At 47.6% G+C, this 113,118-nt stretch overlaps 1 protein-coding gene and 1 long non-coding RNA gene across 3 annotated transcripts; one reads left to right on the top strand and one right to left on the bottom strand.

The window, feature by feature from the left end:
- Positions 1-8,978: 8,978 nt before the first annotated feature.
- Positions 8,979-26,219, bottom strand: LOC141101663 (uncharacterized). Of its 2 annotated transcripts, XR_012235008.1 has the most exons (6): positions 26,153-26,219; positions 25,464-25,509; positions 11,201-11,246; positions 10,961-11,104; positions 9,688-9,888; positions 8,979-9,416 (listed from the first exon to the last, which is right to left on the bottom strand). It is a non-coding gene; the product is annotated as an uncharacterized lncRNA (long non-coding RNA). The 2 variants fall into 2 exon arrangements; XR_012235007.1 differs by lacking the exons at positions 25,464-25,509; positions 26,153-26,219 and having other exon boundaries at positions 11,201-11,967.
- A 15,181-nt stretch (positions 26,220-41,400) lies between these two features.
- ABCD1 (ATP binding cassette subfamily D member 1) lies at positions 41,401-99,456 on the top strand. Its single transcript, XM_073590895.1, has 10 exons — positions 41,401-42,926; positions 61,698-61,878; positions 62,457-62,599; positions 63,505-63,673; positions 66,631-66,725; positions 77,779-77,924; positions 79,509-79,654; positions 85,063-85,147; positions 87,012-87,137; positions 91,531-99,456. The coding sequence occupies exons 1-10, from the start codon at positions 42,009-42,011 to the stop codon at positions 91,757-91,759; spliced, it is 2,238 nt and encodes a 745-aa protein (XP_073446996.1). The 5' UTR covers positions 41,401-42,008; the 3' UTR covers positions 91,760-99,456.
- The last annotated feature ends 13,662 nt before the right edge of the window (positions 99,457-113,118 follow it).

Here is a 113,118-nt window from a genome sequence, read left to right as displayed (position 1 = left end):
CAGCGGTGACCCGGTCCGTGGCCCTGGGCGCCCATGTAAAAGGGGTTGAGTGGTGGAAATAAAGTTTATGAGTGGATGATTCGTGACGCCACCTGTGGTGTTCGGCAAGGGAGATGTTAAGCCGACGCTGCAGACAGATCCTCTGGGACAGATGGTGTAGTGCAGCAATGATGTTGTAGCCCTCCACAGGCAGGGCTGTAGTCCCAGGGCAGTGAGGATAGGTGTTTAGGAAGAGGGTGCAGTATTTGGCACAGAGATGTAGCAGTGCTGAAGAGGTTGCAGGAAGGAGGCAAGGACACAACAGGGTGCAGTTTCTTTACCTTTTACTTTGCTTGGCAAATGCAGTCCAGGGTCCAGATTACAGATGGCACAGGAGCTGATTAGCCTGGAAGCAACTTAGGAATCTCTCTATCAGATGGGTTGTCTAGTCTCCTCTCTAGCGCTTACTTGAGGTACATGCAGTACTGTGTTTCACTGACGTTCCTCCTTCTTCCCTTTTGGATCTACCTCATATGGCAGACAGCTGTAGCCTTGTATCTCCTTTGGCTCACACGTTGCTGTTGTGCCTCCGAGTCTTAGATGGGAATAGAGCATTTACAGCTTCCTATTCCTCTGGTTTCTGTTGCAGGACCGTCAGTATCCATACAACCTTGGAGACAAGGCTCCAGATCATGCGCTGTCACTAGAAGTGAGCTCTCTACTCTCTGCTCAACTTCCAGCTTCTCCCTTCACGTGTACACACGTTGCCCTCCTCACACGAACTAACTACTTTTCCCCTTCCTGGCCCCCAGAGAGCAGCTCTTCCCCCAGTTTTAGTTCAGAGCTCCCTCTGCTGGCCTGGAGTGGGAACTGTGTTGTGTGTATTGATTATCTGCTAGAGAGACCCTTCATTGCTTCCAAGCATGACATCACACTCCCTAGGAGGAAGGTAATGCCACTGTGGCGACCATAGTCCTGGGGGCGCCACACTTTTGTGTAGCTTGATCACTTCTGTAGCATGCAGAGTTGCATGCTATAGAAGCTGTCAGGGCTGCAGCTTCTGTGCATTGACCTGTGAGACTTCCTGACATGCACTGCACATGACAGGAAGTCTCTCAGGCCTGGAGACCCGGATGCCATCATGACGACATCGGGTCTCCATGGCAGCGATCGGGACCCTGCATCATGCAGAGGCAGCTGACAGCCCCTCTGCCTGCTCCCAGAACGCTGTGATCATGTTTGATTGCAGTGTTCCGGCGGGTAAAGTGCCGGGAGCGGTCAGTGACCACACCCTGCACTTAGTGCCCGGTGTAAGCTGTGAGAATCAGCTGACACCCGGCTGCGATCAGCCATGCTCTTCCCGTAAGCGCGGCTGATCTGGTATGACGTACAAATGCATTAAGGCCCAGGACACATGGACAAGATAGTACATTATATGTCAGAAAGAGGTTAATGCTATGGACTGGCCTGCCCATTCCACAGACCTGAATCCAATCGAACACATCTGGGAAATCGTGTCTCGCTCCATCCACCAATGCCATATTGCTCCACCAACTGCTCAGGAGTTGACTGATGCTTTAATCCAGGTATGGGAGGAGATTTCTCAGGAGAAAATCCGCTGTCTCATCACGATCATGTCCAGGTGTTGTAAGGAGGTCATGCAGGCACGTGGAGACCACACACACTACTGACTATCATTTCCTTGGCTTGAGGCATTTCCACTGATGTTGGATCAGCCTGTAATTTGATTTTCCACTTTGATTTTGAGTATCATTCCAAATACAGACCGCCAATGAATATTAATTTTGATTTACATTGATCATTTTTATGTTTTATTGTTCTAAATGCATTCCACTATGGAATGAATAAAAAATTGCAACTGGAATATTTAATTAAGTGATATCTAGGATGTGGTATTTTTTATTTTCCCTTTATTTTTTGAGCAGAGTATAACACTAAAAAAAGGTTTAAAATTTTGCTAGGTTAAAACTCTCACCCATACAATATTCTGTGGTCTGGAGTACATTACTGTGATATATATCACTCCAAAAAGTGTATAAATTTTGCTTGGTTAAATTACTCATCCATACAGTATTCTATGGTGTGGAGTACATTTATGTGACATCTAACACTGCAAAAAAAAGTTTAAAACTTTTTCTGGGTTTAATTACTCACTCATACTGTATTCTATAGTATGGTGTACATTTCTGTGATATATACCACTTTCAAAAAGTTTTTTAAATTGTTGCTGGTTGAAAACTTCTCACCTATGCAGTATTTCGTGGTTTGTGGTACATTACTGTGATATCTATCACTCCAAAACGCGTTTAACAAATTTGTTTGGTTAAACTACTCACTCATGCAGTGTACCGTGGTCTGCTGAAGGTCGGCTACAGCTGCCGCCTCTCTGTCAGTGCTGCAACAGTATATGCAAGTGCCTGCTCACCAACTGGCCTGCAACCTGCCCACATGCTGGAACAGGGATGACATCTTGTGCTCACAGGGCCCCTGGGGCAGGAGGATCCTGTCAGTGTAGCAAAAAAACCTGCGTCAGAGACGCAGGATCAGTTAATGTCTACTGCCATGTGGGCCCGTACGGCAATAGTTAAAAGCCACCAGCTAATAAAAGGCTGGCAGCTGACATCAGCACGTATGTTGCTGGCGTATGACCTCATTGTCATTCACCGGCAAGTCCATGCTTTCAATGGCTAGAGGCGACGTCACTGCTGCACAGCGGTTAGGTAAGGAGACAGTTTTTTTTTTTAATTTATTGAAAGCGGCAGGATGGAGACAGATGGGGCAGTATGGAGACAGATCGGGCAGGAACATGGGGCAGGATGGAGACAGATGGGGCAGGTCATAGTGTCAGGATAGACACATGGCGCAAAATCATGGGGCATGATGGAGACACATGGTGCAGAATCATGGGGCAGGATGGCAACAGATGAGGCAGGAACCTGGGGAAGGATGGAGACACATGGTGCAGGTCATAGTGTCAACTTCACATTTATGTTCCACTTGTTGTTGATTCTTCACCAAAAATTTACATTTGGTATCTTTATGTTTGAAGCATGATATGTGGGAAAAGGTTGAAAAGTTCCAGAGGGCCGAATACTTTTGCAAGGCACTGTATTTCTTGCAGAGACGAGCCCTGGCTAGACGAAGTGATGGTGGTCTGTGCTGGATGAAGATGAAAAGCGAAGAGACGGATTTCAACTAGAGATGTCACTGGTGAGTCAGTGTATTACCTGTACCCTTACACTATCCACTATTTAGTATATACAGAGCTCCTGTGTATAATGTCATTTTGATCACTGTATTACCTGTACACTGACACTACATACAGAGCAACTGTGTATAGTGTCACTGGTGATCTCTGCATTACCTCTACACTATATACAGAGCTCTTGTGTATAATGTCACTGATGTTCACTGTATTACCTCTACACTATAAACAGAGCTCCTGTGTATTATGTCACTAGTGATCACTGTATTACCTGTACACAGACACTATATACAGAGCTCCTGTATATACTGTCGCTGGTGATCACTGTATTACCTGTACACTGGCACTGTATACTAAGTACAGAGCTTCTGTGTATAATGGTACTTATGGTAATATTGGTATTGTGTTTTTTATTAATGAGCAGTATCCAGTAACAATGTGGTGTAAATATGTGGTCTGGTCATGGTGCCGGCGGCAGTGCCAGGTGTTGATGTGAGAGACTGACGCGAGTTTCTCACATCACACACGCTAGTGTGACCCCGGCCAAAGTCACAGTATCCCCTATATAATGTATATAGACTGCTGTATATACATTAGGCTGCATTCACACGTTCAGGTTTTTTCGCGGCGGTTTTTACCGAGCGATTTTGCCGCGAAAACCCAAAAAAAGCAGCATCCCATGCAATCCTATGGGATTCCGCAATGCTGTGCTAATGCTATGGATTTTTCCGCTGCAGAATCGCATCGCGGAAAAATCCGCAGCATGCTCATTAATTTGCGGACTCGCGGCAATTCCCACATAGGAATGCATCTTTCTGCTTACTTTCCGCATGTGGCTGTGCCAACCATGCCAAAAGTAAGCAGAGCATTTGCGAATGGTACTCACGGTCCAGAGGAGAGGAGACTCAGGAAAATCAGGTTATATTCACCTTCCGATGTCCCGCGTAGTGTCCCCAGGCTTCAGCGATACACGCGGCAGCTCCCGTTCCCAGTAATGCATTGCGATGACCTTTGCTGACGTTGCGTCTCGCGATGCTGTAGACCGCTACATCATCAAAGGTCATTGCCGCAATGCATCACTGGGGACGAGACCTGCCGGAGCATCGCGGAGGCCTGGGGACGCTGTGCGGGACATCGGAAGGTGAATACAACCCGCTTTTTAATTTGTTTTTATTATCTTTTACATCCTATCTTTTACTACTGATGCTGCATAGGCAGCCTCAATAGTAAAAAGTTGGTCACACTCGTCAAACACTATGTTTGACGAGTGTGACCAACCTGTCAATCAGTTCTCCAAGCGATGCTACAGATCGCTTGGAAAACGCTAGCATTCTGCAAGCTAATTACGCATGCAAATCGCTAGTTCTTCCGCTGGAAAATTGCGGGAATTTAAAATGCGATTTTCCCGCGGAATGGAATTCTGGAATTCTCACGGTAACTTCCGCGGGAATTCCGCTACCTGTGAACCCAGCCTTACATAGGTGATACTGTGATTACACAGATTTAGCAGCCAGTATCACCTATATAATGTATAAATAGCAGTCACAGTATCACCCATATAATGTATATTGACTGCTGTATATACATTATATTGGTGATACTATGATTATACACACTTAGCAGCCAGTATCACTTATACATTGCATACACAGCAGTCTATATACAGTATTCAGGTGATAGTGCAAGTGCCGTACATACACAAATTTTCCATATTGGGACTCACGCAGGTATGGAGGTGGGGGAATGATGAACAGATGAGGTGCGTCCATCGTTGGACGTGCAGAGGAGCAGGTCCATGGCTCGGACGGTGAGTAGAGCAGGAAACAAAAAAGTGAGAAATACAGCACTGGGGGGACTCATAGATCACCGGGGGGACACAGAGATCACCGTGGGGTGGCACGACGATCACAGGGGGAGGTACCGAGATCACAGGGGGAGCACAAAGATCACAGGGGGCACATAGCTGGTTGGCACAGATCACCAGGGGGTGGCACAAAGATCAAAGGAGGGCAAAGAGATCACAGGGGGCACAGAGATCACATGGAAGCACAAATATCACAGGGGATACATAGTAGGGGGCACAGGGATCGACTGCTGCCGGAGAATTGTGGACTGCGGGGACCTGCCTAGCGGGCTGCATGTGGCCTGTGGGCCGGAGGTTCCTTCCCCACCCATTTTAAAGGGCCGGCGGCGGCCCACTTAGCCGCCAGCCCACCGGGCATCTTCCCAGCTGGGCAGATTAGCAATCCGGGCCTGTCAGCGAGGCAGCGAATATTATGCACCTAAGTGGCTGCGCCAATTCTTTGGAATGCACTTCCCAGGTCAATACGATTAGTCTCCAATCCCTACAATTTTAAGCGTGCCCTGAAAATGCATTTATTCAGACTAGCCTACCGCCTCAACACATTAACCTAACTATCCCTGGGTGGCCCAGTCAAAAGTTTTACCATAACCAGGTTCCCCGCATCATGTTCCCACATGCTTTATGCATCTATTAGCCTTCTGTGTCTGTACTGTTACACACTTAACATTATGGCTGGTCCATACAATCAGGGCAACTGTTACCACCCACCTTTCGTGTCTCCCATTTTTTCCTCATAGACTGTAAGCTTGTGAGCAGGGCCCTCATTCCTTTTGGTATCTGTTATGATCTATGTGATTATTGTTATGCTGTAATGTCTATTGTCTGTACAAATCCCCTCTGAAATGTAAAGTGCTGCGGAATATGTCGGCGCTATAGAAATAAAATTTATTATTATTATAAGTGGCTGTGTGCAGACACAGCAAAGCTGACCAGTGTGTAGCAAAAGTTAATAGTCTGTTAGGTAAAATCGCACCCCTCCCCTTTTCATATAAGGTGGCTAGTGTTGAGCATTCCGATACCGCAAGTATCGGGTATCGGCCGATACTTGCTGTATCGGAATTCCGATACCGACTTCCGATATTTTTTCAATATCGGAATTCGGCATCGGAATCGGAAGTTCAAAGTTGATTGACAGACTGACGTCATCATGATGCGCGGTGTGTGCGCATCATGATGCGCCGTCATTTCGGGCCTTCCAGGGGTCTCTGCCGGCCTGCCGGGGGGCTGTGCCGGCCTGCCGGGGGGCTGTGCTGATGTCCGGGGGTCTGTGCAAGCATCGTCCGATGGGACTACAAGTCCCATCGGGCGATGCCTGCTACCATGACAGTGATTGACACATTAGCCAATGATGGGACAGTAGTAGTCCCATCATCCGGCTAATGTGTTAAATGTTAAAAAAAAAAAAAAAAAATACTACATGCATGCCACATGCATGCCACATGCTACATACATACCACATACATACATACTACATATATACTACATGCATGCTACATACATACTACATATATACTACATGCATACTACATGCATGCTACATACATACTACATGCATGCTACATACATACTACATGCATGCTACATACATACTACATGCATGCTACATACATACTACATGCATGCTACATACATACTACATGCATGCTACATGCATGCTACATGCATGCTACATGCATGCTACATGCATGCTACATACATACTACATGCTACATACATACTACATACATACTACATGCTACATACTACATACCACATATATACTACATACATACAATACATTCATACAATACATACATAGACATACAGTACATATAACATAGAGTAACATACTTACCAATACTTGTCACATTGTTCCCCGAAGCCATTGTCTTTTCCGGAATAAATATTAACATAACAAACCACAAAAATACTCACCCACGATCCGAAGCAGTCCACGAGTGTGTCCCACGACGATCTTGGGTAGAGAACTGCAGCATCAGATGATGCTGCCGTTCTCTACGGGCTGCAGGAATCCAATGACGGAAGGTAGGTATCCTTCCGCACTGTATTCCTCCGCCACTTAAAAAAAAAAAAAATTCCCACACAGCAATGGCATAAAGTGAGACTAGGGACTTTTTTTTTTTTTTTAAGTGGCGGAGGAATACAGTGCGGAAGGATACCTACCTTCCGTCATTGGATTCCTGCAGCCCGTAGAGAACGGCAGCATCATCTGATGCTGCCGTTCTCTACCCAAGATCGTCGTGGGACACACTCGTGGACTGCTTCGGATCGTGGGTGAGTATTTTTGTGGTTTGTTATGTTAATATTTATTCCGGAAAAGACAATGGCTTCGGGGAACAATGTGACAAGTATTGGTAAGTATGTTACTCTATGTTATATGTACTGTATGTCTATGTATGTATTGTATGAATGTATTGTATGTATGTAGTATATATGTGGTATGTATGTAGCATGTAGTATGTATGTAGTATGTATGTAGCATGCATGTAGCATGCAGTATGTATGTAGCATGCATGTAGTATATATGTAGCATGCATGTAGTATATATGTAGTATGTATGTAGCATGTATGTAGTATGTATGTAGCATGTATGTAGCATGCATGTAGTATATATGTAGCATGTATGTAGCATGTATGTAGTATGTATGTGGTATGTATGTAGCATGCATGTAGTATATATGTAGTATGTATGTAGTATGTATGTGGTATGTATGTAGCATGCATGTAGTATGTATGTAGTATGTATGTAGCATGTATGTAGTATGTATGTAGCATGTATGTAGCATGTATGTAGTATGTATGTATGTAGTATGTAGCATGTATGTAGTATGTATGTGGTATGTATGTAGCATGTAGTATGTATGTAGCATGCATGTAGTATGTATGTAGCATGCATGTAGCATGCATGTAGCATGCATGTAGTATGTATGTGGTATGTATGTAGCATGTAGTATGTATGTAGCATGCATGTAGTATGTATGTAGCATGCATGTAGTATGTATGTAGTATGTATGTATGTAGCATGTATGTAGTATGTATGTGGTATGTATGTAGCATGTATGTAGCATGCATGTAGCATGCATGTAGTATGTATGTAGCATGTATGTAGTATGTATGTAGTATGTATGTAGCATTTTTTTTTTTTTTTTTTTTTAACATTTAACACATTAGCCGGATGATGGGACTACTACTGTCCCATCATTGGCTAATGTGTCAATCACTGTCATGGTAGCAGGCATCGCCCGATGGGACTTGTAGTCCCATCGGACGATGCCTGCACAGCCCCCCGGCAGGCCGGCACAGCCCCCCCGGCAGGCCGGCACAGCCCCCCGGCAGGCCGGCACAGCCCCCCGGAGCCTGCACAGCCCCCCGGCAGGCCGGCACAGCCCACCGGAGCCTGCACAGACCCCCTGGCAGGCCGGCACAGCCCCCCGAAAGGCCCGTACAGACCCCAGAGAGGCTGTACAAGGGCAGGAAAGGGTTTTTCTTATTCCGATACCGGAAGTCCCATAGACTTGAATGGGACTTCCGGTATCGGAATCGGCGATACCGATACTTTTTTTAAAGATCGGCCGATACCATCCGATACGATACTTTGAAGTATCGGACGGTATCGCTCAACTCTAAAGGTGGCGCTCTAGGCAGCGGCTTACCCTGCCTTCCCCTCGTCACGGCTTGGGCTGTGCTACTAATAGAGCTATAACCAAGGCTGATGCAGACCTAACTATTGGTCCTGAAATATTTGGGGGGAGACCTCTGATGACAATGGTAATTTGAAGAACACCAGGTTTAAATGAGAAATAACTCTTATAAGTCATATGTTTTCTACTTGTCACCTGTTATCTGGAAATGGTGAGCTCCGATCATGATGAAATGTGTGGAAAAGAAAGGAATCAGGTCTTATAATACTTTATTCAGCTCAGATGTTAAACCTCATTTTATTTTTTTAGTTATTGTTATGCTTTGCATATAAAGCACCATCATATGTCTTTAGCGTGTGGGAGGAAACCGGAGTACCCAGAGGAAACCCACGCAAACACGGGGAGAACATATAGACTCATTGCAGATGTTGTCCTTTGTTGGATTGGAATCCAGGACCCCAGCGCTGCAAGGCTGCAGTGCTAACCACTGAGCCACCGTGCTGCCCCCAAATTAAGACAAGTTCTTTGTTACAACAGATCCATCCATTTATGTTCAGCCTTGTACTGAATAGCAAGGAGAGCTGTCTGCCTTGTCTCTTCGCCCTTGTTGTTGTTAGATTCTTACGTGGTGGCCAGTGGATGTATTCGGCCTCCACAGCGGTTGCAATAGCATTTATTTTTTGCTATTTCTCTGTAATGCCCGAATCTACAAAGGTATACGGAATATTGGTTAACAGGCTGGTAAGAATGTTGGTTAGTACCATGGATTGTATCAAAAAGAAGAAATTGTACCCAACATGTTAAGAACTGTCATAGACAACAAAATATAATAAGTAGCATCCTTAACCCTACAGCTCCCAGACGTCAGTCTACACTGATAATAGTAAAATATAAAAGCTTAATATGAACAGAACCGCACTGCTGTCATTCCACAGTGACTGCGTTTCATGAGGCATTGAATCATCAAATTCACTTACCTCTTATTACATAAAGAACATTGATAGTACTGTAGAAGTTGTACTTTGACCTAATTGTGAGATCTTGTCACCTCTGGCAGCTCAGGGTGGATATATTTGATGCCTTTTGCATAATCCTGCCATAAGGGACCATGATCTTCTTTCAATAAACCATCGATCGTCCAGAATGCATCTCATGTGCAAGTGTGGATAGTAACCGTTCTGAAAATAAGAGTATATGAGATGGATTACAACCCAAGTTGGAGCTTTTTACCATGTATACTCGTTATCTCACTAAGCTGCTGGAAGTGATGTAGTGATGTGAGACCTACTGGCAGAATCTAAGACTTTATCAGAAAGTTTTATCATGGAAAGACGTTCCTTAAGCCCCCGTCACACACAGCGATCTCTAGAGAAATCGCTGCTGAGTCACAAGTTTTGTGACGCCACAGCGATCTCACCAGCGAGATCGCTGTGTGTGACAGGTATCAGCGACCGGCCCCCCTGCCGGGTATCGCTGATCGTGCTGGAATGGCCAGGACATTTTTTTGGTCGCTGTTCTCCCGCTGGCCAGCACGCATCGCTGCATGTGGCAGGCGGGAGACCAGCGATCAGCGAGCAGGAGCTTGTAACCAAGGTAAACAGCGGATGAGTTTGGCAGCTCACCAGCGATCATGTAGCGACTCACCAGCGATCCTGACAAGTTGATATCGTTGTCGGGATCGCTGGTGAGTCGCTATGTGTGACGGGGCCCTTAGTCGTCTTCTCCTGCAAGTAGTAGCATTGACCGGCTGTTGTTTTCAGCCTCTTATCCCACACAATGTACGCTTTTTCAGGAAGCTAAAAAGATGAAACAAATTCCATTAAATCTGTAAAGTCTTAGGTCCCAATATAACAAAGTACTCAACACTCATATGTCATTTACATTACTGGTCTTCTTATATTGGGCTTGGGGTATTTTGAGAAGTCCAAGTTGTGAGAGCAACAACAAAAATAAACTTATAAAATGTCCAAATGTCAACTAAATGGATTTATTTATAAATGTAAAAATCCTTTCAACTTCAAGCCACAATTTGAGAATCACTCTGTAAATTCATAGTATTTCTCATGTCCGGCTCCACTCATTCTATAGATAAGAAGATGGTTTTCCTGAGATTTTCAATAACTACATTTCAGAAGAGTAACAAAGGTGCTAGGGTGCCCTCCAGAAAGCAAAGCCTCTTTTCTTGGAAATAATTGTGGGAGGTGGGAGATGATGGAAAAGTCATGTATAACCCAGATACTGATAGGGTACCTGATTCCCGAAGACGGTTATATTATACAGATGGTACAGTTCTTCCGCTAGCTCCTTTTAGTCTCCTGGAAGTTTGTTGTGTAGATAGACGTGGGTGATATTATGTCATCCAGGAAACATCCAGGGATTTGGCACATTGGTATACTGGGAAAAATAAGGAATCATCTATAAATCCACTGGAAACATTTCTTACCTAGTTCATGGTTTTATATAGAGACATTTATGTACTATATAACTCACCTCTCCTCTATGTCGGAGCTCTCCTCACTATCAGATGGTTCATTATCTGTACAGAAATATGGAAGAGTGAAAAGAAGTTTTGAAGTTTTAGGTTCAAAACTGATGATTTTGTCGATGAGGTATGTCAGTATGCAGGTCCATACTAGAGAGAGGTCTATAAACATGGAGTCTGGAGCGTCAATAAGACTACAAATATAGGTTCAAACCAGAGCAGAATAAATCACTGACCAGACTACTAGAGATCCACAGGATCCTACATTGGGACCAGGATCTCACATTGTAAGGAGGTCCAAACACCACAGGAAAAAAGGAGTTTTAGTATATATGTACCCCACCTGCTGCTCAGTGAAACTGCGCTTATTAATGATATGATGTAAGTGTTCAGTACAAGATTAGAAGTGAACATGCCCTACGTCGCCAGAGTGTGGACCCTCAACAATCTCAAGCATTCTAACAATGGTTTTCAAAAAATAAATGGTTGTCGGGAAATAAATGGAAGCTAACATTATGATTTCCAAATAGATATGAACAGGGGTGGATTAAGGGTAGCCAGGGCCCGGGGCAGTTCAGACTCTGTGGGCCCCCCTCGTCACGTGACGAGGGTCACGAATCGTAGAGCCACACTCTACATAGAGAATAATGGGGCCTCCAGCACCGACCTCCACCCGCAGAGCCACACTCTACATAGAGAATAATGGGGCCTCCAGCACCGACCTCCACCCGCAGAGCCGCACTCCACATAGAGAATAATGGAGCCTCCAGCACAGACCTCCACCCGCAGAGCCGCACTCCACATAGAGAATAATGGAGCCTCAAGCACCGACCTCCACCCACAGAGCCGCACTCCACACAGAGAATAATGGAGCCTCCAGCACCGACCTCCACCCGCAGAGCCACACTCCACATAGAGAATAATGGAGCCTCCAGCACCGACCTCCACCCGCAGAGCCGCACTCCACATAGAGAATAATGTGGCCTCCAGCACCGACCTCCACCCGCACTCCACATAGAGAATAATGGGGCCTCCAGCACCGACCTCCACCCGCAGAGCCGCACTCCACATAGAGAATAATGGAGCCTCCAGCACCGACCTCCACCCACAGAGCCGCACTCCACATAGAGAATAATGGAGCCTCCAGCACTTACCTCCACCCGCAGAGCCGCACTCCACATAGAGAATAATGGAGCCTCCAGCACCGACCTCCACCCGCAGAGCCGCACTCCACATAGAGAATAATGGAGCCTCCAGCACTTACCTCCACCCGCAGAGCCGCACTCCACATAGAGAATAATGGGGCCTCCAGCACCGACCTCCACCCGCAGAGCCGCACTCCACATAGAGAATAATGGAGCCTCCAGCACAGACCTCCACCCGCAGAGCCGCACTCCACATAGAGAATAATGGAGCCTCAAGCACCGACCTCCACCCACAGAGCCGCACTCCACACAGAGAATAATGGAGCCTCCAGCACCGACCTCCACCCGCAGAGCCGCACTCCACATAGAGAATAATGGGGCCTCCAGCACCTACCTCCACCCACAGAGCCGCACTCCTCATAGAGAATAATGGGGCCTCCAGCACCGACCTCCACCCGCAGAGCCGCACTCCACATAGAGAATAATGGAGCCTCCAGCACCGACCTCCACCCGCAGAGCCGCACTCCACATAGAGAATAATGGAGCCTCCAGCACCGACCTCCACCCGCAGAGTCGCACTCCACATAGAGAATAATGGGGCCTCCAGCACCTACCTCCACCCTCAGAGCCGCACTCCACATACAGAATAATGGGGCCTCCAGCACCGACCTCCACCCGCAGAGCCGCACTCCACATAGAGAATAATGGAGCCTCCAGCACCGACCTCCACCCGCAGAGCCGCACTCCACATAGAGAATAATGGAGCCTCCAGCACCGACCTCCACCCGCAGAGCCACACTCCACATAGAGAATAATGGGGCCTCCAGCAGCACCGACCTCCACCCGCAGAGCCACACTCCACATAGAGAATAATGGAGCCTCCAGCACCGACCTCCACCTGCAGAGCCGCACTCCACATAGAGAATAATGGGGCCTCCAGCAGCACCGACCTCCACCCGCAGAGCCACACTCCACATAGAGAATAATGGAGCCTCCAGCACCGACCTCCACCCGCAGAGCCGCACTCCACATAGAGAATAATGGGGCCTCCAGCACCGACCTCCACCCGCAGAGCCACACTCCACATACAGAATAATGTGGCCTCCAGCACCGACCTCCACCCGCAGAGCCGCACTCCACATACAGAATAATGGGGCCTCCAGCACCGACCTCCACCCGCACTCCACATAGAGAATAATGGGGCCTCCAGCACCGACCTCCACCCGCAGAGCCGCACTCCACATAGAGAATAATGTGGCCTCCAGCACCGACCTCCACCCGCACTCCACATAGAGAATAATGGGGCCTTCAGCACCGACCTCCACCCGCAGAGCCGCACTCCACATAAAGAATAATGGAGCCTCCAGCACCGACCTCCACCCACAGAGCCGCACTCTACATAGAGAATAATGGAGCCTCCAGCACTTACCTCCACCCGCAGAGCCGCACTCCACATAGAGAATAATGGAGCCTCCAGCACCGACCTCCACCCGCAGAGCCGCACTCCACATAGAGAATAATGGAGCCTCCAGCACCGACCTCCACCCGCAGAGACGCACTCCACATAGAGAATAATGGAGCCTCCAGCACTTACCTCCACCCGCAGAGCCACACTCCACATACAGAATAATGGGGCCTCCAGCACCGACCTCCACCCGCAGAGCCACACTCTACATAGAGAATAATGGGGCCTCCAGCAGCACCGACCTCCACCCGCAGAGCCACACTCCACATAAAGAATAATGGAGTCTCCAGCACCGACCTCCACCCGCAGAGCCACACTCCACATAAAGAATAATGGAGCCTCCAGCACTTACCTCCACCCGCAGAGCCACACTCCACATACAGAATAATGGGGCCTCCAGCACCGACCTCCACCCGCAGAGCCACACTCTACATAGAGAATAATGGGGCCTCCAGCAGCACCGACCTCCACCCGCAGAGCCACACTCCACATAAAGAATAATGGAGTCTCCAGCACCGACCTCCACCCGCAGAGCCGCACTCCACATAGAGAATAATGGGGCCTCCAGCACCGACCTCCACCCGCAGAGCCACACTCCACATACAGAATAATGTGGCCTCCAGCACCGACCTCCACCCGCAGAGCCGCACTCCACATACAGAATAATGGGGCCTCCAGCACCGACCTCCACCCGCACTCCACATAGAGAATAATGGGGCCTCCAGCACCGACCTCAACCCGCAGAGCCGCACTCCACATAGAGAATAATGTGGCCTCCAGCACCGACCTCCACCCGCACTCCACATAGAGAATAATGGGGCCTCCAGCACCGACCTCCACCCGCAGAGCCGCACTCCACATAGAGAATAATGGAGCCTCCAGCACCGACCTCCACCCACAGAGCCGCACTCCACATAGAGAATAATGGAGCCTCCAGCACTTACCTCCACCCGCAGAGCCGCACTCCACATAGAGAATAATGGAGCCTCCAGCACCGACCTCCACCCGCAGAGCCGCACTCCACATAGAGAATAATGGAGCCTCCAGCACTTACCTCCACCCGCAGAGCCGCACTCCACATAGAGAATAATGGAGCCTCCAGCACCGACCTCCACCCGCAGAGACGCACTCCACATAGAGAATAATGGAGCCTCCAGCACTTACCTCCACCCACAGAGCCGCACTCCACATAGAGAATAATGGAGCCTCCAGCACCGACCTCCACCCGCAGAGCCACACTCCACATAGAGAATAATGGAGCCTCCAGCACTTACCTCCACCCGCAGAGCCGCACTCCACATAGAGAATAATGGAGCCTCCAGCACCGACCTCCACCCGCAGAGCAGCACTCCACATAGAGAATAATGGAGCCTCCAGCACCGACCTCCACCCGCAGAGCCACACTCCACATAGAGAATAATGGAGCCTCCAGCACTTACCTCCAACCGCAGAGCCGCACTCCACATAGAGAATAATGGAGCCTCCAGCACCGACCTCCACCAGCAGAGCCACACTCCACATAGAGAATAATGGAGCCTCCAGCACTTACCTCCACCCGCAGAGCCACACTCCACATAGAGAATAATGGAGCCTCCAGCACCGACCTCCACCCGCAGAGCCACACTCCACATAGAGAATAATGGAGCCTCCAGCACCGACCTCCACCTGCAGAGCCGCACTCCACATAGAGAATAATGGAGCCTCCAGCACTGACCTCCACCCGCAGTGCCACACTCCACATAGAGAATAATGGAGCCTCCAGCACCGACCTCCACCCGCAGAGCCGCACGCCACATAGAGAATAATGGAGCCTCCAGCACCGACCTCCACCCGCAGAGCCGCACTCCACATAGAGAATAATGGAGCCTCCAGCACCGACCTCCACCCGCAGAGCCACACTCCACATAGAGAATAATGGAGCCTCCAGCACCGACCTCCACCCGCAGAGCCGCACTCCACATAGAGAATAATGGGGCCTCCAGCACCGACCTCCACCCGCAGAGCCACACTCCACATACAGAATAATGTGGCCTCCAGCACCGACCTCCACCCGCAGAGCCGCACTCCACATAGAGAATAATGGGGCCTCCAGCACCGACCTCCACCCGCAGAGCCACACTCCACATACAGAATAATGTGGCCTCCAGCACCGACCTCCACCCGCACTCCACATAGAGAATAATGGGGCCTCCAGCACCGACCTCCACCCGCAGAGCCGCACTCCACATAGAGAATAATGGAGCCTCCAGCACCGACCTCCACCCACAGAGCCGCACTCCACATAGAGAATAATGGAGCCTCCAGCACTTACCTCCACCCGCAGAGACGCACTCCACATAGAGAATAATGGAGCCTCCAGCACTTACCTCCACCCGCAGAGCCGCACTCCACATAGAGAATAATGGAGCCTCCAGCACCGACCTCCACCCGCAGAGCCACACTCCACATAGAGAATAATGGAGCCTCCAGCACCGACCTCCACCCGCAGAGTCGCACTCCACATAGAGAATAATGGGGCCTCCAGCACCTACCTCCACCCGCAGAGCCGCACTCCACATATAGAATAATGGGGCCTCCAGCACCGACCTCCACCCGCAGAGCCGCACTCCACATAGAGAATAATGGAGCCTCCAGCACCGACCTCCACCCGCAGAGCCGCACTCCACATAGAGAATAATGGAGCCTCCAGCACCGACCTCCACCCGCAGAGCCACACTCCACATAGAGAATAATGGAGCCTCCAGCACCGACCTCCACCTGCAGAGCCGCACTCCACATAGAGAATAATGGAGCCTCCAGCACTGACCTCCACCAGCAGAGCCACACTCCACATACAGAATAATGGGGCCTCCAGCACCGACCTCCACCCGCAGAGCCACACTCTACATAGAGAATAATGGGGCCTCCAGCAGCACCGACCTCCACCCGCAGAGCCACACTCCACATAGAGAATAATGTGGCCTCCGGCACCGACCTCCACCCGCACTCCACATAGAGAATAATGGGGCCTCCAGCACCGACCTCCACCCGCAGAGCCGCACTCCACATAGAGAATAATGTGGCCTCCAGCACCGACCTCCACCCGCACTCCACATAGAGAATAATGGGGCATCCAGCACCGACCTCCACCCGCAGAGCCGCACTCCACATAGAGAATAATGGAGCCTCCAGCACCGACCTCCACCCACAGAGCCGCACTCCACATAGAGAATAATGGAGCCTCCAGCACTTACCTCCACCCGCAGAGCCACACTCCACATAGAGAATAATGGAGCCTCCAGCACCGACCTCCACCCGCAGAGCCGCACTCCACATAGAGAATAATGGAGCCTCCAGCACTTACCTCCACCCGCAGAGCCGCACTCCACATAGAGAATAATGGAGCCTCCAGCACCGACCTCCACCCGCAGAGACGCACTCCACATAGAGAATAATGGAGCCTCCAGAACTTACCTCCACCCGCAGAGCCGCACTCCACATAGAGAATAATGGAGCCTCCAGCACCGACCTCCACCCGCAGAGCCACACTCCACATAGAGAATAATGGAGCCTCCAGCACTTACCTCCACCCGCAGAGCCGCACTCCACATAGAGAATAATGGAGCCTCCAGCACCGACCTCCACCCGCAGAGCCGCACTCCACATAAAGAATAATGGAGCCTCCAGCACCGACCTCCACCCGCAGAGCCACACTCCACATAGAGAATAATGGAGCCTCCAGCACTTACCTCCAACCGCAGAGCCGCACTCCACATAGAGAATAATGGAGCCTCCAGCACCGACCTCCACCCGCAGAGCCACACTCCATATAGAGAATAATGGAGCCTCCAGCACTTACCTCCACCCGCAGAGCCACACTCCACATAGAGAATAATGGAGCCTCCAGCACCGACCTCCACCCGCAGAGTCACACTCTACATAGAGAATAATGGGGCCTCCAGCACCGACCTCCACCCGCAGAGCCACACTCCACATAGAGAATAATGGAGCCTCCAGCACCGACCTCCACCTGCAGAGCCGCACTCCACATAGAGAATAATGGAGCCTCCAGCACCGACCTCCACCCGCAGAGCCGCACTCCACATAGAGAATAATGGAGCCTCCAGCACTTACCTCCACCCGCAGAGCCACACTCCACATAGAGAATAATGGAGCCTCCAGCACCGACCTCCACCCGCAGAGCCGCACTCTACATAGAGAATAATGGGGCCTCCAGCACCGATCTCCACCCGCAGAGCCACACTCCACATAGAGAATAATGGAGCCTCCAGCACCGACCTCCACCCGCAGAGCCGCACTCCACATACAGAATAATGGGGCCTCCAGCACCGACCTCCACCCGCACTCCACATAGAGAATAATGGGGCCTCCAGCACCGACCTCCACCCGCAGAGCCGCACTCCACATAGAGAATAATGTGGCCTCCAGCACCGACCTCTACCCGCACTCCACATAGAGAATAATGGGGCCTCCAGCACCGACCTCCACCCGCAGAGCCACACTCCACATACAGAATAATGTGGCCTCCAGCACCGACCTCCACCCGCAGAGCCGCACTCTACATAGAGAATAATGGGGCCTCCAGCACTGACCTCCACCCGCACTCCACATAGAGAATAATGGGGCCTCCAGCACCGACCTCCACCCGCAGAGCCGCACTCCACATAGAGAATAATGGAGCCTCCAGCACCGACCTCCACCCGCAGAGCCTCACTCCACAGAGAATAATGGAGCCTCCGGCACCGACCTCCACCCGCAGAGCCGCACTCCACATAGAGAATAATGGAGCCTCCAGCACCGACCTCCACCCGCAGAGCCGCACTCCACATAGAGAATAATGGGGCCTCCAGCACTTACCTCCACCTGCAGAGCCGCACTCCACATAGAGAATAATGGAGCCTCCAGCACCGACCTCCACCCGCAGAGCCGCACTCCACATAGAGAATAATGGAGCCTCCAGCACCGACCTCCACCCGCAGAGCCGCACTCCACATAGAGAATAATGGAGCCTCCAGCACCGACCTCCACCCGCAGAGCCGCACTCCACATAGAGAATAATGGGGCCTCCAGCACTTACCTCCACCCGCAGAGCCGCACTCCACATAGAGAATAATGGAGCCTCCAGCACCGACCTCCACCCGCAGAGCCGCACTCCTCATAGAGAATAATGGGGCCTCCAGCACCTACCTCCACCCGCAGAGCCGCACTCCACATAGAGAATAATGGAGCCTCCAGCACCGACCTCCACCCGCAGAGCCGCACTCCTCATAGAGAATAATGGAGCCTCCAGCACCGACCTCCACCCGCAGAGCCGCACTCCACATAGAGAATAATGGAGCCTCCAGCACTTACCTCCACCCGCAGAGCCGCACTCCACATAGAGAATAATGGAGCCTCCAGCACTGACCTCCACCCGCAGAGCCGCACTCCACATAGAGAATAATGGAGCCTCCAGCACCGACCTCCACCCGCAGAGCCGCACTCCACATAGAGAATAATGGAGCCTCCAGCACCGACCTCCACCCGCAGAGCCACACTCCACATAGAGAATAATGGAGCCTCCAGCACCGACCTCCACCTGCAGAGCCGCACTCCACATAGAGAATAATGGGGCCTCCAGCACCGACCTCCACCCGCAGAGCCGCACTCCACATAGAGAATAATGGAGCCTCCAGCACCGACCTCCACCCGCAGAGCCGCACTCCACATAGAGAATAATGGAGCCTCCAGCACTTACCTCCAACCGCAGAGCCGCACTCCACATAGAGAATAATGGAGCCTCCAGCACCGACCTCCACCCGCAGAGCCGCACTCCACATAGAGAATAATGGAGCCTCCAGCACCGACCTCCACCCGCAGAGCCGCACTACACAGAGAATAATGGGGCCTCCAGCACCGACCTCCACCCGCAGAGCCGCACTCCTCATAGAGAATAATGGAGCCTCCAGCACCGACCTCCACCCGCAGAGCCACACTCCACATAGAGAATAATGGAGCCTCCAGCACTTACCTCCACCCGCAGAGCCACACTCCACATAGAGAATAATGGAGCCTCCAGCACCGACCTCCACCCGCAGAGTCACACTCTACATAGAGAATAATGGGGCCACCAGCACCGACCTCCACCCGCAGAGCCACACTCCACATAGAGAATAATGGAGCCTCCAGCACCGACCTCCACCTGCAGAGCCGCACTCCACATAGAGAATAATGGAGCCTCCAGCACTGACCTCCACCCGCAGTGCCACACTCCACATAGAGAATAATGGAGCCTCCAGCACCGACCTCCACCCGCAGAGCCGCACTCCACATAGAGAATAATGGAGCCTCCAGCACTTACCTCCACCCGCAGAGCCACACTCCACATAGAGAATAATGGAGCCTCCAGCTCCGACCTCCACCCGCAGAGCCGCACTCCACATAGAGAATAATGGGGCCTCCAGCACCGACCTCCACCCGCAGAGCCACACTCCACATACAGAATAATGTGGCCTCCAGCACCGACCTCCACCCGCAGAGCCGCACTCCACATACAGAATAATGGGGCCTCCAGCACCGACCTCCACCCGCACTCCACATAGAGAATAATGGGGCCTCCAGCACCGACCTCCACCCGCAGAGCCGCACTCCACATAGAGAATAATGTGGCCTCCAGCACCGACCTCCACCCGCACTCCACATAGAGAATAATGTGGCCTCCAGCACCGACCTCCACCCGCAGAGCCGCACTCTACATAGAGAATAATGGGGCCTCCAGCACTGACCTCCACCCGCACTCCACATAGAGAATAATGGGGCCTCCAGCACCGACCTCCACCCGCAGAGCTGCACTCCACATAGAGAATAATGGAGCCTCCAGCACCGACCTCCACCCGCAGAGCCTCACTCCACAGAGAATAATGGAGCCTCCGGCACCGACCTCCACCCGCAGAGCCGCACTCCACATAGAGAATAATGGAGCCTCCAGCACCGACCTCCACCCGCAGAGCCACACTCCACATAGAGAATAATGGAGCCTCCAGCACCGACCTCCACCCGCAGAGCCGCACTCCACATAGAGAATAATGGGGCCTCCAGCACCGACCTCGACCCGCAGAGCCGCACTCCACATAGAGAATAATGGAGCCTCCAGCACCGACCTCCACCCGCAGAGCCGCACTCCACATAGAGAATAATGTGGCCTCCAGCACCGACCTCCACCCGCACTCCACATAGAGAATAATGTGGCCTCCAGCACCGACCTCCACCCGCAGAGCCGCACTCTACATAGAGAATAATGGGGCCTCCAGCACTGACCTCCACCCGCACTCCACATAGAGAATAATGGGGCCTCCAGCACCGACCTCCACCCGCAGAGCCGCACTCCACATAGAGAATAATGGAGCCTCCAGCACCGACCTCCACCCGCAGAGCCTCACTCCACAGAGAATAATGGAGCCTCCGGCACCGACCTCCACCCGCAGAGCTGCACTCCACATAGAGAATAATGGAGCCTCCAGCACCGACCTCCACCCGCAGAGCCACACTCCACATAGAGAATAATGGAGCCTCCAGCACCGACCTCCACCCGCAGAGCCGCACTCCACATAGAGAATAATGGGGCCTCCAGCACCGACCTCCACCCGCAGAGCCGCACTCCACATAGAGAATAATGGAGCCTCCAGCACCGACCTCCACCCGCAGAGCCGCACTACACAGAGAATAATGGGGCCTCCAGCACCGACCTCCACCCGCAGAGCCGCACTCCTCATAGAGAATAATGGAGCCTCCAGCACCTACCTCCACCTGCAGAGCCGCACTACACAGAGAATAATGGGGCCTCCAGCACCGACCTCCACCCGCAGAGCCGCACTCCACATAGAGAATAATGGAGCCTCCAGCACCGACCTCCACCCGCAGAGCCGCACTACACAGAGAATAATGGGGCCTCCAGCACTTACCTCCACCTGCAGAGCCGCACTCCACATAGAGAATAATGGAGCCTCCAGCACCGACCTCCACCCGCAGAGCCGCACTCCACATAGAGAATAATGGGGCCTCCAGCACTTACCTCCACCCGCAGAGCCGCACTCCACATAGAGAATAATGGAGCCTCCAGCACCGACCTCCACCCGCAGAGCCGCACTCCACATAGAGAATAATGGAGCCTCCAGCACCGACCTCCACCCGCAGAGCCGCACTCCACATAGAGAATAATGGAGCCTCCAGCACCTACCTCCACCTGCAGAGCCGCACTACACAGAGAATAATGGGGCCTCCAGCACCGACCTCCACCCGCAGAGCCGCACTCCACATAGAGAATAATGGAGCCTCCAGCACCTACCTCCACCTGCAGAGCCGCACTACACAGAGAATAATGGGGCCTCCAGCACTTACCTCCACCTGCAGAGCCGCACTCCACATAGAGAATAATGGAGCCTCCAGCACCGACCTCCACCCGCAGAGCCGCACTCCACATAGAGAATAATGGGGCCTCCAGCACTTACCTCCACCCGCAGAGCCGCACTCCACATAGAGAATAATGGAGCCTCCAGCACCGACCTCCACCCGCAGAGCCGCACTCCACATAGAGAATAATGGAGCCTCCAGCACCGACCTCCACCCGCAGAGCCGCACTCCACATAGAGAATAATGGAGCCTCCAGCACCGACCTCCACCCGCAGAGCCACACTCCACATAGAGAATAATGGAGCCTCCAGCACCGACCTCCACCCGCAGAGCCGCACTCCACATAGAGAATAATGGAGCCTCCAGCACCGACCTCCACCCGCAGAGCCGCACTCCACATAGAGAATAATGGAGCCTCCAGCACCGACCTCCACCCGCAGAGCCGCACTCCACATAGAGAATAATGGAGCCTCCAGCACCGACCTCCACCCGCAGAGCCGCACTCCACATAGAGAATAATGGAGCCTCCAGCACCGACCTCCACCCGCAGAGCCGCACTCCACATAGAGGATAATGGAGCCTCCAGCACCGACCTCCACCCGCAGAGCCGCACTCCACATAGAGAATAATGGAGCCTCCAGCACCGACCTCCACCCGCAGAGCCGCACTCCACATAGAGAATAATGGCGACTCCAGCACCGACCTCCACCCGCAGAGTCACACTCCACATAGAGAATAATGTGGCCTCCAGCACCGACCTCCACCCGCAGAGCCTCACTCCACATAGAGAATAATGGAGCCTCCAGCACCGACCTCCACCCGCAGAGCCGCACTCCACATAGAGGATAATGGAGCCTCCAGCACCGACCTCCACCCGCAGAGCCGCACTCCACATAGAGAATAATGGCGCCTCCAGCACCGACCTCCACCCGCAGAGTCACACTCCACATAGAGAATAATGTGGCCTCCAGCACTGACCTCCACCCGCAGAGCCGCACTCCACATAGAGAATAATGGGGCCTCCAGCACCGACCTCCACCCGCAGAGCCGCACTCCACATAGAGAATAATGGAGCCTCCAGCACCGACCTCCACCCGCAGAGCCGCACTCCACATAGAGAATAATGGAGCCTCCGGCACTGACCTCCACCCGCAGAGCCGCACTCCACATAGAGAATAATGGGGCCTCCAGCACCGACCTCCACCCGCAGAGCCGCACTCCACATAGAGAATAATGGGGCCTCCAGCACCGACCTCCACCCGCAGAGCCGCACTCCACATAGAGAATAATGGAGCCTCCAGCACCGACCTCCACCCGCAGAGCCGCACTCCACATAGAGAATAATGGAGCCTCCAGCACCGACCTCCACCCGCAGAGCCACACTCCACATAGAGAATAATGGAGCCTCCAGCACCGACCTCCACCCGCAGAGCCGCACTCCACATAGAGAATAATGGAGCCTCCAGCACCGACCTCCACCCGCAGAGCCGCACTCCACATAGAGAATAATGGAGCCTCCAGCACCGACCTCCACCCGCAGAGCCGCACTCCACATAGAGAATAATGGGGCCTCCAGCACCGACCTCCACCCGCAGAGCCACACTCCACATAGAGAATAATGGAGCCTCCAGCACCGACCTCCACCCGCAGAGCAGCACTCCACATAGAGAATAATGGAGCCTCCAGCACCGACCTCCACCCGCAGAGCCGCACTCCACATAGAGAATAATGGGGCCTCCAGCACCGACCTCCACCCGCAGAGCCGCACTCCACATAGAGAATAATGGAGCCTCCAGTACCGACCTCCACCCGCAGAGCCGCACTCCACATAGAGAATAATGGAGCCTCCAGCACCGACCTCCACCCGCAGAGCCGCACTCCACATAGAGAATAATGGGGCCTCCAGCACCGACCTCCACCCGCAGAGCCGCACTCCACATAGAGAATAATGGAGCCTCCAGCACCGACCTCCACCCGCAGAGCCGCACTCCACATAGAGAATAATGGGGCCTCCAGCACCGACCTCCACCCGCAGAGCCGCACTCCACATAGAGAATAATGGAGCCTCCAGTACCGACCTCCACCCGCAGAGCCGCACTCCACATAGAGAATAATGGGGCCTCCAGCACCGACCTCCACCCGCAGAGCCACACTCCACATAGAGAATAATGGGGCCTCCAGCACCGACCTCCACCCGCACTCCACATAGAGAATAATGGAGCCTCCGGCACCGACCTCCACCCGCAGAGCCGCACTCCACATACATGGCTGCTCTCAGTGCTCAGTGCTGTGCGCACAGAACCTGTGATGAGGTCACAGGAGGGGAGGAGACAGGGGTCACATGATCGGGGGCCCTGACACCTTACCTCCTGTGAGCTCATCACAAGCCTTTGCACGCTACCAGCAGCACCAGCGTTCACGCTACTTGTAGATGCTGCTGGTAGCAGAGCACATAATGCCGCCCCCACGGTCACTCACTTTTAGGTGGGGAGAAGATGGAGTGCCATTGCAGCAGCCAGCAGGAATGTGGTGGGGGCCCCCTTAGAAGCTCTTGTGGTGGGGGCCCCGGGGCTGAAGCCCCGCCTGCCCTGCCTATAATCCGGCCCTGCGCGGTGTCAGATTATAATGGGGCAATTTACTGGCCTGGGCTGTGGGCCCCTTAACCCCACTGGGCCCGGGGCAACTGCCCAAATTGACCTCATTATAATCCGCCACTGGATATGAAAAGTTAAGCCACTTAATATGTTCTGCACCACTAATACAGGTAATACTGTCATGTTAATTATTTATGGCAGATCAAAAGGAAAGTTCTCTCCAGAGGGTCCTCCATGTAACATGAAAATAGACGTGACATGATCGTATTTGCGGTATCATGGTAGCTTCCATAGGTTTCAATGAAGATATGGGAGAACTTGTATAAGTCTCTATTGATATCTAACAGACTTACAGCAAAACCCAAGTAAATTGATTGCACTGCTGTAAGAAATTCTATAAAGACAACGGTGGCCCTTAGCCAACATGGCGGTCACTAGCTCTGTCAATATGGAAGTGTCCATGACCTGAGACAGCACAGAAAACTAAGAATTGTTCTTTCTACTATAACATTAACCTGAATTGTATCTAGAAGTTATTACTTTTATTTGAGGAAGTTTCTCCACTATTAGATTCCTCATTATTACTAATGAGAATGATATCATCATCGGAGCTGTGAAATAAATGTAACAACATTAATCCCCATGAAGTATCTAGTAATGGAGAAGATGTATGTCTTACCTGGTGGTATCGTCCGAATTACTGTCTGAAGTTATTACTTTCAGATCTGCGGGAGAAAAAAACATCAATCTATTTTTAGAATATTCTAATAACAACGACTGACATTCAATATCACAGAAATATATGCTATTTAGACATTCAGTATACCCCTATATGTATATGGGGAAAATGATCCCACTAGGCTACAGTATATTGCAAAGTGGACAACTTTAGTCAATGTGACTCAACTTGAGAAATTCCCAAATCCCATTTCTGTCTGAAATAAGAACGACAGCATGAATATTCCTAACCATATGTTGAAAAGAAATTTAAATATTAATTCATTACCGGGGAATTAAAAATCACAACCATGACCAGGCACGTCACGATGGTGACACTATTACAGGATGGGCCAAAGATTGCGAATATTTTTACAGTATTTATGGACGGAGAGATGGTTACAGGATAAGGGCCGGGATGGATGACATTATTACAGATGCCTGTATATCTGACCTACATGCTTCTGGGGTCATAGGTCCAAGTTTTCCCCCAATTCCCACAAGGACTCTAATTATGCCACCGCTCATTACCGCCGACATGCAATAGAGGATAATCCAAACCCTTACCAAAATGTGCATATAGGCTGCACCCAATGACTACAATGACAGCAATAAATATACCAGTCCCTTTTCTGGATCAGTCCACAGTACCTGGTTTACTCGGTGATGAGCAGGAATTCAAACCACTGGTGTTATTCAGGCTTGGGGACCTGGGAATTGGCTTCTTCCTTCGATGAGATTGGAGAAATAGCAAACATGTCAACTAAAATCTTTAAACATGAATATCTACAATTTATTATTAGTCCTCTTATCTTCTTCTGGGATTTTTAACTCAAATGTATTCTAAATAATTAACAATATAAAATTGAAGGTTAATTTTTATTTGTCAGTTTCAAGTTATTTCATTGATCATTGTTGGTTTACTAGAAAGGTAACAACAATTTTGTCCATGTGTGTATACATATATGTTATTAGGTCAAGTCCAATTGAATTCAGTTACAGTATATTATGATATTAGGAGCTGGTCCCTGGTTAGGGTACATACTAACTAATGGATAATATATATAACAGATAACTCTTACAAATATAAACCCTCCCATAAATAACAAAAAAATATATGCTTGTGGGTCTGACATTTTTATGTAAAGGATCTCACTGGGTATGCCTCTTTTGGTGTGGTATAAATTCTACAAAATATCATTAAAATCATGGAGGATTTATGGTTATCATATGGGAGCATTCTTTTAATTTTATTTGTAGTGTCCAATATATCTTGTATAGGGATGAGCGAACGTGCTCGGTGACATTCGGATATCACGTGAGTATTTGGATGCTCAGATGTATTCGTTACTCGGCGAGCATTGGGCGGTGCTCGATTTAACCCCTTTATAACCCAAGCCTGTTTGCACCTTCATGACCATGCCAAATTTTACAATTCTAATTAGTGTCACTTCGTGTGGTAATAACTCTGGAACACTTCAACGCAGATACGGACTGGGGCTAAAATTCAGCCCTGGCATTTGAAACCACGAAGGCCCATGCTGACACCATCCCCAAGCGCCAGATGGGATATATTACTGCTAATATTACCATGGATGGAGGAAAGCAAGATTTACTACAAGACCAATATTTCTAATGATACATGTGGCCTGCTGGGGTAAGTGACAGAGTTAGCGACTTTGTGCTCCGTCACAACTCTTAACAGTATGGATGTCTTGAGGACACTTATTCTGATAACAATGTAGCAGACAAGGCAGCCCACAACCAGACAGGCCCTTCTGGCATTTGCCCATATTGCCAGATGGCCAGTTTGGCCCTGCTTCAATGGATTCTACTCATTCTGAGGTTGTTTTTTGAATGCAAAATTTGCTGGAATTATTATCAGATTCAGTGTTGAGTTTGGAGAGCCCCTGATGTGCTTAAACAGTGGAATCCCCCCCCGCCAGTGACACTAGACCCCTCAGGGAACTTATCTAGATGTGTGGTGAGCAGCTTGAACCCCCAGGTGCTTCACAGAAGTTTAGAACATTGAGCTGTGAAAATAGAAAACATCACATTTTTCCCATAAAAATGTTTTAAATCCCAAATTTTGAATTTTCCAGCAACAAGCAGCAGTGGATGTTGCTGAGTGAAAATTGCAAACTACCGTTTTAGTGACCAGTGCGTTGTAGTGACTAGTACTTTGTAGTGACCAGTACATTGTGCCCAAACTTTGCTTCTGGAGACACGCACCCACACATTAGGCTGGTTCTCATCGCTACAGAAATTCCAAACATGTGGACGCTAAATGTGGTTTAGGCACACCGTGGGGCTCAGAAGAAAAGGAGAATTTGGATTTGAGAGCGCAGAAGTTTCTGGATTTCTTTTAGGGGGAGGAGAGCCATTTTGTGTTTCAGGAGCCTTTGTACTACCAGTAAAGTAGAAGCCCTCTAGCAATCTTAGTATCTTAGTACTTAGGGGGTTAAAGTGCTGTGAGTGGTACGGGCACCTCTCTTGCACTGACTGCTGGCTGTCAGCTGTCAGAATCACCTGACACCCAGCGATGATCGCCATGACCTAGCCATATGTCCACAGTCGGTATATACCAGCCAACATGGACGTATTGATACGTCCAAGGTTCTAAAGGGGATAAAACTCGAATCTCCACCCAGCATGTTCGGCACCTGTTACACAGCCAAAAAGCATGGAATTGCCTGCACGTCACTGTAAGCAGTTGAATAAGCCCCTCCCAGCGGACCGGACAACGGCAGTTACATACATCTGAACCGATATAAAAAAGGTATTTATGCATGAAAGGTGCGGGGTCAGGGGGAAGCAAAAGTACTAAGAGAATCCTTATGTGACACACAATTGAATGATATCATTATATGATATCTCAAAAAAGGGGTGACAGATTCCCTTTAAAGGCGCTATAGAGAAGACGTTCAGAAAAGGCACATAAGGCACATAAGTTGGCGGAGCGTGGAAGGGAGCATTCCATCTTGCCTGGAGGTTGACTGAGTTCCTGAGCCGGAGGACACGGCACAGAAGCGGGAACTACAGACTGTGAGTAAAGCTTTGGAACTACATGCCCTGGTGTCCTCCATTCCTTCCTGTGTCCATCTGCCCTGCACTGCTACATCCCCTGCGCCAAACACTAGACCATCTAAGTGTCTCTTCACCTATCCTGCCCTGGGACAACAGCCCTGCCTGTGGAGGGCTATAACATCATTGCTGCACCACACCATCTGTCCTGGAGGATCTGTCTGCAGCGTCGGCTTAACACCTCCCTTCCCGAACACCACAGGTGGCGTCACGAACTATTCCATTAACTACATTCCACCATTTCCGTTTCCCGCCATTTGCTTGGGTGCCCTGGTCCACGGACCTGGTCACCGCTGCTGTGACACATCCCGCTGACACCGGCCCGGTACCGAGTACCCCACGGCCCTGGGAGCGCGACCCAGATAGATATAGAGATAGACAGATATAGAGAGATAGATAGATATAGAGATAGATAGAGAGAGATCGCTAGATAGATAGAGAGATAGATATATAGAGATAGATAGATAGATAGATAGATAGATAGATAGATAGATAGATAGATAGATAGATAGATATAGAGATATAAAAAAAACCCACAATACTCACCTCTTCTTCTCGCTCCCACGCTGATTCCGGCAGCTGGTTTCAGTGTCAGGAGCTGCCCCCTCTGCCAGACACACAGCGGGTGTGCGATGTAGTGACGTCATCGCGCATTGGCTGTGTGAGTCAGCAGAGGGGACTGATGGGAGAGCGGCGTCATCTGACGCTCTCTCCCATTACAATTGAGGGCAGCGCCGGCCCTCACTTACTGCCGCATAGCGGCTTACTTGCTGGGGGGCGGGGCCCCTGGGGGAGAGCGGAGTTCAGTCCATGAAATGATATTCACTGCTTTCCACTCCAATGTGGACGTGGGAAGCAGTTAATATTTATTTCCTTTTAGCAGCGGGGACAGGGGCTCCTGGCTGCTGCTCTGCTGGCACAGGGCCCCCATTAGCAGCTGTGTGGTGTGCCGCTATTAGCGACACCACTGGCTGGGGGCCCCTGTAGCAGCGGGGGGCCCTAGGCAACTGCTGGCCCTGTGTGCCAGCAGGTGCCAGGGTCCAGGGCCCACCGGAGAATCCTCCGGTTCTCCGGTGAGCCAGTCCGACACTGCATGTGACAGAGTCTGGAATCGCCGTGGAGATTGGTTGGCTGCCCGCAACATTCTCCAACATGAATGGTTTGGCAGTTGGTCAGTAATGGTGTGGGGAGGCATTTCTTTGGAGGGCCACACAGCCATCCATGTGCTAGCCAGAGGTACCCTGACTGCCATTTAGATACCCATTGTGAGACCAGATGCAGATGCACTGGGCCCTGGGTTAATTCTGATGTATGACAATGCTAGGCTTCATGAGGCTGAAGTGTGCCAGCAATTTCTGAATGACGAAGACAGCATTAATAGCATTTTCTTGTCTTGGCACTAAATGAAGGTACTTTGCGGGCTGTATACTTTGTTGCATTTTCTTGATACTTTTGGAAGTAATATGTGTATTCTTTAAAGGACTACTTGGGTACACATTAATTTGGGAACTAAGTGGCAGTATTACGTAGGCTGTATATTTAATGGTTTTTAATGGGACAATAAATAGTGGTATTATGGGCTGTATACTTAGAAGTATTTTTCAGCACTAAGGGTATGTGCACACGTTGCGGATTTGCTGTGGATCCACAGCAAATTTGCCCCTACGGATTAGCTGCAGATCCGCAAGAGATTTACAGTTCAATGCTATGCTATGGAAAAAAAACGCTGTGCACATGCTGCGGAATAATCCGCGCGGAAACGCTGTGATTTATTTTCCGCAGCATGTCAATTCTTTGAGCGGATTCCGCAGCATTTTTACACCCATTCCATTATAGGAATTCACAGGTGTAAAAACGCATGCCAAATCCGCAATACATCCGCAGGAAATCCGCATAAAAAAGAGCGGATTTTGACCTGCGGAGTCTGCCAAAAAAGAGCAGATTCCGCGCGGAAAATTCTGCACACGAATCTGCAACGTGTGCACATACCCTTAATGGTAGTATTATGTGGACTGAATATTTACTAGGTTTTTCTTGGCATTGCTGTGTGAATTGTTTATTTAGAAATTTTTTCTTGGCACCAAATGGCGGTATTATGTGGGCTCAATATATAAAAGTGTTTTCTTGTCACTGAATGGTGGTATTATATAGGCATTAAACCCTCCCCATTCGATACCCTGCATATAACTATATTTAGCCACGCCACACAGTTATTGCATGATCAGTAACAGCCACAAACCTATTTCAAATGTTTTCCATCACCATGGCCAGGGTGATCAGCGGGAACATTTAGTGCCGACACCAGCAGATAAATTGTTATTATCCAATATTTGGAGATCAAAAAATACTATCCATAGATTAAAAAAATCACAGTGAGCCGCACCTGCCACTTGGGCTTCCTGGCATTTGTTATTTCCAACACACCAACCAGGACTTAAAAACGCATAAAATAAGCAGCCCATTGAATTCAATGGTATTCCGCACATGCTGTGCTGTTGTGCGCTCTCTTGTTTCGACTTTTAAGGCAAGGCTCCCTCTGGTGGATACTGCTGGTAGTGGTGCTGGTCAACAGGATGTTAACCCAACAGCTGCAGAAGTTAATTGGAGGAGTGGTGGTAGTGACTGGGACTACATAAGCGAGCAGACTTCTCTCAGTGACTGCCGGTGATACTCCTTTCTTTGCTTACTGAGGATTTCTGTCTGCTGCCTGATCCTGCATTTTTTCAGCTAAGTGTCATTTGCTAAACCCTTTGAATCTGTTTTTGCCTTGCTGTCAGGGGTCAGCTTGCTCCCCCCTGGGGCTGCTGGCTCCTGCCCTGTATTTTTGTATCTTGTGTTTGTTTGCTCAGTCCCCTGCTGTATTAGCCTGTTGCTAGCCGCCAGTTCACACCTGAGTGCTGATATAGTGGGGAAGAGGTTGTGCAAACCTCAGTATTTTTGAACATCATTCGTGTTGGATTTATTAGGGTTTTTGCGTGATTGCAGACAGTGCCTTTTCTGTCCTGTCCTATCTAGTCAGTGTGGGCCCCATCATTTGCTCAGTCTATTTTCTGTCTGTGTTTGTGCTTCATCTTGTCTCACCGACAATATATGTTTGGGGGCTGTGTATTCCTTTGGGGATCTGCTCCAGGGCAGTTTAGATTTCACTTTTCTGTCTTTAGGCTTAGTTAGTCCTCCGGCTGTGACGAAGCGTCTAGGGCAATGTAGGAACGCTCCACGGCTACTGCTAGTTGTGTTGTTAAGATCAGGGGTTTGCAATCCGCTGAGCGACCAACCTCTCTGGTGTTCTGGTGGCATAGCCTATTGCGCTCTCCTCCTCGGTGACCCATTCATAACACTGTGCTAATGCTGCATATTTTTCCGCGGTGGAGTCGCATCACGGAAAAATACGCAGAATGCTCATTCTTTTTGCGGAATCGCGGGAATTCCGCACACATAGGAAGGCATTGTTCCGCTTACTTTCCGCATGTGGCTGTGCCCACCATGCGCAAAGTTAGTGGATGGTACCCAGGGTCTGGAGGGGAGGATACTCTCCTCCAGGCCCTGGGTACCATATACCTGTAAAAAATAGAATTAAAATAAAAAATCGTGATATTCTCATCTTCAGGCGGCCCCCGCAGCGTCCCCAGGTCTCAGGGATGCTCCCGCCAACTCCCGTTCCCAGCGATGCCTTGCGACAATGACCTGTGATGACGTAGCGGTCTTGCAAGACCGCTACGGTATCGTGACACCGTTACAAAGGTCATTGTCGCAAGGCATCGCTGGTAACGGGACTTGCCGGGAGCATCGCTGAGGCCGTGGGACGCCGAAAGATGAGAATAACACGATTTTTTATTTTTTTTAATTATTTTTAACTTTATATCTTTTACTACTGATGCTGCATAGGCAGCCTCAATAGTAAAAAGTTGGTCACACTAGTCAAACACTATGTTTGACAAGTGTGACCAACCTGTCAATCATTTTTCAAGCGATGCTACAGATCGCTTGGAAAACGCTAGCATTCTGCAAGCTATTTACGCTTGCAAAATGCTAGTTTTTCGCGGGAAATATGCGGGAATTACGCATGCATAATTCTAGCGTATTTCCCGCGGCTGGGAGTTGCGGAATTGTCGCAGAAATTTCCACGGCAATTCTGCACGTGTGCACATAAAGTGCACCTGTCACCTGTTTTGGCCGCTACAAAATGCCGCCGCTGTCTTTCAGGGATTATCTACGGCATTCTATAATGCTGTAGATAAGACCCCGGTCTGACCTGCAAGATAAGAAAAATAAGTTTTACTATACTCACCTGGGGGGCGGCCCAGCCCGATGGGTGTCACGGGTTCGGCGCCTCCTATGTTCTTGCGCCGCCGCCATCCTGCTTGCTTCATCGCTCCCCGGGATCGCGCTCTTACACAGGTGTATTTCTCTACCCTTTGAGGGCAGAGCAAAGTACTACAGTGCGTAGGCGCTGGGCCTCTCTGACCTTTTCCGGCGCCTGCACACTGCAGTACTTTGCTCTGCCCTCAACAGGACAGATAAGTACGCCTGCGCAGAAGTGCGATGCCGTGAGCGAGGAAGCAAGCAGGAGGGCAGAGTCGCCAGAAGATTAGAGGCACCAGACCCGGACCTACGACACCCATCGGACCGGACCGCATCGGAGCGCCTCCCGGGTGAGTATAATAAAACTTATTTTTTGTATCTTTCAGGTTGGACTGGGGGCTTATCTACAGCATTATAGAATGCTGTAGATAAGCCCTGAAAGGCAGTGGGCGTATCTTATAGCATCCAAAATAGGTGACAGGTTCCCTTTAATAACTTAGTGTAAAAAAAAGTCTCTGCAAACCACCAGATGGCGCTCTAAGATTTAATGGGGGAAAAAAAGACACTTCAAAACACATTCAGCAAAGTCTGATCCCCAGGGTGAAGAATAATAAGCTTTTTTGTTTTTTATCATCTCCTAAATAGAATACACAATGAAAGGAGAGGAGAAGACACAAGCACAATGAGAGGAGAGAAGACACAAGGTGTCAGCCGTGCTATGGGGGCTCGCTAAGAACCCCCTCAAGGTCCACAGCATTTGCTGTTCAAACATTAATGGAAAAAGTTATAGTTAGAGTAGTTGTCAGAAGGGCCCAGAAACTGAGGGGGCCACTAGGGTGCAGGTGTTAGGGTAGAAAAATGGCACTTAGTTTCTGATTTCCAATTCAGCAAAAACGAGAATATTAGGGTATGAGAGAGATAAAGACATCAAATGCATGCGCACAATGCAAAAGGACTTAGGGAGGCATCTGTACAGGCACATTATTATAGAGATATCGGGGGCAGGGCACTATCATGGGGATATGAGTGGCAGGAGCACAGTTATGGAGATATCGGGGGCAGGAGCGCAGTTATGGAGATATCGCTGGCAGGAGCACTGTTATTGAGACATCAGTGGCTTGAGCACAGTTATGGAGATATCGTGGGCTGGAGCACAGTTATGGAGATATCGGTGGCAGTAGCACAGTTATGTAGATATTGATGGCAGGAGCACAGTTATGTAGATATCGATGGCAGGAGCACAGTTATGGAGATATTGTGGGCTGAAGCACAGTTATGGAGATATCGATGGCAGGAGCACAGTTATGGAGATATTGTGAGCTGAAGCACAGTTATGGAGATATCGGTGGCATGAGCACAGTTATGGAGATATCAATGGCAGGAGCATAGTTATGGAGATTTCGGGGCAGGACCACAGTTACAGAGATATTGGGGCAGGAGCACCGTTGCAGAGATATAGGGGGCAGGAGCACAGTTATGGAGATATAGGGGGCAGGACCACCGTTGCAGAGATATCGGGGAAGGAGCACCGTTGCGGAGATATCGGGGCAGGAGCACCGTTGCGCAGATATCGGGGCAGGAGCACAGTTATGGAGATATCGGGGGCAGGACCACAGTTACAGAGATATCGGGGGCAGGAGCACAGTTATGGAGATATCGGGGCAGGAGCACAGTTATGGAGATATCGGGGGCAGGAGCACCGTTGCAGAGATATCGGGGGCAGGAGCACCATTGCAGAGATATCTGGGGCAGGAGCACCGTTGCAGAGATATCGGTGGCAGGAGCAGTGTTATGGAGACATTGTTGGCTGGAAAACAGTTATAGAGATATTATGGACTGGAGCACAGTTAGGGAGATATTGGGGGCAGGAGCATAGTTATGGAGATATCATGGGCTGGAACACAGTTATAGAGATATCATGGACTGGAGCACAGTTATGGAGATGTCAGTGGCAGGAGCACAGTTATTGAAATATTGTGGGCTGTAGCCCAGTTATGGACATATTGGTGGCAGGAGCACAGTAATGGAGATATCGGGGGCTGAAGCTCAGTTATGGAGATATCGGTGGCAGGAGCACAGTTATGGAGATATTAGTGGCAGGAGCACAGTTATGGAGATATCGGGGGCTGGAGCACAGTTATGAAGATATCGGTGGCAGGAGCACAGTTATAGATATATCGGGGGCTGGAGCAGAGTTATAGTGATATCAGTGGCAGGAGCACAGTTATGGACATATTGGTGGCAGGAGCACAGTTATGGAGATATCGGGGCAGGAGCACAGTTATGGAGATATCGTGGGCTGGAACCCAGTTATGGAGATGTCATTGACAGGAGCACAGTTATGGAGATATCGTGGGCTGGAGCACAGTTATGGAGATATCGTGGGCTGGAGCACAGTTATGGAGATATCGTGGGCTGAGCACAGTTATGGAGATATCGGTGGCAGGAGCACATTTATGGAGATATCGATGGCAGGAGCATAGTTATGAAGATGTCGGGGGCTGGAGCACAGTTACGGAGATATCGGGGGCAGGAGAGCAGTTATGGAGATATCGTGGGTTGGAGCACAGTTATGGACATATCGGTGGCCGTAGCGCAGTTATGGAGATATCGTGGGCTGGAGCACAGTTATGGAGATATTAGTGGCTGAAGCACAGTTATCGTGATATTGGTGGCAGGAGCACAGTTATGGAGATATCGGGGGCTGGAGCACCGTTGCAGAGATATCGGGGGCAGGAGCATTGTTATGGAGACATTGTTGGCTGGAAAACAGTTATAGAGATATCATGGACTGGAGCACAGTTAGGGAGATATTGGGGGCAGGAGGATAGTTATGGAGATATCATGGGTTGGAGCACAGTTATGGAGATATTGGTGGCAGGAACACAGTTATGGAGATATCGGGGCAGGAGCATAGTTATTGAAATATTGTGGGCTGTAGCCCAGTTATGGACAAATTGGTGGCAGGAGCACAGTTATGGAGATATCGGTGGATGAAGCACAGTTATGGAGATATCGGTGGATGAAGCACAGTTATGGAGATATCGGTGGCAGGAGCACAGTTATGGAGATATCGGTGGCAGGAGCACAGTTATGGAGATATCGGGGCTGGAGCACAGTTATGAAGATATCGGTGGCAGGAGCACAGTTATGGAGATATCAGTGGCAGGAGCACAGTTATGGAGATATAGGGGGCAGGAGCACAGTTATGGAGATATCGGGGCAGGAGCATAGTTATGGAGATATCATGGGCTGGAACACAGTTATAGAGATATCATGGACTGGAGCACAGTTATGGAGATGTCAGTGGCAGGAGCACAGTTATTGAAATATTGTGGGCTGGAGCCCAGTTATGGACATATTGGTGACAGGAGCACAGTTATGGAGATATCGGGGGCTGAAGCACAGTTATAGATATATCGGGGGCTGGAGCAGAGTTACAGTGATATCAGTGGCAGGAGCACAGTTATGGAGATATAGGGGGCAGGAGCACAGTTATGGAGATATCAGGGCAGGAGCATAGTTATGGAGATATCATGGGCTGGAACACAGTTATAGAGATATCATGGACTGGAGCACAGTTATGGAGATGTCAGTGGCAGGAGCACAGTTATTGAAATATTGTGGGCTGGAGCCCAGTTATGGACATATTGGTGGCAGGAGCACAGTTATAGATATATCGGGGGCTGGAGCAGAGTTACAGTGATATCAGTGGCAGGAGCACAGTTATGGAGATATAGGGGGCAGGAGCACAGTTATGGAGATATCGGGGCAGGAGCATAGTTATGGAGATATCATGGGCTGGAACACAGTTATGGAGATATCGGGGCAGGAGCACAGTTATGGAGATATTGTGGGCTGGAACCCAGTTATGGAGATGTCATTGGCAGGAGCACAGTTATGGAGATATTAGTGGCTGAAGCACAGTTATCGTGATATTGGTGGCAGGAGCACAGTTATGGAGATATCGGGGGCTGGAGCACCGTTGCAGAGATATCGGGGGCAGGAGCATTGTTATGGAGACATTGTTGGCTGGAAAACAGTTATAGAGATATCATGGACTGGAGCACAGTTAGGGAGATATTGGGGGCAGGAGGATAGTTATGGAGATATCATGGGTTGGAGCACAGTTATGGAGATATTGGTGGCAGGAACACAGTTATGGAGATATCGGGGCAGGAGCATAGTTATGGCGATATCATGGGCTGCAACACAGCTATAGAGATATCATGGACTGGAGCACAGTTATAGAGATGTCAGTGGCAGGAGCACAGTTATTGAAATATTGTGGGCTGTAGCCCAGTTATGGACAAATTGGTGGCAGGAGCACAGTTATGGAGATATCGGTGGATGAAGCACAGTTATGGAGATATCGGTGGCAGGAGCACAGTTATGGAGATATCGGTGGCAGGAGCACAGTTATGGAGATATCAGTGGCAGGAGCACAGTTATGGAGATATCGGGGCTGGAGCACAGTTATGAAGATATCGGTGGCAGGAGCACAGTTATGGAGATATCAGTGGCAGGAGCACAGTTATGGAGATATAGGGGGCAGGAGCACAGTTATGGAGATATCGGGGCAGGAGCATAGTTATGGAGATATCATGGGCTGGAACACAGTTATAGAAATATCATGGACTGGAGCACAGTTATGGAGATGTCAGTGGCAGGAGCACAGTTATTGAAATATTGTGGGCTGGAGCCCAGTTATGGACATATTGGTGACAGAAGCAGAGTTATGGAGATATCGGGGGCTGAAGCACAGTTATAGATATATCGGGGGCTGGAGCAGAGTTACAGTGATATCAGTGGCAGGAGCACAGTTATGGAGATATAGGGGGCAGGAGCACAGTTATGGAGATATCAGGGCAGGAGCATAGTTATGGAGATATCATGGGCTGGAACACAGTTATAGAGATATCATGGACTGGAGCACAGTTATGGAGATGTCAGTGGCAGGAGCACAGTTATTGAAATATTGTGGGCTGGAGCCCAGTTATGGACATATTGGTGGCAGGAGCACAGTTATAGATATATCGGGGGCTGGAGCAGAGTTACAGTGATATCAGTGGCAGGAGCACAGTTATGGAGATATAGGGGGCAGGAGCACAATTATGGAGATATCGGGGCAGGAGCATAGTTATGGAGATATCATGGGCTGGAACACAGTTATGGAGATATCGGGGCAGGAGCACAGTTATGGAGATATTGTGGGCTGGAACCCAGTTATGGAGATGTCATTGGCAGGAGCACAGTTATGGAGATATCGGTGGCAGGCGCACAGTTATGGAGATATCGGTGGCAGGAGCACATTTATGGAGCTATCGATGGCAGGAGCATAGTTATGAAGATGTTGGGGGCTGGAGCACAGTTACGGAGATATCGGGGCCAGGAGCGCAGTTATGGAGATATCGTGGGTTGGAGCACAGTTATGGACATATCGGTGGCCGTAGCGCAGTTATGGAGATATCGTGGGCTGGAGCACAGTTATGGACATATTAGTGGCTGAAGCACAGTTATCGTGATATTGGTGGCAGGAGCACAGTTATGGAGATATCGGGGGCTGGAGCACAGTTATGGAGACATCGGTGGTAGGCGTACAGTTATGGAGATATCAGGGGCAGGAGCACATTTATGGAGATATAGATGGCAGGAGCACAGTTATGGAGATATCGGGGGCAGGAGCACAGTTATGGAGATATCATGGGCTGGAACACAGGGAGATATCGGGGGCTGGAGCGCAGTCATAGAGATATCGTGGGTTGGAGCACAGTTACGGACATATCAGTGGCAGGAGCGCAGTTATGGAGATATCGTGGGCAGGAGCACAGTTATGGAGATATCGGTGTCAGGAGCACAGTTTTGGAGATATCGGTGACAGGAGCACAGTTATGGAGATATCGTGATCTGGAGCACAGTTATGGACATATTGGTGACAGAACAGTTCTGGTGATATCGGGGGCAGGAGCGCAGTCATAGAGATATCGTGGGTTGGAGCACAGTTATTGACATATCGGTGGCCGTAGCGCAGTTATGGAGATATCGTGGGCTGGAGCACAGTTATGGACATATTAGTGGCTGAAGCACAGTTATCGTGATATTGGTGGCAGGAGCACAGTTATGGAGATATCGGGGGCTGGAGCACAGTTATGGAGACATCGGTGGTAGGCGTACAGTTATGGAGATATCAGGGGCAGGAGCACATTTATGGAGATATAGATGGCAGGAGCACAGTTATGGAGATATCGGGGGCAGGAGCACAGTTATGGAGATATCATGGGCTGGAACACAGTTAGGGAGATATCGGGGGCAGGAGCGCAGTCATAAAGATATCGTGGGTTGGAGCACAGTTACGGAGATATCAGTGGCAGGAGCGCAGTTATGGAGATATCGTGGGCAGGAGCACAGTTATGGAGATATCGGTGTCAGGAGCACAGTTTTGGAGATATCGGTGACAGGAGCACAGTTATGGAGATATCGTGATCTGGAGCACAGTTATGGACATATTGGTGACAGAACAGTTCTGGTGATATCGGGGGCAGGAGCGCAGTCATAGAGATATCGTGGGTTGGAGCACAGTTACGGACATATCAGTGGCAGGAGCGCAGTTATGGAGATATCGTGGGCAGGAGCACAGTTATGGAGATATCGGTGTCAGGAGCACAGTTTTGGAGATATCGGTGACAGGAGCACAGTTATGGAGATATCGTGATCTGGAGCACAGTTATGGACATATTGGTGACAGAACAGTTCTGGTGATATCGGTGGCAGGAGCGCAGTCATAGAGATATCGTGGGTTGGAGCACAGTTATTGACATATTGGTGGCAGACACTTTTATTTCTAAGCTTACTTTTGCATTTCTATATGTTTCTGTAAGTCGCAGTGTTTCCGAAACTGTAAAAAAAAATAGTTGTTTTTAAAAATGAAAGCTGTTCTAAACTAAACTTTACCTAAGCTCCAAAATTTATGGGAGACAGGTGGATAACTTCACGCCTTTAAATAAATCTTCGCCATCACAACCACTCTCCTTTTTTTGCACAACTCAATAAGCATCACCTACAATGCGTGATGTCACCTGTTGCTCATCGTTCTTTTCAATAAAGTTAAGTGACATGTTTCCCCAGAAGTGGAACTAAGGGGGCGGAGCCTTTGAAGCCAAAACCGACACCACGTTGCCTGGCAAATCCTCATTAGAAGCCCAGTCACACGTAGGTCACCAAAGCTCCGCCTACTTGTGGTTCTGATTCCCTCCCTTCAACGCCTCCTATCCGTCCGTTCTGCTGTCAGCTGCCTGTGTGGGCGTGGCCTGCCGCCGGCTCCGTTACAGGCAGTGAGTGACGGTGACAGCAGCTCAGGGGACAAAAACGGGAAGTAGAGATACCTGAGGCTCCGGACAGCGGCTGCTGCGAGCAGGAGGGCGGCAGGGGACAGGTACCGAGGAGGGACATATACACCTACACACGCTGTACGTACACTTCTACACATAGGAGCCCGAGAATTCATCGTGCAACAGTGCTGGCGGCCGACATGTGACTGCTTCTAGCGGCAGCTGTGCCCTGGTGTGAGACCTTTATAGTCAGTGCTGTGTATAGAGGCACCAGGTAGCGCTGACTGCAAGCGAAGCCTAGATACACCCTATATACTCATACATCTGGTGATGGCTGTGCCTATTGCTCACAGGGCTGTATCTACACCTGTAGTGCTCACATAGGGCTGTATCTACACCTGTAGTGCTCACATAGGGCTGTATCTACACCTGTAGTGCTCACATAGGGCTGTATCTACACCTGTAGTGCTCACATAGGGCTGTATCTACACCTGTAGTGCTCACATAGGGCTGTATCTACACCTGTAGTGCTCACACAGGGCTGTATCTACACCTGTAGTGCTCACACAGGGCTGTATCTACACCTGTAGTGCTCACACAGGGCTGTATCTACACCTGTAGTGCTCACACAGGGCTGTATCTACACCTGTAGTGCTCACATAGGGCTGTATCTACACCTGTAGTGCTCACATAGGGCTGTATCTACACCTGTAGTGCTCACATAGGGCTGTATCTACACCTGTAGTGCTCACATAGGGCTGTATCTACACCTGTAGTGCTCACATAGGGCTGTATCTACACCTGTAGTGCTCACACAGGGCTGTATCTACACCTGTAGTGCTCACACAGGGCTGTATCTACACCTGTAGTGCTCACACAGGGCTGTATCTACACCTGTAGTGCTCACACAGGGCTGTATCTACACCTGTAGTGCTCACACAGGGCTGTATCTACACCTGTAGTGCTCACACAGGGCTGTATCTACACCTGTAGTGCTCACACAGGGCTGTATCTACACCTGTAGTGCTCACACAGGGCTGTATCTACACCTGTAGTGCTCACACAGGGCTGTATCTACACCTGTAGTGCTCACACAGGGCTGTATCTACACCTGTAGTGCTCACACAGGGCTGTATCTACACCTGTAGTGCTCACACAGGGCTGTATCTACAGCTGTAGTGCTCACACAGGGCTGTATCTACACCTGTAGTGCTCACACAGGGCTGTATCTACACCTGTAGTGCTCACACAGGGCTGTATCTACACCTGTAGTGCTCACACAGGGCTGTATCTACACCTGTAGTGCACACGTAGTGCTGTATCTACACCTGTAGTGCACACGTAGTGCTGTATTTACACCTGTAGTGCACACGTAGTGCTGTATTTACACCTGTAGTGCTCACGTAGGGCTGTATTTACACCTGTAGTGCTCACGTAGGGCTGTATCTACACCTGTAGTGCTCACGTAGGGCTGTATCTACACCTGTAGTGCTCACATGGGGCGGTATCTACACCGATAGTGCCCACACTGATGAGTATGCATCTATAACAAACACACAGGTATATAGATCTATATGTACTCTTGCAGTATACAGGCAGTGAGGATATAGCTGCTGACACCTGCTGAGTAAACATTTCCTATGTAAAACCTCCGGGCTCAGACTCTCGGGAGGATTTCCATATACATAGGTTTTCTTTTACAATATGTATGCACACACAAACCTGTAGTCTGGAGAGCGCCCCCTCCTGCACATACACCTTAGGGGATACCCCAGCCCACCTATACACTTACAATGATCCAGGTTTGTCCGTCCCCTGTCACCCGAGCCGCGGTCCTGAAGCGAGTGGCAGTGCTGGCAGTGGCAGCATATGGCGCCCGCCGGCTGTACCCTGTATTGAAACATCTCTATATTCATTCCTCGGAAAAACATAAAACTCCTAATGGACTGCAGAAATGTGAAGGCGCCTCGTCTTCTGCCTCCGGCCAGTCCGGGTATGAAAGAACCGGGGTGAATAGAGTGTTTTTCCGTAGACTCGTCCGTCTGCTCCGGTTGCTGTTCCCCAAGTTGGCGTGCAAAGAGTTTGGGTTGCTAGTGTTGCACTCGGCTGCCCTGATCTCCAGGACTTTCCTCTCGGTGTATGTGGCTCAGCTGGACGGACGTCTGACCCGATGTATTGTAAAGAAGCGGCCGGCAAGTTTTGTTTTTCAGCTGTTAAAATGGCTGCTGATCGCCCTGCCTGCCACCTTCATCAACAGCGCCATCCGTTACCTGGAGGGTCAACTCAGTCTGGCTTTTCGCACCCGTTTGGTGGCCCACGCTTACAAGTTGTACTTTGGAAACCAGACTTACTACAGGGTGAGCAACATGGACGGACGACTGCGCAACCCTGACCAGTCTTTGACGGAAGACGTGGTGGCCTTTGCCTGCTCTGTGGCACATCTGTATTCCAACCTGACCAAACCAGTGCTGGATGTCATAGTGACTACTTACACGCTAGTTAGTACAGCCAAATCCAAGGGAGCCAATACGGGCTGGCCGTCTGCCATAGCGGGACTTGTGGTGGTCATCACAGCTAAAGTGTTGAGGGGTTGCTCCCCGAAATTTGGAAAGCTCGTAGCAGAAGAAGCGAGAAGGAAAGGAGAGCTGCGGTATATGCACTCGCGAGTGGTGGCCAACTCCGAAGAGATTGCCTTCTATGGAGGTCACAAGGTGAGGTGGGCAACTCATGATGGGTTATGTTGGACTTGCAATTAGAGCAAAATTTTTCAAAATTAGGTTCGGAATAAGGTCGCCGGTGAATATTGTATTTGTAATACTTGCCAGACGTCAATGGAAGTAGAAATGAGCATATATGTTCGGAACCGATCGTCAAACATAAATTCGGCAGTAATAGGGTACCAATTCTGCACAAATATGGCAAAGTTTCCTAGTCATATTCTGGGTTTTCAAGATCCAAACTGAAAGTTTAGTTCATTATGGTGGTTGTCCGGTGAAATCAGGTTATCACCTATGTATAGGATGGGTGATAACATACTGATCGGTTGTGGTCAGACCACGGGTACAGAACGGCAAACCTTTTTATCCCTGACTGGGCACTTCTGTCTCTGTCAAAATGAAGCGGCAGTTTGGACCCCCAACCACGTTTATGTTCATTCTCTACTGGGCTGCTGGAAAAAGCCAAGCATAGTGCTCAGCACCACAATAGGGAATGATTTGAGCGGCGGCTAAGTATGTGCCCTGCTTCTCGTCGGTCGGAGCCTCAACTGATCCCTGTGGATAGCTGATATCTTGCTTTCACCAGACAACCACTTTTAAAGTGGACACAGATTCACAGGATAGGTCATAATTACTATATGGGACTCCTGCGACCCTCTTATGTATCGAGTCGGTGTGTTCAAGTGCTGTACCCATCCATCCCGGCCAGACCCACAGACACTGATGAGCAGTAGCGCATGTAAATGCTGCTTCTGTCCAACATAATGCAGAAGTCCTGCGCTCTGGCAATCTATGGGGGGGTCTCAGCAGTTAGGCCTCTACCAAATTGGCAGTTCCTGCCTTTCCCGTATATAGCTGCTAGCTTTCCACCTGTCACCAGGCAGGGACTATTTGCAATATTATGGGAGCAATAGTGCTGCCGCTGCTGTAAGACCGGGTGAGGCACGGACGCTGGGGGAGAGCGGAAGCTCATAAAGGGCGGAAAATGACCAGATGAACCGATGATCCTGTCATATTTTATAAAAGTTGTGTTGGAGCTTTTCGGAATATAAATTAAGGGAAAAAAATATACAGTATAATGTGTCTTGTTTCTACTACGGCTGTGCCGCCCCCCTGGATTTGGGAGGTGACAGTGGTTTATAGCGCACAGGATGGCGGGAGTAATTTGCTTTTCTCATGACTTGGTCATCGTTTTGTCCCATCAAGAAATTCTTCCAAGTTTGAAGATGATACCCCTCAAATTATTTAGATTCCCTCTGTAGACTGAGAACATTTTGGCCACGATATGTTTTTTCCATGGAGGAGAAGGAAGCCGCTGTGAGATCTTTCCTGATTACAAAAGAAACGGGCATGTTGGACTAAAACATGCCTGACCTTTTATTCCCTTTGATATCTGCCATAGAGGAAGGTTGTGACACCTCTGTGAACATTAGATCATTAGCTTGTTATATAATGCATGTAATGTGTACAGACACCTTAAAGGGGTTGTCCAGTAAAGATACAGAGTCGTAGGAAAGTATTCACACCCGTTACACCTACAAACGTAAAGCTGGGGTCACACATAGCGACTCACCAGCGATCCCAACAACGATATCAACGTGTCAGGATCGCTGGTGAGTCGCTACATGATCGCTGGTGAGCTGTCAAACAGACAGCTTCACCAGCGATCAGCACAGCGACGCCGAGCGTGCGGCGTCGCTGTGCACGTTAGTTACCAGCGTGCTGATGCAGGGAGCTGGTAACTAAAGTACACATCGGGTTTCTAAGGGACGCACGTCCCTTGGATACCCGATGTGTACGTTAGTTACCAGCTGATCCCTGGTCTCCCGCCTGTCACACGCAGCGATGCGTGCTGGCCAGCGGGAGACCAGCGATGGAATAAATGTCCAGAGGTTTCCAAGAGCGATCAGCGATACCGGCAGGGGGGCTGATCGCTGTCACACAGCGATCTCGCTGGTGAGATCACTGTTGTGTCACAAAACTTAGCGAGATCGCTATGTGTGACGGGGCCTTAAGGTTTAAGTTTTCATTTAGGGGTATCGGACTTCAGGGGGCTGAATACAAATACAATTAGAAACCCATGTATCATTTCCTTAAACTTCAAAAATACTTTCTACTTTGTGTTGGTATATCGCATAAAATCCCAATAAAATACATTTAAGTTTGCAGGTGTAAAAAATGTGGAAAAGTTCACAGGGTATGAATATTTTTTTCAAGGCACTGTAGGTTATCGCGTAATCACAGGCTAGTCGATAATTTATTGATTGTACGGGTCCAACTGATCACCAGACAAAATGGAGCAGTAGTGGCCACCGCTCCTTTAATTCTCTACAGAATTGCCAAAAAAAAAAGATTGCAGCCCCATAGGTAATGAATGACGCGGCCATAATGGTAAAAGGGCCCCTTCCGATAGGTGTTGGTCCCAGCCCACAGATCTGTAAGATATCACCTCTCTGGTGGATAGGTGATGATTTGTTTTCAATGGATAACCCCCTTATGGTCAATATTAAAGGTGCAGACACAATGATTGTCATTATTGGTATGTCTAGCGCAGCCATATGGCTGAAACTTAACCTGGCAACCATACAAGTCATCTTAACCAAAAACTGTATCTCGTTGGGTAAATCAACCGATCATCTTGACCTATTGATGACTATCCATCATCTTTTCAAAACAAGTCATCCTTGTTACAAGTTTCTTGCAAATGAAACATGTTTAGTTTTCGAAAGCACCTTCTTACCCAACGATCGTTAGCCCAATGGTTGTTGGACCATCTAAAGTAGATCTTCCATGATGGACTTCCCTGATGAGAAGAGCGTCTAACTGCATCTTCTACCACCAAGGCCAAAAATATACGGTACTTTTATTGATCCAATAATGATTATTTTGGTTCCGCTCTACCTCAGTCTCTGGGTCAACCAGATGTTTTGGTACTAATTCCATCAGATATTAGACATTATAACACTCCCATTGCTTCGCATACGGTCTCAGTGAATGTCCATAGCCAACCTCTGATCTTCTGAACTCGGGACCGCAGGGAGTGTTCATCCAGATGCTTCTTATTTTTTGGGATGTTTAAGGTTTTAATTGAATTATCACTCCCGTCTCTAGTGGTTACTGGAGTAAAATGGAATTTTTGCTGGAAACCATAGACTTGAAACATTTGTGGTGCTCAGCTGCCATCGCCCATCTTACCAGCGGCAGACTGACTCTGGGAATCACACGTTGGCTTTGATGCCTCCAGAATAAGAAAGGGCTAATTAGTTCATGGAAAAAACGAATCTGGCTACAGATTAAAACTTCTCGTTGAAGAGGTTCACTATTTTTATTTTTTTGCAATCAGAGTTACGATGATCACATGTCTTGTAATTACTGCAAATTTTCCATCTGGATTTTCAGATAGAATTAAACAACGTGGAAATTTTCCCGGCAGAAAATTGACCTGAGGTGTGGATTTCTAAATCAGCATGTCAGTTCTGGGTGCGGTACCTTCTTAGACTTCCTCCATTCACTCACTGTACTGTAAAATACAGCTCTTTTGCCGCATAAAAAGTCCTAAAAGTATTTTTACATTGAGTGTTTTTTTTTTTTTTGTTTTTTTTTTTTGTAAAGCTGTAAGAAATCTAACATGACTTTCAGGAGAAATGAATCGGATCTTTTTTGAATGTTTTATTTATTTTTTGGGGGAGCGGATTCCGCAAAGAATCCGCATCAAAGAAGTCCAACGATATGTGATGTTTAGATCGACTTTTCAAAAAAAAAATTTATTTGACTGTCTTGTGTGCAAAAGAGGGAAAAAAAAGCTAAAAGCTTTATTCAAACTACCTCTAAAAGACAACGCGTTTCGGGGTCCTTTTTCTCAAGTGACCAAGACCATTTAGGTTTAGCTATGCCACTGGAAAAAAGGAGCATTTGAGCCCTGAAACACGTTGTGGTCTAATTTTTTTTTTTTCCCCCTCCCGGCGCTGTTCAGCACTACTCAGCTGTGGGATGAGGATGTTTGCAGAGTGATGGGCATCTGATTTTGGTCTTCAGTGGATTGTTCCCACCAAAGCGCAAGCACATAAATTGAGCAACCTCGCTTCCCTGTTTGTTCTTCCTTCTCTCCTAGACATAGTCACTCTATGGATGGACAGTCACACTCAGAAAATAAATAATCTTTGCAAACGAGTCTTTGAAGAAAATTTTTTTTATGATTTTTAATTGATGTGAGATTTTTCCAATAAGTTAAATAATGAAACACCGCAAAACCAAAAAGAAATATTCCAAAGGTGAGTATTATATGGTTACTGGTGGCATCACCGCAGACTCCTGCCTCCCACCAGCCCCTAACTGTGACTTTGCAATTAATCTCCCTGCTGTTTTCCTTGAATCTTCTATTGAGTATGGTTTGAGAAAGACCTAGGATTAGGTCGAAACGTAACCATATAATAGTCACCTTTGGAATATTTCTTTTTTGTTTGCGGTGTTTCATTATTTGATTTATTGGAAAAATCTCAAATGAATTAAAAATCATAAAAAAATTTTCTTCAAAGACTCTTTTGCAAAGATTTATTTTCTGAGTGCGACTGTCCATCCATTTACTGTTGTCTGTGGTCTATCCACGCTCAGTCAGCACCTCTCTTTATAGGAAGAGTGCGCGTCTTTTTTTTTTTTCCTCTAATAGTCACTCCATGTGCGCCTATTTTTTTTTGTATTGTCTATTCATCAAAGAAGTGACATGTCTCCTCGGTGGTCTGTGTGACCTCGCTTGCCCAATTAACATTTTTCCATCCCTTTCACATGTTAACGATACTCCAAAACCTGCTAAGTGCCAATTCTACAAGGTCGTAAGGCTCACGTTGTTTGAGGCTCAGCATTCAACGTGTCCTGCTGAGATAACCAATATCTAAGATTCTGTAAAGTTTTTCCCATAAAACAGTGTAGTATATTCGCCATAGCCCTATCATTTTCTATGAAGTTTATCCTAATCACCTGCAATTTACGATCGATATCGTGTTTTGCACTTTTGCCCACGATTAGCTGTTTTCATGGACTGTGTGTCCTGGACACCAGGTCAAGGCTGAAGCTTCATTTCTTCACCAAGGGCAAATTCCATCTAGAAAAGTTTTATCAAGGTTTTTTTTTTCTCAGCTGAGGATTATTTTTTTATAAATGAGTTTTCGTTCTTTTAAGACATGAATGAGGACAGAAAGGGGAAAAAAACCTGGATGAGATAGGACCAGCCATGGTCCTGAAAGCCACCAACAGTTTGGTAACATGGACATTTTGTCTGGCCCAATTTACGTGTCATTTTATTGGGCAGGAAGGAATGAACAGCTCCCTCGGACACTACTTATCTCATAGGAAAGGATCGGACTGGGTGCAATGTCACCTGGCTGACCTAGGGACTGGTGGGCTTTCACCATACCTTTTACAATGGTAGACAGTGAAGTCTGTTGGATTCACCGACACATATGGAGAGGTCGAGCAATGGCCATGTGATAAATGAGAGGGTTAATGGATGTGTTGGGCTATGGTTCATTTGACCAGCAGGGGTTGGAGGTTGGGGTAATTTCTAAGCCGTTCCCAGGGTATTTACAATGTAGTCCATGTTAAACCTTCCAAAATAATGTTTGACTTGGGTCCAATAAAGAAGGCTTTTACCTCGTCTTGTCAGCGTAGGACAAGAGGTCACACGTTGACCAGATATAACCCCAGGATATGACCCTAAATAAGGCTAGTGATACCTAGTGAGTCGCCTGACCAAAAACTGCCTCCTACTAACTATTTTAAAGGTGGTTTGGCTGTTAAAATATAAATAAAATAAAGCCTCAGACATGTTGCAGTCCCTTGGGATCAGCATTAAGGTCTCTGCAGGCAAAGTGCGAACCACAACCTAAAATCTAGCAGGTTTGGATTTTTTTTTCAGTTTGTTGTGTCATCTTGGGACCACGTTCATGATCAACTCAATTTCTAACTTTAAACATGACTTAGACAGAAGCAGAGAACAGAAAGGGTGCTAAGTGAGAGGCCCTTGATATGGGTTTTGGCACGGGGAGAGGTAATGTTCCTCTTTAAAGTGAGGGATAGTGCAAGGGGAGGATATGGGGTGGTCTCAAAGGTCTGACACCCCCCCACATCTACTATATAATCGTCTAATTCTGTCTATCTGTAACGGAAATCCCGCGTCGCTGATTGGTCGCGGTCGGCCGCGACCAATTGGCGACAGGCGCAGTCCGGCCACAAATTGGCACGGAATTCGAACGACACACGCCACCGCTACCGTCGGGAAATCTGCGGCGCTAGCCGCTGATCTCCCGACGGTTGCCGCGGGTCATCTCCTGCCGCACAGAGGTCAGCTGTAACGCAGCCGGGAGATGACCGGCGCAGCGCTCAATGTGCGGATGGTACCCAGGGTCCGGAGGAGAGGAGACTCTCCTCCAGGCCCTGGGTACCATAAACCTATAAAGAATAGAATTAAAATAAAAAATAGTGATATACTCACCTTCCGACGGCCCCCAGACTCTTTCCCTCCACCCACCACACGCCCGGCACCTTCCGGTCCCAGTAATGCTTTGCGCGAAAGACCGCTGATGACGTCTCGCGAGAGTGACGTCATCTCCTGTCCTTCGCGCTAAGCATTACTGGGACCGGAAGATGCCGGGAGCATGGAGAGGAGATCGGGGGCCGTCGGAAGGTGAGTATGTAACATGTTCGTTAGGGCAGACAGCACACCAAGGGGTCAGATGTTGTACACCGGAGGCGATGGGCCGGATTTTATTCATTGAGGGGACTGAATGAGTACAGTATACTGAATATAATGATTAAGACGTGTGTCCCAATACATTTTCTTATTTAGTATGATTAAACTTTCTAATTGACAGATCTCAGTAATAAATCCTCATCTTACCTCGGGAGTATTCCTTTCGGTCTATTCTTCTGACTCACTGAGTGAGTAGTTTGCACTTGGTGCTGCCATTACCTCCTCCATTGTGCCTTAAATAGGGCTTGTGGAATTATTTATTCCCCGTGTTACAGAAATATGTTGCCGGACTGGATGGACCTGTTTAAGAGTCGTTAAACCTCCTGGCTATTCCTCAAAACTTCCTTTGGCAATTAGTCTCACAAATACTTATTCAAGACCTGTAGCGTACCTGGGGATACTTAAGAGGAGCAGGGCTGAATCTCTGCCAATTTGGCATCATTTTGTGTAAAATGGAAACCATCCAACAATTTATTAAACTCTACAGGAACCTCAAACTGAAAAGAATGGGGTGTATGGGGGTGGTGGTATATGTGTCAACAAATCTTCTAATCCTAGAACCGGCATCATTGCCCCTTTCATTCGCACATGGCTCTGGTCACATGCCGACATTGGAGAACACTCCTGTGTGGAGCACAAGATGGAAGTGAAGCTCCAAAATTCGAAGGCTGAGACTCATGGATCAAGATGGGGGCATAAAATATGCCCTAACTCCCTCAGTAATGCTAAATAACTCGGCCAAACTATTAAAAAAAAGTATTCTACTAGACATTTCTCCAAGGGCTAAAACTGACTGTATTGAGAGATTTTGGACTGAGTGTGGGAGTGAGGGACACCAAGCAAAAATGAAAATTTATGGGGAACCTTGATCCACCATTTTTATTTTATTTTTTGCAATTCCATCGTCAAGTTCAGTTGAGAATACTTGGAAAGTTGCTCACAAACTTGGACAAATGTATACCCCTCCACCACGCCACGGATCAAAAGACCGATCTGTCATTTGCAAGGTATCGTCTTCTCTGTGACCTAGAGTGTCTGTGTAATCTTATGAAGGGGTCACAATGCTTCACTTTTTAGTGTTGGGAAGAACCCTTAATCACTTAGGCCTCTTTCACACATCAGGTTTTCGCCGTCAGGCGCGATCCGGCGCTTTTGACAGAAACCGGATCCGGCGAAATGCAATGCCGGATCCGGTTTCCCCCCCCATTGACTTGCATTTGCGCCGGATCGCGCCGGATGGCCATGCGTTTCATCCGGTTTTCGCCGGATCCGGCAATGTGTCGCAATGTGTCGCGATCCGGCGTCTGGAAAAAACGTCTACTGTAACGTTTTTTGTCTCCGGCGAAAAAGCCGGACACGCCGGATCCGGCGCGTCCGGCTTCTTCACACAATGAAAGCCTATGAGCGCCGGATCCGTTTTTTTGGTCTGAGCATGCTCAGTAGCTCTGCCCACAAGACATATATAAAAGCAAGACAGTGGGACCCACAGCCACACCCAACATGCCACCCAAGAAAGCAACCAAGCGAAGCAGGAGAAGGCAGGAGACCACTGCAGCACCATCAGCACCACCACCACCCCAAATGGAGCAGCAAATAGAACATGCTGAGGAGGGGAGGCCAGCAGCAGATGAGAGACGGTAATTATCAAATCCCCCATTCCTCCAAACTAGGGCCATGGAATATCAAGATATTCATTGGCCCTTTGTTTCTCTTTATTCAACAGCCGCCAAAGAGATGCAGCAGCAGCAGCAGCAGCAGCAGAAATGGCATCACTGGCAGCAGCAATACCCACAGCCATGGAGTCTGGCCATCAACAGGACAGCACATCTTCTTCTGGGAGCCCTCCCTCGCATCGTCAGCGTTTGACGGTAAGTTTTTATTTCCAAAATCCATCATCTCTGTAATATATGTCTATTCATTGCCTTTTATTTCAAAACAGGAATCACAAGATGAAGAGGAGCTCCCAGAAGAAGAAGGAAGGGGTGGACAGACACCTGGAGTGGGCTCACAATTGGTAAGTTTTTTGCATCAAACGCAGAAACACAACATCACACTACACACAACACATAGAAAACAATGTTCTGCAGACCACACACAGCAAACAAATGCCTACATCCAAAGACATAACATTTTTTGTTTTCTTCTCTAGTCTTCCCAATCTGGTGCTCGGCCAAGAGGTCCTCGCAGTGCCTCCCAGGGTCGTCGGCGACAGCAACGCGGCGGTCACCAGCAGCGTGTAAGTATAAATATTTTTGCTTTGTTTTTTTGCACTTTTTATTTCATTTCTTTTGTGGAGGCTAATTATGTTATTTTTGTCTTTTTCTTTAACAGCCTTCACAGCGTGCTCCCGACTCTGACGGTGAGGATGGAGGACTCGATGTGGACCACCTCATCGATCTCGTCAGAGAAAGGGAGCCGCTCTGGAATATGGCTGACCGCCGCCACGCTGACCTTATCGTTACCCGACGACTCTGGGAGGAAATCTGTTCTCTCCTTGTGGGCCGCTGGGAGGACCTCGAAGCTCGGGCCCAGATTAAAGAGCGTAAGTATATACAGTACCGGTTGCTTGATGTAAACCAGTGTTTCCCGAACTCCAGTCCTCGTGGTCCCCACGGATCATGTGTTCAGGATTTCTATTTACTATGGAAATCCTGAAAACATGACCCCTGGGGACCATGAGGACTGGAGTTTGTGAAACACTGATGTTGTATACTAACCACTCCTTTCTCGTTTCAGGGAACAGAATTGTGAATCGGTGGCGGTCTGTGAGGGATCGTTTCAAGAAGGAGTTCAATAAAGAGATGCGGGCCCCGAGTGGATCTGGAGGACGCAGGAGCAAGTACAAGTACGCACAAGCCCTGTCGTTCCTCCGGGAAACAATGCTCACCAGAAGGTAAATATTACACACCACATGTGAAAAAAATGTTAGATGTAACTTTTTTTTTTCAGCCAGGGCCATACCATGTCAGTATTTTAATTGTTTTTTTTTCTCTTTATTCCACAGCACGGTGAGCAGCACTCGGGAGCCTGCACGATTGGACCCTTCTGAGGCGATCCCTGAGGAGACCGGCACCGAGGGACACTTCGACCGCCCCGGTACATCTGCACCTTCCCAGCCTTCCCACACATTCGACCCATCTGTCCCATCCACCAGCACAGGAGCATCGTGGCCGCCTACATTACATGAAGCTGCTGGTGAGGAGATCGCTTTCCCTTTACCCCACCCTTCTGCCCCTGCCGCCTCTAGTACACCTGCGGGTACTGGGCGACAGCGGCAGAGGGGTCAGGAAAAGAGTTATGCGCAAGAGTTCTTGCATCTGAATGCATCTTTCCAGAACTGTCTAAAAGTCTTGTCAGAGCAAATCTCCGCAGGCTTTCAGCAGATCAACTCCAGCATTCTGGAGGTGAAGACACTTCTGCAAACCATGCATTCAGAAGCAAGATCTTCGCCAAACCACACCTTTTTCAGGTCTGTTGTGGAGCGCATGGCAACACTATCTCCTACACAGCAGATGCATGTAATGCATTCGTGCCACGGTGCTCTACAGCAGGTTACCTCCCAACCTCCACCTCCCACCACTGTAGTTCCTCCACCTGCACCCCCTCCAGCCACTTTCCATCCTCCCCCTCCTATTACATCTGCACCCCCTCCAGCCACTTTCCATCCTCCCCCTCCTATTACATCTGCACCCCCTCCAGCCACTTCCAATCCTCCCCCTCCTATTACATACCAGCAACCTCACCAGTACCAGACATCTCCCCACTTCCAGCAACCTGCCCCGTACCAAACTCCTTCCCCGTACCAAACTCCTTCCCCATACAACTTTCCATCAACATCATCTGCTCCTACAGTCCCTGCCCAACCCTCCACTCCACCGCCCACCACCTCTTCTGCCTCCCACATGTCCACCCATTCTGTAGCTTTTTCCACACCTTCACCTCTAACTGTTCCTTCCCCACCACGATCCCAGTCCTCTCTCCACACACCCAGTGTCGAAGTGTCCCGCAGCCCCTCCAGCAGTATTTCCACCCCACAGTACACAGATTTGTAATTTTTTTTTTGTGTAATAAAAATGCCCATTGGGTTTAAAACCTTTATTAAACAAGTTTTTTGCACTTTAAAAACATAAAAAAAAAAAAAATTTAAATAAAAGTTAAATTATCGTTTCACAATGGTTGTCTGTCATTTCTTTCTGCGGCGAACTATGTTTTAAAAAAAGGTTAAATACAGGGTATTTCAAAGGTAAAAAGGTATTCAAAACCAGGTATATAACTGTGGGTAAATTTTAGCTTTTTGCCACAGTTGTGTTCCTGGTTGTGTTTGAAGCAAAGTATTTCACCTAAAAAGTTGTGTTTATTGTTGGTGATTTCCTACCAATGTACACAACTTTTGTTAAAAGGTGAAATACTTTGCATAAAACACAACCAGGTACACACCTGTGGCCTAAAGGTAAAAATAGTAAGACCATGACAAGATAGCCAACCAAAGTTGGCTAAGGTATATACTGTTGGTCCAGAAGGTACACAAGTTTAGGGCACAAATCTTTCACACTCTGTCATCCCAGTGTACTCTGCCTTGAGGTGACATAAAGTATAGTGGAAAATTGTCCCTGAAACCGTCACAGAACTTCTAGTGGTAATATTTCCAATGACAACATCCATCTTCGCCAGTAACTTGCTCTTCTCTCCAACCTGCACTTTCTTCTCTACAACCTGTCAAAGAAGGGCTGTAGGAACATGCTATATCTAGTTTTCCAGTAGCCAATCCCGTTCGGAAGGCCACAAGGGTCAATTTTAAAAACCGGATCCGGCGTAATCCGTCGAAAAACGGATAGAAAAACGGATGAACCGGATGAGACGGATCCGGTTTTGTCTGTCAAGAACAAGACGGATCCGGCAGAAAACCGGATCCGGCACTTCAGGTTTTACAAAACATTTGCCGGATCCGGCATTCCGGCACGACGCCGGATCGCGCCTGACGCCGAAAACCTGATGTGTGAAAGTAGCCTTATTCACAAATTGAAAGTGATAACATGCAGATCGGTGCGGGGGCCAATTTCGAGAACTATGCCCTGTATGAATGTAGTGGTGGCTCTGTTCATTCTCTGCTGCACTTTTGGACGTCGCCAATGACCGCATTCTTCTTTTTCCATCAGTCCCATACCGAATGCACAGAGTTAGTACTCCATTCTGACCAAGCATTTCAGGGCGTCATTGTCAAGCTCCGCTCCAATTCCACTTCCAGTGGTTGGACTCCTACCGATCAGTTCCAACTTTCAATGTTGGGAATAACCCACTAACCAGCAATATGTTCCCTTCATACTAGAAATCAGAAGTGTCCCAGCACCAATTACTACTTAAGGACTCTAATTTGGCAACTGTGCCGTAAAAATACTGTGGGTGTGGACACTGTATGTAGCCAAACAGTGCTTGTTGGTGTCAATGCCCGCCAGACTACAACGAGGAGCCGCGGTGGTAAAAAGGGAAATTACACCCAACGTAACACAAAAATTGAGCTTGGTTTGAGTTGGTACACATGCAGCATATAAACACATGTTCGCATTGGCCATAAAGCATACAAAACCTACAAAAGACAAAATGAGAAAATCCCTGCTATAATTAAATAAGTAAAAAGCAAAAGTGCATTTAAGTGATACAGAGTTCTTAGTAATACTGTATTTGAAAAAACTATATCATAAAAGCCGTCCCACCATCGACAAGGTGACTCTGCGGTCGGGGCAGTCCTACACTGTCTAGTATTAATAACCTTATCATGTGTCAAAGTTGATGTCAGTGTGTGAATAAGGGCAGACAAGGATCGGGTCCCAACCAGTGAACACCAGTCAGGGGAAGCCTTTAAATACAATTTCTAGCTCAGGAGAGGGAGGCCACACCCCAGCTTGCACAGAATGCAAGAATACAAAGAAAAAACACAAAAATTGAGCTTGGTTTGAGTTGGTATACATGCAGCATATAAACGGTTACAACTCTTTGTTTGCAGGTCTCAAGGCAATCCGGTGATCGCCGCAACAATTTCATTTTGAAAGGACTTGTCTCTGATAGGTTGCCTTGTTATTAGGGGTAAAGTAGGTTGTACTAATGTAGAAATAAGATATACACACACACACACACACACACACACACACACACACACACACACACACACACAATCATCATTGGGCACTAATCTTTCTTCAAGGGGACTGCAGACTTTTCAATCCTCACAGCACACACACTGCACACTGTCAGGATTGGCCAGTACCAGGCAATCGTGTGACCTCAAATATATGATTTGCATACATGCTATCACATGCCAACTAGACTTGCGCAACCTCTCTCAATACAAGTGAGTGGAGCAAGGCCGGACAAGTCTAGTTGGAATGTGGTTGGAAGTATGTCAATCGCATAGAGTGACTGCAGACTTTAACCTCAAGCCTTGACAACCCCTCTAAATGTAAAAAAAAAAAACCAAGCAAACTTTTATTTACTCACCCTTCTCGGATTCAGTGATGCTTCTAGTGCTAGTTATTGCACAGTGGATCTGCCCGAGTTGATTTCTCGAACCGCTAAGAAAACCGACTGGCTGCAACGCTGTTAACATGACGTTCGTGCTGCAGACAATAACGGACAATGGCAGCAGCGACATAGACTCAACACTGGACCCGGGAAGGGCTAATATTGCAGTTTTGTTTTTTTTCAGACTGCAGCCGGGCGGTGAGTTTTCGCAAATCTGTAAACCCCTTTAAGGCAGAGTATGGCCTTTTTCTCCCTTTTTGAACCAAATTGTAAAAAATAGTTTGTGGATTTGATCCCTCGATGTTTCAGCATTCATGTGTTGTCTTTTCTGAAGTGGAAAGATAATCTAGGAATACTCAAACTTTTACTACGACTGATAAGACTAGTTGTGTTTATTTTTTGCGATCTGTCTCGAAAGCCGTAAAGCTGCTCATTATATGAAACAGAAGAAGGAGGGATTTTAAGCCTCTGGAAAAAAAAATTCCACAGATTATTTGCGGTGGAATCCACAGCAGAGACCAGAGACTGACGAGAAGATCTGTGCTGTGGATTTGCTCCATTCGTTGAGGCTGATTCACGTGTAGTCACTCGCTGCATTTTCCGTCTGGAAGCTGCTTCGATAAGTCACCTGTCGTTCAAATCCCTAAAATTTGCGGCTGTTTGAAGATCAATGTGAAGTTCTCGTTGACTTGCTGTAAATGCACAGAATTGAAAAGCTGAAGAGATGCTTAAAGGGGTCTTCTGCTTTTGGAAAATCCCTGTCCCCTGGCTGCAGTCTGTCACCTCTGAGCTGAGTGGGGTATAGCTGCTATGATGTCTTCTATTCAGAGCACACACAGACATCAGGGGCTCATGCTCTCCTGTCTGCATGTAGCACATTTTCAGCACCATGGGGTGAATTATACAGCGGTACTGAGCAGTGTAGCTGTGAATCCAGCTCTGGGGTGAGAGAAACACTGCTTTTCTCCATTAATAGTCAGCCCTAATGTGATCCCTGTGTTCCTGCAATAATTCTAGTTTTGAGCAATATTTAGATTAGCAGTTTTTCATAGGGAATGATGAGTTCAGGAGGCAGAGGGGGATGGGATGAAGAGTGGCTCATAAGTGGAGAAAGGGGCAGTGAACTTATGGGCTAGTTGAGAGATGCAAAGTTAGTGAATGGAGATAACATTCTGTTGTGATTTCGATGTGTGAATGGCATGGGGAGTTCTTTATTTTCAGCCTTCTTCTGGCTTGAGTTTGTTTAAATCTGCTCTATCCTCGTCTTTTTAGTTGTCTCTGAGCTAGCAAATGAAGACAAGTTGCTCCTATTCAGAGCATAAACAGAGATTTGGGACTCCTGCTCTCCTGTATGCAGCACATGTTGAAAAATAGCATGGAGCAAATTATACAGCGGTACTAAGCAGTGTAGCTGCGAATTCAGCCATGGCATGAGATAAACACTAAGGGTCCCGTTCACTTGGCGACAACTATACGACCTGGTAAGGATCGCTGGTGTGTCGCTAAATGGTCGCTAGTAAGCTGCCAAACAGGCAGATCTCTTCAGCGACGCAGCAACCATCCAGCGATTCTCGCCGGTCGTTGGTACCTTGTCACACAGCAGCTTTTCTGAACGATTCCAGCCTGCGTCCCTGAGTTCTGCGTCGCCAACAAGGTCGCTCGTCAGGTCAAACACAGCGATGCATGCGGGACACTGCCGATGAAAAAATGTCCCATTACATTCGAGCACGATCAGCGATATCCAGCGGGGGGGGGCGGTCGCCGCTATGTGTCACATTTAGCGAGATCGCTGGCGAGGTCGCTGTTGCGTCACAAAATCGATGACGCTTCAGCGATCTCGTTATGTGAGACGAGGGCTTTAAAGCAAGGGCTCTTCCCTTCTCTCTCCATTATAAGGTAGTTGTAATCTGATCCCTCAGTGTTTCGGCAGTACTTATAGTTTTGAGCAATCTCAATTATTAGCAAGTTTTGAAAAGGGAATGATGAGTTCAGCAGGCAGAGGGCATTGAGAGAAGCGGCTCATAAGTGGAGAAAGGAGTAGTGAACGTATGGGTTAGGTGATGGTTGCAAAGTTAACGCACGGGGATCACAAATTCTGATCTATGGATGGCATGCAGAGTCCACAATTTCCGGCCATTTTCTTGATGACACCATACAGCAGCTATTTGGGCAGTGCATAATATAAAGCAGGAAGAGCCTAAATCCAGATACGTGGGGTTATACATAGAAGCTGGGAGCTGCTTTACCTTTCCCCCACTTGGCTGGGAAGCTGATGCCTCTCCGCTAAATCCGCAGCTCCCAGAGGTGAATGGAGACTATTAGCGCCTCTCCATTCAGGATGGGCCCCGCTCTGTGTAGGCGAGAGACACCGATATTGGACTTGTATCTATCAGACATATACCATAAGTGTCCGAGATGGCAATATCCCTTCAAGCAAAGATGTGCTAACTTATTGACATTTTGCACTTCTAATCCTTGAAGAGAGCAGCCATATTTGGGAGTTAGGGCACCAAATTAGTTGAGGGATGTTAAAGTGAATCTGACAGCAGGTTTTTGCTACAGTACCATGATGTAGGGGCAGAGACTCTGATTCTAGTGATGTCACTTAGTTTACTGTGAGAAGTAGTTGTGATGGCATGATTGTTTTCTCTGCTGCAGATCTACCAGACCTCGGAATGCTGTGCCTTGTATATCCCCGCCAACATCACTGAATGGCAGATTTCTGTGTACACTGTATATTGACTGTAAGCTGCCAGTCAGTGCTGGGGGCGGGGTTACACAGATTACCTGGACTGCCTAGCACAGGACACCTAGTCCTTTAGTGATAATATCCTGCTGATAAAACACTGATTCGTATTTAAATTGCAAGTGACACTTTGCTGGAATCAGGGTCTCTGTCCCTACATAATGCTGCTTTCAGATTACAAAGCAAAGACCTGCTGACAGATTCCCTTTAAAGGGCATTTCTAGTAGGGATCCGACACCCGTGACCTTGACCTACTAGATGAACACGAACCTTATTTCTGCTCAACAGTGAATGTTTTTGAGACCCCCACCTATCACCACAGTGAGTGAGCTCTGCACTCGGCTACCTTCATCAGTGCTGCAGACATGAGTGACCTGTGCTTCACTTAGGTCCTCTGAGCCACATTCTCAGAAACACAAAAACCTTGATCTGTCAATGAGTGGGGGTTCCCGAACAGTCAGACCAACACTGATCGCAGATTATTTATAGAGTACCCCTTTAATAGCGCTATATGTATGACTTGCGTAATCCCACCTGTTTAACATCATTTTTACATGGAGATTCATTCTACATAACAAGTCACTTTTCTTTTATGGATCCTAAATTGCCCCCTTTTATTGTGCTCCAGAGCTTCATTCATAATTCTACATCCTTCAGAGCTGAAATCTCCCAGCATTCCTGGTCATTTGTATAGTGGGAAGTTTTAGGTACTGGTGACTGGATCAATTATTACAGATATTTGTACCTGTCTACCGCTTTATGGGATCTCAGCTGTTTCGTGCATGGCACGTCTCCCAACATGCTTGTTGTTGGTTTCCGGCAATGACCTGCAGAATGTAATGTTTTATATAAATAAGGTTCCCCAACTTTTTAGGCGGCCCTCCTAAAATGGCTGGGGAAAGAAGGAGTTTTTGTGGTGGATTTCGAAATACCCAATCCTTTGGTTTGTACTTGAGATAAGCAGCCTCCTGTGGGTTGGCAGCGCTTATTCCCCTCTCCGTTCTTGTGTATGGTGGAGGGGGGGAAAGCATCTGACGGTTATCTGAAGTGAGACGTAACCAAGAATGGACTTAATAGAAGAGGTGCCATTTTCAGTCCTTTTAAACTTCTCATGTATCTGAAGAGCTCACTTGCACTCAAGTGAGGCCCAGCTGAGGTGCTGCAGTTTGCTCCCGGCAGCAGCGCTCCGATAAGCCATGGTATTTTGCAGCCTTTAATCTCTCCAGAGCATTTCTGGCTCCAATGGAAAGGTTACTATAGGACATTGCTCTCACCACTTTTCTGCCTTTCTGCTTTGGTTACTAAGATGCTAAACAAAAAAAAAAAGGCCTGATGTCTGCAGCGGGCCAGGCTTAACCCATCCACTGCCAGAGCGCCCTCATTCACTCTAGAAACAGTTCTCCCTTGAAGTGAAAGCGTATCCCACACCTCGACTGATATTAAGTCCATCGAAGCACTTGACTTTCCATTTAAAGGGAAGCTTTGCTTATTTTCCCAGAGGTTAAAAAAGCCTTTAATTAAAGGGCATCTGTCAATACTTCCGGCAAAGTAAATACCTGTATTGTAATGACATAAGAAATCAGGAACAGCTTTTCCTACATTCCTGCTTTGTGCTGTTCCTCTATTATTCATGCTCGAAATTTGTGAATAATAAGTGTTACTATTCCTCTTGTCACTGAAAGGGGTGTGCCCCTGCACTCACAGCACTGTTTGGACAATGTCAAACTGGAGACACGCCCCCTCCCCACTGGTGACATTCAGTTGTCAGTTTATTCATACTTTTCCAGGAGGAATAACAGAGGGACGGAACAATGTGGAGTTATAGGAAAACATGGGAAAATTATGGGAGATCAAGTACAGTAATTGCCAACACAGAGATGTCAGGAGAGTGAAGAGATACTCCTTTTTATCTGTCTTTCTAAGTCTGGAGTAATTTGTAACCTCTTAGCAGGGCGTCATGGAAGCCTTAGATGACGGACTACGCAGTATGAAAGGTTGTCTGTTTCCAAGGGCAACCAATAGAATTTTAAATTCTGTAAGAAGTAGGATCTGGAGCCCAGTCCTATGCAATGGGGGAATATAGCAAACTGCACTTGGATTGTCCTTTTGGGTCTGAGATTAGTGCTGGGTGTAATGTCAGACACTTGAGGAAGAAACATCCAGGCCATTGGTCACACTGTGCTGTCACATCACATGAATCATCTGGAGCTTGCTGGGTCCTTCACTCATGTTACACTGAGCAGCTCTGATATGTGACTTTTTTAATGGGGTTTTTTTTTTTTTTTTTTTTTTTTATAAGCTGATCATAAGAAAAAAATGGTTTCTTACAATGAAAAATATTTTTTTTATTCTAAAAATCTTTTTAGTAGTATTTCTCCTTTATTTGATTTCCTCTGCTTCTCACGGAAACTCGCAATCTAGCATAGAAAGCCATATGCAAATCAGGCAGGAAGTTCACTGGGGGCATGTCACTCCAATTTGGCTGCCTCTTCCAAGTGCATGGACACACCTCTAGTGCACACCAATCCTGATTTGCATATGGATTCTGCACTAGATTTCTCATGACCGGTACATTGGATCTGTAAAAAAAAAGAGGTTTTTTTTATGATTATTATTATTATTATTATTATTGAGCGCTTACACGGCCTTATACTCTCTGGTGGGATAATAATATCCATTATTGTCCTACTAATTATTACGTCACTTAGTCCTGTCCGATCACTAAATCTCCCGCTTTCCATGCCATTTCCATTCACAGGTGGAGTTGTCCCTATTGCAGCAATGCTACAAGGACTTGTCCTCGCAGATAAACCTCATCCTGCTGGAGAGACTGTGGTATGTGATGCTGGAACAGTTCCTGATGAAGTACGTGTGGAGCGCGTCAGGCCTTGTCATGGTGGCCGTGCCCATCATCACCGCCACTGGATATTCTGAGAGAGGTAAGGATTATCCACATCTCCTCCACCAAATTGAACTTTTACGCTACGTGCCATCTGTGTGGGTTTCATGACACATTCATACCCTGGGCAGAGGGTAGCCACAATTAGATCTTCTTTCTATCTGGAGGACTCAATATGTCCAGAATGGGCTAATGCTTCATTTTTCCTCAGGGAGTTCTGTGGGGAAATTGCACACTTGCTAATTACACAGCTGTCAGCCATAATTTGTAGAGAGAAGTATTTTGTAACTTTTTTTTTAAACTTTTAGAAGTATGTTTGAAAAAATATTCTTGGGTTTGAGACTGCCTCTTTTTTTATTGTTATTTAAAGGTGTGTTCTCTAATGTTTGTTGTTCTTGGGGAGAATTTGTGCCTGTATTAGTATGCACCACAATAGTCGGAACACATGGCATCTCTATGTTCATGATGCCACGTACTCGGTGATGCAGTATACATATATATTCTTGGAGTCCTTCATATTTATATGGCCTCCTTCACCCCCTTGGTCTTGCGGCTTATCCTCCGTGTAGGGGAAGGCTGCACAGTGTTGCTAACTTTCTTCTTCTTTCTTGACCTCAGATTCAGAGGAAGTGAAAAAGGCAGCCATGGCGATGAAAGAAGAGGAACTAGTAAGCGAACGAGCTGAAGCCTTCACCACTGCCAGAAATCTTCTGACCGCAGCGGCTGACGCCATCGAGAGAGTAATGTCCTCTTACAAGGAGGTGAGTCACGCTTCAGTGAGTCGCTCCGGTGCCATTCTAATCCGGTCCAATAAGCAATTTTTTTTTTTTTTTTTAAACATTTTTTAGTAGTTGTGCAAAATGGGAGAGAGAGCGCCACTCTTATTTATTGCTTTTGTTTGGTATTGCAACTCCGCTCCATCAACTTAAATGAGCCCAATGTAGTTCCATTCCCAGACTGTTATGATGTGGCGCTGTTTCTGGAAGAAGGTGTGTTTTTGTTTTTTTGTTGTTTTTTTTTTGCCCTGTAAGGATAATTTTTTGAGAAAATGGTTTCACTTATCCAAGCCATTTGTCACCTCTGCCCTTTTTGGCAGCTCCTACAGCAGGCATAGTTCTGCAGACAGATTCCATTTACAAATGAAGTCTTCTGTCACATTTCTAACTCGCAGTACTATAGAGGCACAGAGCTTGCAGTACCGTTCACGGCCACTGCACGGTGTATGGAGCTGTGTCACTTCTGGGGGCACCATATCCCCTTTAATCAGCTGATAGGTGATGGTATTGTGACCACCCTCGGATATAATACTGAGAACTTATCATAAAAATATGTTGTCATTGTCGAAGTCCTAGGAAAAAGTGAAGTTTTGACAGTATGCAAATAACAAAATAGACCCCTACTGGGACCTTTGGTGATCTGCTGTAAGCTGCGAGGAAACCTGGCAGAAAGTTTTTCTCTACAACACCCCTGCAGGTGAAGTGAATTATTACACACTGTCCATTCATGCTCTTTGTGACCGCTCTTCACTCTTACCAAGAGATGATAATCCTGAGCAGAGGACCCTTCTCCGTTCACCTATATGAATGAGTTGTTTTGTTTTGGGTTTTTTTAAGAAAAAAAAGGGGCAGCCCCTTTAAATAAGCATACCCCAATATGTTATTGGCAGGTGACCGAACTGGCCGGGTACACGGCTCGAGTCCATGATATGTTCGAGGTCTTTGAGGATGTACAGAAAGGTGTCTACAAGCGTCCCGGAGAATTGGAAGGAGGCAATCCCAAGGAAAGCGATGTTATACAACACGGCATTCGCATCGAAGGTCCCCTTGAGATAAAAGGTATGGAAGATGTTCTGCTTTTACGTATGACCCTTGTACTGACAATGCAGTGAGGATTCATTCATTCAAGTGACCGCCGACAGCAGCAGGAAGCCGGTGGCTGACTCTGCATGCTACTGAAGAGCAGTGAATACTCACTGCTCTCTGTGATGAACAGTCCCGTTGAGTATTCCGGCAGCTGTGCTCTGCTTGTGAGCAGTGCATGATGTCCCTGCCATGCGCTGCTTACAAGCATTAATCAGCTGCTGGCATCGGAGCAGGACACTGTGAGGGAGCGGAGGAAGGTAAGTGTAATGGTTTGTTTTTCTTAATCTTTTCTGATGGGACCATGCATACCAGGATGGGGGTGTGGCCAATCATATCAGAATAAGGATGGGACCAATCATATCAGGACCAGAATGGGGCCAATCATACCAGAATAAGGATGGGTCCAATCATACCAGGACCAGAATGGTGCCAATCATATCAGAATAAGGATGGGGCCAATCACACCAGGACCGGAATGGGGCCAATCATACCAGAATAAGGATGGTTCCAATCATACCAGAATAAGGATGGGTCCAATCATACGAGGACCAGAATGGGGCCAATCATACCAGAATAAGGATGGGTCCAATCATACCAGGACCAGAATGGTGCCAATCATATCAGAATAAGGATGGGGCCAATCATACCAGGACCAGAATGGTGCCAATCATATCAGAATAAGGATGGGACCAATCACACCAGGACCGGAATGGGGCCAATCATACCAGAATAAGGATGGTTCCAATCATACCAGAATAAGGATGGGTCCAATCATACGAGGACCAGAATGGGGCCAATCATACCAGAATAAGGATGGGTCCAATCATACCAGGACCAGAATGGTGCCAATCATATCAGAATAAGGATGGGGCCAAACATACCAGAACCGGAATGGGTCCAATCATACGAGGACCAGAATGGGGCCAATCATACCAGAATAAGGATGGGGCCAATCATGCCAGAATAAGGATGGGACCAATCAAACCAGGAACGGGATGGGGCCAATCATACCAGGATGCCAAAAAAGAAATTAATATTCATTGCCCTCCACACCCATGGGCGTGTAATGCAGTGAATGTTCATTTCTCTTTATCAGCGGGCACAGGAGTTAGCTGGAGCCTCTAGCTCCGACCTGTGTGACCCGCTGCTCCGCCAAAACTAGTCCTCCACCACAACCAGAACCAGTACATCCGGACTACAAGACACACTCCCCCTTTTCCTCCACATTTTGGGAGGAAAAAAGTGCGTCTAACAGTTCGAAAAATACGGTAGGTTATTGTATAAATCTATAGTACAGTGAAGAAACCCAATTTTTTTTTTATTATTAACCCTATTAGGCACGTCCAAGCCCATAGAGCTGGAGGTTCCTTATTTGAGTCCAATCCATTGGCTAAAGAGGAGAAGGACTACAATAAGTGTGTGAAGTCCTGGAGGACCTAAGATGTCTTTGCATCATGCAATTACACTTTTTCCCTGCGGAGGCACTGCAGACACATTGGAATTTTGGGAGTTGTTCTATTAGCAGATAAGTTGACACATCAGCCTGGAAAAAAGCTTTGCAAGAAGCCGAGTAGTAACACACCTACTACATCATCCAGTTTCGCCTCATACAGGATAGGCACAGGATCCGTAATTACTATATACTTAACTCTTCGGCATGAATGAATGAGTAAAGGGCAAACATCACATGGATGACTAAGTGGATTATAACACGTGGGCAATTATACATTCAGCCTGATTAGTATACACGTAGCTAAACAACACCTATTGCCTTGTTATTGTCTCAAAGCACCCCCTGCTGGAAGTACTGTATACCACGATGACAGTATAGCCTACCAACCTACCAAGTTTTCAGTAGATGTTGGCCACCACCGATCCGTCACTTGTGTAATATGTTCAATCAGATCTAAGGTGAACACTTTGGCGGATTTCTTTCTAAAGTGTATGGCCAGATTTATGGACAATGAAGGGTAAAAGGTGTAGGCACTCGGCTTTGTCCACAGCGTCATTGATGACCAGAATTGGGGCCAAAATAGTTTTGGGCTTTGAAGACATTTATTGTGATTAGTGGACTCTTTCACCTTTTTAAAGTGCCTTTTTTTCTATGACTTAACTTCTTGGAATGTGAATTTGGGAAGGCTGGCAATGACCGGAGTGGCATTTTGAGTTTCCATCTTTTGCTTGCATGTCATTTTTTAGGTTTAAAATTAAGTGATGAGTAAGTTTCTCAAAATGAAGTTTTCTGAGAGCTCCAGTTCCCCTACATGGCCCGAGAGTAAATAGTAGTTGGGATATTTGGTTTTGCATTGGGACCCAAACTAAGTTAGTCTTCACTTCTGCAGTCGGAAACCTCGACCTTGCATCCCCAGCGCCTCTTGCACTTATTAAGCCCTGCAAGATCAAGACTTTGTGTGAGGCCTAGTTGTGTGATATCCTGACATGTCATGGGGCCTAGTAAGCCGAAGAGACCCAGAAAATGCCAGGCCGACGTTTCAACCTGCAGAAGTGAAGACTGCATGGTCTGGATGCTATGGAGGACTAAACCGCATGCCAGACTAGGGCAGCATGAATCTTTTTGCTCACTGTTAGTAATCGGCGCGCCCTGACTTACAGGGGGCACAGGTGACACAGGCGCTGTTATGGGGACAGTGTAAGTCTTTGGGAAGTAGTGGCTGTTACAGGAGGTGCAGAGTGGCTGCAGGCACTTGGGCTGTTACAGAGGGAACATTTGCCATCATTAAAGGGTTAATCCGATCTCCAACATTTGTGGCACATTCACAGGTTATGCCCTAAATGTCTGGTAGATGTAGATTTCGAGAATAGGCTCCTTTTGGCTGTTCCTATTACCTTCTATGGGAGTCTCGGAAGTGTAAAGCTAGAGATGCTAAATACTACATTAATGTCTTTAATTTTCCCTTGTTCCTCTACAGGACAAGTTGTGGATGTGGAGAATGGCATCATATGTGAGAATATTCCCATTGTCACCCCAACAGGCGACGTGGTTGTTGCCAGTCTCAATATTCGGGTAAGAGTTCAGATTAGAAGGTGGCGGAGGACACGGCTCCTAATATTATGTATGTGGCAGATAGTTGATTCCAGTTCCCGCAGGTGAAGTTTATTTACTATATGGTGAAGACTCTGCAATTTTCTAATATACTAGGCATTGGTTCCTCCAAACTTTTCCAGATCTCTGCATGCAGTCACTGAATTGTGACCTGTCTCATTCATGTGCTGCTCAGTGATGGGCTCAGTATTCACGTGGTATCATATGATCAGGACAGATCTTCCATTCACCACCTATAAGCAGAGATGGATAGAAAAAAAAAGTCCGGTATTGCTAGGCAATATTGGTCAGATTTCCTTTGGGATCTGGTTATCCACACAAAATACAATTTTTCCAAAATTCCAGGGTAAAAAAAGAGAAATAGGGTCATACAGTCGGAGTTTGATCTGTGGGACCCCCACTGTTCCTGAAAAGCGATGGGAAGCAGAGGTGGTCCGGGTGTGACTGCTGCTGTACAGGAGAAGTCTGGAGGGGCCTTGGATGTACCCCGTAATTTGTACACTTGGCACAGCTGAAGGGGGCTGTATGTGTAAAGTTGGATAAGTTAAAATCCAAACTCCCCTGACCACAGAATTTGTGGGGGCTGATCTACCAGCCCCCAGAGATGATAGTAAATTCAGGCCGTGTGTTACCCATGTGCTGCAATCTATCTGCTCCGACCTTTTCCCTAAATGATCTCCACGCAGTAAACACCAGCAACATTGCTCTGCCTAATCCCATAACTCTGATAACTTTCCCTGAAATCTTGATAACCAGATTACATGCTGCTGATGTGACCCCCTCGCCCGGCCTCATCCCATGTAGCTGGGATCAGTGTACACTGGAGACTTGAATGGAGCAAGGTCAAGGTCTGTGATTATCATCTATTGGCAGTGATAGGAAGAAGACAAAGTCAAAGGTCCAAGGAGCAGCTGAGTTGTCAGCTCTCCCCATGGTACAAGAGCCGTGACCTTAGTACCTCATCACAACGGTGCTTTGTGCAGGGTTCGGCCATGTGAGGGAAGATCTGTGTCTTGGGGCAGGTTGTATTCACTGTTACATTACATGTTTGTGGGCAGAGCCGGAGGACCACCTAATGTGTGTAGAGGCCTCCCAACTCGGGTGTCATGGGAAGGGAGAATCAGAGGGTCCATTAGATCTGAGGGAGATAAGCAGCCACCAGAGGTGTTTTGACAGCGGCTTACTCTCCTCTGCGTACTTACAACATATAAATGCTCAGGCAGGCTGAGCATGCAAACAGTTGTACTCAAAAGTTTACATACCCCGGCAGAATTTTTGCTTTCTTGGCCTTTGTTTTTAGAGAATATGAATGATAACACCAAAACTTTTTCTCCACTCATGGTTAGTGGTTGGGTGAAGCCATTTATTGTCAAACTACTGTGTTTTCTCTTTTAAAATCATAATGGCAACCCAAAACATCCAAATGACCCTGATCAAAAGTTTACATACCCCATTTCTTAATATTGTGTATTGCCCCTTCTAACATCAATGACAGCTTGAAGTCTTTTGTGGTAGTTGTGGATGAGGTTCTTTATTTTCTCAGATGATAAAGCAGCCCACTCTTCTTGGCAAAAAGCCTCCAGTTCCTGTAAATTCTTGGGCTGTCTAGCATGAACTGTGCGTTTGAGATCTCCCCAGAGTGTCTCAATGATATTGAGGTCAGGAGGCTAAGATGGCTACTCTAAAACCTTCACTTTATTCTGCTGTAGCCAATGACAGGTTGAATTGGCCTTGTGTTTTGGATTGTTGTCATGTTGGAACATCCAAGTACGTCCCATGCGCAGCACCTAGGCTGATGATGGAAAATTTGCCCCCAGTATTTGCCGCATTCATTTTTCCTTCAACTTTCACCAAGTTTCCTGTGCCTTTTGTAGTTCACACATCCCCAAAACATCAGCGATCCACCTCCATGCTTTACAGTAGGAATGGTGTTCCTTTCATCATAGCCCTTGTTGACCTCTCTACAAATGTAACGTTTATGGTTATGGCAAAATAGTTCAATTTTGGTCTCATCACTCCAAACTACTTAGTTCTAGAAGTTTTGATGCTTTTCTCTGTGCTGTTTTGTGTATTGTTGGAGAGATACTTTGTGGCATTTGCCCTGTAATGGCTTTCTTCTGGCGTCTCTAACATGCAGTCCATTTTTCTTCAAGTGCCTCCTTATTGAAACAGCCACACCACTAGTTTTTAGAGAGTCCAGTATTTCAGCTGATGTTATTTGTGGGTTTTTCTTTTCATCCTGAACAATTTTCCTGGCAGTTGTGGTTGAAATTTTTGTTGGTCTACCTGACCGTCGATTTGTTTTTACAAAGCCCCTGATTTTCCATTTGTTAATCACAGTTTGAATGCTGCTGACTGGCATTATCAGTTCCTTGGATATCTTTTTGTATCCCGTTCCTGTTATATACAGTTCAACTACCTTTTCCTGTATATCCATTGACAGTTCTTTTGCATAATCCAGAAACGTTAGTGGCTGGATGAAAGAGGCAAGAGTCTGTCTGGATCCCAGAAACTCACTCAACTTTTATGCACACACACTGATTACAAGCAAACAGGTCACTGGTGAAGATGTTACCTTTAGTAGCCATTCATACCCATTTGTGTCAACTTCTGTGCATATTATCAGGCCAAAATCACCAGTGTTTGTAAACTTTTTATCAGGGTCATTTGGATGTTTTGCGTTGTCATTATGATTTAAAAAGAGAAAACTCAGTAGTTTGACAATAAATGGCTTCACCCAACTACTAGCCATGAATGGAGAAAAAGTTTTGGTGTTATCATTCATATTCTGTGAAAAATGGCCAAGAAAGTAAAAATTCTGCCAGAGTATTTAAACTTTTGAGCACATCTGTATGTATGGGGGGAAAAGGGGGTCAGAAGAGAGAACATTCAGCCAACACCTTTCTTAGGAGCGTGTGTGTGTGTATGTGTGTGTATCGGGAGGGCGGTAATGCCAAAATGGTATTGTCTTTTGCTTCCTCCCCTGCCCAGGAGATGTAGTATGCTGCGTACACGGTCAGACACAGCTAATTTTTAAAATGAACTTTCGTTCGTGGGAAAACCCCTTTAATGTGACAGGCTTCCTCTATCTGTAGACATGCCGCCGGGATCAGCCAAATGATTTCACTGCGCTTCTCCTGTACAAAGATGGCGGTGGTCAGTGAATCATTTGGCTGATCCCGGCGGCGGCGTGTTCCGCTGGTGGTACCGTGCAAGAGGCTGCGTAACAGTGTGTTGTGTACGGCATATACAGTGTGTGTGATGCTTATGGCGTACAGTGTGTGTGTGTGTGTGTGTGTTGCGACGGTGTTCGCTGGTGGTACCGCGCAAGAAGCTTGTACCACCAGCAGTTTCCATATTGAGACACCCATGATTTGATTGTCCCAATATGGCGGTCAGTGAACTTCCACCGCTTGGAATTCTGGGATGCCGAGACATCTGGGCAAAACAGGATTTGAAGACATTACAAAGTAAGTATATAATATATACTAGCTGAAGAGCCCGGCGCTGCCCGGGCATAGTAACTAACTACAGTTAGTTATAACAAATTATAATGGTGTGTGTGTATATATAGTGAGGTAGCGCTGTCATTCAAGTAGGGGATACTCGCTCAGCAGCCACAAAATCAGATCCGGCACAGATTTTCCATAAAATCATAACAGTCCGTGCGGTTTATTAGGCATCATAAACCCACAACAGTAACATAAACTTGACTTAATCAGCATAGCGTCCATGACAGAGTTCAGCTCTGTTACTCTGTAGTCATACAGGTTATGCATACACAGGCTTTCTAGCCTCGGTTATCTCACCCACGTCAGGGTAACCTCATGGCTGCTTCAGCTTACTGCAGACATTCATTCCCTCCCCTGGGAACTCTCAGACACGTGCAGCCATTCACCACAACCACTTCACAGGCTGTTAGCCAGGAAGCTCCATCTCAGCGGGACCTTCCACACTGGACCAATCGGGTCCCAGCATTCACCTCCACGTGACCTACCCTGGCCACATTATATGGTCCATAGCCACGCCCACCCAGTCACATGACTCTGACCTCATCACAGGTCCTTCAAGCATTTGCACACTCTTTACAACAGTGTTCTTTAAACACACCCCCTGGGTGGGTTTGTAGGTAACCAGGCCCGCCCATCTCTCTAGTTACCTGGAGACTTCTCCCTTACACATTGAAGCAACACCTCAGCAGTATCACTGCTGATCAACACATAAGTCTCCATCCCAAAGCCACCCACTTTGAGATACATAATGGCCATTCATTATTCTGCCATTCATCCTTTCTCCTGGGACAGCCACACAGCGCCCTCTAGCGGACTCAGTGGTTACTACACCTATATATATTCTCTGAGTGTAGAGCCCCGCCCACTCTGCATAGCCACATTCACTATAATATCTCACATCATCCCGTCAGCCAGGGCTACCGGACTACTAACTCAGCACTCTGGTTCTGACGCCAGGCCATTCTTAAAGGGATCCCCCGGTATGGAAGTTTGGAGCGTTCCACTCAGCGCTCTGGTTCTGACCCCAGGCTGACGGGATGATGTAGGATATATGGGGTAGTAGTCCCGTGGCTCTGGTTGATGGAATGATGTGGGATATTAGGGTTAGTAGTCCGGTGGCTTTGACCGGATGATGTGGGATATTAGTGGTAGTAGTCCGGCGGCTGTGACGGGATGACGTGGGATATTAGTGGTAGTTGTTCAGTGGCTCTGGCTGATGGGATGATGTGGGATATTAGGGGTAGTAGTCCGGTGGCTTTGACCGGATGATGTGGGATATTAGTGGTAGTAGTCCGGCGGCTGTGACGGGATGACGTGGGATATTAGTGGTAGTTGTTCGGTGGCTCTGGTTGACGGGATGATGTGGGATATTAGGGGTAGTAGTCCGGTGGCTCTGGCTGACGGGATGACGTGGGATATTAGTGGTAGTTGTTCGGTGGCTCTGGCTGATGGGATGATGTGGGATATTAGGGGTAGTAGTCCGGTGGCTCTGGCTGACGGGATGATGTGGGATATTAGTGGTAGTTGTTCGGTGGCTCTGGCTGATGGGATGATGTGGGATATTAGGGGTAGTAGTCCGGTGGCTATGGCTGACGGGATGATGTGGGATATTAGTGGTAGTAGTCCGGTGGCTCTGGCTGACGGGATGATGTGGGATATTAGGGGTAGTAGTCCGGTGGCTATGGCTGATGGGATGATGTGGGATATTAGGGGTAGTAGTCCGGTGGCTCTGGCTGACGGGATGATGTGGGATATTAGTGGTAGTTGTTCGGTGGCTCTGGCTGATGGGATGATGTGGGATATTAGGGGTAGTAGTCCGGTGGCTCTGGCTAACGGGAGGATGTGGGATATTAGGGGTAGTAGTCCGGTGGCTTTGACAGGATGATGTGGGATATTAGTGGTAATTGTTCGCTGGCTCTGGCTGACGGGATGATGTGGGATATTGGGGGCAGTAGTCCGGTGGCTCTGGCTGACGGGATGATGTGGGATTTTAGGGGTAGTAGTCTGGTGGCTCTGGCTGACGGGATGATGTGGGATATTGGGGGTAGTAGTCCGGTGGCTCTGGCTCTTGCCATTCATCCACTCTCCAGGGGCATCCATACAGCGCCCCCTAGTGGACACTACACCACTATATATATATATACTTATGTGTGTGTGTGTGTATGTATGTATGCATGTGTATGTATGTATGTGTGTATATATATATATATATATATATATATATATATATATATATATATATATATATATATTAATTATACTTGCACACTGCACCTAAGTAGTTCTAAGACTAGCCATGCCCAGCTGTCGGCTGAATGCTCTCTTCTGTCCCCCCTTTTTCCACCCATACATACGGTGGTATGTAAAAGTTTAGGCTACCCATGTCAAAATTCATACTCACTTGCGAGAGACTCGCACGAAAAGCCGGCACTGGGACCGGAACGTGCGGCTGCATAGAAATACATGTAGCCGCACGCTCCGGTCCGAGTGCTGGCGGCAGTGCTGGGTTTTCATGCGAGAGACTCGTGCAAGAATCGCGCGAGTCTCTCCCAAGTGAGTATGAGCCCTTAGGCTAGTTTCACACTAGCGTTTTTTAGCGCTGCACTTCGTGCGCAATAGAATCGCATACAAAAAACGCATCATGCGTTTTGTATGCGTTAGCTTTTTTTAGGCGCATGCGTTTTAACCAGTTTCTAGCCATGTTAACTCTTAAAACGCATGAGATTTTAAACGCAGGCGTGCGCATGTCCATGCGCACACCTGTGTTCCAATATACTGTAATGTGATTGTTTTTTTGCGCAAGCGTGCGCATGCGTTTTTTTGAGACAGGTCGGACAGACCAAAATGCAACAGGTTGCGTCCCGCGCGCCTAGGCGCATACTACAAAAAACGCATGCTCACGAAAACGCATACGAACACGTGCATACGCTAGACCATGCGCCCCCATGTCAAAGATAGGGACGCATGTGCATGGAAGCGCAGCGCTAAAAAATGCTAGTGTGAAACCAGCCTTATTGTGAACAGTTAAGCAAGTTAAAGATTAAATTATGTTTAAAAGGTTTAAAGTTAGACATATTTTCTTTGTATTTTAGGCACAAAAAGTCTATATATAGTCATTTTTAAAATTTAAAAAAATTACAAATAGGAAAATGAGGCAATGCAAAGGTTTGTGTTCTCAGGTACCTTGACCAAGGTTTCAGACCTTAATTAGCCTGATAGGGTTATGGCTTGTTCTCCACTGTTGTTCTACTGTTCAGAGGATGCAAGATGACCCAGGAATCTCACAGAACTGGAAAAATTATCCAAGGAGGAATGGATGAAACTACGTAAAACAAGAATTGAAAGACTCTTGTCTGTCTACAAAAGGGGTTACTAACCATGCAGGATGCGCAAACTTTTGCATCGGCTCAATTTCCTTTTTATAATTTTTAAAATGTAAAAAAAAATTATATACAGTAGGTGAAATAATTATTTGATCCATTGATGACTTTCTAAGTTTGCCCACTAGCAAAAACATAACAGCTTTAAGGGTAGGTTAATTTTAACATTGAGAGATAGCATATCAAAAATAAAATCCAGAAAATCACATTCTATAAATTTATTTGCATTTTGCAATGAGAAACAAGTATTTGACTTCCTACCAACCATTAAGAGTTCTGGCTCCTACAGACCAGTTAGACACTTCTAATCAACTCATTACCTGCATTAAAGAGAGCTGTCTTACATAGTCATCTTTTATAAAAGACTCCTGTCCACAGACTCAATTAATCAGTCTGATTCTAACCTCTACAACATGGGCAAGACCAAAGAGCTTTATAAGGATGTCAGGGACAAGATCATAGACCTGTAGAAAGCTGGAATGGGCTACAAAACAGGTGCAATAGTAAGAAAATGGAAGAAATCCAAAATAACAATCAACATCGATTTGATCTGGGGCACCATGCAAAATATCACCTCGTGGGGTATCCTTGTTCATGAGGAAGGTGAGAGATCAGCCTAAAACTACAAGGGGGGGGGGGGACTTGTTAATGACCTGCAGGCATCTGGAATCAATGTCGCCAAGAAAACCATTGGTAACACATTACGCTGTAAGGGTTTAAAATCCTGCAGTGCCCGCAAGGTCCCCCTGCGCAAGAAGGCACATGTGCAGACCCATCTGAAGTTTGCCAATGAACTCCTGGATGATTCTGTGAGTGATTGGGAGAAGGTGCTGTGGTCAGATGAGACAAATATTGAGGTCTTTGGCATTAACTCAACACGCTGTGTTTGGAGGAAGAGAAATGCTGCCTATGACCCAAAGAACACCATCCCCACTGTCAAGCATGGAGGCGGAAACATGTTTTGGGGGTGTTTCTCTGCTAAGGGCACAGTACTACTTCACCGCATCAATGGGAGAATGGATGGAGCCACGCACTGTAAAATCGTGACAACCTCCTTCCCTCCGCCAGGACATTAAAAATGGCTGGGTCTTCCAGCAAGACATTGATCGAAAACAAATGACCCAAAGCATACAAACAAGGCAACAAAGGAGTGGCTCAAAAAGAAGCACACTAAGGTCATGGAGTGGCCTAGCCAGTCTAAAGACCTTAATCCCATAGAAAACTTATGGAGGGAGTTGATGCTCCGAGTTGCAAAGCGACAGCCTCAAAATCTTCATGATTTAGAGATGATCTGCAAAGAGGAGTGGACCAAAATACCTCCTGACATGTGGGCAAACCTCCTCATCAACTACAAAAAATGTCTGACTGCTGTGCTTGCCAACAAGAGTTTTGTATTGTCTTGTTTGTCAGAGGTATCAAATACTTATTTCTCACTGCAAAATGCAAATACACTTATATAATTTATACAATGTGATTTTGTGGATTTTATTTTTGATATTCTATCTCTCAATGTTAAAATGAACCATAAATACATAATTTTACGTGTGTGTGTGTGTGTGTGTGTAAAAATATATATATATAATATAATGTATGTATACTGTGTGTGCGTGTACAAAATTTATATATTTTTTTTTTTTTTTTGGCCTAAAATACAAAGGAAATGTCATCTTTAACTTTAGGCCTTTCAGAGATCATGTCCTTTTCAACTTGCTTAACGGTTCACAATAATAGTAACCAGGGGTGCATAAACTTTTACATGCCACTTGTAGAGATCTGCCATATGAGTGAACGGGGATTAACTTGCTTGGCTGCGATATTGAGGCACACAGGAACACTTTTGCTTAAAGTAACAGTCTGTGTGGTTTATTTCCTTCATAAACCAATGTCACAGGAACACAAGGCAAACAGTCTTATATCAGACAGATGAATTCTTAATGTCTATCTCAGGCCTGTGGGCACACAGGCTGTGCCATGTCCAGCACGCATGCAGCGTTACCATGTAAAGCATACAAAGTCTCTTACTGACCCCGGTCAGTGTTACAGTTTATCCCTCACGGGTTATCAGGGAAGCTGCCGCACTGGGATCACTGTTCCAGACAATGCTTTGCTCACTAGGCAGTCTACAGTTGCAGAGCCACAGCCGGGCCAGACTCTACCAGGTCCGGGCCTTTCCATGTGCTCTCCAGGAAGTTCAGTCCCAGACACTTCCAACACACCCAGGCCTTCCAGGACCTTGCACTCTGACCACTCAGGATCAAACACACAACCCATGTGACCAGACCTCAGTCACACTATATGGTACATGACCACACCCACAAGTGAGGTATGGATCGCATGGTCCTCACTACAGGTCCTATTACTTACAGCCAGACACATACAGGCTTTATCATGGACGTTCAGACATATGTCCACATGCATATTCTGAGTAGCATATACAGCGCCCCCTAGCTTAAACAGAGGTTACTGCACCACACACTGTATATATGTATGCTCTACCTGCCTGAGTGTGCATATATTCCCTGGAGGTAGATAAGAGGTTGGTCCATTCATACAGAACAGCTCCCTGATCCAGGTCCCCAGTTGGGTGGGGGCGTCTCTCAGGTTCACGTGCCTTTTATAGACAAACTAGATGGTGGCCCGATTCTAATGCATCGGGTATTCTAGAATATGTATGTAGTTTATGAAGATTTAAGAATAATGCAATGAATACACAGGATTTTCCAGGTAAAATATATACATTATCATTACATGTTATTGCTCATAGAACTTAATACAACTGAACGAAATTATTAAACAGATTATCAAAATATATAAACCATTACATGAATATCTAACTGTATGTAAATAAATCATCGGGCGAAAGAAGTACATCGACACTATAATATATTTGTTAACAATATCAACCCAAAATATTTTTGCCTTGTAAAGGCGTATCAAGAACCTGCACCTTGACGTTGGATCTCATTTTAACTCTTGAAAATGCAACGTAGAGTTGTCCATGACCAAAAACGGGCTCCGGTAGATATATGCCAACACGGTGTAGAGTTTGACCTTGTGACGTGTTTATTGTCATGGCAAATGCTGGTTTTACTGGAAACTCGCATGTCAGGACGATCCACCGCGATCGGCGACCTCACAGCGGGGCCTGGTCGCTGCTGCGTGTCACACTGAGGCTAAGTACCCACGTTGCAGACCAACATGCGCGACCAATCAGCGACGCGGGATTTCCCTGAAAGACAGAATTAGATGATTATATAGTAGATAGGCAGGGTTGTCCTGATGAAACAACCCCTTTGAGGCAGTGATGTATTTATTTCTTGTCATGCCTACGCGGTCCTGTGACTTCCCACATGACCCTCCCAGGTCCACACACTATTCCCCTTTAAAAAAAAACAAAAAAAAAAACATTTGCTGTGGATCCTGACCGTCATCAGCTTCCCCTGGGTTGTGCGTATGTCCGCGCTGGTCACACTGTGCATTTCACCTACTGCACGTGTTACGAGGAACATGTTCACAATGCGCAGAATCCTAGAGAAATGTAAAACGAGTCTCGTAGGCTTTACAGGGATATTCCCAGAATCAAAACATATCGCCCATCCCTAGGATAACGGACAGCTTACAAATCGCTGGGGGTCTGACCCCTGTAATCAGCAAACACTCACAGGCTCTTTTCTAGATGGGGCTTTGCCTAGTACCGAGGTTCGGAGCCCTATTTGGATTGTCGGGGGTCCCTGCTATTGGTCCCCCTGTAATCAGTAACTTCTCTCCTATGCATAAAGGATAGTATTTGATTCTTGGAACCTCTGTATATTCAGACTTTGCGGATTGGGGAGAGCACAGGGACTCCTCATGATCAACTTATCGGTTACCCCAAAAATGGTCAACCCCTTTAAGACGTTCAGATAACTTTTGGGACTTCTATTTATTTTTTTTGGGGGGGCTAAAAATCCTTTTTACAAATGGGTTTAATTAAAACTGGTTTGAGCATTTGGCTTCTACAGTTCATATCTGGCTGCAGAATGAGGTGACAGTGAATCTGTCAGTGAGCTACTCTGACATTAGGGTGTGTAACGCAGCTCAGTTATCTTCTAAGCTGATTTATGGTCCCAATTCCTTCTGTAGGTAGAAGAGGGGATGCACCTTCTGATCACTGGACCCAATGGCTGTGGGAAAAGCTCCCTGTTTCGCATCTTGGGAGGACTGTGGCCTGCATATAGCGGTGTGCTATACAAACCTCCCCCCCAGCATATGTTTTACATACCACAGAGGTAAGGTAGTCGGTTCTTCTGCAGATTGTACCGCAGCGCCATGCACAACCATACTTCCTCGGCATTCTCCCCCAGTCCTGTAGACTTTTAAATGATAGGGACTTTTTTTTTTGTAAATCCAATATGCAAATGAAATGGCAAGTGTCCAGTGGGCGGTCCCAAACCTGTCCGAGAACTTAGGCTATCCTGCCATGTTCTGGTCCCTTGTCTTAATTGACTGCCCAGCCTTTCTCACTCTCTAAGTGCTGAACTTTGGGGCGATTAATCAAGACCATAGGGGGCAGTGTTGGCATTATTAACATATGGGATATAAATTCGATTTCTCACTTATTAGACCTCCTAAAAAGGCCACAAATGTATACTGCTGTCCATGTACCTTACCCTTCCTGACGTAGGATTTCCCAAGGTGCAGGGCTCAGGTGCTGCACCTGCTCTGTACAAGGTGGATGCCGGCTGTGTTATACAGGTGACACCTACTTCTGTTTTACCATTTAGATACCCCTGTTGATCTATGACAGTGGCATTTAAATGGTTCCTGAATCAGTTATTGCCGCCATCTTTGTACTCCCAAAGTTTAATACATTAAAAAAAAAATTAAAGTTATAATCGCCCCCTACTTTTTTCCCAGTTCAAAAATGAAGAAAAAAAATATTTATTTAGCGCTGATACCAAGACAGGCCCTTACACAGCCTTTTTTCCGTTTTTTTGTTTGTTTGTTTTATTTTTCTTTTTTTTATTTTGTTTTATTTTACAAAGTAAAGAAATTTTGATTTTAAACACTAAAATAATAGAACCGAAGGAAAAAAAAACTATTTGAGTTTGGTCTTTCCATACTTGTACTGTCCTGAAGAACCATGTTTCCGGCTCATTCTTACAGCACAATAAGACGAAACTCAAAAAGCAATGGGAGTAATGCGATTTATTTTATTTTTTTCTAGTTATTCATTGCACTTGGAATTTTTCCCATTTCTTTTAAGCACATTCTACGGTAAAGTAAATGGTGCCATTCAAAAAATACAACTCGTCACCCCCCAAAAAAGTGAGCCCTTTTACCGCAATATGGAAGGAAACTTACAACAGTTACAACTCGTGGGTTTCCTCCGGGTACTCCGGTTTCCTCCCACACTCCAAAGACAGGGAATTTAGATTGTGAGCCCCATCGGGGTCAGTGTCAATAATGTCTGTAAGGCGCTGTGGAATTAATGGCGCTATGTAAATGAGTAAAATAAATAAAATAAAAACTCTCAGAAGAAGGGAGGGGAAAAAAACAACTCCATTTAAATGACTATCATAAGTTCAGCTTGTGGCCAGCAGATGGCACTGTTGTACACTAAGTTGGGTAAGAATGTGTTTAGTCTGATTTTAAAGGGTCGCTCTACATTCTTATTTTTATGTAAATTAGGAACAGTAAATACAAACCCTTCATATGTTCTTTATTGTAAACTAGAGCGAATACAAATCAGTGACTGAGTATTATGAGAGGCACTTGGTATTCTGCGGCGGCAGCAAAGCTTCCCTGGTAATCGCATTCTGTGACTTGTGCTCACACTTATGTCAACCTATTTTTTTTTCCTTTGCATCCAGGCCTTACATGTCGGTCGGTACCCTCCGAGATCAGGTTATTTACCCTGACACAGCCACCGACATGAGAACGAAAGGCTTCAATGACAAGAACCTGGAGGTCATCCTGCACATTGTGAATCTGAACTATTTGGTGCAGCGAGAGGGAGGTGAGCGCACGGGCATTTTAAATTCACATTCTTCTTTGCTTCTAGAACTTTTGTTGAATCCGTCAGACACCTGAACTATGTACAAAAAAACTGCAGTACTGTAAACGGCCACCAGATGGTGCAATAAGAACATACCTTTAACGATGAATGGAGTGGAGATTTAGTGTGCATAGGGGCTCTGCATAGCCCAGATCCCAGAGATCCACTCTTGAGATCGCAGGGGTCCCAGCAGACGGACCTCCAGTGATCGGTAAGTTATCACACATCTTACAGATAGGGCCAAGTCCCTGCTCAGCTGTGGATTTTTTATGCATTTCCAAGAGGAATAACCGAGGAACGGCACAACATGGAGTTCTAAGAAAAAAGGGAGCTAACTGCTCGTCTTTATTTCATAACATGGAAGATCTAGCATTGAGAGATTTGGGGAAAGGTAAATGTGAGTGATATTGAGGGGTAGACATACCCCGTCACAGCTGACCCGCATTGGGGGGAAGCATACATACGCCGCAAAGCATATGTATACCGTTGGTTTAGGCATGAGTGGCACATTTTGCAGTGTGTCACTGTCTTAAAGAGAAAGCCTCTCTATTTTCGTCTGTATGAACTCCCATCTTCTGGCGCTCAGTAATGACGCCATCCCGTGCATCCTGCCTGTGTTCTGCATGCGGGCATCAGCAGCAATCTGTTTATTCCATGGCATAATCAGTTTTCTTAACGTCATCCTAGTCTGGGTGCCAAGGTGTTAGCACTCTGACAAGTAGAAGAAAGAGAAAACAGAAGACAAGTGTGTGAGGCCGCGCCGGGGTGTTTCAGTGCGACATGACGTAATAGAGTGGTGTATGGAGCTGCTGGTTCTCGCAGGACGCCCCCGCGTCTAGGGAGCTGGTGCCTGTAGTAAATATTGATGGGAACATCAGGGCAGGGCCACTCCGCCTCAGTAGCTTATGTTGGGTGATAGAGGCAAATCGCGCCCTCCACAAACTACTATCCCCTCTATGACGGATTAAGGAGTTAAAGTGAAATTCCACATATTTTTTTTTTCTTCATTCTGTATCGGACATTGCCCACAGCTCGGTATAAAATGCTGGTGATGTATTTTTATAAGGGCCCACTAGAGGGAGCGCACTGCAGAAAGATGCAGCGCCCATTGAAGTGTATGTCATCAGTCGTCTCCTAAGCTCCCTCTAGTGGCTAAAAATGGTGCATGCAAAATCTGACCTCGTGGAGTATCCTTGTTCATGAGGAAGGTGAGAGATCAGCCTAAAACTACACGGGGGGGGGGGGGGGGGGGGGATGGGGGACTTGTTAATGATCTGAAGGCATCTGGGACCACTGTCACCAAGAAAACCATTGGTAACATATTACGCTGTAAAGTTTAAAAATCCTGCAGTGCCCACAAGGTCCCCCTGCTCAAGAAGGCACATGTGCAGGCCCATCTGAAGTTTGCCATTGAACACCTGGATGATTCTGTGAGTGATTGGGAGAAGGTGCTGTGGTCAGATGAGACAAATATTGAGGTCTTTGGCATTAACGCAACACGCCGTGTTTTGCAGGAAGAGAAATGTTGCCTATGACCCAAAGAACACCGTCCCCACTGTCAAGCATGGAGGTGGAAACATTATGTTTTGGGGGTGTTTCTCTGCTAAGTGCACAGGACTACTTCACCACATCAATGGGAGAATGGATGAAGCCATGTACCATAAAATCCTGAGTGACAACCTCCTTCCCTCCGCCAGGACATTAAAAATAGGTCGTGGCTGGGTCTTCCAGCAACACAATGACCAAAAACAAATGACCCAAAGCATACAAACAAGGCAACAAAGGAGTGGCTCAAAAATAAGCACATTAAGGTTATGCAGTGGCCTAGCCAGTCTCCAGACCTTAACCCCTTACTGCCACGTGGTGAGCGCCGCTGATGGGGGCCGGGTGTCAGCTGATTATCACAGCTGACACCCGGCACAATGTGTCAGGGGCGGTCACGGACCGCCCCCGACACGTTAACCCCTTGCACACCGCGATCAAACACGATCTCGGTGTACCGGGGATTAAAGGGAAGCATCGGCAGGGAGGGGGCTCCCTCCGTGCTTCCCTGAGCCCCCCACAGCAGCGCAATGTGCAGCGCTGCTGCGGGGGGCTCCCATCCCTGCTGCGGGGGGCTCCCATCCCTGCAGGTCCCCGAATCCAAGATGGCGACGGGGACCTTCGGGGGTTTGCAGGGAGCTGGCTTCCTCGGTGCCTGCAAAGCGCAGGCAAGGAGGAAGCCTGTGACAGATTGCTGATCTGTCAGGACAGTGAAGTCCCCCCTGGGAACATCTAATAAAGTTAAAAAAAAAAAGTGTAAAAATAACTTTAAAAAAATCGCTAAATAAACTTAAAAAAAAAAAATTCCCTAATTCATTTTTTGGAAATAAAAAAAACCCCAAAAGTACACGTATTTGGTATCGCCGCGTACGTAACGACCTGCCCTATAAAACTGTCCCATTAGTTAACTCCTTTAGCGAACCCCTTAAAAAATAAAAATAAAAAGCGAAGAAAAAAATAATGTTTTATTATCATACTGCCGAACAAAAAGTGCAATAACGCGCGATCAAAAAGACGCTATAAATATCCATGGTACCGCTGAAAACTTCATCTTGTCTCGCAAAAAAACGAGCCACTACACAAAGCATCATCAGAGAAAAAATAAAAAAGTTATAGCTCGCAGAATAAAGCGATGCAAAAATAATTATTTTTTATATAAAATTGTTTTTATTGCATAAAGGCGCCAAAACATAAAAAAATAACATAAATGAGGTATCGCTGTAACCGTATTGACCCGAAGAATAAAACTGCTTTATCAATTTTACCGCGGAACGGTGTAAACGCACCCCCCCAAAACAAATTCATGGAATGCTGGTTTTTCTTCATTCTGCATCCCAAAAATCGGAATAAAAAGCGATCAAAAGATGTCACGTGCCCAAACATGATACCAATAAAAGCTCAAAAAATAAGACCTCCCATGACTCAGTGGGTCAAAATATGGAAAAATTATAGCTCTCAATATGTGGTGATGCATAAACTATTTTTACAATAAAAAGCGTCTTTTAGCGTATGACAGCTGCCAAATATAAAAACCGCCATAAATAGTAAATCAAACCCCCGTTATCACCCCCTTAGTTAGGGAAAAATAATAAAATTAAAAAAATGTATTTATTTCCATTTTCCCATTAGGGTTAGGTCTGAAATTAGGGTTAGGGGCGTGTTGGGGTTAGGGTTGGAGTTAGAATTGGGGGTTTCCACTGTTTGGGCACATCAGGGGCTCTCCAAATGCAACATGGCGTCTGATCTCAATTCCAGCCAATTCTGCGTTGAAAAAGTCAAATGGTGCTCCTTCCCTTACAGTGTTTTACCCCCACATATGGGGTATCAGCCTACTCAGGACAAATTGCAAAACAACTTTTGGGGTCCTATTTCTCCTGTTACCCTTAGGAAAATAAAAAATTGGGGGCAAAAATATCATTTTTGTGGAAAAAAAATATGATTTTTTTTATTTTCACGCCTGGGCGATATAAACTTCTGTGAAGCACTTGGTGGTTCAAAGTGCTCACCACACATCTAGATAAGTTCCGTGGGGGGTCTAGTTTCCAAAATGGGGTCACTTGTGGGGAGTTTCAATAGTTTAGGCACATCAGGGGCTCTCCAAATGCACATGACACCCGCAGACCATTCCATTCAAAGTCTGCATTCCAAAACGTCACTACTTCCCTTCCGAGCTCTGCCATGCGCCCAAATAGTCGTTTACACCCACATATGGGGTATCAGTGTACTCAGGACAAATTGCACAATAACATTTAGGGTCCTGTTACCCTTGGGAAAATACAAATTGGGGGTGAAAAGATCATTTTTGTGGAAAAAATATGATTTTTTAATTGTACTGCTGTACATTATAAACTTCTGTAAAGCCCTTGTGGGTTCAAAGTTCTCACTACACATCTAGATAAGTTCCTTGGGGGGTCTAGATTCCAAAATGGGGTCACTTGTGGGGGGTTTCCACTGTTTAGGTACATCAGGGGCTCTCCAAACGTGACATGGCGTCCGATCTGAATTCCAGCCAATTTTGCATTGAAAATGTCAAACGGCACCCTTCCCTTCTGAGCTGTCATGCGCCGAAACAGTGGTTCCCCCCCACATATCAGGTATCCGCGTACTCAGGACAAACTGCACAATAACTTTTCTAGTCCAATTTCTCCTTTTACACTTGGTAAAATAAAAAAAAATTGAATCTGAAGTACCGGTATTTTTTTTGTGAAAAAAAAGTTAAATGTTCATTTTTTTTTTTTTTTTTTTAAATATTCAAAAAATTCCTGTGAAGCACCTGAAGGGTTAATAAACTTCTTGAATGTGGTTTTGAGCACCCTAAGGGGTGCAGTTTTTAGAATGGTGTCACTTTTGGGTATTTTCTATCATATAGACTCCTCAAAGTGGCTTCAAATGTGATGTGGTCTGTAAAAATAAAATGGTGTTGCAAAAATGAGAAATCGCTGGTCAAATTTTAACCCTTATAACTTCCTAACAAAAAAATTTTGGTTCCAAAATTGTGCTGATGTAAAGTAAACATGTGGGAAATGTTATTTATTAAGTTTTTTTTGTGTGCCACATCTCTGTGATTTAAGGGCATAAAAATTTAAAGTTGGAAAATTGCAAAATTTTCAAAATTTTTGCCAAATTTCCATTTTTTTCACAAATAAACGCAAGATATATGAATGAAATTTTACCACTAACATGAAGTACAATATGTCACGAGAAAACAATGTCAGAATCACCAGGATCCATGGAAGCGTTCCAGAGTTATGACCTCATAAAGGGACAGTGGTCAGAATTGTAAAAATTGGCCCGGGCATGAACGTGCAAACCACCCTTGGGGGTTAAGGGGTTAATCCCATAGAAAACTTATGGAGGGAGTTGAAGCTCCGAGTTGCCAAGCGACAGCCTCAAAATCTTAATGATTTAGAGATGATCTGCAAAGAAGAGTGGACCAAAATTCCTCCTGACATGTGGGCAAACCTCATCATCAACTACAAAAAACATCTGACTGCTGTGCTTGTCTCCTAAGCTCCCTCTAGTGGCTAAAAGTGGTGCATGCATCAAGTACAAATCAATGCTCGGGCAGCCTAAAATAGCTGGCGGCTCTGAATTGGAGCAGGACTTCAGAGATCGGAGAGGTTCTCTATCTCTCCTCCATTTTCTGTGGTGTTAAATGCAATGTAATGTTTTCTGTTATCAGCCACCATGCTGAGTAGCATCCATCAGCATTATTCTGAGGATGTATAGGAGAATCCTTGTCACCATTATCCTTTTCTCTCCATAGGTAAAATATATAACGCAACAAATTTCTATGTCTACATGACTTGTCTTGTGTCTCCATGCAGGCTGGGACTCTGTGAGCGACTGGAAAGACGTCCTCTCCGGGGGAGAGAAGCAACGTGTGGGAATGGCACGAATGTTTTACCACAAGTGGGTAAAATACAAAATATGGTGAAAGTAAATTGCTTTAGTGACCAGACCCTTGTATACCGATTCAGGACCTATTCCCTTCTGTATACAGACCACCCACACCATTACAGATTCCAAATTAGCTCCCCGTGTACAGACCTCTTACCATTTCCCAAATGCATAGAGACCCCAAACCAATCCCCCCTCCCATTGTATGCAGACCTCAGATCAGACCCCACTGTATTCAGACTTATTTTTAGCATTCCCCCACTGTATACAACCGCCCTGTATTCAAGGCTTATTACCGTTACGGACCCCAGACAAGACCCCCTTTGCATACAGATGCCCCATCTATAACTATACAGATGCCATATCAACCCTCCACCCATATACAGATCTCAAGATCTCATGCCATTTTGCCACTGTATTCAGACCAGTCTGTCCCTGTATAAAGACACCAGACCCCCTTTAAAAGGGACTTAGGCCGGTTTCACATTTGCGCTTTATAGCGCAGCGAAGGCCTGCGCACGGCCACCGCTAAGCCCCGCCCCCTGCCGGCTCACTGCCCGCCCCATCCGGTCATCGCCACCTACTAGCACACGTAGACGCTTGCGATCTGCGCACCCTATCTTTAGCATAGGGTGCGCAGATCGTGCACTAGTAGGATTTTGCCGTGCGCTGCACACTTTTGAAGGTGCGCCGCGCGCGCCAAAATGCAACATGCTGCATTCGGCGCACCTTCAAAAGTGCGCAGCGCACGGCAAAATCCTGCTAGCGCACGGCCAGCGCACGATCTGCGCACCCTATGCTAAAGATAGGGTACGCAGATCGCAAGCGTCCATGTGCGCTAGTAGGCGGCGATGACCGGATGGTGCGGACAGTGAGCCGCCAGGGGGCGGGGCTTAGCGGCGGCCGTGCACAGGCCGTCGCTGCGCTATAAAGCGCAAATGTGAAACCGGCCTTACCTCAGGATTAAATGTAGACAGTTTTTGCTCCTATTTTATTCCCACTGCTCGCTTGACCATACAGATTTTTTTTTTTTAACATATTTGAAATATGCCATACCATTATAGAGAGATGACAAGGGGATGTGGTTCACAGGATCCTCGGGGGCGTGCCTTTAGGCAGCTCTGCCTTATTACCCTGTGAGCCACATCTCTTTTGGTAAAGAGAAAAGAAACACAAAAACTAGCATGAAATAGTAAGGCCCATATCTTTGGAACTGTACAACAGATATACAAAAAAACAAAACTGGAATACTCAGGGGAGCAATGAGAATAAAATCAGAGCAAAAAATGGTTACTCTTGACCTGGCATTAGGTCCCCTTTAATGACCACAGTTTTATATATCTCACTCTGCCCTTCCTGTGCTTCCGTCTGGCTATATGACCCCATCCATGCTCTCCGATAATTACATCGTGCTTGGCTCCTCTCCGGGTTCAGCACAGAAACAGTGATCATGTGAAAAAAAAATCCTCCCCCTAAAAACTCCTTGTAGATGGAGCAATAATATTCTGAGTTTTTCACATTCTCTGTGGATCTGTGTAGATCCATTATAGAGGGTGTACAGGAAAAACTTATGGCAAATCGAATGTATAGAGAAGCTGCTGCAGATAAGTGACCGGAGAAAGTGGAATGATGCGGATCTTACTTGGCCCCAATAATGGAGCTCATATTCCCCCATGGCCCAGCAATCAGTATATGGGCAGTGGATGCAAAACAGGACTTAGTGGTCCATATCGTGACACCAAACTTGTGCCTGAATTACAGCAACTCTCCCCAAACAATCTAAGACCTTTTCTCATGGGTCAGTCCGCTGCCAGAGGGATGAGGTGTCCGATAAGAAAAGGGGCTGCGTCTAAACGATCTGACTATCTCTCCGCAGACCGAAATATGCCCTCCTGGACGAGTGCACGAGCGCTGTCAGCATTGACGTGGAAGGCAAGATCTTCCAATCTGCCAAGGATGCTGGGATCGCCCTACTGTCCATCACCCATAGGCCGTCTTTATGGTAAGTCAAGGGTAACGTCGGGGGAGAAGAGGATTGGGCATGTTGAATCTCCATGCCCCATCCTTTTATTCCCAGGTAGGATAAGCTGCCGCCAGAGATGAGGTTCAGCTTCTTACACCCTTCTCCTGTGCCAAGTGCAGAAGTGAGCGTGTATGACTGTGGGAGCTCCAGCCACATCTTCATTCCCCCTACAGCATCGGGGGTCTCCGGATCCCAATTTATAACCTTATAGATACATATGAGACTGTGTGTTTGGCAGAACTGCGCTCAGTCTGGGCATTGCGGTCCATATACGGGCCGGGAGACACAGCCTGAGGTGACGTCTCCGTATAGTTTCTCTAATCCTGTAAATGATTTTTATTACCTTGGAAAGCCTTTAGTTTTAGGCTGTGTGCACACGATGCGTTTTTTTAAGCGTTTCCGCAGCGTTTGAGCCGGCTCAGACGCTGCAGAAACGCTTAAAAGATGCATCAAATTAATTAGCATGCGTTTTTGGCTTTCTGTGCCAATGCATGCGTTTTTGGCTTTTTGTGCCAATGCATGCGTTTTTAACCGCTCAGGAATCGCTTAGCGGCTAAAAACGCAGCATGCTCATTAATTCCCGCATTGCTGAGCGTTTTTAGCCATCCCCAATGATCCCAGAAATCGCGTGTCAAAAAACGCGTCAAAATCGCGTCAAAAAACGCGCGGAAAAAGACGCGCGATTTCTGGGAAGGGGATCCTTTCCTGAGCGTTTAAAAACGCTAGCGTGTGCACATAGCCTTAGAGTCATTTTTCTCTTTTATTTGCCTAATTCATTATCTGTTTTACACTTTTTTTTTTTTTTTTTAGTTCCTCTTTTTGTACCGGCCACATTCCAGCTAGACGTGTGTGGCCTTGCTCAATACACGTGCATTGAGCGAGGCTGCACACGTCTAGTAGGCATGTGACTGCATGAATGCAAATTGCACACTTATGGTCACGCACCTGCTGCTCCCAGCACTGACACCAGAGAATCCTCACAGCGGGCACAAAGTGCTCTCTGAAGATTCACAGATTGTACCCTATGGCTGGACAACCCCTTTAAGGACCCAACTCAGCATCCCTGTTTTATTTTATTTTGGGTTTTTTAAGCTGGAAAGGGATGGTATAAACATAGTAAAAGTGTGTACTCTCCCTCTCTAACCCACGTGGCCGTGGCTTCAGTGGTTTCTGACAGGACAGGAAGCGATGATGTACACCTGACCTTTGAGGCTGCTGATTGGCTGCAGCGGTCAGGTTATTGGAGCATTAAAGCAGATGACATCCCGTTCCAGGTCTCCTGACTGGAGCGGGTGGGTATGCATTATTTAGTTTGTTTTTACAATTTGGTACGGTTGGATGACCCCTTTATTGTCAAACCACTGCTAGAAATGTAAAATAAAGGCCTTTTTTTTGCCCAGAGACGTTCTGTAATTCAGACTTTGCATAGGGCTAATACGATGGACAGTGCTGCGGGCAGTGTAGCATCCAGACCCTGTGGCAAAGACTAGGACCGTCCAGAGAAATTCTGGGCACGTGAGATCCTCCGGTGCCTTGTTCTCCCCTCGCTATGAATGCTGCAGCGTCTGACTTATGTCTAATGGGGAAATAATGGACATTCATGGGCACAAGGCACTATTATATGTGCAGCCTGTGAAGTCAGTGCCTCCGGATCGCCAGGCATCACAATACTGCGAGGGGTTAGCACTTCGGGCAGCATTGGGGTTAAACAGCATCACTGCTGCTTTAAGTAAGCGATGTATGGCCATTCTCAGAGATGGCCCCCAGCTGCCCTTTTGTGCCCCACTTCTGTCCCCTTTTATCGTCACAGATGGGGAACTTGGATGGTTTCCAGCCTTGGCCTCCATGAAAGGGACAGTGGAGGACAATGGAGGCTTGTTCTTCCCTCCTCTGCAGTACATCCAGTGACATGCAGCACAGAGAAGACGAGGTTATTCACCGCGCTGCTTCCTCTCGTCCTCCATTCAGTCCGTCGCTGCTGAGCACTGTCCTGCCGCCTCTGCATCTTCTGACGTCTCTGTGCTGTAGTATCATTGCCTGGAGCCATCGGGAGGATTTATATAGGGCATTTATTCCCACTTTAGGGGAAAAGGGTCTTCCGATGTCAACACAGAAGTCATTTTTTGTAATGAGAAATTCTAGAAAAATTGTTTAATATACTTAAAAACATAATGTTCTAATAAATCTCATGGCACACAAGATCTCTGCTTGCTGTCATTTAATGAGAATCCTTATCATTACCCATCCTGGTGATGTGATGCATGACGCGGCTCTGGTCCCAGGTGTCATCAGCTGCTCCCAGTGTCTGTTATTGTCTTCATCAGCACTGTGGCCAAACCGCGAGCAAAGCAGCTCATACTCAGTACAGCTGGGTATTGGGTTCCCTAAAGCAGGAAAACCCCTTTAAATCAAAGCAGAGATCTTGGAAACTATATACAGAGATTATACCGGAAAGTTGTAGATCTTTTTACATTGCACAGTGAATAATGTTTACATTGACTAGTGATCCCCTAAATGATGGGAATATACTAAAGCCGCATTTCCGCCATGTTTCTTTTCTGTGAGAGGTGGAGGAGTAACCTTGATAAACATGAGGGTCCTCTATAATTAGTTGTTTGAGCCCCATTAAAGGGGTTGGCTCCATAACATTTTCTATACATCCACAGGTAGTGGCTGATCATTGGTGTCCCCACCGATCACAGAAATCAAAGTGCTCCTTGTTATTAGAGTGTTTTTGTTCTCACCGCTCTATTCCATGGGTATAGGAGTAGTGGTCATGTATGCTCACCGCTCTATTCCATGGCTATAGGAGTAGGGGTCATGTATGCTCACCGCTTTATTCCATGGCTATAGTGGCTATAGGAGTAGTGGTCATGTATGCTCATCGTTCCATTACGTGGCTATGGGAGTAGTGGTCATGTATGCTCACCGCTCTATTCCATGGCTATAGGAGTAGTGGTCATGTATGCTCATTGCTCTATTCCATGGCTATAGGAGTAGAGGTCATGTATGCTCATCGTCCCATTACGTGGCTATGGGAGTAGTGGTCATGTATGCTCATCGTTCCATTACGTGGCTATAGGAGTAGTGGTCATGTATGCTCATCGTTCCATTACGTGGCTATGGGAGTAGTGGTCTTGTATGCTCACCGCTCTATTCCATGGCTATAGGAGTAGTGGTCATGTATGCTCATTGTCCCATTACGTGGCTATGGGAGTAGTGGTCATGTATGCTCACCGCTCTATTCCATGGCTATAGGAGTAGTGGTCATGTATGCTCATCGTCCCATTACGTGGCTATGGGAGTAGTGGTCATGTATGCTCATCGTTCCATTACGTGGCTATGGGAGTAGTGGTTATGTATGCTCATCGTTCCATTACGTGGCTATGGGAGTAGTGGTTATGTATGCTCATCGTTCCATTACGTGGCTATGGGAGTAGTGGTCTTGTATGCTCACCGCTCTATTCCATGGCTATAGGTGTAGTGGTCATGTATGCTCATCGTCCCATTACGTGGCTATGGGAGTAGTGGTCATGTATGCTCATCGTTCCATTACGTGGCTATGGGAGTAGTGGTCATGTATGCTCATCGTTCCATTACGTGGCTATGGGAGTAGTGGTCATGTATGCTCACCGCTCTATTCCATGGCTATAGGAGTAGTGGTCATGTATGCTCACCGCTCTATTCCATGGCTATAGGAGTAGTGGTCATGTATGCTCATCGTCCCATTACGTGGCTATGGGAGTAGTGGTCATGTATGCTCATCGTTCCATTACGTGGCTATGGGAGTAGTGGTTATGTATGCTCATCGTTCCATTACGTGGCTATGGGAGTAGTGGTCTTGTATGCTCACCGCTCTATTCCATGGCTATAGGTGTAGTGGTCATGTATGCTCATCGTCCCATTACGTGGCTATGGGAGTAGTGGTCATGTATGCTCATCGTTCCATTACGTGGCTATGGGAGTAGTGGTCATGTATGCTCATCGTTCCATTACGTGGCTATGGGAGTAGTGGTCATGTATGCTCACCGCTCTATTCCATGGCTATAGGAGTAGTGGTCATGTATGCTCACCGCTCTATTCCATGGCTATAGGAGTAGTGGTCATGTATGCTCATCGTCCCATTACGTGGCTATGGGAGTAGTGGTTAGGCATGCTCTCTGCTCCATCCTGTAGCTATTGGAGTAGATGTTGCACAGGCTTGCCGCGCCATTTACATGGGGTTTGCGACCCTTGTTCTTGGCGTAGACTCCCTCTATATTCATTGACAGGACAAACTTGTAGTTCCCTCTTCGGGTTTCAGAATATTTCACGATTTTGGTGCATTACTGCCCCTTTCCCCAAGTATATAACCTTCTCCTCTTCTCTATAGGAAATACCACACTCACTTGCTGCAGTTTGATGGTGAAGGAGGCTGGAAGTTCGAGAAGCTGGACTCGGCCGCTCGTGTCTCGCTCACGGAGGAGAAGCAGCGACTGGAGCAGCAGCTGGCCGGTGTGCCAAAAATGCAGCAGCGCTTAAGTGAACTGTGCCAGATCCTGGGAGAGGATTCCGAGTTGTCCGGCGGTGAAGACGGCCAGAAAGCCGAGCAGCCTGTGTAAGGACCTTTCTCGGCAGCCATTGCTGTTCCATGTTCATAGCCTCACCAGTACCTGCTGGGTAGCACCCATCACCCACACCCGACTGTGGGCCATTTTTATTTTTGCTATGATTTAGATTAATTGTCCAGACCGTAATAACGCAAATCATCCTGGTGAGCAAGGAGTTAACATGCACTTTGAAGTCAATGGACTTCCGACACTGAATGTGGTCATCCTGCAGGCTGCGGTCAGCCATAGGCAGGAATCATTTCTGTCCTTCTGTGGAATATGTTGAGGTTTCAATCCAGAAAATGTGAAGGAAATGGGGCGTGGTGTCCCTAAACATAAAGGAGTTGAATACTTTTGGACAACACCGCCCTTGCCTTTAAGGATAGTTTCCTCCAAAAGGAGGACGAGATGAGTTGTCCTAGACCGTATGACTGTGCAGAACCAATCCGGAGGTGATCAGGCTGCAAAAGTATTCAACCCCCACCTAAGAGTCCATATCTACAGTGTGGTGTAGATGGAGGTTAGAGTAGCAGTTGGTAAATTTCACGTTTTGAGCCATAAGGATAATTCTGTCATGCTTTAGATCAGCTATACAGGGAGGGAGGGGTTTTTTTTGTTTTTAATTTTTAATCAAAGTTCTGCTTGCTGTCAAAAAGAAATGCTTCTGTTTTGTGTACACAGCTCCTATGCTGAGCATTGCATTTCTGTGGAAACACATTGACTGGTGTCTTTACACATTCATTATGTTGATGTTTTCAATAGCAACCAGCAGAATACTGAGTGCAGCTCCCAGAGTATAATACAAGCTGTAACCCTGGATCAGTACAAGATAAATCATGTATGCACATAGTGGTGTAACAGTTTATATATTTTATTATATCAATACAGGCCGTAAAAAATGGGGTTCACTGGCAGACAACACCCCATTTACTGTGGGGGAAAAAAGGATTTAGTCAGCCACCAATTGTGCAAGTTCTCCCACTTAAAAAGATGAGACGCCTCTAATTGACATCATAGGTAGACCACAAGTATGAGCGTCAAAATGAGAAAACAAATCCAGAAAATCACCTTGTCTGATTTGGCAAGATTTATTTTGTAAGTTATGGTGGAAAATAGGTATTTGATCATTAACAAAAGTTCATCTCAATATTTTGTTATATATCCTTGGTTGGCAATGACCGAGGTCAAACGTTTTCTGTAAGTCTTCACAAGGTTGGCAAACACTGTTGATGCTATGTTGGCCCATTCCTCCATGCAGATCTCCTCTAGAGCAGTGATGTTTTGGGCCTGTCGCTGGGTAACACAGACTTTCAAATCCCTCCAAAGGTTTTCTATGGGGTTGAGATCTGGAGACTGGCTAGGCCACTCCAGGACCTTCATATGCTTCTTATGAAGCCACTCCTTTGTTGCCCTGGCAGTGTGCTTGGGATCATTATCATTTTGAAAGACCCATCCACGTTTCATATTCAATGCCCTTGCAGATGGAAGGAGATTTGCACTCAAAATCTCTCATTCTTTCATGTACACGGATGAGTCGTTCTGGTCCCTTTGCAGAAAAACAGCCCCAAAGCATGATGTTGCCACCCCCATGCTTCACAGTAGGTATGGTGTTCTTTGGATGCAACTCAGCATTCTTTCTCCTCCAAACACGACGAGTTTTGTTTCTACCAAACAGTTCTACTTTGGTTTCATCAGACCGTATGACATTCTCCCAATACTCTTCTGGATAATCCAAATGCTCTCTAGCAAACTTCATACAGGCCCAGACATGTACCGGCTTAACCAGGGGTACACGTCTGGCACTGCAGGATCTGATTCCCTGGCGGTGTAGTGTGTTACTGATGGTAGCCTTTGTTACGGTGGTCCCAGCTCTATGCAGGTCATTCACTAGGTGGTTCTGGGATTTGTGCTCACCGTTCTTGTGATCATTTTGACCTCTACGGGGTGAGGTCTTGCATGGAGCCCCAGATCTAGGGAGATTATCAGTGGTCTTGTATGTCTTCCAATTTCTTACTATTACTCCCACAGTTGATTTCATCACACCATCTGCTTGCCTATTGCACATTCAGTCTTCCCAGCCTGGTGCAGGGCTACAATTTTGTTTCTGTGTCCTTTGACAGCTTTTTGATCTTCACCATAGTGAAGTTTGGAGTGTGACTGTTTGAGGTTGTGGACAGGTGTCTTTTATACTAATAAGTTCAAACAGCTGCTATTACTACAGGTAATGAGTGGAGGACAGAGGAGCCTCTTAAAGAAGAAGTTACAAGTCTGTGAGAGCCAGAAATCTTGCATGTTTTTAGGTAACCAAATACTTATTTTCCACCATAATTTCAAAAATAAATCTTGCCAAATCTGACACGGGGATTTTCTGGATTTGTTGTCTTATTTTGACATCTTTTTAGGTGGGAGAACTTGCACAATTGGTGGCTGACTAAATACTTTTTCCCCACTGTATATGCACATGGAGGCAGTTTTGTTGTTGTCATCCACAACAACCAATCACAGCTCCGGTTTTATTTTGCCAAAGCAGGTTTAGAAATGAAAGCAGAGCTCTGATTGGTTGCTACGGTCAAGGCAGACATGTCTTTCCTTTTTAGACAGTTTTCATGCATTTCTATTGTCAGTTGCTCTATTTATGTGAGGTGGGCCCTTAGGTGATATGATCTTACCAGATAACCTTACTCTGAAATCATGGTGCTGAAAGAGTAGAAGTGTGGCACAAACAGCTTAGGGAGATTGCATCTAATCACTTAAGCATGACAGATTTACAGGCCTGCACATTCCCTGTGAGCCGAGGGGGCCTGTGAGGCGCCTTCACATGTTCATGAGTCCTCCTCGTGATCCCATGTTTGATAAAACACCCGGCAGAGCTGCTGACAAACATATGTATATAGATGTAGTATATTGTCAAGTGGCCTCCCTGATGGCCGACCTAACGCTCTGCGTACACCTAGGTTACTTGTACGATGTTATATACTATGTATGAGAGCAGTGTACAGACTGAAGGGAGCTGGAACTCGTCTTATGAGTGAGATTGGGAAAACATGGCTGCAATAGTTGGCAAAGTAAACATGGCCGCCACAGCTGTGACAGGACCTGGTTGTTTGCTCTGATTCCCGGCACAACAATAGTAATGTGTACAAAGAACACAACATTAGGTTGTCACCACCTACCCTCAAAAGGAATCACAGCTGCCATTTTATTTATTCCAGTCAGACTTGTAGTTTGTTCAGTCGCAGGTATGAAGGAAGTTGAGATTAGGTGCTTCTTTAGGCCTCAAAATGGTAGGAAAGGGGTATTGAAAAGAATCATGACCCCAGCAAATGGCTCCCAGTATCTCAGCTTAATGCTGTATTCACACATCCGTTAGCCACGTACTGGCCATGGCAGCCTTGCTGTGGTCCATGACACACGGAGGTCTCAATACTGCCTAATTGTATCCGGTAAATTGATAGAAAATTTTTCTGCCACAAAAGAAATATTAAAATATTTCATTATATCAATTCTTGTCCATCTTTTGGAATTTTTTTTTTTTTTTTACTTAAACACATATTTGGGGCCAAAAATCAATTTTGCAAATGGGTGTAATTAAAAATTTTCCACTGTTTTGGCTGCAAGATGAGTTTACTGAGAATCTGTCAGTGAGCTGTCAACTTTTCATTTGGTCTGTGGTCATAAACCAGCACAGAGAAGTTCAGGACAAGACTGATAAGAAGGAGCTTACTGATAGATTCTCCGCTAACTTCTACAGTGAAGTACGGAGACTATCGAAGGCAAATAGGGCAACATTTTTAATGAATCCCAATTGCAGAAATTATTTTTAGCCAAAAAAACCTAGTAGTGATTTCATGCAGGATTGCGGTTTTAGTGCAATGTGCTTTAGATTGAGTAGGGTTTTTTTATCTTTCAGAGAAGAAAAAAGAGGAATTGGTCACATGTAACATCCAGTCATGGACATCACGTGGTGTCTGGTGTGACTGTAGACACTTCCCCTTTACTTAAAAGGAATGTGTCATCAGAAAATAGCCTATTGTTTAAATTCGTTCTAAATGTTAAATGCATTTTTTATTTAAAAATTACAGGTTTTTTTTTTCTATCTCACAATTTTAATTAACAATTGAAATATTGCAATTCTCACACCGACCACTGGGGATTTTTTTAAACTTTAACTTCCTGTTGTTTCAGGAAATAATATATGTACATAGTCGCAATGTGAACAGACTCCGACCCTATAATTTGTATTAACGCCACTGAGTGTGTGCAAAGGTCATTGTGAAGAAAGGAGGAGGAGGTGAGCTGTGATAATACAGGATCCACCAATCACAATAGGCGATATAACCTGTGTATAGAGTTGTTACCTGTCACTGTAATGTAATCCTGCCTCTGCTGATAAGGAGCCTGTTAAAAACTCTTCCAGAGAGGATAGGAACTACAAGAAGCCAGAAGTTTAAAAAAAAAAAATCCCCAGTGGCCGTTGTGAATATATATAAAATTGGCCCAAACTTGATGTAGAGAATAGGTCATTTTCTGGCAACACTTTAATTTTAAAAGCCGAATGTGAGGACATCTAATGAGTACTCGCAGTTCTTGTATCAGTTCCTCTATTGCTGCAATACCAGACACAACCAAGAGGGATGCTGTTCTAATCTCCTACCACCCTATGAACATCGTCGGGAGGTGGATACCTGTATAATTTTTTTTTTATTATATATGTAGGGAACTCATTGGTTTTATATCTGTTCCAAACTCCGTGCCCTTAAAGGGATGGTAATCTTAAAGACATATTTACAGTTTAGGAATATGACAAAAGGAAGTATAGGAGTTGTCTTGGTAGCCATCTTGGTTGTCATCTATGAATTTTACTTTCTACGTATCAGCAGGGAATGGGTTAACTAACCTTTTCTAGTGTTATTTTGCGGGGAGCTTATTAATTACCGACCCAAGGCTCCGAGTCGGGTTACACAAGCACAGTCCTCTCCCAGGTAATAAATACACAGATCCCTTTGTGTGAATGTTTCATCATGCGACACTACAGCCTCGGTTTGCACCCGCAGGGCAGATCCAGGGGCGTCTCTAAGGATGAAGCCTTTCGTCTTAAGTTGTTGGATGGAGAGGGACAAAATTGCAGATTATTGTAAAACATTAAGGAGTCTGGGAATAAAGCAGCTGTACAACAAGCAAACATGTTCTAGGACGATCGGCTAAACCGGCGGATACAGTTACAAGACCTTTCATATTGTAGCTACGCCCTGCTCGGATAAATGAAGAGACGCTGCACTACCTATCACAGCCTGTAGTCAAAGAGTGGTGCTGTTTCCAGATGACAATGGGATTTTATTTACATATATAAAAAAAAAAAGTATAACTCCTAATCCTCGCCAAGTCAGTCCTGACACTCTGGTGGTCACCCTGCTTGTGACTGCTGCTGCCAATCTGAGGCTGTGGCAGTCACGTGTCATTCTACTGGCATCGCCACACAGCGATGGAAGTCAGTAGTACAGCACATGGCCTCAAATGTCACTGATTGGCTGCAGCGGTCATGTACCTGTCGTGTGTAAAGTAAGACTGGATGGACTGCCCGATCATCAGCATTTCATTGGTAGGGAAAGGAGAGGGAAGAACGGTTGTTAATTTTGGAGGGGTTTTTTTTAAAATATTTTTTTCAAATGCTGGATTACCCCCTTTAAATACATGTGATATTTTGGCTGCTGTCCATTGCTTTACTCTTCACTCCACCCTTTGCGTTTGGGCACTTCACTCACTGCTTACATTACATGTTATATACTAATTATAGCGTGATGATTGACAGTTTAATATATACTGATATCAAACATTAGATAATCGCTTTCTACGAAGATAAAATGTTTTTTTTTTTTGTTTTTTTAAATTAGCGTGATGATAGGGCTAAGATGAGATCAACATCTTTCCAAAGTGTTTCAGAAAGCTGGTGCAGACAAAAAGGGTCGGTGATTCCAAAGGCAGGGCAATTGGAATATGCAGGGTCAGAGTACCCTGTAGCCATAGAGACACATGCGCTGGGAGAGAGGAAATATGCAGGGTCAGAGTACCCTGTGGCCTGTAGCCATAGAGACACATGCGCTGGGAGAGAGGAAATATGCAGGGTCAGAGTACCCTGTGGCCTGTAGCCGTAGAGACACATGCGCTGGGAGAGAGGGAATATGCAGGGTCAGAGTACCCTGTGGCCTGTAGCCGTAGAGACACATGCGCTGGGAGAGAGGAAATATGCAGGGTCAGAGTACCCTGTGGCCTGTAGCCATAGAGACACATGCGCTGGGAGAGAGGAAATATGCAGGGTCAGAGTACCCTGTGGCCTGTAGCCATAGAGACACATGCGCTGGGAGAGAGGAAATATGCAGGGTCAGAGTACCCTGTGGCCTGTAGCCGTAGAGACACATGCGCTGGGAGAGAGGAAATATGCAGGGTCAGAGTACCCTGTGGCCTGTAGCCATAGAGACACATGCACTGGGAGAGAGGAAATATGCAGGGTCAGAGTACCCTGTGGCCTGTAGCCATAGAGACACATGCGCTGGGAGAGAGGAAATATGCAGGGTCAGAGTACCCTGTGGCCTGTAGCCATAGAGACACATGCGCTGGGAGAGAGGAAATATGCAGGGTCAGAGTACCCTGTGGCCTGTAGCCGTAGAGACACATGCGCTGGGAGAGAGGAAATATGCAGGGTCAGAGTACCCTGTGGCCTGTAGCCGTAGAGACACATGCGCTGGGAGAGAGGAAATATGCAGGGTCAGAGTACCCTGTGGCCTGTAGCCATAGAGACACATGCACTGGGAGAGAGGAAATATGCAGGGTCAGAGTACCCTTTGGCCTGTAGCCGTAGAGACACATGCGCTGGGAGAGAGGGAATATGCAGGGTCAGACTACCGTGGGTTTGTTTGTAGTCTGTAACCATAGAGACGCATACATTTGGAGAGCGGGAATATGACTGCAGGGTCCTGTTACTTTGGGTTAGTTTGTAGTCTGTAACCACAGAGATAGATTGGTCTACATAGGAGCTGTGTACAGAAAACGGTAGGACATTTTAGGTAAATGAGGCCAAATATTCTAAGCACACTTCCACTAGCCGCAGTCTCTACGCCGTACCAAAGGGGTTGTTCTTTGTATAGAGCCGTGGTGGTTGAAGATCAGTTAAGTTTCCTGTATCTGAGTTTTACAGGATTTCTCCTTTCATATGGCCTCAGCATCATTTCTACATGTGCTGTATTGTCCCTAGTGGGGCACAGTTTTCTGGACCACACCGCGCTTCCTGCCCACCCATTTCCTAATGTTCTCTGCCCAATCTCGGCCAGAACGCTCTACTCAGGCGATTAATGATCTCTGATCTTGTCTTATCGGGTATTGATCCGCACAGCATCCGCTAACACAGGGGCTATATGTATATTACTAATCAGCTATTATACCTGAGCACTTTGAGCCGTACACAGTCTGTAGCCAAGACCTTTCCTATGTTATATCGGTCTAATATACCAGAAATGACGTATCTGAATAATGTACTGTAACCCCAGACAGAACCGTTCACTCATCACTGCCTACCCCCAATAACCAAGAGAATCCTCGAATATTGTGTTTGTTCTAACTATGCAATTGTCTAGTAAATCAGAAGGTGCCTTAATTGTCGGTTCCAAGACCAAACGACTTTTGTTGGTTGTATACTAATAAATGTATGATTTAAAGATGTCGTGTTTTGTGTCGTCTTTCCTTCTCGCAATTTAGTCAACCTCCTTCACACTCTCAGATGAGACTTGGTCTTTCCTGAACACCCCATAACAACCTAGAGAATTTGAGGACAAGTCATCACCATCACTTAATCATTTCTGATGTGGGGGCAATAATCCTGTTGGAAAAAAGGCACTGCCATTAGGGGATTTCATTAGGTAGCACGTAGTTTGTACAATGTTTAGAGGTAGGTTTTACATGTTTAGTCTCCATGATACCAGACCCAGCAGAACATTGTTTCATCACGCGGTCTCCGCCGGCTTGTATTCTTTCCACAGTGCATCATGGTGCCATCTCTTCCCCAGGTAAATCACTGCCCACACTATGTAAAACATGACTTATCGCACCAGGTCACGTTTCTCTATTGCTTCACGGTCCATCTTTGTTGCTCACATGTCCATTTTAGACACTTTTTGGTGTTCGACAAAGGTCAACATGAGCACCATGATCGATCAGCGGCTACACAACATACGCCCTACACCCATACATAGCAAGCTACGATGCTTTGTGTGTTTTGACAACTATCCTAATTCACAATATATTTTTTCGCAACCCGTCAGTTATGGGCCCCAATACCAATGGACCTTCCATTTTGACGAGGATCTGACCCATTTGTCATAGTTGTAATAACTGTCGCATACTTCACTTGTTGGTGGTTTTAGTCTGGATGCTCACATTATGGTTGCTGCATGCAGCAGAAACAACGCCTACGTGTTTGGTCACTGGCTGCACAATTTTACACTTACTTGCCAAATTATGCAGCCATTAACTTTTAATTTACCGCCCCAGCTCTGTAACTAATCTTCTCCACGGCACAATGGCTGTTGATGTCCTTCCATGGCACCCAGCGTCTGCCCCAGACCTGTAACTAATCTCATCCACGGCACAGTGGCTCATTGGTGTCCTTCCATTGCACCCAGCGTCTGCCCCAGAACTGTAACTAATCTCCTCCACGGCACAATGGCTGTTGGTGTCCCTCCATGGCACCTAGCATCCCCAGACCTTAAACTAATCTCATCCACGGCACAGTGGCTCATTGGTGTCCTTCCATGGCACCCAGCGTCTGCCCCAGACATGTAACTAATCGCCACGGCACAAATACTGTTGGTGTCCTTCCCTGGCACCCAGCGTCTGCGCCAGACCTGTAACTAATCTCCTCCACGGCACAAATGCTGTTGGTGTCCTTCCATGGCACCCAGCGTCTGCCCCAGACCTGTAACTAATCTCCACGGCACAATGCTCTTGATGTCCCTCCATGGCACCCAGCGTCTTCCCCAGACCTGTAACTAATCTCCTCCACAGCACAAATGCTGTTGGTGTCTTTCCATGGCACCCAGTGTCTGCCCCAGACCTGTAACTAATCTCCTCCATGGCACAAATGTTGTTGGTGTCCTTTTATGGCACCCTGCATCTGCCCCAGACCTGTAGCTAATCTCCTCCACGGCACAAATGCTGTTGGTGTCCTTCCATGGCACCCAGCGTCTGCCCCAGACCTGTAACTAATCTCCACGGCACAATGGCTGTTGGTGTCCCTCCATGGCACCCAGCGTCTGCCCCAGACCTGTAGCTAATCTCCTCCATGGCACAAATGCTGTTGGTATCCTTCCATGGCACCCAGCATCTGCCCCAGACCTGTAACTAATCTCCTTCATGGCACAAATGCTGTTGGTGTCCTTCCATGGCACCCAGCATCTGCCCCAGACCTGTAACTAATCTTCTCCATGGCACAAATGCTGTTGTGTCCTTCCATGGCACCCAGCGTCTGCCCTAGACCTGTAACTAATCTCCACAGCACAATGGCTGTTGGTGTCCCTCCATGGCACCCAGCGTCTGCCGCAGACCTTTAACTAATCTCATCCACGGCACAATGGCTGTTGGTGTCCTTCCATGGCACCCAGCGTCTGCCCCAGACCTGTAACTAGTCTCCTCCACGGCACAATGGCTGTTGGTGTCCCTCCATTGCACCTACCATCTGCCCCAGACCTGTAACTAATCTCATCCACGGCACAGTGGCTCATTGGTGTCCTTCCATTGCACCCAGTGTCTGCCCCAGAACTGTAACTAATCTCCTCCACGGCACAATGGCTGTTGGTGTCCCTCCATGGCACCTAGCATCCCCAGACCTTTAACTAATCTCATCCACAGCACAGTGGCTCATTGGTGTCCTTCCATGGCACCCAGCGTCTGCCCCAGAGCTGTAACTAATCTCCACGGCACAATGGCTGTTGGTGTCCCTCCATGGCACCCAGCGTCTTCCCCAGACCTGTAACTAATCTCCTCCACGGCACAAATGCTGTTGGTGTCTTGCCATGGCACCCAGTGTCTGCCCCAGACCTGTAACTAATCTCCTCCATGGCACAAATGTTGTTGGTGTCCTTATATGGCACCCAGCATCTGCCCCAGACCTGTAACTAATCTCCTCCACGGCACAAATGCTGTTGGTGTCCTTCCATGGCACCCAGCGTCCGCCCCAGACCTGTAACTAATCTCCTCCACGGCACAAATGCTGTTGGTATCCTTCCATGGCACCCAGCATCTGCCCCAGACCTGTAACTAATCTCCTTCATGGCACAAATGCTGTTGGTGTCCTTCCATGGCACCCAGCATCTGCCCCAGACCTGTAACTAATCTTCTCCATGGCACAAATGCTGTTGTGTCCTTCCATGGCACCCAGCGTCTGCCCTAGACCTGTAACTAATCTCCACAGCACAATGGCTGTTGGTGTCCCTCCATGGCACCCAGCGTCTGCCGCAGACCTTTAACTAATCTCATCCACGGCACAATGGCTGTTGGTGTCCTTCCATGGCACCCAGCGTCTGCCCCAGACCTGTAACTAGTCTCCTCCACGGCACAATGGCTGTTGGTGTCCCTCCATTGCACCTACCATCTGCCCCAGACCTGTAACTAATCTCATCCACGGCACAGTGGCTCATTGGTGTCCTTCCATTGCACCCAGTGTCTGCCCCAGAACTGTAACTAATCTCCTCCACGGCACAATGGCTGTTGGTGTCCCTCCATGGCACCTAGCATCCCCAGACCTTTAACTAATCTCATCCACAGCACAGTGGCTCATTGGTGTCCTTCCATGGCACCCAGCGTCTGCCCCAGAGCTGTAACTAATCTCCACGGCACAATGGCTGTTGGTGTCCCTCCATGGCACCCAGCGTCTTCCCCAGACCTGTAACTAATCTCCTCCACGGCACAAATGCTGTTGGTGTCTTGCCATGGCACCCAGTGTCTGCCCCAGACCTGTAACTAATCTCCTCCATGGCACAAATGTTGTTGGTGTCCTTATATGGCACCCAGCATCTGCCCCAGACCTGTAACTAATCTCCTCCACGGCACAAATGCTGTTGGTGTCCTTCCATGGCACCCAGCGTCCGCCCCAGACCTGTAACTAATCTCCTCCACGGCACAAATGCTGTTGGTGTCCTTCCATGGCACCCAGCGTCTGCCCCAGACCTTTAACTAATCTCATCCACGGCACAGTGGCTCATTGGTGTCCTTCCATGGCACCCAGCGCCTGCCGCAGACCTGTAACTAATCTCATCCACGGCACAATGGCTGTTGGTGTCCCTGCATGGCACCCGGTGTCTGCCCCAAACCTGTAACTAATCTCCACGGCACAAATGCTGTTGGTGTCCTTCCATGGCACCCAGCGTCTGCCCCAGACCTGTAACTAATCTCCTCCACGGAACAATGGCTGTTGGTGTCCCTCCATGGCACCCAGCGTCTGCCCCAGACCTGTAGCTAATCTCCTCCATGGCACAAATGCTGTTGGTGTCCTTCCATGGCACCCAGCATCTGCCCCAGACCTGTAACTAATCTCCTCCACAGCACAAATGCTGTTGGTGTCCTTCCATGGCACCCAGCATCTGCCCTAGACCTGTAACTAATCTCATCCACGGCACAATGGCTGTTGGTGTCCCTCTATGGCACCCAGCGTCTGCCCCAAACCTGTAACTAATCTCCACGGCACAAATGCTGTTGGTGTCCTTCCATGGTACCCAGCGTCTGCCCCAGACCTGTAACTAATCTCCTCCATGGCACAAATGGCGTTGGTGTCCTTCCATGGCACCCAGCGTCTGCCCCAGACCTGTAACTAATCTGCACGGCACAAATGCTGTTGCTGTCCTTCCATGGCACCCAGCGTCTGCCCTAGACCTGTAACTAATCTCCACGGCACAATGGCAGTTGGTGTCCCTCCATGGCACCTAGCATCTGCCCCAGACCTTTAACTAATCTCGTCCACGGCACAAATGCTGTTGGTGTCCTTCCATGGCACCCAGCGTCTGTCCGAGCCCTGTAACTAATATCCTTCACAGCACAAATGCTGTTGGTGTCCTTCCATGGCACCCAGCGTCTGCCCCAGACCTGTAACTAATCTCCTCCATGGCACAAATGCTGTTGGTGTCCTTCCATGGCACCCAGCATCTGCCCCAGACCTGTAACTAATCTCATCCACGGCACAGTGGCTCATTGGTGTCCTTCCATGGCACCTAGCATTTGCCCCAGATCTGTAACTAATCTCCTCCACGGCACAAATGCTGTTGGTGTCCTTCCATGGCACCCAGCGTCTGCCCTAGACCTGTAACTAATCTCCTCCACGGCACAATGGCTGTTGGTGTCTCTCCATGGCATCTAGCATCTGCCCCAGACCTTTAACTAATCTCATTCACGGCACAGTGGCTCATTGGTGTCCTTCCATGGCACCTAGCATTTGCCCCAGATCTGTAACTAATCTCCTCCACTGCACAATGGCTGTTGGTGTCCTTCCATGGCACCCAGCATCTGCCCCAGCCCTGTAACTAATCACCTCCACGGCACAAATGCTGTTGGTGTCCTTCCATGGCACCCAGCATCTGCCCCAGACCTGTAACTAATCTCATCCACGGCACAAATGCTGTTGGTGTCCTTCCATGGCACCCAGCATCTGCCCCAGCCCTGTAACTAATCTCATCCACGGCACAAATGCTGTTGGTGTCCCTCCATGGCACACAGCGTCTGCCCGAGCCCTGTAACTAATCTCCACGGCACTGTGGCTTGTTGGTGTCTCTCCATGGCACCCAGCGTCTGCCCCTGACCTGTAACTAATCTCCTCCACTGCACAAATGCTGTTGGTGTCCTTCCATGGCACCCAGCATCTGCACCAGCCCTGTAACTAATCTCCTCCACGGCACAAATGCTGTTGGTGTCCTTCTATGGCACCCAGCATCTGCCCCAGACCTGTAACTAATCTCATCCACGGCACAAATGCTGTTGGTGTCCTTCCATGGCACCCAGCATCTGCCCCAGACCTGTAACTAATCTCATCCACGGTACAAATGCTGGTGGTGTCCCTCCATGGCACACAGCGTCTGCCCGAGCCCTGTAACTAATCTCCACGGCACTGTGGCTTGTTGGTGTCTCTCCATGGCACCCAGCGTCTGCCCCTGACCTGTACCTAATCTCCTCCACGGCACAAATGCTGTTGGTGTCCTTCCATGGCACCCAGCATCTGCCCCAGACCTGTAACTAATCTTCTCCACGGCACAAATGCTGTTGGTGTCCTTCCATGGCACCCAGCATCTGCCCCAGACCTGTAACTAATCTTCTCCACGGCACAAATGCTGTTGGTGTCCTTCCATGGCACCCAGCATCTGCCCCAGCCCTGTAACTAATCTCATCCATGGCACAAATGCGGTTGGTGTCCCTCCATGGCACCTAACATCTGCCCCAGACCTGTAACTAATCTCCTCCACGGTACAAATGCTGTTGGTGTCCTTCCATGGCACCCAGCGTCTGCCCCAGACCTGTAACTAATCTCATCCACGGCACAAATGCTGTTGGTGTCCCTCCATGGCACCCAGCGTCTGCCCGAGCACTGTAACTAATCTCCACGGCACAAATGCTGTTGGTGTCCTTCCATGGCACCCAGCGTCTGCCCTAGACCTGTAACTAATCTCCTCCACGGCACAATGGCTGTTGGTGTCTCTCCATGGCACCTAGCATCTGCCCCAGACCTTTAACTAATCTCATCCACGGCACAGTGGCTCATTGGTGTCCTTCCATGGCACCTAGCATTTGCCCCAGACCTGTAACTAATCTCTTCCACGGCACAAATGCTGTTCGTGTCCCTCCATGGCACACAGCGTCTGCCCGAGCCCTGTAACTAATCTCCACGGCACTGTGGCTTGTTGGTGTCTCTCCATGGCACCCAGCGTCTGCCCCTGACCTGTAACTAATCTCCTCCACGGCACAAATGCTGTTGGTGTCCTTCCATGGCACCCAGCATCTGCCCCAGACCTGTGACTAATCTTCTCCACGGCACAAATGCTGTTGGTGTCCTTCCATGGCACCCAGCGTCTGCCCTAGACCTGTAACTAATCTCCTCCACGGCACAATGGCTGTTGGTGTCTCTCCATGGCACCTAGCATCTGCCCCAGTCCTTTAACTAATCTCATTCACGGCACAGTGGCTCATTGGTGTCCTTCCATGGCACCTATCATTTGCCCCAGATCTGTAACTAATCTCCTCCACGGCACAAATGCTGTTGGTGTCCTTCCATGGCACCCAGCATCTGCCCCAGCCCTGTAACTAATCTCCTCCACGGCACAATGGCTGTTGGTGTCCTTCCATGGCACCCAGCATCTGCCCCTGACCTGTAACTAATCTCCTCCATGGCACAAATGCTGTTGTGTCCTTCCATGGCACCCAGCATCTGCCCCAGCCCTGTAACTAATCTCCTCCACGGCACAATGGCTGTTGGTGTCCTTTCATGGCACCCAGCATCTGCCTCTGACCTGTAACTAATCTCCTCCACGGCACAAATGCTGTTGGTGTCCTTCCATGGCACCCAGCATCTGTCCCAGCCCTGTAACTAATCTCATCCACGGCACAATGGCTGTTGGTGTCCCTGCATGGCACCCGGTGTCTGCCCCAAACCTGTAACTAATCTCCACGGCACAAATGCTGTTGGTGTCCTTCCATGGCACCCAGCGTCTGCCCCAGACCTGTAACTAATCTCCTCCACGGAACAATGGCTGTTGGTGTCCCTCCATGGCACCCAGCGTCTGCCCCAGACCTGTAGCTAATCTCCTCCATGGCACAAATGCTGTTGGTGTCCTTCCATGGCACCCAGCATCTGCCCCAGACCTGTAACTAATCTCCTCCACGGCACAAATGCTGTTGGTGTCCTTCCATGGCACCCAGCATCTGCCCTAGACCTGTAACTAATCTCATCCACGGCACAATGGCTGTTGGTGTCCCTCTATGGCACCCAGCGTCTGCCCCAAACCTGTAACTAATCTCCACGGCACAAATGCTGTTGGTGTCCTTCCATGGTACCCAGCGTCTGCCCCAGACCTGTAACTAATCTCCTCCATGGCACAAATGGCGTTGGTGTCCTTCCATGGCACCCAGCGTCTGCCCCAGACCTGTAACTAATCTGCACGGCACAAATGCTGTTGCTGTCCTTCCATGGCACCCAGCGTCTGCCCTAGACCTGTAACTAATCTCCACGACACAATGGCAGTTGGTGTCCCTCCATGGCACCTAGCATCTGCCCCAGACCTTTAACTAATCTCGTCCACGGCACAAATGCTGTTGGTGTCCTTCCATGGCACCCAGCGTCTGTCCGAGCCCTGTAACTAATATCCTTCACAGCACAAATGCTGTTGGTGTCCTTCCATGGCACCCAGCGTCTGCCCCAGACCTGTAACTAATCTCCTCCATGGCACAAATGCTGTTGGTGTCCTTCCATGGCACCCAGCATCTGCCCCAGACCTGTAACTAATCTCATCCACGGCACAGTGGCTCATTGGTGTCCTTCCATGGCACCTAGCATTTGCCCCAGATCTGTAACTAATCTCCACGGCACAAATGCTGTTGGTGTCCTTCCATGGCACCCAGCGTCTGCCCTAGACCTGTAACTAATCTCCTCCACGGCACAATGGCTGTTGGTGTCTCTCCATGGCATCTAGCATCTGCCCCAGACCTTTAACTAATCTCATTCACGGCACAGTGGCTCATTGGTGTCCTTCCATGGCACCTAGCATTTGCCCCAGATCTGTAACTAATCTCCTCCACTGCACAATGGCTGTTGGTGTCCTTCCATGGCACCCAGCATCTGCCCCAGCCCTGTAACTAATCACCTCCACGGCACAAATGCTGTTGGTGTCCTTCCATGGCACCCAGCATCTGCCCCAGACCTGTAACTAATCTCATCCACGGCACAAATGCTGTTGGTGTCCTTCCATGGCACCCAGCATCTGCCCCAGCCCTGTAACTAATCTCATCCACGGCACAAATGCTGTTGGTGTCCCTCCATGGCACACAGCGTCTGCCCGAGCCCTGTAACTAATCTCCACGGCACTGTGGCTTGTTGGTGTCTCTCCATGGCACCCAGCGTCTGCCCCTGACCTGTAACTAATCTCCTCCACTGCACAAATGCTGTTGGTGTCCTTCCATGGCACCCAGCATCTGCACCAGCCCTGTAACTAATCTCCTCCACGGCACAAATGCTGTTGGTGTCCTTCTATGGCACCCAGCATCTGCCCCAGACCTGTAACTAATCTCATCCACGGCACAAATGCTGTTGGTGTCCTTCCATGGCACCCAGCATCTGCCCCAGACCTGTAACTAATCTCATCCACGGTACAAATGCTGGTGGTGTCCCTCCATGGCACACAGCGTCTGCCCGAGCCCTGTAACTAATCTCCACGGCACTGTGGCTTGTTGGTGTCTCTCCATGGCACCCAGCGTCTGCCCCTGACCTGTACCTAATCTCCTCCACGGCACAAATGCTGTTGGTGTCCTTCCATGGCACCCAGCATCTGCCCCAGACCTGTAACTAATCTTCTCCACGGCACAAATGCTGTTGGTGTCCTTCCATGGCACCCAGCATCTGCCCCAGACCTGTAACTAATCTTCTCCACGGCACAAATGCTGTTGGTGTCCTTCCATGGCACCCAGCATCTGCCCCAGCCCTGTAACTAATCTCCTCCATGGCACAATGGCTGTTGGTGTCCTTCCATGGCACCCAGCATCTGCCCCTGACCTGTAACTAATCTCCACGGCACAAATGCTGTTGGTGTCCTTCCATGGCACCCAGCATCTGCCCCAGCCCTGTAACTAATCTCATCCATGGCACAAATGCTGTTGGTGTCCCTCCATGGCACCTAACATCTGCCCCAGACCTGTAACTAATCTCCTCCACGGTACAAATGCTGTTGGTGTCCTTCCATGGCACCCAGCGTCTGCCCCAGACCTGTAACTAATCTCATCCACGGCACAAATGCTGTTGGTGTCCCTCCATGGCACCCAGCGTCTGCCCGAGCACTGTAACTAATCTCCACGGCACAAATGCTGTTGGTGTCCTTCCATGGCACCCAGCGTCTGCCCTAGACCTGTAACTAATCTCCTCCACGGCACAATGGCTGTTGGTGTCTCTCCATGGCACCTAGCATCTGCCCCAGACCTTTAACTAATCTCATCCACGGCACAGTGGCTCATTGGTGTCCTTCCATGGCACCTAGCATTTGCCCCAGACCTGTAACTAATCTCTTCCACGGCACAAATGCTGTTCGTGTCCCTCCATGGCACACAGCGTCTGCCCGAGCCCTGTAACTAATCTCCACGGCACTGTGGCTTGTTGGTGTCTCTCCATGGCACCCAGCGTCTGCCCCTGACCTGTAACTAATCTCCTCCACGGCACAAATGCTGTTGGTGTCCTTCCATGGCACCCAGCATCTGCCCCAGACCTGTGACTAATCTTCTCCACGGCACAAATGCTGTTGGTGTCCTTCCATGGCACCCAGCGTCTGCCCTAGACCTGTAACTAATCTCCTCCACGGCACAATGGCTGTTGGTGTCTCTCCATGGCACCTAGCATCTGCCCCAGTCCTTTAACTAATCTCATTCACGGCACAGTGGCTCATTGGTGTCCTTCCATGGCACCTATCATTTGCCCCAGATCTGTAACTAATCTCCTCCACGGCACAAATGCTGTTGGTGTCCTTCCATGGCACCCAGCATCTGCCCCAGCCCTGTAACTAATCTCCTCCACGGCACAATGGCTGTTGGTGTCCTTCCATGGCACCCAGCATCTGCCCCTGACCTGTAACTAATCTCCTCCATGGCACAAATGCTGTTGTGTCCTTCCATGGCACCCAGCATCTGCCCCAGCCCTGTAACTAATCTCCTCCACGGCACAATGGCTGTTGGTGTCCTTTCATGGCACCCAGCATCTGCCTCTGACCTGTAACTAATCTCCTCCACGGCACAAATGCTGTTGGTGTCCTTCCATGGCACCCAGCATCTGTCCCAGCCCTGTAACTAATCTCATCCACGGCACAAATGCTGTTGGTGTCCCTCCATGGCACCTAACATCTGCCCCAGACCTGTAACTAATCTCCTCCACGGTACAAATGCTGTTGGTGTCCTTCCATGGCACCCAGCGTCTGCCCCAGACCTGTAACTAATCTCATCCACGGCACAAATGCTGTTGGTGTCCCTCCATGGCACCCAGCATCTGTCCCAGCCCTGTAACTAATCTCATCCACGACACAAATGCTGTTGGTGTCCCTCCATGGCACCCAGCATCTGCCCCAGACCTGTAACTAATCTCCTCCACGGTACAAATGCTGTTGGTGTCCTTCCATGGCACCCAGCGTCTGCCCCAGACCTGTAACTAATCTCATCCACGGCACAAATGCTGTTGGTGTCCCTCCATGGCACCCAGCGTCTGCCCGAGCCCTGTAACTAATCTCCTCCACGGCACAAATGCTGTTGGTGTCCTTCCATGGCACCCAGCGTCTGCCCCAGACCTGTAACTAATCTCATCCACGGCACAAATGCTGTTGGTGTCCCTCCATGGCACCCAGCGTCTGCCCTAGACCTGTAACTAATCTCATCCACGGCACAAATGCTGTTGGTGTCCCTCCATGGCACCCAGCGTCTGCCCCAGACCTGTAACTAATCTCATCCACAGCACAAATGCTGTTGGTGTCCCTCCATGGCACCCAGCGTCTGCCCCAGACCTGTAACTAATCTCATCCACGGCACAAATGCTGTTGGTGTCCCTCTATGGCACCCAGCGTCTGCCCCAGACCTGTAACTAATCTCATCCACAGCACAAATGCTGTTGGTGTCCCTCCATGGCACCCAGCGTCTGCCCCAGCCCTGTAACTAATCTCATCCACAGCACAAATGCTGTTGGTGTCCCTCCATGGCACCCAGCGTCTGCCCTAGACCTGTAACTAATCTCCTCCACGGCACAATGGCTGTTGGTGTCTCTCCATGGCACCCAGCGTCTGCCCCAGACCTGTAACTAATCTTCTCCACGGCACAAATGCTGTTGGTGTCCCTCCATGGCACCCAGCGTCTGCCCTAGATCTGTAACTAATCTCCTCCACGGCACAATGGCTGTTGGTGTCCCTCCATGGCACCCAGCGTCTGCCCTAGATCTGTAACTAATCTTCTCCACGGCACAATGGCTGTTGGTGTCTCTCCATGGCACCCAGCATCTGCCCCAGACCTGTAACTAATCTCCACGGCACTGTGGCTTGTTGGTGTCTCTCCATGGCACCTAGCATCTGCCCCAGACCTGTAACTAATCTCCACGGCACTGTGGCTTGTTGGTGTCTCTCCATGGCACCTAGCATCTGCCCCAGACCTGTAACTAATCTCCACGGCACTGTGGCTTGTTGGTGTCTCTCCATGGCACGTCTGCCCGAGCCCTGTAACTAATCTCATCAACGGTACCTGAAAATCTTATTTGTGCAAGACATTGAGAATGGATCAGGGCAGGTGGGCTGTCAGAATACTGAGTAGCAGTATCCATCTTCATTCTCATTAATGTATAATGTGTGCAGGAGTCGGACCCTCCACACTTCAAGGTAACTGAACACCTATCACTATAGGGCTCAGTTGAACCACATGTGTCCGGCCCTTATGGCTGTAACTATTACCTGCTATCATTTGTCTATATTACTGCTGTCCCTAAGGCCGGTTTCTCAAACCCCGAATCACAGGCAGAGTACGGACCACCATGTCTTCGGGTTTCCTGACTCGAACACAACAGCCTTATAGACATAAATGAAGCTGTTGAGTTTGTTAGATTTATGGCCGGTCTGGGCATCGCGGGCCGTACTCACACCATGAATGTCAATTGCATGAAACCGGCTGCATGGAGATTATAAAATTGCTTTTATTTCATTCTATAAATGTTCCCATAATTCACTTTCACGTACATGTTTTGTGGGAACCGAAGGAGAAGTTTGTTTCCCCTTAGTTAAAACCTCATATTTATTAGGTCCAGTTTTTTTATGTGTAAATAACTAAATTACTACAAAAATATCTGTCAGGGTACATGCACACAGTCTTTTTGTGGAGGTTTCAGAGCTGAAACTCCCAAGTTTTTGAAGAGGATTTAGGGTGTGTGCACACGCTGTGGATTCTGCTGCGGTGTACAGTACCATAATATCCTATGGATATTAAAAACCGCAGTGCAGACAGTGCGGATTTTTCCGCGTGGTTTTGAAACCGCAGAATTGACATGTCAATTCTTTCTGCGGATTCTGCTGCGGTTTGCCATCTCCTCCATTGAGGAGATGAAAAACCGCAGGGCAAAACCGCAGAGCAATCCACAGGTAAAACCGCAGGTCTTTTTACCTGCGGATTTTACAAAATCCGCGCTGCCAAATCCGAACCCCAATCCGCAGCGTGTGCATCTAGCCTTAGAGAGTTTCTGCTCAAAAACCTTCTAAAAAAAAAAAAAAAAACCTCCTGTGTGCACATAACCTAAGAGTGGAAAAGTTGGGCCTGGGTTTTCACAGTGGCTTTTATGCTGACGTGTGAACATGCGCCTGCTTACAACTCTTACTATAAATAAGTTTATATTTCAACATCTTTTGAGGTTTCATGGGGAAAGCTGGTGAAATGATCTGTCTATAGGGGCAGGAAGCGGTGTCTGAACCTGTCGCACAGATGCCGGTCAAGCCTCAGGGAACGTCATCTTATCTGCCCTCCCTTCTAGCTCTGTAATGTAAAGTGCTGAAATATTCATGATTTATGCGTTATAGTGAATGATCACTGACATACGCCATGTATCACGGCTCTTCCACCTAATAGTCCTCGAGTCGTCCTCTTCTGTTACAAGCTGCACCCCATATCTTAAATCTTGCTGATACGTTAAATGTTTTGTGGCTCCCACTTTTTTCAAAATCCTGAATCTCAAAGCAATTAACATTGTGTATTTTGGCTATTTATTGCTCTTATTTTGTGCCATTTGCACCACTAGTATTCTACTTACATACACACACACATTGAGCTTTATATATATATATATATATATATATATATATATATAATGTCCGGGATTGGCATCCGCACCGTCGCAGCTACTGCCACAAAATTTGGCACAGTCACACGTCTGGACCCCGAGAGCGTCACAGGCTATGTTGTGAGGTGAAATTTTAACCCCGCGCATTCCAATTCACCAAACAATTTTGCCCCTATCTACATAATGGGGAAAAAGTGTATGTATTGGCATCTGCACCGTCGTAGCTACAGCCACAAAATTTTGCACAGTCACACGTCTGGACCCCGAGAGCGTCATAGGCTATGTTGTAAGGTGAAAT

This window comes from Dendrobates tinctorius, unplaced genomic scaffold (assembly GCF_039654945.1).
Source record: "Dendrobates tinctorius isolate UK_male_01 unplaced genomic scaffold, ASM3965494v1 ptg000120l, whole genome shotgun sequence".
NCBI lineage: Eukaryota > Metazoa > Chordata > Amphibia > Anura > Dendrobatidae > Dendrobates > Dendrobates tinctorius.
This window is presented reverse-complemented; position numbering and strand designations above follow the sequence as displayed.

Bases quoted from the DNA above. Each gene is read 5' to 3' on its own strand.
- ABCD1 (XM_073590895.1), top strand. From the start codon at position 42,009: ATGATCCAGGTTTGTCCGTCCCCTGTCACCCGAGCCGCGGTCCTGAAG. The intron at 61,879-62,456 runs GTAAGGATTATC...TCTTGACCTCAG, and splicing joins CACTGGATATTCTGAGAGAG to ATTCAGAGGAAGTGAAAAAG. The intron at 63,674-66,630 runs GTATGGAAGATG...GTTCCTCTACAG, and splicing joins AGGTCCCCTTGAGATAAAAG to GACAAGTTGTGGATGTGGAG.